This window comes from Astyanax mexicanus, chromosome 14, assembly GCF_023375975.1.
Source record: "Astyanax mexicanus isolate ESR-SI-001 chromosome 14, AstMex3_surface, whole genome shotgun sequence".
Classification (NCBI taxonomy): Eukaryota; Metazoa; Chordata; class Actinopteri; order Characiformes; family Acestrorhamphidae; genus Astyanax; species Astyanax mexicanus.
Genome location: NC_064421.1, coordinates 19,665,935 through 19,787,830, shown reverse-complemented (window position 1 = coordinate 19,787,830; position 121,896 = coordinate 19,665,935). Strand labels below are relative to the sequence as shown.

The 121,896-nt window shown below is 38.1% G+C and overlaps 8 protein-coding genes across 10 annotated transcripts; 4 read left to right on the top strand and 4 right to left on the bottom strand.

The window, feature by feature from the left end:
• The first annotated feature begins 4,002 nt into the window (after nucleotides 1-4,002).
• arf6b (ADP-ribosylation factor 6b) lies at nucleotides 4,003-6,736 on the top strand. Its single transcript, XM_007253788.4, has 2 exons — nucleotides 4,003-4,091; nucleotides 4,324-6,736. The coding sequence occupies exon 2, from the start codon at nucleotides 5,122-5,124 to the stop codon at nucleotides 5,647-5,649; it is 528 nt and encodes a 175-aa protein (XP_007253850.1). The 5' UTR covers nucleotides 4,003-4,091; nucleotides 4,324-5,121; the 3' UTR covers nucleotides 5,650-6,736.
• A 23,045-nt stretch (nucleotides 6,737-29,781) lies between these two features.
• Nucleotides 29,782-34,253, bottom strand: vcpkmt (valosin containing protein lysine (K) methyltransferase). The gene is made up of 5 exons (XM_007253787.4): nucleotides 33,942-34,253; nucleotides 32,835-32,948; nucleotides 32,530-32,602; nucleotides 32,325-32,444; nucleotides 29,782-30,066 (listed from the first exon to the last, which is right to left on the bottom strand). The coding sequence occupies exons 1-5, from the start codon at nucleotides 34,229-34,231 to the stop codon at nucleotides 29,959-29,961; spliced, it is 705 nt and encodes a 234-aa protein (XP_007253849.3). The 5' UTR covers nucleotides 34,232-34,253; the 3' UTR covers nucleotides 29,782-29,958.
• A 1,571-nt stretch (nucleotides 34,254-35,824) lies between these two features.
• On the bottom strand, nucleotides 35,825-39,330 carry tex36 (testis expressed 36). The gene is made up of 5 exons (XM_049464000.1): nucleotides 39,209-39,330; nucleotides 37,894-37,953; nucleotides 36,675-36,794; nucleotides 36,374-36,454; nucleotides 35,825-36,189 (listed from the first exon to the last, which is right to left on the bottom strand). Exons 2-5 carry the CDS (start codon nucleotides 37,942-37,944, stop codon nucleotides 35,875-35,877), a joined length of 567 nt encoding a protein of 188 aa, XP_049319957.1. The 5' UTR covers nucleotides 37,945-37,953; nucleotides 39,209-39,330; the 3' UTR covers nucleotides 35,825-35,874.
• On the top strand, nucleotides 39,260-50,637 carry edrf1 (erythroid differentiation regulatory factor 1). The gene is made up of 25 exons (XM_049463999.1): nucleotides 39,260-39,390; nucleotides 41,022-41,230; nucleotides 41,462-41,528; nucleotides 41,632-41,757; nucleotides 41,950-42,074; nucleotides 42,189-42,345; nucleotides 42,427-42,522; nucleotides 42,626-42,747; nucleotides 42,911-43,022; nucleotides 43,419-43,566; nucleotides 43,708-43,819; nucleotides 43,931-44,042; nucleotides 44,159-44,428; nucleotides 44,559-44,630; nucleotides 45,025-45,163; nucleotides 45,248-45,439; nucleotides 45,611-45,811; nucleotides 46,287-46,508; nucleotides 46,629-46,855; nucleotides 47,110-47,268; nucleotides 48,000-48,149; nucleotides 48,256-48,409; nucleotides 48,533-48,651; nucleotides 48,732-48,910; nucleotides 49,797-50,637. The coding sequence occupies exons 1-25, from the start codon at nucleotides 39,292-39,294 to the stop codon at nucleotides 49,957-49,959; spliced, it is 3,732 nt and encodes a 1,243-aa protein (XP_049319956.1). The 5' UTR covers nucleotides 39,260-39,291; the 3' UTR covers nucleotides 49,960-50,637.
• Nucleotides 50,638-51,575: 938 nt separating this feature from the next.
• tonsl (tonsoku-like, DNA repair protein) lies at nucleotides 51,576-76,175 on the top strand. The gene is made up of 28 exons (XM_022672943.2): nucleotides 51,576-51,876; nucleotides 53,229-53,324; nucleotides 53,417-53,559; nucleotides 53,645-53,828; nucleotides 55,388-55,517; nucleotides 56,341-56,512; nucleotides 56,595-56,709; nucleotides 56,805-56,950; nucleotides 57,129-57,281; nucleotides 58,010-58,135; nucleotides 58,365-58,557; nucleotides 58,664-58,719; nucleotides 59,118-59,207; nucleotides 59,807-59,879; nucleotides 60,013-60,176; nucleotides 60,370-60,493; nucleotides 61,326-61,549; nucleotides 61,699-62,194; nucleotides 62,298-62,488; nucleotides 63,379-63,479; nucleotides 63,740-63,896; nucleotides 64,214-64,292; nucleotides 64,388-64,695; nucleotides 69,603-69,774; nucleotides 70,990-71,165; nucleotides 73,422-73,495; nucleotides 75,027-75,160; nucleotides 75,260-76,175. Exons 1-28 carry the CDS (start codon nucleotides 51,852-51,854, stop codon nucleotides 75,445-75,447), a joined length of 4,290 nt encoding a protein of 1,429 aa, XP_022528664.2. The 5' UTR covers nucleotides 51,576-51,851; the 3' UTR covers nucleotides 75,448-76,175.
• Nucleotides 76,176-79,255: 3,080 nt separating this feature from the next.
• On the bottom strand, nucleotides 79,256-80,661 carry LOC107197742 (prosaposin). Its single transcript, XM_022672944.2, has 5 exons — nucleotides 80,553-80,661; nucleotides 80,289-80,353; nucleotides 79,977-80,075; nucleotides 79,737-79,891; nucleotides 79,256-79,457 (listed from the first exon to the last, which is right to left on the bottom strand). The coding sequence occupies exons 1-5, from the start codon at nucleotides 80,602-80,604 to the stop codon at nucleotides 79,454-79,456; spliced, it is 375 nt and encodes a 124-aa protein (XP_022528665.1). The 5' UTR covers nucleotides 80,605-80,661; the 3' UTR covers nucleotides 79,256-79,453.
• Nucleotides 80,662-95,121: 14,460 nt separating this feature from the next.
• Nucleotides 95,122-100,504, top strand: psmc1a (proteasome 26S subunit, ATPase 1a). Its single transcript, XM_007253783.4, has 11 exons — nucleotides 95,122-95,217; nucleotides 96,226-96,279; nucleotides 96,380-96,476; nucleotides 96,577-96,701; nucleotides 96,829-97,014; nucleotides 97,874-98,002; nucleotides 98,087-98,183; nucleotides 98,281-98,470; nucleotides 99,114-99,265; nucleotides 99,719-99,873; nucleotides 100,241-100,504. Exons 1-11 carry the CDS (start codon nucleotides 95,215-95,217, stop codon nucleotides 100,373-100,375), a joined length of 1,323 nt encoding a protein of 440 aa, XP_007253845.2. The 5' UTR covers nucleotides 95,122-95,214; the 3' UTR covers nucleotides 100,376-100,504.
• Nucleotides 100,505-101,844: 1,340 nt separating this feature from the next.
• On the bottom strand, nucleotides 101,845-117,780 carry zranb1b (zinc finger, RAN-binding domain containing 1b). 3 transcript variants are annotated; one of them, XM_007253780.4, is made up of 10 exons: nucleotides 117,607-117,780; nucleotides 114,009-114,934; nucleotides 111,031-111,218; nucleotides 110,323-110,476; nucleotides 110,157-110,228; nucleotides 109,799-109,997; nucleotides 108,192-108,312; nucleotides 104,553-104,682; nucleotides 103,377-103,606; nucleotides 101,845-102,297 (listed from the first exon to the last, which is right to left on the bottom strand). In XM_007253780.4, the coding sequence occupies exons 2-10, from the start codon at nucleotides 114,841-114,843 to the stop codon at nucleotides 102,079-102,081; spliced, it is 2,148 nt and encodes a 715-aa protein (XP_007253842.2). In that variant the 5' UTR covers nucleotides 114,844-114,934; nucleotides 117,607-117,780; the 3' UTR covers nucleotides 101,845-102,078. The 3 variants fall into 3 exon arrangements, with proteins under 3 accessions (XP_007253842.2, XP_015462511.2, XP_007253841.2); XM_015607025.3 differs by having other exon boundaries at nucleotides 111,136-111,218; XM_007253779.4 differs by lacking the exon at nucleotides 117,607-117,780 and adding an exon at nucleotides 117,242-117,526.
• Nucleotides 117,781-121,896: the final 4,116 nt, after the last annotated feature.

Below are 121,896 nucleotides of genomic sequence, written 5' to 3'. Positions count from 1 at the left end.
ACTTTAGATTACTGTAAATTAATTAATGTAATAAACTATTTTTGTTGTCAGGGGAAAAATACAGGAGAAAACAACAACCTATTATTGATTGATTTCTTTACACATATCACTTCCTTACTTTTTAACTGTGTCAAAATCACACAAGGCCTTGAATGTTGCACTTTTTAAGGAATCAGAGTGTTTTAGTCAGCAGAAAGTGCTGTGAGGAGAATGTGACCCTGAGGTAGCAGTGTAATCTTTTGCTGTTCTGGGGCTGTCAGCAAAAAATGGGCATTACAGATACAGTATTACAGATATAGAAACAAATGCTAACAAAAAAACGTAAAATAGAGTACAATTATTCTAAAAACACACAGAGAGGTATAGAGAGAGACAGATAAAGGCCAAACAGGGGACACAACTAAAAACGTGTGTGTATACTATATAAAAGACCATGAATTATTAGGAATACAAATTTGTAAACCAATTAAAAGTGCAAAGATATGGTTGTCTCTAGTCATGTACTACTCTTCAGTAGTAAAGTGTTTTGATGCAATCAATCAAAAAGTCAGAAAGTAAATCAGAATTTTTTTTAATAAGCTTGTGCCTATGACCTTTCTTAAAGATGCTTTTTATTAATTTACCATATTGCTAAAACTTGCTGAGATCTTTACAACTGCACTTGCACTCTCAATTTTTTTTATCTAAAAACCTTCACACAATGTACCATGTACAGAAAGTTACAGGAAATAAATGACAATTTCACAAATCAGACATCTCTTAGCAGACCAGGAACTATTCTTGGAAACCACTTGTAGAACAATGCAGCTAGTGTTCCTACTTTAATGAATTTACGTGAATCAGTGTCACGGAATAACAGTCTAAAGCTGGTCACTACTACATAATTAAAGGCAAACGATTAACACGGGAGAGTGAATAGGATCTGGTGTGTGAAATTTTGATGAGACTGTCCACAAACACTCCCCTCTAAACAGAATATCTGGTAATCCGAACTCAGCCTTTAATATTTAAACCCTAGCTGTCTGTCATTGTCCTTTTCTTGTTGGTCAACGGCAGTAACCCATATGTACAGTACAGCCCCCCACATAGGCACCTTACTGCATCACCAGGCCATCACAGTGCTGTATCATTACAGTCAGAGGAGCGATAATTAATCTCTTTTTAATAATTCAGTCAAAGTTTCTGAAGCATATTCGCCAATAGATGGTGAATGGAAAGAGTAAGCAGGCTAAGATATTGGTTTAAAAAGGCCAATTGTGAATTCAGACAATTTTAAATAATGACTAAAAAGGCTATCATGTGACAGCCGCAGGGTGTTAAGTTACTGAACACTTTCACGTTCTCTGTGCACGAGGACACAGAACATAGAGCTATACTCACCATTTGCACGTTTAGAATCTACAAAGAGGACAGACTGCCATATATTTGTCTAACCTACCACCAAATATTTTCAACTTCCAATGCTAACAGGTAGGTTTTGGATAAAAACCCATAACAAATATAAATGTTCTTGAATATATTGTGATATAGTGTCATATATCTAAGCTCTGTAACATAATCTCTTTTACAGCTATGAAAGACAATCTGAGATGAGGAAAATGCAGAAAGAAGAAGCTTCCAACAACAATGGGCTTCAACGATATCAGATCCAGCAGTACAGAGGGCTCATACGCAGCCTTGAGCTTGAGTACAGATACAAACAGAAGCAACTTCAGCTGCAACAAAGACAGTTTCTCAGATCCCGGAGCAATCTCTCACTCTTTCACTGTTCCTCACAAGGCAACAAAAGCAAAAGCTCATACACAGCCATCCTTCCTACCCTCAAAGTCACCCCTACTATTAGCGGAGGAAGGAGAACCCCCAGGATCAATCAAGAGACCACTTTGGAAAAAATGGACAGAGAACAGAGGCAATCACTGGATCTACTAATGCATGGCTTTTATGAGGAGGAGACAACAGACTGGAAATCAACTGCTAAGGACAAAATGACATGGGCTACACTGACATTTGCTGATATTAAACAGAGGCAAGCAGCAAGGATGCAATCCCTACAGCCCTTCATAAAATGGCAACACCAGCTTTTATCCCCTCAAGGCTTCCCTGGAATGGGAAGCCCACAGATGGAGTTGTTGTCCAGAACACATGGATTTTATAGCCCACAGCTTTCTGGGGCTTTAAGTAACAAGTCACACAGGGACTCTATATTCACTGGGAAAAAATGACTTGGAAACTGTATTATTTTTTTTCTCTGTTGCCAAATCAACTTTGATTCAGTCATGTCATTATAGATTATGATGATTGATGAGTTTCTGGTGTAGTGTAAAAAGTACATTTAAAATGTTAATGTACCCAGGGGCCTGTTATTTCTCTAAAGTAGTATCATCAGCAGTTTATAAATTTAGACAAAGTAAAACATTTCTTGGATAATCTTTATAATCTTAATGTCTCTCTCCTCAAAATTAAAATTTCCTTCATAAATGCAATCGGTTTAATACCCCAGGAAGACATTCCAAAAAAAAAACTCTAGTTTATACATGTTGTTTCTAGCCAAAAGTTTGGACACACATTAATATGTGTTCTTTATTAGTGTTATTTACTACATTGTAGATTAATATTAAAGACTTAAACACTATGAAGGAACAGATATGCAATTAGGTCGTAGACAAATTGTGCTGCTTTGAAGACTCTAAAGTATAAAACATATTTTGGCCCGTTTTTTAACATTAATCTACAATGTAGAAAATAATAAAAATTAAATAAAAAGGGGTGTGTCCAACTTTTAACTGGCATTGTATATTCGCTCTGCCTAAATATGTTTCATACAAATGTTGTCTCTTAATACACACAGCAAATGTGTTTAAATGTTATTTTAGTGTAAATAAAATGGAAAGAAAAACAATTAAATTATAGCCTAAGGGTTTTTTTTAAGTCTCTTTGTTTACAATATAAACAAATAATAGTGTGTCTACACTTCAGTATCCAGAGTGTCAGTTTTTTGTAATGTCAACATAGCCACAGCACCTGTAGCAGTAGTAGTAAAAGGATTAGAAAGTGTTGCAGTAACATTAGTCTTCTTTGAGGTAGTAGCAATAGTAGTAGTAGTAGTAGTAGTAGTAGTAGTAGTAACTCTTTTACAATGAAAGGTGCCCTGCTAAGCTGTTACTGGCATTGTAAAGGCTAGCACTGTACTGTACTCTACATTATTTGTAAATGTAGCAGTGCTTCTTTGCACTATCCACCAGATTGATTATGTCATGTATTGCATATTTGCACTCATCCCACTGGACTGATTATTTTAAAATATTGCAATTTGAACCTCTCCATTGGACTGTTTATATATATTGTTTCCAACCTTGCATTTACAGTGTATGTATTTACCCCTTTTTATATTTGTTTTATGTTAAATTGTATTACTATGGAGAGGACAATGAATCTTGTTGTATGTGTAAAATGACAATAAATGTATTCATATTCATATTTGTGTATAATTATATAGGTCAATGTTTGGAACGAATACAGCTCTGGAAAAAAATTAAGAGACCACTTCGGTTTCTGAATCAGTTTCTCTGATTTTGCTGATTTTATAATATATATTTGAGTAAAATGAACATTCTATAAACTACAGGCAACATTTTTCACAAATGTCAAATAAAATATTGTCATTTAGAGCATTTATTTTCAGAAAATTAGAAATGGCTAAAATGACAAAAAAGAAGCAGAGCTTTCAGACCTCAAATAATGCAAAAACAACAAGTTCATATTCATAAAGTTAAGAAGTCAATATTTGGTGGAATAACCCTGGTTTTCATGCATCTTGGCATACTGTCCTCCACCTGTCCTACACATTGCTTTTGGATAACTTTATGCCACTTCATAAAGTGTCTGTTTAAGAGCACAGTGTTGATTGGGCCGGTAGATGTCGCTGTTGCAGTGGAGACTGGAGGGTGGGAGCAGCGGGCTGTGGACGGGTTGGAGCGGAAGTGGCGGATGATTCGCGTCCACACCTTTTCCGCTTCTTCATTCGGCGCTGGAGAGAGTCGGCGGGGTGAACACGGGGCGAGAGGCTTGGGTAGAATGGTGGGCCTCCACAGGTAAGCTGAGACCAGCTATGCTGGTCTCCAGCGGGTAGATAAGGGGTGAATGAAGATGAGTGTGTGTGTGCGGGTATTTTTATAGTGTCTGTATGCGGGGTTTTGTGGTGTTTGTGAGCGAGCCCGCTCGGCTGCTCGGCTAGCTTTAGCCCGCGGCTAACGGCCGGCCTGCTGCCGCTGCTGGTTCTGCTGCTGGTTCTGAGGTGTGCTCTGAAGCTCTCTTGTCTCTCAGGGGGACGGCGGCACGAATCCACACACAGAGGGCTTGAACATCGACGCAGTCCGTCTTCGGGAGGTCCGCAGGACGGCTGGAGTGACCGGAAAACGCTAAGGTTCAACCCACGGGCGCTCCAGCTTCTCCACAACCGCTGGCCGGCCACACTGTCCGGGGGAAAGGGGGACAAGGAAGAAGCCGACAGGAAGTGTGGAGGACCGCAAGCTGTCTGAGGCCTTCCCCGAGCAGCAGCTGACAGCACGGAGAACCCGGGCACAGCAGAGCTTCGGTAACGTCTTCTATCGTGGCTTTTGACGTCTTAAATAATCTTGAACCGTGAGGATTATTTGGCATTGCAGCTATTACAGGTAGAGAGAGTGCTTTAGCTGAACTCTAGCTGCCTTTCTCTTTTTTTGCTGCATCAACTTCATATGTAACTAAAGAGAAGAACAGTCACTGGCTGCTGCGGTTGCTGCTTCTTTTTCTGACTGTTTTCATACTACCCCAGTGACAGGTTTACACCCAGTTAATGCAGTGGCAACATCCTGCCTCTAAAGCTCCTGAATCTGCCAGTTCTAAAAGAGGACTTATCTGATTCAGTTTTGGATGACTGGAAGGGAACTGTGCTCTCATTATGGTTCATAGTTCATGTTGATTAGCTAACTAACTAACTGACCTACTGGCCAACTAGCTAAAGCATACTGTTCCAGAGCTCTGGAGTAAGCACACTCAGCAAAAACTGTTGCGGATACCTCCTGGGTGTTAAGTGTATTTTCTTTGAAAGAGTGAAGGAAATATTTATGAACTATTTGCAAGATGGGGAAGATGCTATCAAAAATCTTTGGCAACAAGGAGATGAGAATATTGATGCTGGGGCTGGATGCAGCAGGAAAGACCACCATCCTGTATAAACTGAAACTAGGCCAGTCTGTGACCACTATACCTACAGTGGGGTTCAACGTGGAGACGGTCACCTATAAGAATGTCAAGTTCAACGTGTGGGATGTTGGAGGTCAGGACAAGATTCGTCCCCTGTGGCGGCATTACTACACTGGCACGCAGGGGTTAATTTTCGTCGTGGATTGTGCGGACAGGGATCGTATTGATGAGGCAAGGCAAGAACTGCACCGGATCATCAATGACCGGGAGATGCGGGACGCCATCATTCTGATTTTTGCGAATAAGCAAGATCTACCTGATGCCATGAAACCACACGAAATACAAGAGAAGCTGGGACTGACACGTATCAGAGATAGGAATTGGTATGTGCAGCCTTCATGTGCTACCACAGGCGATGGACTGTATGAGGGCTTAACATGGCTAACCTCAAATTACAAATCTTAATGACCGACCGATTGGCATTGACTGTTTTAGGTAGAAAGATAAATAAACCTGGTGGGGAAAAAATAACACAATTATCTCTGATAAATATGCTCAAAACATTGAATTATATTTTCATTTATTTTTGATTGTTGAAATGACCCCGTATAACTAATAATTTATCTCTTTGAATGAGAATGGGTTTTTGCTTGCGTTTAGTTTTCTATGTTTTGTGGCACATGTGTCACCTTACTTAATTGACTCGATAGAGCATTCCTGAATTTAATCTAAATGCAGATTCTCTATTATTTTTTATAGGTTTTGTATCTCTGATTTTCTTTTCTTCTTTCTTTTCTTGGTTAAAGCTTGTTCCTCCTGATCTCTCTTGTCAGTTGTCTGTGTTTTTGGAGTCTGTGTGGAAAAAATGAGAGTCTGTCTCCTGCAAACAGCCCATCATGCTGGCGTAACGATAAGTTTTATACAGATATGTTTTAGAACTGACATCTGTAGTAAAGGACAGTTTTACTGAGAAGTAAGAAAGTTGTAGCAAGCATATTAATAGATAGCGTGAAGAATTAAACTGTACCATTGCCATGATGTTACTGACATCACAAAATAAACTGTAAATGAGCCCATGGAACATTATATGCAAAACCCTTTGACACAGACTCTCGAAAGAATACTTGCCTAGACTCTCATCTATTCATGTGTCATGCTGTCAGAAGCCTTCAAGTCGAAATACTGGGTTCTTTGTTTCTGCATCACCATGTAGCCCAAAATGAATAGAAGAAAGATACTGTTTTCAGAGATGGGTTAAAGGCTCAACACAGCTGAATGTTTTTGTAATCCATGAGGTCCTTTTTCTACAGTTTAGGCTTGAAACCACCAGACTGTGTGTCACTTGCAGTTCAGTTTTGTGTTTCCAAAATGTGACATTCTTGCATTTCCCTTGTAGTGCTTGCATCAGAGCGGACTCAACCTGCCATTGAAATGGAGAGAAACCTTTTCATATGACTCATTTTCTCTCATTGCTTTATTCATTTTGAAAAAAAAAACATGTACAAAAAACTACTTGTAATTGTAACCTCCAATTAAACTTAGTCATTTTAAAGGTTTTACTTCATTCTTGTTTCCATCGTTTGTAAGTTGTTCTGACTGGCCTATATAGCATAAGAGTCATTTCTTAACAGCGTTACTTGCAGGGGGTTTCCACAGTCACTTGCAGTGCCAAACCAAAATGAGTAAGGGAAAGAAAAATGTCTGAGCAAATTCTTAGCTCAGTTAGTTGAGCTGATTTTCTAGCAGTGTGCTCAAGCCTGCCTGACAATTTTACTTAAACTTTTAGTTTAACTAACCTTTGTGAAACCCAACCAAAGTTCTACTGCCTATATGAATGGCTTTGTTTGTCATCGGGCCATATTTGCACAGTGTTTTACAAACTGGGACGCTGCTAAGTACTTTGGAATCTCTGATAGGTGGGAATGTAAAGAATGTGAGCTGAGATTAATATTTGACTACATCAGTGGACCAGCTTTGTGGAATCTAACCTTCAGGATGTTTACCATGTTTGTGTGAGTGTAGCTGGAGTCAATGTATAGTCTATAGACATGAGTCAACAGCCAAAAAGAGGTTCTCAGCTGTGAACCCTGTGCGTTTGGGGTTGATTTTTTTTGCCTAACTAAGCATTCCCCCACGTTAAGATTTTTTTTTGAAAACAGGATGCGTCGCTCTTAGTCTCCAATGACTGCACAGCTGCTAAACTGCTTCACACAGAGAAAGCTGATGGGAAGCCATCATTGTGCGGCACAAATGTTTGTACTGCTGCTGACACAGCTGTTAATAACAAGTGCTTGGTTCACTTGTTTCAGCGGCCGTCGACCATCTTGAACGGATGTTCAGCATGTCAGCTGCCTCTTTCACCTCACACTAGATGATAAGGGAGTAGTCAAATCAGTATGTGCACCATGAGACTGAATGACTCACAAAGTAGTTGACTTCCTTTGTGAGTGGTTTGTAGCTTAAGCAGATTTTAGAGTTACCATTTAAAGCCGCCCTTTGCTGTTGATCTAATGACCTTCTGTCCTATCAGTTTTTTCCTCATGGCACAGATTGTGAAATAAAACAGTAGCTTACTGTGATTCTGACCTTCAGGTAAAAAAAAAAGGATGCTTGAATGAAACATTGCACCTAATTCTAAGATGTACTTCTTTACTCTTTGATGGCAACCATCATTCACCTAATTATTACAACTTTTACCTTTTTTCTATAACCTAAAATTAACGCTATACAAGTGGCTAGTTAGCCAATTAATAGGAGAGGCTTTTTTACAGAGTTTTGTGGAAGTAGATTTTATTAATTGTGGATGCTTCTAATGGTTTCTTTTAATGGGTATTTCGCAAAGTGGGGTCTCTGTCATATAACACAAGCCCAAAGGTAACAGGGGTGTAAACGAAAGATCAATATACTGAAGTATCGAAATATATAGATTTTTTAAATTATTATTTACATGTAAGAAATGTTGTCAGACAGTGGTACACTTTGTTTGGGTTTAAACCAGATTGCCAGATAGCACTGTTGTGCTCCGTCTTCAGATCCCTCTCTTTTGATTGCGTAAAAAGTACAAACAATATATTGTGATTATTTTGAATTGTAACCCCTGTACTGTGATACACAGCCCTGCTTATACAGAGCCCTAAAGGGTAAGGCTGTTCAGTACATTCAGACAGGAACGAGTTTGTTCTTACGTTATAGGCAAAACTGAGAAATTCTGATTTAAATACCATCATTAATATCGATTTGTGTGTATACACAGTGATTAGATTCATAGATAAAAGGGGAAAGAGAATAAATTTGCTAATAAAGTTTTAAGGAGCTTTTGTGTATTATGGCATTTTTTTTTTCACAATAGAGGATTTCTCAATTTAGGCTGAAAATCCTACATCCAAGCTTTCTCAAAGAAAAACAGATAAGAGACGTTCCTGTTTTGACAGTCCTTAAGATTAGGCTTAGATTAACTGGCTTGCTGATAAAAAAAAAAAACACCTCATGGATGACTGATCATGAGAAATGATTGTATGATTGAAAATCGAATTAGTGAAGAGATGTGAGAGGTGCTTCGGGGTGGTTAGCGATAGCAACAGGCCTACAATTTTTTTTCCACAGCGTGTGTGTAAAGCTTATGGTCATGAGGAAGTATGACAGTGTTTCCAAATAGCCCCACACACATCTGCGAGTTTCACTTCCACTTCAGCCTCAGAGCCGAGATGCCGTGTTACTTCTTTAACCACATACAGCCGTTTCTGGGCATGACCAAAACGGATATTTCTTTTTTCTTTTTTGTTTATTTTATTAATAAAAAGTACTTTTTAAACACCTAGACATGTATATTAAAATATATTTTCTATATGCATTAATACAGCAAGCACTATAAGCAAATGGCATAAGGATATTAATTTGTGCATTGCAACATTCCTCTTTTGGCATGCCAGATCACAACCACCCAGAACATGTGTAACTTGTAACTTGTGCGTGAAACTCTGAGCTACAGTCGGTGGAGGAAGTGGTCACTGTGGTCTGGCTCAGCCATGCAACGAATGGGTGGGGTGACTTGAGAGTTGAAGATGATGAGCTGATGATTTAAGCTCTAAATATAGGATGTTGTGCTGTCTGTGTTGAAAGTACACGACTGGGTGCAGGTCAAACTCGACATGTAGTGGGTGTTGTGAACAACGATCACAGAACTGGAGTTTTATTGAACTTGTCTTGAGAGGTTTTATGAGATTGAGGTTTAAAGTATACACTAAACTATTCATTATATTACACTGACACGCCATGTGTCATGGGGCAGAAGGTAGGATTGTGTCTCGGACAAGTGTTTTGTACCACAGAAGCTGAAGAACCCTTCCCTGACCTGTGGGATGGGTGTGATGGGCCTTCTTTCTAGAAATTGGATATGATGTACTTTTTTTTTGGCCCAGACAATTATAGCCAGACACTGCTGGTCACGAACATTGCCACCCACTGCACTGTCCACAGTCGTGGTTGATGATGCCTTCTATTATGTATATCTTGCACACACTGTGACACTGTGAATCATGCTGTGTTAAATGCACAGAGTTGGGAAATGGAACAGAACATCTATCTGGCACCAACTATTGAGCCTTGCTCTAATTTCAATAAGTACACGTGTGTAACAATTAATCCTTCATGATCAATTAACATGCTGCTGTGCCTTGACTTTTGTCATGTTAGTAAAACTTGTTTCGAAGTGACTTTAAAATTTAAATCCTTAAATGACTTTTTAAGCTCAAACTTAAGGGTTCACGTATGGCTACGTCTTTAATCCTTTTCTCATGCTTAATTTTTCCACTCAAGAGTATAAACAAGCAAAGCACCAGCCAGGTCCTTTCAGAAGGAATAGATGTACCTTATGAGGCTGAAACCCCTAGTGGCCCTAGCAGCTGATTCTTTGTACAGTAAGGGATATAAAGTCATTTTCACACTGCAACTGAGGATGTCTGAGAGAATGAGCAGAAAAAAATGAGTCCACACTTGTTTGTAGTGGAATATAGAGATGAATCAGATCATGTAGCTGTGTGGAGCAGACTATGTGGAGTCACAGAAAAGGACAGCTCCAGTCCTTCCATTAAAGCCGATTAAACATAACAACGGGGTGTTTACTCTCCCACAAATCCTGGTTTGATGCCACCGAGGAGCTTGTGGGACGAGCAGACTGCGCTGTGTTTTGGCAAACACAGGATTAGCTAGATTTCATAGTTTTTGCTCAGAGAGGGTTTCCTCAAAGGCACCCCAGTTAGAGGACAGAGAAGCTCAGAGAGCTGATTCTGCAGTTCAATCTGGGAAACAGATTACTGTAACACAAATGCACTCACACTTGGATGTAATTTAATGGAAGGATGGACTTGAGCTGGTTCTAATTAATTGTGTACTGAGATGAGTTTGCGTCGTCGTGAGGAGCCAGGCCTCCTATCAGGTAACCTATTACGTCATCGGCCTCCTGTCAGTCAGAGGTGTGGAAAATGTGTCTCGGTTACTCTTGGTTGCATCATGGTTTCTGTTGGACAGGTTTGGTTGCATGGATGAGTCTCCTTTACAGAAAGATGCTTATAAAGCTTGGAAAGGTATTTATACGTATATAAAAGTGCTTTTTAGGGCACAGCTTTTCCCTTTGCTTCTTCTTTAATGGCTGCAGCACACAGAAATGGCTGCGTTTGTAATGTATCAGTGGGCGTTCTGTAATCTTTGCATTCCTAACCCTGACCTTGGCCTTGCTCAGCTACAGATGTTCTCGAATGACACTGGAAACAGAGGGGAGAGTGGTGGAGTGGGAGAATGAAAGGAATAAAGAGGAGAAGGTCAGATGTCACCAGTTTAAATAGTAGTAAAAGCAATAAAGGAGAAATGCTTACTCTGCTTTGTATACACAGAGACATGCCAGAAGTCATGGGACAGCAATGTGAAAATTGATTATAAATTGCACATCCAACACTATAATGTGTGAGGTGTTTTCGTTTGAGTGAGGTTGATCTCTGGCACAGTGCTCATAGCAAGGCTTTGTTTATTAAAGTCTTAGTGAGGCCTGATGCCAGTCAGTGCTAGATGGATTGAACATTTAATTTCAGAATGTGTGGACATTTAACGTTCCTCAACCCACAGTGTTGCATGTGAACTGGCAATACATTAAAGAAGCCATTACCACCCACAGTGGACAGCACAGCATCAGTGTCTAGATCAGTTGTCCATGTGAACAGACAAGCGACATTCAGCAGAAATCTGGTACATCCACTTTCAATGCAGGAGGCCTCACAAGCATGTTCTGCATATACGTACAGTGTTCTTCAGCTTCGTTAGAATATATAAAAAGGGATTATGAGGTCATGGGGCATAAACATAAAATGTATATTTTCAGTTTATAAATACAGGCCTAAAAGAATGCCTCTTCAAATGCATCAAATGCACATTCTCAGGTTCTCACTTTCATTTATGTAATGCCTTTCACTCTGTATTTGGAAGGAATTTCAGAATGGAAAGGCATCCCTTTGGGAATGTCTGGAATTCTTATGCTGGATTTCCTGAGGGGGGAAATAGGCAGAGGAAAGAGAATGAATGGGAAAGCTGGGTGTTATTGTCGCAACAAAAAAGATGACAAGATGGCGACGCTCTGGCTTTGTAGCCAATTAAATGTCTTTTGGCAATTCCTGAATGGAGAGTAAGAATTCTAAACAATCTTTCCTCTATTGTCCCTCTCTCCTACATTCAGTTTTTTCTCCTTGCATTAGAACCTGGTCGACACTAACACTAATTAACCTTAATTACAGCTTTTCAGTATTGTACTAAGGGCTTTAAGCCAGGTCTCTATTCACAGACTACTCTGTTAAGTATTCATAATCTTAACTGTCGAGAGACGTGCCTTTTTGTCCTTGAAACGCTGTGATCAGTCTGTGTCTGCCCTGAACTCTCACTGGGTACACTTTTAAAAATAAAACAATGCCACAGAACAACCAATTTGGTTCCTTAAAGGACCATTTTTAATACTTTACAAAAAGGAGACAATAAATAACAGCACTTATGACAGAATGTCTAAACTAACTATTAATTGCCATTAGTTAAGACATTATTAAACTTTAAAAACATTGTCTTTTTATTATTATTTACAACATTCTTAGACATTAAAAAATACTCAAATTAGTGTCAGTTATTAATTGGTTGAGATTTACAATGTTTATTACTTTAGTAAGTACTTGTATTTGTGACCCTTATTGTAAACTGTTACTATACCATTGCATAAAATTGTTTAAAAATGGATCAGTATTTAAATTCTTCACAAAGATACATATCTCTTATGCAAACAGTTCTTTAGGTACAGCATATTTGGTTAAAGTTCATACAAATGCTCTATAACAATATATTTTTTATGTTTTGTTGCCATGTCCACTGTGCTGCCTGTTTAAATTAAATATTTATTTTAACTGGTAATAAAAGGTTGACAAATATATTTTTTCTTAATGGTCTAAAATATTTTATTTAGCCATTTTCATAAAAAGATCAAGCTATTTAAATGTATCTAAGAATCCCCTCTCCACACGGTCCTCTTAAACGTAAACCTTGACCTGTTTTTAAGGGGCTGAAGCCACTTCTTTTTAGCTATTAATAATAGCTTAGTCTGTCCACACTGCCATGGTAATATATTAAGATAATTCAAATAAATGTAGAAAATCTAATTGTATTTTTTAAATCTTGACAAGTGCACAATGAACAATTCAATTTGTCTGCAACTTTGGGTCATCACAATAGGGCAGACACATGACTGACAGGAAATGTGAAGTGAAAGTAAAAAGTGATTAATCTGGGTGAATATCATTACTGTGTCTGAAGTCTTATAATAAAAATTGAAATCTTTTGAAGGCCACTCTGGAATTTCTTTAAAAAAAAAAAAACTCTCTGTGGCACTTTTATACATAAGAGTGTAGTGGCTCAGACATTTTGTGTGGTTACTCATGTTAGCTAAAGGGCGTAACCATGGGTGCAGAGCAGTACCACCCATTCTACAGTTTCAGCTTGCGCACGGAGCATTCACTACAAGCCCTGTTTGCTTGATCTGTTGCTCCGGGAACATTCTGATGAAAGCACTACCCCTAGGTTTGAGTTAGTCATTTGCACCAGGCCTGCTGGTTCAGCGCAGCAGGTGGAGAGCAGTGAACCGAAACTGGGTTAGTGTCCTCCCCTTCCGTGTTTTTACTGCCTAAACTGCCTCTACTATTTTCAAAGTCTCCTAAATACTGCTTGAGTTGGAGGTATAGTTAAGGAAGAAAGTTTAGACTAATTGGTGACTGTTAACTGTTAAATTGTAGTAAATCGTAGTAAAAAAACCCAAACAAACAAATTTATGTCTTATTATTTGTCTATGTTAATTTCGATTCTGAGAGTTCCACTTGTTATGGAAAACAAGTTAGGTTAGAAATGGTAAAAATATACGTCTGGGTGCGTTCCTGTCTAGGTTTTATGATATTTGCATAGTTGCAGGGTTTAAAAACAAAAAAAATTTGCTTTTAATAACATGCTACTTTGCATTTAATAACATTTGCATTTTTCTTAGTCAAACCAGTCTATATAGTCTATATGAAGATGTGGTACCTACTCTACTTAATTGTTGCTACCTGGTACATAGAACAAGGTACTTTATCCCAAGCAAGCCAAGTAGGATCTAAGGCTGCGCTCACATTACAGGGCACATTGCTCAAATCTGATTTTTTTTTTGCTCAGAGCACATTGATACGTGTATAAATGTCGCCTTCTTCACTGACCAAAAAAAAAAAAACGAGAGATGACTCATAGCTTTATAAAGGTGAAATTAATATGTTAGCAACTCATATCTGAAGCATCTTTTGCTCGAGTGGAGAGCGATGGATTGGATGTGTATCTGATTTAGGACCACATATGAAAGTGAAAAAAATCGGATTTAGCTTGTTTACACAGCCATGAAAAAATCAGATCTGAGCCACATTATGCATTTTAAAAATCTGATTTCAGTCACTTGAGCCTGGTAATGTGAATGTAGCCTAAAACATGATGTGTAACCCTTGCTAACCCTTGCTCACTGACGAGAGAATCATCACTGTACACTAGGGGTGTCACGATTCTCTAAATCCTCGATTCGATTTCATTTTCGATTTGAGGGTCACGATTCGATTCGATTCTCGATTTTCTTGTTTTTTTTTCTTGTTATTATTTTATGCCTCATAAAATTTAAATAATATATTTATTATTATTATTATTATTATTATTATAAATATTATAAATATTATTATTATTATTTATTAAGATATATATGGTAATGCCATCTAGTGACTTTTTTTGGTAGCAACAGTGTGCACTATTAAAACAAGCAGTTTATCAGAGCTGTGTGTGGATGGCTGGTGAAACTGCTCATTACATGAAGCTGCAGTTCTTCATCCAACCACTAGCAGCAGCAGCACAAGCCCCGCTCTCTTCACTCAGTCACTACTTCAGTACAGCCCAGCCACGGGCTACAGAGCTCAGCCAGTCCGTTTTTACTGTTTCTGTAAACAAATAAAGGTTTTAACCCCACTAACCGGATAATACAGCTCACTACAGTTCATCTTTCAGCCCAAGCAGCTAACAGCAGCAGGTTAGAACAGCCGACACGGAGGCACTGCTCGGATTACATTATAAACAGGTCAGTTAGCGCGCTGCTAACCTCAGGATGTTTATAACTACGGAGTTTAGTGGACACACCACGGCCGCCAGGTAAGTCTTTTAAAGGCTACTGAAGACTATTAAAGGCTATTAGAGTGTAACCCCTGGCTCCCAGGGGTTACAAGAGGTTATTGAAAGCATTATTGGGGGGCAGAAATCAGTACAGGCTGGTTAGATAAGTGATGTGGGTATTGTCTTATAAATATTTACACATAACTTATATCTCTCCTGAAAAGCTTTTATTTTAGTCAGAAACACGCTTGTGTTTACTTTATCTGAGAGAAAGATGTTTTTTTAATTCAATGGAAAGCAACAGGTGTAGTCAATTATAAGTTTAAGATTTTTAATCCACCTCACTGTGATCTATAGTCAGTGTTCTCAAGTCACACTGACACACGCATTTCAGCGAGTTCACACGCTCTCACCTGCGCGCACCCACCCCTCCATTAGATACAGATACAAAACCTGCGCGCCCAACCCCCGCCCCCCCTCCCCCGTTGGACAGATAAAAACAGTGATCACACTCCCGCCGACTGCGCTCATGCAGTGGCTATCTCTATTTAAATGAATAGGATGCGCTGTGTTGGTGCCGCGCCATTTGCGTAGCGCGCTGCGCTATTTGCGTAGCGCGCGCGGGAGGGATCGTCGATCCTCTTTTTGACTTCGATACTCGAGATCGTGACCTCATTTCGATTCGATTTCGATAAAATATCGAGATCGTGACACCCCTACTGTACACTACGCAAAAAGCTACAAACTGAGAATCTGGAACATGATCACTTTTCAGCAGTCTCCAGTTCTACTGTGTAGACGCTCTGAAGATGACGTGATAGTGACGGTGTATTGTGTCCTCCCCTAGATTTTAGGGGAAGGGGGGCTGTGGTAGTGAAAAAAAATAAACCAGGAATGCAGGAAATATGAAGAGGAAAGAAAATGAATGGAAAAAGCTGTGGCGTGTTATTGTTCCAGCATTGGAAACATGATAATGCACTGGCTTTGTAGGAAATAATAATAATTATTGGCTCTTGCATTGCAACCTGTTTGACATTAACACATATTAACCTTAATTACAGCTTTTCAGTATTATACTAAGTGTTTTAAACCAGGTCTCTTTTCACAGACTACTCTGTTAAGTTTTTAATATGGAAGATTTCAATGTTTTGTTTATTTGAACATTTCAGGGCATATGTGCTTTGAAATACTTATTGTAAGGCCAAGGTTATGTAAATATACAGAACTTAATAGATACGTAAAATATACAGTAATATACATAATTATATATAACAAATAAAACAGAAATGTACCAAAACAGGAAGGCCCTAGGTAACAGAACAGTCAAAAATGTATTGGTAAGGTGGTATTGGTGATGTTAATTTTCTCACATTACCAGTACTAAAACTCTAGTACATTTAAGCAAAGAAACACCATATTAATGGCTCTGTTCATTCTAACTGATTTCTGACTTCACATTAAGAAGTTCTATCAAACTTAAATCATGTACAATCAAATGTGAAGATTTCTTTAAACTCTAAAGAGGTTCTGCAGACTTGTATATCCTTTATTACAACTGTTCTTAAGTTGTTTAAAAAAAAAACACAAATTCTGGTTTATGTATAGTGATGTCCTCTTTTCTTAAAGAAATATGTGAGTCGCAGGCACAGTGATATGCTTCTCTTAACTCCCCTCCCCTCACCCCTTCGCTCTGTAATACAAATGCATGCATATGATTAAGCACACCCAGTGGATTAGGCAGAATATTGCACAGCTTCAGTAAAGGCAGGCCTATCTTCTAAATGGACATGTGCACCCACCAGGCACTACATAACCCTCTCTGCTTCACGTATGTTAGTCAGTTAATAAGAAGTGCGGTCACTGAAATCTCTTTCCAAATTTGTATATTCATCACTAAGCTCAGAGACGTTTTCCCAACAAATGCAAAAGAAAAACATACAGCTAATCATTCTCACCCTATAATACTGGAATCTGACTGCTGCACTCCATTTCCCCAAGGCTCTATGGTTTTATGATCTCTCTTCAGAGTTTTAGCAGTAACTGTCCTACTCTGCTCATAAACACAACATGTCGTTGCTCTTCATTTGACACAGGAAGTGGTTTATAGTTAGCTCTCTTCCTGTTGTGGTTCAGAAGCTTGAATGGAGCCATCTGTGTTCATTGAATCCCTGCAGAAAGCAGCAATGGAGTCTGCTTTCTTACTCCAGCTCCAACCCATTTAGAGTATTCCAAGAAGCAGAAACAGTCAAACTAGATAAAACAATGTTGTTGTAGAACAGGGGTCGGCAATTAAGTTTGGCCGCGGGCCAGATATTTTCCAAGCCATTACATGGCGGACCACAAAAAAAACTTTTGGAAAATAAAGTGTAATGGCATAGAGTGCTACAGACTAGTAGCTCTCCATCCCAGAGTGTTGTTGAACTCAATTGCAAAACTGTTGAATTAAAGCAGGAAAAAATAAACACACCACTCCTCACACAGTATCAAACTTGTGTCGTCAGGGCTGCGGTCCAATACACTACCGCCACCCCTGCTAGTGAATTAGGACACGGCCAGGAAAAAACGCACTTATTAGGAGATAGGGAGCCCAAGAACGGGCGGAAACTAGTCACGCCGAGCACAAAAGAGAGACAGGGGAGAAATGTAGACAAAAGCTCGCCAGCAAAGCATTTTATTTTTTATATTTTAATTATAGTTCAGACAACCTCAGGTGGTTAATGCTTGCGGGCCATCTATTGCCGACCATTGTTGTAGAGGAATCAACGAAAGATCTGGGATCTGTGAGCATGATAGTTTAAACCATTCAGCACCATTGAGCTTTTCCTTGGTTGCAAAGTTTTTTTACTCTTAAAAACAAATGCGCTACAATGCATTAAGTCATGCTTTAGAAGAACCTATTATTAGTTCTATAGTTCAACAAACACAGCTCTTAATAGAATACTGATAGCTATTCCAGTGCTACAGATGACAATGTACCATTAGTCTGCAGTTTAGGTTTTAGGGCCTTCACACAATCGCTGTATATCTATCTATTGCAGGCATTCAATCTCTTTGTCTCTCTCTCTTTCTCTGTGTGAGAGAGACAGAGACAGAGAAAGAAAGCACAAACAGAACAAGAGCTGATTTATATTTGCTGTACAATGCCAATAGTCTTCCGCAAAGAGCTGGGTTAGAACAGCTGCAGCAGACAGGGAGCGAGAGGGGAGCTTGCCTCTCTGCTCTAATGCTGAGCGGCACAGGGAGAGAGATCTGACTGGGAGCAATTGTCTCCAATATGATATTGAAAGGCTTGGCCCTTTTTTTGGGCAATGGCTTGAGAAAAGACTATTCTGTGTTGCCAAGCATTGGTGCAGTGTGAAAGGAGAACATGGGGAATGTAGTACAGCATGTGCTAGATGGTGATTTGAAAGTCATTAGTTTTGCTTTTTCCCTAATGTCCAACTTTCTTGTCAAAGTCTCCTGAAATGTAGATCATTTATGTAACAAAAGTTATTTTTAACAGCAGCAGTAACAGAGTGTTAACATGTGAGAGATCTAGCCTTGTTGGCGGTGGGTGAAAAGTGACTGAAAATGGAAAATACACAGTCATACACCTTCAGTGGCCAAAACATTCCTTCAGAAGAAAAGGGGGAGGGGGGATTTACTTGAAATGATAAAAGAAACATTCTAACTGTCTGTGGAAATAATTAAAGGTTCATGTCTAAAACAGGAGTATAGTTCTCTTAATTCACTTGATCACTTCCATTGAGTCCTGTTTGTTGTCAAGTTCATGCATCAAATCCAAGCAAAAGCTCAATTGAATGTGGGGACATTTCTCTTTGAATAGACACTCGACTGGTTCACTCAGAATGTGGGTTGAATCATAATGGGCCAAGAATCATGGGTTGATTATAACAGAAAAACACACAGCATCGGGCATCAGGCTCTGTAACACTCCCACACCAGCCTTTTGACTTAGCGGCTGTGTGTGACAGCTTCTCCTGAACATTCGCCTTCAGGCAAACCAGTGAGAGACATATGTGCTCAGCACTTCAGACTGGCAAACTGAGCCGTGACTCAGTTAGGGAAGTGTAAACCCTTATGGGTGAATAAACACAGTCATATCAGAATATTATGACCACCTTCTGTTCCTGTACTCACTAGACTATCACATTTAGCTCCACTTTCCACATACAAGCACTCTGTATTCCATCTGTTTCTCTGCATGCTTTTTAGTCTCTGTCATGACCCCACAGGACCACCACAGAGCAGCTTATATTTGGGTGGTGGGTCATTTTCAGCACCACAGTGACTGTATTGACATGGCGGTGGTGTTTTAATGTGTGTTGCTCTGGTCAGAGTGGAACAGTGTCCACTCACTATCCACTATATTAGACACCCCTAACTAGCTGGTCAACCATGTAGATAAAAAGTGAAGAGACCTCAAAAGGAAGAAGATAAAGTACACAGAGAAACAGATGAACTACAAAGTGTTACTATGTGTCAGTAGAGCTAAAAATATGGTCAATGAGAGTAAAAAAAAACAGAAGGTGGTCATAATATTCTGATTTGATTATGTACTGTATTTTTTCGCACTATAAGGCACACCATATTATAAAGCGCACTATCCATTTTCTGATCTATTTCCATACATAAGGCACACTGGATTGTAAGGTACATTTTAAGAGACACTATAAGAATTTTCTAATGCAGCAGGTCTCGCCCCTGGGTGGTAACTGGGTATCTAAGTAAATTAAGTAAAACAAAACTGTAAAAAAAAAAACTTTTCAACAAGTCAATCAAGAGCTGGATGTTAATCTACACAGATTTCTCTTCTGAAAACTGTTTATTTGGGTAAGTAAAGCACTTCCATTAATTTACAGTAAGTTTAGATTCCCGAATTTCTCCATCACCACGGCTGTAGCATTAGCATTAGCGGCTAACTGCTAGCTATTGCCACCCGACAGCGCTACACTGAGTAACCCTGAGTGTTCGGTAAGCCAGGGCAATATTAGCTAGGGTTCATTCCATGTAGCTTGTTTAAACACAGTAAACGCACAGGCCACAGGTCAATAATACTCCACTGTGAACAGGGAAATAGCGAGCACAGTTAGAGGGTAATGCTAATGCTACTCCAGCAGTGCTAGCTGGGGTTCGGAGCAGGCTACAAGCCGATAATACTTACCTCTGAATGGAGAAATAGCGGTTAGCAGCTAATGCTAATACATCTCCAGCCCCAGTGCTGGAGAGCTAAACTGAAACTCCTGTATAACGCTGCACTTCAGCAGATTCTCTTTACTGCTCCTTACAACCTGACTGGTAAATTTCATACATAAAACACACTGGATTAAAAGGCGCACTGATGATTTATGAAAAAAAAGAAGGGATTTTAAGTGCACCTTATATTGTGAAAAATACGGTACTGCACATGTCTGCCACACAAGCAAAAGCTTAACAATAACAATTCACACAGTCACAACTCCTCCTACAAGGCTGGTGGGCACATTTAGCTTTGCAGACGTACCGATTTGCTTCATTGTCTTTGGTTTAAATAGAAGCGTTCCTGTTTGAAAGATTCCACATTCATTTTTTGGCAGAACTGTTGTTTTACCAGCATAATTTATGACCATTCTTTCACTCTCTCCCTCCCTCATTTGCACACACACAGTCTCACACACATGAGGTCAGCTGGGTTGAAATGAGCTGCTAAAATATCTGAGGAGTGTCTGCTTTAGACTTGCAGCCTATTTTTAATCACCCAATTCTCATTTCTATTCTGGAGGTTGTGTTTTAAATCGGGAGCGTGAGGAGGGTGGCTTTTTCTGGAGCATTCTTTCCTCACTGAACAATGGCTGCTCTGTGCTCAACCGTGGAGGCCGAGACAGCTGATCCAGGGCCCGTGCTGCTCCTTTGGGTTGTAATGGAGAAGCCATGTGTGGTTGAGGGGGGGGCTGACCAGAGAGCAGTCACTGAGGTCAGAGGTTTTTCTGAGCTGCCCAGGTGACAGTACGACAGCACTAGTGCCTTTCTCCACTATTCCCAGTGCGGAGGTACGACCCCTCACAGTCTTTAGGTCCCTGGTGAGTCAGCACAGGCTTTGATTACAGCTCTGTCTCACTTCCATGACAGCACGTCTCTACTTCCCATCTACTCTGACTCAACCAGCCCAGTGAGACACAAACTCTTACTGATAGTGTGCTTTTCACTGATCAGTGACATATGGGCTGGATGAGTGTGTGTGTGTGTGTGTTCAGAACAAAATCTATTCTATTTTTAGGAAAACCACAGAAAAAGCAGAGGTAACTTTTAGTGCTAGGTTAATCAAATAAATGCACTGAATTTTTTCTAAATAGATTCATATATTTAGCTTTACATACAGCTCTGGAAAAAAAATAAGAGACAACTTCAGTTTCTGACTCAGTTTCTCTGATTTTGCTATTTATAGGTATATGTTTGAGTAAAATGAACATTGTTGTTTTATTCTATAAACTAAAGAAAACATTCCCCTAAATTCCAGATAGAAATATTGTCATTTAGAGCATTTATTTGCAGAAAATGAGAAATGGCTGAAATAACAAAAAAGATACAGAGCTTTCATAGCTTTCAAATAAAGCAAAGAAAAAAAGTTCATGTTCATTAGGTTTTAAAAGTTAAAAAATCAATCATTTGTATTATAACCCTGGTTTTTAATCACAGATTTCATGCTTCTTGGCATGTTCTCCTCCACAAGTCTTACACACTGCTTTTGGATAACTTAACGCCACTCCTGCTACAAAAATTCAATCAGGTCAGCTTGGTTTGATGGCTTGTAATAATCTATCCTCTTCTTGATTAAATTCCAGAGGTTTTAAATTTGGTCAAATCAAAGAAAATATTTTTAGGTGGTCTCTTATTTTTTCCAGACCTGTATTAGAATATGCTAGAATAAATCTCATTAGATAGACTTGTGCTTTTGTCACACATCCTGTAAAGAACTATGATTTTCATGTTTTGCCCTTGTTCTTAACTGAATTGTTAGAAACTATTTTAAATATAAAATCTGTTTTTAGGTTGAAATGAGCTGCTTGCTATTATTTAGCTGCTACTAATTTATTTGAATAATAACCTTTTCCCTTTCTCCCTTTACTGAAACAGTACAAACAATATTGGACTAATAAGGTATAAACCCATATATGTGCAATTGTGTGTTAGTTTAAGGACCTGTGCCTGGACACTGATGGAAAACCTCACTCAATTGGAATCTGCTGTTTTATTCCTGTTTCAGTAATACCCCTGCAATGTGGATGTGTTTCCTGCCAGATCTGTTAATACAGTGTGATTTACCAGTAAACAGATCATCTTCTCACTATGTCTGTGTGTGTGTGTGCGTGTGAACGTGCGTGTGAGTGTGAACGTGCATGCACATTTCACACCCAGCAGTTGCCAGTTTGCTGCAAAGCACTAGGATCACTGCATATGATGTCACTGTCCACCAATCGGAAGCACAGCTCAGCCATGATGTAAAACAGTATGTCACAGCTTTTTCCTGCTACGTGGAATAATCTCATTAGGAGTCTCAGTGTGAGAATGGACCCCCTCCCTCAAACTGTATGCTCTCACTTGGATTTACTTCATACCAAGCTGGTTAATACCTTATGATATACGATTAATGTGCCTTTGTTTGTTTGTTTAATAATGTTCTGAGATCTCTTTGTCTCTATTATTTATAAAAAACGGCTCTGATTGGCCGTAGTTTTCCTTTATCAGTGACCAGTCATGTCAGCATGTGAATTTTCCATTGGGACCAGCTTCTTGGTAAAGTATATGTACAGTAAGCTATTAAACAGTTAGCTGATAATATAGCTGCAAAAAATCTTGTGTAAATATAGAGTACAGTAGAATTAAACCATATTAATGTAGTTGTTTTTAAATTTAACAGGTTTAAAAGTACACAGTGTGTGTTTAAAATTACAATGCAAGTGATACTAAAATGGGTATATAATTATAAACATTACACCACAGCTATCACAATGAAAGATGTTATATTTTCCAAGACAATGTTCATAGCATAAAACTCACTCCCTAAATTGCAGACTTACATCAGGATCTATGTACTTTTGGGGCTGTTAGCTACATTCTACAGATATATACATTTTGCATTATTTTGTAGAAAGGAATTTGAGAGTTTTGGGACTTTTTTTTATACCGAAAAAGAACAAGCACTATACAATGACATGACAGATGTGATAGGACAGTAACTATTATCATGTCCCATGGCTTTCTTTGTCCCTTGCATCCTGACAAACACTGCCAAAAATGTCTGAGGCCTTTTACATTGATCGGGGATGTGATTTCTGCCATTGTTTGTCTGTTCACATGGAAAATTTGAGCCAGACACCACACGTAACAATCAAGCTGACCACTGTAGGTGGTAATACCTTCTTTTGCATATTCGCAGTACATGCGTGACACTGTGGATGGACTGTTAGACCTCCCAGCAACTGCGACTATATATGTAGCTTTTCTATGAGCACACTGGCCAGTGTTCAACCACACTCAGAAGATAACACCTCACAACTTATATCAGAGTGGGAGTACCAAGCTGTCCCCTCATTTAACACTTAATGATCAATTTACACTGCTGTCCAATCTTTTGTATTAAAATGTACTGAATTGTAATTTAACCATACCATAGTACACTGTAATATAGAGCTATAGCTGCATTTGGGCATGTGTGTGTGTGTGTATATATATATATATATATATATATATATATATATATATATATATATATATATATATATATAATCATCACTGTCCAATAAAAAACAAGTATTTTCACTATACTATGCAGAAGAGAGATACTTAACTTAACCTTAACTTTCAATAGAAGTCAGTGTAAATAGAGTTTATTTCAGGTCATTTTGAATGTGAATTTCTATTACTCCATTAATAATTTTTAACACAGTCTACGTATGTTCAAATTGTGTAGTAAACAAAAAAATTATAAAAATTGAGATTATATGTTTATATATTGCTGTGAGACGCATTTCATTTGCAAGTATGGGGATGTAACTCTATCTACAAACAAAATGAAATTATGCAAAATTTTGTTGCTGCCAATATGGACAAGGAATATTTTTATTTTTTATAGTGGACAACTGTGGTATGGAACTTGTTTTCCCTTTATATCACATTTTATATCATATCAATATAGCAATATCAATAAAGCTCTTATTTTTCTGATACTTGGTGATGTTGTCTTTGGACACTTTATTTTCACAGGAACTACACATTCCACTCCACATTCTTAGGAATTGACATCATCTCTCACTACAGCACAATGTGACAGTATATAGAGTTTAGAGCCTTAAACAGGTTAAATCAGGAGAACATGTGGGATTTCTCTGTCTGTTTGTCTTCTTCTATCAGTGCCATTTTGTATCCTCTACCATAAAGTGTTTTTTGTTGGGTTTTTCTGTCTTTGACCAATATCTTTTGATGTCTACCATTTCAGTCTTTGAGAGAGGAAGTGTGGGTTTCCCTTAGTAACGGTTACTAGGGAAGTGAGCTGTGATAGGCTTAACATGCGTCATACTCAAACTCAAACCCAGATTAGATTTGTCATTTATATACATATACTGTATATATACATATATACACACACATGGAATGGCCTTCAGGAAACATCCCATTATGTACTTAATTGCACACTTGCTCACGTGATGAAGTGAACTTACTGCTCTACTACAAGGCTTTAGAGTTTACTATGCAGTGCCACCTGTTGGTTACCAGACCTGCCTCCTGACTGATTATAGGCGCAGGGCCCAATCACTTGTGCACATTTTCCTCAGTGGTAAAAGGTCAGCTGAATAACAGGAAGATATAGATGTTAGTGTTAGAGAAGTGAACGTCTCACTTAAAACACACACTGCTTTCATTCATATACTCTAGAGGCAGTCGGAGCCAGCTCTGTGGGACACTAATTAGGATAATACATCTGTAACACAGCGAAAGGAAGTACAGTAGAAAGAAATAAATAAAAATATACACAAACAGATATGTGGGTCAGTATCAGAATATAGTGACTCAGGATAAAAAAGCCTAAAATAATAAATTAAATATCTACATTATATATGCAGCTCTGGAACAAAATAAGAGACTACTTAAAATTTTTTTGTTTCTTTGATTTTACCAAATTGAAAACCTCTGGAATATAACCAAGAGGAAGATGGATGATCACAAGCCATCAAACCAAACTGAACTGCTTGAATTTTTGCACCAGGCATGGCATAAAGTAGTAAATCTTAAAAAAAAAATGCTACACAGTGTTTGAGGATACAAAATGCACAGACTATTGATATTTATCATGCAGGGAACTTTTTTTTTTTTTTTTTTTTTACTTTTTAACATATTGTGAATCTGGCAGAATTGTGTCAGAATTTCATGAAGACCAGTAGAAACACTCCAAAAACAAAATCTTTATACATTGACTGCCAGAGATAAAGGTTTTTCTCTCTATATATATATAAAGGTTTTTTATGATTAATATACTCCTACAAAAAGAAATAATACATCTATATGGTTACTGACAGGCCACATTTTTTAGAAGGTTAAATTAAGGAACAAACAAGTCCACGCTGCATATTGCAGCTAAAAGCTCTGGGGGTTAGCGTGATATAGCCACACTGAGTCACGTCTGGACAGGACATCAGCTCGACCACAGCTTGCATTGAATGTGAGAATGACACTGAAATGAAAAGGTTGTAAATTGAGATGCAATGTCATAGAAAGGTTTGTTCCTGCTAATCTCAGGTCCAGAGTGAGCATGCAGTGGATAGCATGAATTCACACAGCCCAGCACATGACACCACTGTGATAATTTTAACCTCAGGTGCTCCTGTTCAACTGCAGAATAAAGACATTTGCTCAGATCCATGAATGAAAGGTGCTTTCCTATATTTCTAGAATTGTTTAATCTCAAAAACTGGAATTCTTAATTTCTGAAGCATTTCACCAGACAAGCATTGAGTTGCTTCTCCACAATGTTTGTGAAATGCATTATGGTTTCTCCTGCATAGTTTTTTCAGGCTCTGTTTCCTCTCTCTGGTGTGGACAGACCCGTTGTGAGCCTGGGAAAAACTTCAGCTGTGGGTTTTATTTGCAGAGTGAGGAAAGAGCAGGCCTCACCTCAGCCTTTAAAGTGCCTTCATGTCGGCCTTATGCACCTGTGAGGCCTGAGTTACTTCTTATGTTTCTAAACTAGTTCATGCATTGAAGAAGCCAGAGCCAGCATGGTTTTAAAAACACACTTCATAGCCAAGAAACAAGCACTATATACCCCACTATATAGGGCTGTGGGTTTAAGTCATCTGTTATCACTATTTATAGCTGCGGCTTACATGGCAATTAATGTTATCTTAATATTGCAAGGGTTGCAGTTTTGCTCCCCCACATTGAGGGTGGGTATGTGGGTGGGTGGGTTTGAAGAAAACGTAACCAGATTAATGCGTTTGCTGCACTGCATGTGTGCATGGGAGAGAGAATTAATCAGACAGAAGAAGCAGAGCATACATACACACATAAAAACATACATACTTACAGCTCTGGACAAAAAGAAGAGACCCCTTAAATATGATGAGTTTCTTTGATTTTACCAAATTAAAAAACTCTAGAATATATTCAAGAGGAAGATGGATAATCAGAAGCCATCAAACCAAACTGAACTGCCTGAATTTGTGAACCAGGAGTGGCATAAAGGTATCCAAAAGCAGTGTGTAAGACTGGTGGAGGAGAACATGCCAAGATGCATGAAAACTGTGATTACAACCAGGGTTATTCCACCAAATATTCATTAAAACTTTTTTTCATTAAACTTGTTTTCTTTGCATTATTTAATATCTGAAAGCTCTACATCTTTTTTGTTTGTTATTTCCTATTATTCTGCAAATAAATGCTCTAAATAACAATACATTTTTATTTGGTATTTGGGAGAAATGGTGTCCGTAGTTTATAGAATAAAACAACAATGTTCATTCAAAACATATACCTATAAATAGCAAAACCAGAGAAACTTAATCTCAATTAAGGATATGGAAGAATTGCTGGAACATCCATAATGTGTGTTACGGCTGGACTAACATACAGTGTAAGAAGCAGTCTAAGTGCAGTCACTCAGCACAGATGGCTCCGCTTGGGCTGTTAATGGGGTTTAACCCCAGCAGCCTGTATGACCTCACCCTGTTCACTGGGCAGCAGAAAGTGGCTGATGTCTGGAAACAAGCTGTTGACTTCTCCCATAATGCATGCTCACTGTAGCTTCTTTAACAGTGCTAAAAATAGACGAATAAACACAGAAGTGTAGAGAAGTCATAGGTTGTGTTTTGAATAATAAATAGTATGTCAAAAGCAGAAGTGTGCTCATTACAGGAGTATGCATAGTACAGTAGCATGTGGATGTAGATACAGGCTTTATTAACTCTTTATTGAATAACTGATTACCTAGAAAATAAATAGTATGAGGTTATGGTGAGGTTGAAGAGACTAATATCTGTAATCATTGGGTTAAAAAAGCAGGCATTCTCCCTGTGTAGAGCAACAGTGGCACCTCTATATGCTATCACACACCTATTAGGATAGGGATAAATTGCCTAGGATAAAGTAAGGCTACAGTGAATAAGGGGCAGTTTGTTTGATGGTAAAACTCTTCATTAAATGTTTATTCAGCACATTAAAAGATTCTAATTTAAACCATCAAAACTGCCCTGAGATAATATAATTGGCTGTAAGCCATAATCATAAACAATAAAAGAAACAAATGCCTAAATAGATCACTCTGTGTGTAATACATCTATATAATATGAGTTTGACATTTTGAACTGAATTACTAAGGGTAACTTTTAATATTCTATTTTTTAATGCACTAGTATATGTGTATATACATGTGTGTGTTTTTATTTAATTAAAATGTTCTTATTATCTTTAGTCTTCAAAATCCTTCAAAAGAACGAAAGTAGTCCTAGTGGTTTCAATTGTTTATTAAGTATATAAGTGTGTGCAATGTTTGAGAGCATTTGAGGTGTGAAGTTTCCAGACGTGGACAGGAGGCACGAAGCCCCTCAGTTTTCTGTGAGAGTTTGACATTTAGCGCTTCTTAAGAGCAGCAATGTGGAAAAAGTTTATCAGATGTCTTACTGACAGAGACCAGTTTGTCCTGTTAGTTTCTCCAGCACAAAACTAGTGGGCGATTCTTAACTCTAAACAAGATCGGACAGTCAATTGCAACACAAAAGTGAGTCATTAAAAGAAGAAAAGTCTGGAGCTGGAGATCACCTGTAAACCTGCAGAGGGAGGAAGTTAAATCCAGTGGGAGCTCTGTCGTGTGAGAACCCAGCAGCCTGACGCATGTGGCAGCAGGGTAGCAGCAGTGCTGCTGTGTAAACAGTCACTCTAATGAAAGGCGGCGTGGGGCCTGCGTTTGCCTCTGGGAGCGTGGGCCATGCTTCATGCTTTGGGTTTGTGAATGAGCCTTGATCTCTACACTAATCTCAGTAGTGTTCAGAGCAGAATTCCCCTCACAACAGCCACTGACCGCCAACACACCACACACTTCACTGTCTGTCTCACCAGACCAGGCAAAAAAGAAAAAGCCAGAAAAGTAGCACGGTGTGTGTGCACTGTATATAAAATGTATTTATTAATTTACTAAAATAATCCATGGCACAAATAATTTAACTAGATTTATATCTTCCATAACTTAAATACATTGAATTAAATGATACAAAGCAAAATTTAAATATCTTTATTTTAGATTTTAATTAATATAAAATGTTTTGCTTAACTATTATAATTGAGTCAAAGTAATGTCTAAAACAAGTTATTTTTTTTCAATCAACATCAACCCTTTTCCATTTTACAGTGTATACAACCAGCAATCAGAGATGATTAAAATGATCTATTCCAAAATAATAATAAAAAAAAACACAAAAAAGAATTGTAACATATGAATGTTAGAAAGGCTGTTACATTTCTGCTTCTTCTTCATCTATAATGTTAGAATATTTTATATATATTGTTAAAGCCACATTGTATTCAAGTTCCCTCCACGTGTTAGTTTGGGGAAACCACTGCCTCCTGCTGTTGCAGAAAAGTACTGCACTGTGCCTAAGAGCTAATTTATGTATTAATTATGTAAAAAAATAGATTTCTATACATTGAACCTCATCTGATTTAAAAATAAATAAATAAACACAGATTTTACAGTCCCACATCTATTAATTCTTTTTGGGTTCGGAGGGGGGGTCTGTAATTATGTTTTTTTCTATTGACTTATTATTTATTAGTATTAAACTATTAAAGCTAATTACAGCAAACTATTACAACCCTTTTCTACTATTTACAAATGTTGGGGAAGAAACTCAACAACAAAGTAATAACTTGCAATAATGCCAAGATTTTTATTTGGACATTTGGTATGTTAGAAAATAAATATCTGTGCAGTTATGAGACAGTGTAAGAAGTTTGAACCTTTAGATCTTGCTATATACCCTGATCTGATCCACATACATTATTTGTAATAGCAATCAAACAGATGGTTGATACAATAAAAAAATGATTTGTAAATTATCTGCCAGTGTAAACCTTGGGGATTCTGACCTTTTAAAGCTTTAGATACTTATAAATAGATTTCTCATGCATATTCTTCAGAATAAAAAAACATCTGTCTAAATAGACAGACACTGTCTGAATACAGTCTTTTAATTGCTAATAAAATCCATGGCCACAGTGTCTAGAGAAATAGCTCAGTCTCATCTGTGCTCTATTTTTAACATCATTCATATGAAACAAGCCCCCCAGTGCAGAATACTGTTGTAGGAAAAATGATGTTTTCTATTTAGCATTCACCAGGAATGTAAGCTTGTGACACTTTTGTCAAAGAAGACGCTTCCATTTAAAAATAAATCTTTAATGATTTAAAAATAGTATAATCTGACTGAAAATACAGATACACACAAACCCTTATGAGTTCATTATTCCCAAACCAGCCTTCCCCCTTAGAACATCAAAAACACACACACACGTTTTTAGCATACACTTGAGGTCATTCACACACATGCACAAAACCACTCAGCTGGGTCGGCGGTGCAGATGGAGGATGTGGATGTCAGGGCTGTTAAACTCAGGATCTTGACTTTCAGCTGGAATCTCCTTGGACTCAAAATCCTGCAGCAGCAGCTGTAAGACAGAATAAAGGACAAACTTGAGAGACAGTCATACTGCAGATCAGCAATATTCATATATGCTCATTTTGAATTATGAAGGTTTTTTTTTATTTTATTTTTATTTTTTTACATTTTTTCTTAATTTTCGTTTACTTTATTGTTAAATTGTATTTAACTGTATATGCAAAAATTATAAGAGATAATAAGAAATATAATAAATGTTTTTTATGAGAATAACTGACTGCATCAAAAGTTCACTTTTATTGATATTTAAAGTAGAGAGCTTGCAAACAAGAATCGGTTCATGGTAACTTTTACGGTATGGCAGTTATGGCAACTTAATAAACTGTACCAAAAAAAAAAATAGCTGATGGATGTCAGTTTTTTTTTTTTTAACTATCACTCATAAGTTTATTAACAAATGTTAGATAAAAAAAATTCTCAAATATTTCACACACCAATGTTGAAGGTGCATTTCGTTCTTCTATAGTTCACAAACCCAAGAAAAGCAAACTACATTGCTGAAGGCGGTTGTGTTGAAGTATAATTATGTTATATATTATGTTTTTTATATATATATATATATATATATATATATATATATATATATATATATATATATATATATATATACACTGCTCAAAAAAATAAAGGGAACACTCAAATAACACAATATAACTCCAAGTAAATCAAACTTCTGTGAAATTAAACTGTCCACTTAGGAAGCAACACTGATTGACAATCAATTTCACCTGCTGTTGTGCAAATGGAATAGACAACAGGTGGAAATTATTGGCAATTAGCAAGACACACTCAATAAAGGAGTGGTTCTGCAGGTGGGGACCACAGACCACTTCTCAGAACCTATGCTGTCTGGCTGATGTTTTGGTCAGTTTTGAATGTTGGTGGTGCTTTCACACTCGTGGTAGCATGAGACGGACTCTACAACCCACACAAGTGGCTCAGGTAGTGAAGCTCATCCAGGATGGCACATCAATGCGAGCTGTGGCAAGAAGGTTTGCTGTGTCTGTCAGCGTAGTGTCTAGAGGCTGGAGGCGCTACCAGGAGACAGGCCAGTACACCAGGAGACGTGAAGGAGGCCGTAGGAGGGCAACAACCCAGCAGCAGGACCGCTACCTCCGCCTTTGTGCAAGAAGGAACAGGAGGAGCACTGCCAGAGCCCTGCAAAATGACCTCCAGCAGGCCACAAATGTGCACGTGTCTGCACAAACGGTTAGAAACCGACTCCATGAGGATGGTATGAGGGCCCGACGTCCACAGATGGGGGTTGTGCTCACAGCCCAACACCGTACAGGACGCTTGGCATTTGTCAGAGAACACCAGGATTGGCAAATTCGCCACTGGCGCCTTGTGCTCCTCACAGATGAAAGCAGGTTCACACTGAGCACATGACAGACGTGACAGAGTCTGGAGACGCCGTGGAGAGCGGTCTGCTGCCTGCAACATCCTTCAGCATGACCGGTTTGGCAGTGGGTCAGTAATGGTGTGGGGTGGCATTTCTTTGGAGGGCCGCACAGTCCTCCATGTGCTCACCAGAGGTAGCCTGACTGCCGTTAGGTACCGAGATGAGATCCTCAGACCCCTTGTGAGACCATATGCTGGTGCGGTTGGCCCTGGGTTCCTCCTAATGCAGGACAATGCTAGACCTCATGTGGCTGGAGTGTGTCAGCAGTTCCTGCAAGATGAAGGCATTGAAGCTATGGACTGGCCCGCCCGTTCCCCAGACCTGAATCCGATTGAGCACATCTGGGACATCATGTCTCGCTCCATCCACCAACGTCACGTTGCACCACAGACTGTCCAGGAGTTGGCGGATGCTTTAGTCCAGGTCTGGGAGGAGATCCCTCAGGAGACCATCCGCCACCTCATCAGGAGCATGCCCAGGCATTGTAGGGAGGTCATACAGGCACGTGTAGGCCACACACAATACTGAGCCTCATTTTGACTTGTTTTAAGGACATTACATTAAAGTTGGATCAGCCTGTAGTGTGTTTTTTCACTTTAATTTTGTGTGTGGCTCCAAATCCAGGCCTCCATTGGTTAATAAATTTGATTTCCATTGATGATTTTTGTGTGATTTTGTTGTCAGCACATTCAACTTTGTACAGAACAAAGTATTCAATGAGAATATTTCATTCATTTAGATCTAGGATGTGTTATTTGAGTGTTCCCTTTATTTTTTTGAGCAGTGTATATATATATATATATATATATATTCAATGCACACAACATTCAGCAATTTGTACCCACCTCAAAGAATCTTCTCTCCACTTCAGGATTCACTCCTACAGTGCGTTCTTCATAGCAGCATATGACACAAGTCTCAGGTCCAGCCAGGAGCTTTAGTGTCTCTATCAGTGGCTCCACAGACTGCAGGATTAAGAGTTGTTCCAATTTTAGAACCAATCCATACATACATTTTGCAAACAATAGACTGTAAAAGACAATACATTACCTGTTCATAATAGATGCAGTCAGCCATTAGAATATAGTCTGGATATGGGAGAAAGTCCATCACATCTTCTCCCCTTTTAAGACAAAAGACAAAAAAAAGTGTGTTGCTGATGCATAAGTGTGTTATGGATACATACATTATTTATTTAGTCCCATCAGCATGTTTGAACTTTATACAAGAACATTTTTCAAATAAATGTAAATCAATATATCTAAAATACTTTAATTGTCTGATTTAATTTGTTCTAGCCATGTTAACATGCTTTAGTACTTCAGTCAAATAAATTAAAGGCTAGGAGTACAAACCATTTTAGTACCTTGGCTGTAACTGAGCCTGTACGGATAAGGTTTTGGTTTTTCTTGATGTTTAGTTCAAGAAGAGGCTGCAGGTCCTCCAAATCTGTCACTGTTACATTTGCTCTGTGTGGGAGAAACAGGAGTGGAGTTAGATGTATAGTTATGTAGGTTAAAATAAATGATGAATAAATGATGATGATAAATGATGTTTTCCTTTACATTTATTACTGAAATGGTAGAGATGTATATCCATATTCACTCTGATAGATGTTTAGGATTAAATAACCAAGGAAGTTGTTTTATGTAAGCAAATATAGCAGATAAGTCATCAGTATTAAGTGCTTGCCAGAGAACTCTAGACCAGATTTGTACAAAGGTATGCCCACTCAAGTAAACATACTGTCACTTTAGTTAAATACTAGTTGAAGTCATGTTAAAAATGCTCTTTCATGTTTATGCACTCTTGGTCTGAAATACACTTTAAAAAATGTCTCAAACGCTCTAACCTAAATATACATGTGATTACAAATGAATTGGGGAAAACTGGCTTGATTCAATTGTTTAATTAATGGTTTACAGGCCAGTGCAATGTCTAATTACACATTATTCCTTTATAAATTCACTCAAATATTTACTGTGCCCAATACATTCCATATGTATCAAATATGATACAAAATAAAAGTCACGTGTTCCTACTAAATAAAACATACCCCTTTAAATAGATTTTTAAAGGACAAGTAAAGGACAAGGACAAGTTTTATTTTGTATCATATTTGATACATCAGGAAGTTATTAGGTACAGCCAAATGTTATAGCCTAAATTGACTACCCCTTATACCTTCTACTATAAACTAGACATTTCTGTTAAATATTTGATGATTAGAGGCTGTATTATAATATAACCTACATTATTTTCACATATATCTGAGTAAGACTAAACCTGTCACTGTAAAATGAATCTACAAATCCTTCCAGTGACTGCACGAAGCTCTGCAGTGTTTATTTAGAAGTGTAAATACAGACAGAAGCTGTGGAGACTTTACCATTAGATTTACACACTGGGTCTGTCTGTCAGAAAAGCCCTAAAAACACTGAGGGTAAATAGCTGTAACTCACCCCAGAGAAGCAGCCATAATACCCACTACTCCAGTACCTGCTCCCAGCTCCACCACCCTCTTACAGGACCAGGCGCTGGGAGCCGGCGGCGGCGCGGGGCAGAACTGCTCTGTCTCGAGGTATTTACACAGCACGATGGCCGCGTCCCAAACCACACAGCCCACGTCGCCTTTACTGCACTGGTACATCTCCAGTACTGACCCGTCATTCTTCTCTATTTCCCGGATAAAATAACTACTCGCGTCCTCTTCCTCAGGCAGGCCCGCCATGTTGTTTCTGAGACTGTTCATTCAATGAAAGAGCGCGCCCCCACAGGTTACCAGATGAATTACAATACAATAAAATTGAATCTGAAATGCAAGACATGCTGCCTACTACCTACTACTCAATAGCCTACAGAGACAGCAGCACCCTGAGGCAGCAATTAAAGAGGCACTAATTTTTCCACTAATTTTTCCATTAATAGCTGAACTATGTTTATTTTAAGTAATGATACATACCAGTCATGCTTACATTTTTATAAACATTTCCCTAAAAGATAACGCCTTAATTGTGGCCAATTCCACCTGTGCTATAGACTTGAATGATGATTCTGTAAGCGGATACTGACAATATGCAAGTAAATCAATAATACGGCCCCGCTGGTGATGTCCAACCATCTACGTCTCATTACTGTTGGAGGCACACTGCTGCAGCTCAGCCAATCATCTCTCCCTCCTGCCCTGTCTCTAAACCCACACATCACCCAGTGCCCCTCCCAAACTACCCCTCCCATTTCTTTTTAACCCTTTCCAAATTTAGGGTGGAGTCAGCAAACATCAAGTAGTTTAGTGATTCTCTAAGGCATGCTGAATTCATGTCTGAATCGAAATTTAGTAATCTAAGTTCAGAAATTCCTGTGTTTTATTGGGTAATATCACAGCTACCGTGCTCATATTTAGCAATGAGTGATAGATACCCCTTTCTTTTTGATTCAAATACAGATACCTTCTTAATATAACAGTGGGTAGCAAGGCATCAAGTCATTAAGTTTTGGACACAAACAGTAAAAAGGACATAAAGGCTCTTCAAAGCATTTACTGTAGCTCCAAAAGATGGTTTTGTTTGCAGTGAGCTAATTAATTAACTATTTTCTAATTTTACCACATTTTCTCCCCAGTTTGAAAGAACAATTATCCATTGCCCATTTGTATGAACTCCCAGTATCAATGGTGATGCCCCCAAACACTGGGAGTGAGAAGACTAGCACATATCTTGATGGTAGTGATGGGAATTACGGTCTATTTTTAATGAGCCAGTTGTTATGGCTCGGCTCACAAAAAAAGCTGACTCGTTCAACCTTTTCTAATTTTTTGTTGCTAAAATTTATTTATTAACAAATGATATTGAAAAGTAAAAACTGCAGACAACCATGCTGCAGTTAATTAAAATTCCTTCTTTTTGCATTATTATTAACAGAAATAATAAATGTAGTACATTATTGTCGTAACATATAAATGTCAAAAAGGGAGGAAAATAAAAAAACTAAACAAAAACAAAACAAAAATGTTGGAGAATACTTCATCACTTCCTGTTAATACAGGTTAAAATGGGTTAGTAGGTTCATATTTTTTGTACTAATCTACCAAACCCACACTGTTTTGATAATTTTATAGTATATACTTTATAGTATTAGTATTAGTGTAGAACACAATAGGGAAGCAGCATATGTTTTACCAGGCTATGCAATACCAGGCAGGGATGTGTGTAACACAGCATGGGTAAGTATTTAATTTAATAATTTTAAAATTAAAGAAAGCTCTTTGTGGACAATAAAAAAGTCATGGGCTTCTGTAAAACTGGTAGAAACTGGAAACACAAAAACTCACAAAGAACACTGCTGCTATTTCTTAAGACTGCTTTAATACTTTCTGCAGGAACTGCATCATGTCAGTTATAGTGGTGAGGAATGGTTTGAATCTGCTAATACATTAAGAGGTGTGTGGTGGTCGAGATCATGCCTTCCAAACCACATGTAATGTTCCCCAGCATTAACAGCCTGCTGAGACCGCTCCAGATGACTCCTGGGAAAGCGCCTTCTGTGTGTGCCCTCCTCACTCTCTGCTCCCTGCCTTGGAACAAAGTCAGACTGATAGGCAGAATGAGTTCTCGGCGTCAGTCCCACTGCACACACACTGCTATCATGACAAAGGCAAAAATGAGAGCTATGCTGCCTGTGGTCATCAAGACACTTCTTCCGACCCAAAACCTAAAGAAAATTACAGAAATACACAGCATAATAATCATGTCTTCTAAAGTTATTTAGTAATAAATAAATATATTTATTTTTCAAATGGCTTTGTTTTGTCACTTTTTGACATAACTGAGATTGGTTTTTATTTGGTAGTATTATTTACACTGTGTCAAAATTTCTTGAAACAATACAAACTTACATGATCATATGTTTCAATTTTATTCTGCAGTGTTGCCCGGTTATCATGCGCTGAAAAAGGGTAGTCTCTTCCCATTGTTTTCTGAATAAAAAGAATGAAAAAAAAACCAGAATGTTTTACATTTTTATTGATACAGAACAGAAAATCATCATAATAAAGGCAATATAATATAAAATGTGTATTATGTTGTATATCATATATGATTGCCACCTGTTAACTAACTAAATAAACATAATTTGCTGACAGTTGCACTGCATGTACATATCCTATAAACTATAGCTAGAAAAATAATATAACTAACCTTTTCAGGGTTTCGTTTTGGATATCTTTCTGCTGCATGTGGCACAGGCTGGAGCACTCCTTGAGCCATCATGGTTCCTGTGCTCGTAAACATTGTTGACTTTTCACCACCATGAGCAAACTAAAAACAGAGTTTATTTGATATAGAAATAGTGTGGATTAAACAGTTTTATTCTTTGAGGGAAGACATTTTTAGCTATATTTTCTATGACTCTTTCATGTCCATCATTTGCTGGTTTTACATTTTTGAGCTATACAGGAACATGCAGAATTATTTTGTAAAAAATGTGTAAACTTTTAGTAGCCACATTTAGCTTTGATCACAGATTTGCACACTCTTGGTATATTTTTTTTACAGTGGCTTCATGAGGTAGAGTCACCTGGAATAGTTTTAGGAATAGTAAATAAATTTATAAGATTTAATATTTGAAAATGTATGAAGTTGGTGAAAAAAGTTTTTTTCCTAAATCTACTGCAATAGTTTGAAAAATATTTTGAAATAAAATATAGATTATAATGGTATATTTGAAATGTATTTAAAATGCATTTTACATATACAGCTCTGGAAAAAAATAAGAGACCATTTAAAAAATAAGTTCCTTTAATTTTACCAAATTGAAAACCTGAAGATAGATGATCACAAGTCATCAAACCAAGCTTAACTGCTTGAATGTTTGCACTAGGGGTAGTATTAAGTTATCCAAAAGCAGTGTGTAAGACTGGTGGAGGAGAACGGAGAACATTCCAAGATGCATGAAAACTGTGATTAAAAACCAGGGTTATGCAACCAAATATTGATTTCTGAACTCTTAAAACTTTATGAATATGAACTTGTTTTCTTTGCATTATTTGAGGTTTGAAAGCTCCACATCTTTTTGACATTTCAGGCATTTCTCATTTTCTGCAAATAAATGCTCTAATGACTATGTTTTTATTTGAAATTTGAGAGAAATGTTGTCTGTAGTTTATAGAATAAAACAATAATGTTCAATTTACTCAAATATATGCCTATAATTACTTAAACAAGAGAAACTGATTCAGAAACTGAAGTGGTCTATAACTTCTAGATACATTTATTTGGGATGGATCAGTAAAAATGAAATTCTTTTACATTGACTGCCATTAAAATGTTACATTTTTATTTCTTTTTTGTAGTAATAGTATCTAGATTTTGTTGTTTTTGTTTGATGATTAGCAGCACAGAAAAAAAGATGTCTCACCCAGTTACCATCTTGCTCCATATTTGCGTATCTTTTGCCTCCTTTCATCATGTTAACTACCTGTTAAATATAAAATGGTTCTAGTTTAAAGTATATTTAAATCATAAACGTGTATTCAAAGTGAAAAGTGTAAAGTGAAAAATGTATTTAAAGTGAAAAGTGTATTTAAAGTGAGCTTCAATAGGAGAGCAGTGAGATGTGTCTGTAATGAAACGCGTGTCTGCTGAGGGACATTTTTTGTCCCCATGACAACAGAATGCAGGCAGGCCATGTGATTGGACATGAATGTAGCTAAAGGTGCAACAAGTAACTTTATTTTTGTTTTTGTATGGCAAAGCATTTTTAGTTATCGAGCTTGCTAAAATGCGAAAAAGGGAAGTTTAAAGAAATAAAAGTGAATAAATAAAAACTAATCAACAAAGTAAAGTGGTACTCTCAGGTATCGCCAAATTAGCCAGCTAACTAACAAGAGAAACATATATAAATATAGCTTAACTTGCCATAGTTAATTAATTAATTATTTTATTTATTTATTTATTACAATACAATAAAAATAAATAAATAAATAAATAACGGTGGGTCAAAAAAAAAAACAATACGTATACGTGCAAAAAAATCTTTCTTGTTGTAGACTTACTAAAACAGTGTTTTTTTTTTCATAAATTTGCCTTTGGTAAACTAAAGTTAGCTACTTTTGTTAGATTAATCATGATAAAGCGGTGGATCACATTTCCTCCCAAACAAATCAGGGCATAGAGAGCTATTTAGCTACGTACACTGAGAGAAAATGTGTAGCGTTACATAAGTATATGAAATAATTAAATATAAAGCTAAATACTTGAATATCGTGTCTGTCAGGAAATATCTTATAAAGATATTTTCTAGAACTTTTTGCCGACGTCACATGTGTTTCCGGGTAGTGCGAGTTCAGCGCTAGTGATGGTTAAATGTGAGTTAGCTGAGCTGAAGGATCGTATAGTAAGAGGGAGCACCTATCTGGGTTAGTTAACCTAACTAACGCTAACTAGTTAATACGTCGGGACGTTAGTTAACCCTGGTCGAAACCCATTCTATCAAGGTTTAGCATCCTAAAGTTATTACCTAAAGCTGACAGCTCTGAAAACAATACCACTTGTAGTGTAACGTAGCTAGCTTAGGTTAGCTCACAGGTATGAGTGACATTACGTTAGCCACCTAATGCTAACTACAAAACAATAACAGCAGCACCTACAGCTACACTCTTATAGCTAGTCAGCTAGGTTACCTAACTAACTAGTTAACATGTTTGACTGAGTCCCGTCTTATAAAGCCTTACACCGCAGGGAGACAGTCGGAGCTACTTCATCGAAGTTTCTGGATGGCTCAGAGAGGTGGCCAGAGGCTGCTGTCCGGCTGAAAATGAGTTCCCCACAACAAGAACAGGTGTCGTCTGTGTCTGCAGACCACAGGCATGAAGACCTGGAGCATGACAGCGCTGCCAGTGATGATACAAAACAGGTAAGCAGTGCTCTTGAAACTCAGTAACTTAATAAGTTGTAATTACCATCAGCAGTTGTAACTTTAGCTACCGTGGTGACCTGGACAGTAGCTGTCAGTCTATGTGTACAACTAAAGTGGGTATATAATCTTATGACTTCAGTATTCTGGCTATGTGTACCACTAAAGTGGGTATATAATCTTAGAACTTCAGTAATCTGTCTATGTGTACAACTAAAGTGGGTATATAATATTAGAACTTCAGTAATCTGTCTATGTGTACAACTAAAGTGGGTATATAATCTTAGAATTTCAGTAATCTGTCTATGTGTACCACTAAAGTGGGTATATAATCTTAGAACTTCAGTAATCTGTCTATGTGTACCACTAAAGTGGGTATATAATCTTATGACTTCAGTATTCTGGCTATGTGTACCACGAAATTGGGTATATAATCTTAGAACTTCAGTAATCTGTGTATGTGTACCACTAAAGTGGGTATATAATCTTAGGATTTAGGAAATTTAGTAGCTCTCAGGCCATTAAGATATACCACTAAAGTGGGTATATAATCTTAGAACTTCAGTAATCTGTCTATGTGTACCACTAAAGTGGGTATATAATCTTATGACTTCAGTATTCTGGCTATGTGTACCACGAAATTGGGTATATAATCTTAGAACTCCAGTAATCTGTCTATGTGTACCACTAAAGTGGGTATATAATCTTAGGATTTAGGAAATTTAGTAGCTCTCAGGCCATTAAGAAATACCACTAAAGTGGATATATATTCTTAGGAGTAGTCTGGTTATCTGTACCAAAAAGTGGATAGCTATGTAATCTGGGTAGCTGTCAGGTTATGTAGCTATAAAGTGGATGTGTAATCTTAGGATTTAAATAATTTAACTATGTGTACCACTAAAGTAGGTATATCATTTTAGTTTTAATTTTAGATTTCACTTATGTTTCACGCTATGTAGCCATACCACTAAAGTGGGTGTATAGTCTTAGGACTTTTTTTAGATCACAATCCAACTAATTCCATTAAGTGGTGCTTTATCAGGCTGCCTAATTTACTGTTTCAACATAGTAGTTGCAGTTTGTCCAATTGCAATATTTACATTGCAGTATGAGCAAAGTCACATAGAATAAATTAAACCATGCCCACGTTAACACTTGCTTGTTGCAAAAGCAAAAATCCCACTGTCATTATACACCAATGTTCAGTTCACAGAGAGTGTTGTTAATATTGTTAACAACATGTTGATCATTGGTTTCTGGAGAAATTCATGAATTCCTATTTAAAAAGGACACATTCTTTTTTATTATTTTTCATTTTGAGCTGTTTATTTGGTTCAGTGTTTGTGTTCTCCTCCTTTACACCAGTCTTGCATAATGGAGAGGAAGGAGCCATGTCACTAGACACATAGTAGGGGAAACTGTTAATAGAATAATCATAAATAATATAATACATGTAAGACGTTTATTTTGGTAGCAAACAGTCCGATTTTAAAAGATGCAGATGGCTTAAATCTTCCTTCTGTTCTTTGTTTATGTTTATGTAGTTGTGCTTGTGAAGTTTAATGTTTTAAGTTCTGATTAATATACTACATTGCATTGTCTGTAAGCACTGTTGTTTGTTTGTTGTTTAGGGGGTGGTTGAATGTCTTGGTAATAATGAAGTAAAGAGTCGTGCTGTGGTGAAATACTCTGCCGCACCACCTCCGGCCACCTATGCACTTCTTCAGGAGCAGACCGATCTCAAGTTGCCCCCTGCCAACTGGCTGCGAGAGAGTGCCCAGCTCGGCTCTGCTGGGACCACTGTACTTGGATCCAGCAGTAAAAGCAAGCCATTCTCTAGGTATAAACAATAAACACTCTCATTGAGATTTTCAGAAAATTACATTACATTACATTACATTACATTACATTAAATTACATTTGGCAGATGCTTTTGTCCAAAGCGACTTATAATAGTGAAGTACAAAAGTAATAGAAGTTAAAAGATGTATTCTTGAATAATAAATGCATTCTTGAATTTTTAAGTTGATCTTCTTATAATAATTAATTGCTTTTATTTGTGTTTTTTAAGCTTTGGTATGGCCTATGACTTCATTGACTCGATTGGGAATGATGTTGATGTGGTGTCTGATTCAGAGGTGAGTTGTTTTTTTTTGTTATAAAGTTATCTAAAATATCAGTTGCTGATCAGTCCTCTGAATTCTGGGCTCTATTATCACTGTCTCTTTCTGTCTTTGACAGAACATAAAAAAGTTGCTGAAGATCCCGTATAGTAAGTCTCATGTCAGCATGGCAGTTCATCGGGTGGGCAGGACTCTGCTGCTGGATGAGCTTGACATTCAAGAGCTCTTTATGCGGTCATCCCATGTGAGCACATTCCCTTCTACTGAGATAACATGCTTAATCTACTTTCATATTTGCTTCTTGTCTTGTGAGCTCTGAAGGCCTTACCAATGGTATATAGTGAATGGTGTAATTACACATTGTATTATGCCAAACCTAACCAACAACATAAGATTTTAGTTTATTGAGCTTATTTGAATTATTTCACATGTTTAGACGGGAGACTGGACGTGGTTAAAGGAGTTTTACCAGAGACTTATTGACCAGAAGTGGCAAAGGAAGAAGAAAAGTAAAGAGCATTGGTATGAAAAGGCCATCCTCTCCAAGTTTCTTTACTACAGGTGAGCTAGAAATATATATTAATAATGGCTTCTTAACTGAACATTAGTATTATAGTAATAGTTCTCGTCTAATGCCATCAGTAATCAAGTGCACTACTTTGTCTTGTCTTTCAGTATACATGGAAATGATGTTGCCGAACCTGTGCCCTCAGACTCGGACAACTGTGCTGAGGAAGAAGAGGCTTGTGGAAGTGCTGAATATGGTCCGTCCTGGCCTGCACCCTTCAGCAGCCCTGCCTCTGAATCAGAGCAGTCCACTATTCCCAAAGAGGTATAATTAGCTGCTTCGTTTGTTTATGTCTGAAATCGATTTTAGAGAGGTTTTATATTCTCTTTTTCTTTTTTTTTTCAGGAGCGAGTGGGGAACACGTATGCTCTTGGTCATGTGTCATCTGTTCCTAAAGAGCAGAACCTTCCCACACTTTTTAATGAAGGAGAGAATAGCCAGGTAAGAGTAAAGCACAATTATTTTTGCTTGTGTTACTGAATGAAAGTAGAATCACTAGACATAATCAGTGTTATTTAGCTAGTCTTCTCTCTTTTTGGCACAGGGCTTAAGGAATGAATATGTACGGAACATCCTCTGGACATTTGAGGACATCCATATGTTAGTGGGGTCCAATATGCCCATCTTTGGAGGAGGGCGCTACCCAGCAGTCAGTCTAAGACTCAGGTCTGAGCTCACTTCAGATTTACATTTCTCTTTTTCACAGAATGGACAAGATAGAGTATTTAATTTGAATAGATCATGAGTTCTTATCCTAATGGGGGGGTTCTGACATAGACCCTAGATGCAAGATTGAGATGCTAATCTTGTTCTTTCCCATCTCTTCAAGGGATAACAACAAACCAATCAACATCCTCACTGGGATTGATTACTGGTTGGACAATTTGATGTGCAATGTGCCAGAGCTTGTCATGTGTTTTCACGTGAATGGAATAGTACAGGTAAAACTTGTTATTCCCTATACTGTTCTTTTATATACATTTTATTAAAGTTTTTCAAAAGCATTTTACAGAAAACAGCACCTACGAAATGTTTCAGTCATGTTTCTTTACAGCATCTTTTGTTACATACAATAATAAAAGTGAAAGTAAAGCAAACATGTTACATTAACATAATCGTTTCTTTTACAAAATTCAAACATCTAAAATAAAACAGGAATATTACCAACATCATTTAAATATTTTTCAAAATCTTTTCTTCTTTTTTAATATCAACAAGAGCTTGTTTTAAAACACAATGGCCTGAAATTATACAAAACCCTATACTGTTCTTGTAACTGAATAATAAATAAAAACATGCTTTAGTATCTCATTTAGTGTCTCATTTGTTGTTAATAGAAATATGAGATGATAAAGACAGAGGACATCCCTGATTTGGAAAATTCGACATTTTCCACTCGAGTTGTGAAGGACATTGCCCAGAATATTCTTTCTTTTCTTAAGTCTAATTGTACCAAAGAGGGACACACCTATTGGCTCTTTAAGGGTAAGTGATAATTACGGTATTTTTTCTGAGTAATGCAATTTTGTTATTATGACCATGAGCAATTTGCAAAAAGTGTTATAAATACTGTATCCTATACATGTTTAAGCATTCTAATGCCATTTACCTTTTGTTTTCCTCTAGCCAGTGGAAGTGACATTGTAAAGCTATATGACCTGACCACATTGTGTGAGGAAGCACCTGAAGAAAAATGCCAAAATCCCTTCACTCTGCCTGTGGCTGTGCTGCTGTATAAGTAAGAACCACATCTAGAACTTGCTCTTACATAATGAACACTATACTATGATGCTTTGTTCATCCGCCACTGTAAGTGATGCTAACAGACATGCTATTTTCTGGTTGACAGAGTGGCCAGCAATATGATGCTTAAAAAGACCCAAAACAGCAAGCATTATGGGACCATCAGAACTCTCCTACTCAACTGTATTAAACTATTGGATGAGGAAAAACACCCGCAAGTACATACCATTTCCCTTCTTATTGTTTCCCAGATGGCTTTTGTTTGTTTCTGCTTGACTTCTCATAGATTTGTCAGTGATTATCACATCTTTTTCATCTTCTGATTGTTGTTTAGATCATAGCCTCTGCACACTACATGCTTTCCGAGCTTTTCCAGCTTGACGACTCGAGTGAGGAAGAGGGGAATGGGGAATCTCTTAGGAACGGAGGCTCAGAAGACAGTTACAGTGAGGATGACGATGAGAGCGATGATGATGATGAAGACGAGAGCTGCTCATACAGCCCCTCTTCTGAGTCTTTAAAGGATTGCAAGGCTGTGGCCATCATTAAGTCTGTGGGAGAGCTGTCCGTTCCCGAGAAGTACACGTCCACTCACAAGATCCGAGTACGTTTGCTCTTTTTCTACACCAGGGCCTTTTTAATTTTGTTTATTGTTCATATTATTAATACCATAAAAATACCATGTCCAAATGGTACTCTAACAGTGAGAAACTGTATGTATGTCCCTCAACCAGCCCAACTGTTCTTTTCCTGTGCCCCAAGACAAAGAAGAGAAGTGTAGGCTTGTCCTTTGCTACGTCCTAAAGGTAAGCATATGCACTGACTTTCATATTTCTATAAACCAGGGTTCATATGGTCATGAAAAATCTGGAAAAAATCTATTTTGAGCTATCAAAAATACGTCAGCTCTGAGGTAATTCAGTAATTTAGCCCTACACCATGGATTTCTCAGGATCTGACACACATTTTATTATTAAAGATTGTGTGTGACAATTTTATGATTAATTTTAGACCTACTATAATCTATTTCAATTATAGTTTTAGTTGATTTTTGGTTTTACTCTCCATGTCTGTACTGATGTTTTAAAAATCTTATTGTCATGGAAATTTGCCTTAGAAAAGTCATGAAAATATCATGGAAATGTATTGGTTAAAAAGTGATGTTGAGAAATTGACAGACTTTCCTTCTGTGTGCTTTAGGGCCTGAAGGCAGTGGATAGCAGCATAAAGAAGGAAAGTGATTTGCCAGCAGCTGACCCCAATACACCCATTCCTCTGAAATATGAGGAGAGTGGAGCCAGAGCAGTGGAGAAAGAGATTGCCCTTCTGCTTGACAGAGGTCAGATTCAGACCCCCCACAAATCAATCAATTTTTGGCCAAATCTGTTCCTGCCTTAACTCCTTTTGTTGTTCTGCTCCATAGCTGCCCCTTGTGGTGAGGGCCTCAAGTTACCCATGCGCTCGGGCATGCTGCCTGGCTCCTGGCAACACCAGATGAAGCTGCAGCTTTTCCTAAAAGCCTCAAAAGCCTACTATGTACTGGCCGAGGCTGCCACCAACCTGTTGAAGTATGGCCGTGCCCTGCGGTACATCAAACTGGCCCTGCAGTGTCATGGTGAGAAGACCTCAGCAACAGAGAATAGACTGATGAATACCAGCATATAGTTGATTTTTGATTACTTTTAAAAAGCCATGTCAAAAACTAAAAATGCAGAAAAAAACGTTTTAACATCTTTTATTCTAATGTTGTTGTGTTTTCTCTTTCTTTTTTTCTTGCTTTGTGTAGATGCATATTGTGCTATATGCAGTGGACTGTACCCACGTGTCTTGTTGTTCCACAGTCAGTGTTTGTCTCTGTGTGGAGACATACAGCTAATGCTGGCGCAGAATGCCTCAAACAGAGCTGCCTATCTGGAAGAGTACAGCTATCAGACCAGAGACGACCAGGAGATCCTTCATTGTCTGCACCGGGAGAGCTCCTGCCAAGGTCTCTCAGCTATAACTCTAATGCATTCCATCTTTAACAATGTACACATTGTCTGCACATTGTATTATAGTATCTTAGGATGCACTGAATATTCAGAGACCTAAATTATGTAGTAAAAAAAACGTTTTTAATATGCCTGGTGGATATGAAAATGTTCATTGTTTAATAAATATTTAAAATTGTAGTTTTGTAAATTTGCTTAAAAGCAAGATAATTTTCAAGATTTTATTTATGCAATGGTTACAACAGGTCCAAAATGAATGAAAAACATGACCTTAAAATCCAAAAGCCAAATTGATTTATATTTTTCGATTTAAATTTCAGACAAACGTTTACAGTTCCTTGCATCATTTACTGGTGTCAGTCATGTTTTATGTATCAAATAAATTTCTATCATAATTCCTAAATAAGAGTGTTGTTTAGTCTTTTTGCTTTTATCCACTGTTGTAATGATCTGTGTGTATTATTTCTCCAGCATTCAACGTGGCCACTGATCTAGCCACTGACCCAGAGTACCAGCTGTTTGTCAGTAGTAAGTGTTATGAGGCTGCCCATGACCTTTTGACCTCTGAGGCTCTGAAGGACCTGGGCCAGGAGCAGCAGGCACAAGTTCTGAAGCGGCTTGGCAACATCCGCAATGAGATGGGTGTGTTCTACATGAACCAGGCTGCAGCTTTGCAGACAGAGAAAGAAGGGGGTGAGTGCTAGATTCTAGATTTCTAGATTTCAACCCAGGTAGCTTGTATTTACAGATCACACAGTGGTAGTATATTTAAAATTTTACTCTATTTTCTGTCCTTTCCTCTCTCTCTTGCAGTGCGGAGGTCGGTTTGTGCAGCAGAGCAAGAACTGTGGAAGAAAAGCTTTTCGTATTTTGAGAAGGGTATGCAGAACTTTGAGGCCATTTCTGACTCTGTGAATAAAGCTCTGCTGCTGTGTAACATCGGCAGACTGATGCGCATCTGTGCCCAGGCCCACTGCGCCATGACCTCTGAGGAGAGCAGAGGAGAGTTTTCTCCAGAAGAGGCTCTATATTACAACAAGGTACTCATGCACAAACTAACTATGCACCAGTTGTAAAACTGATTAGTTTTAAACTGAGCAGTGTAAAATGTATATAACATATTTGTCTTATCTTGTGTATAAATTGTTTGATTAGTCACAGTGCATTTACAGATCAATACAGTATATTTTTATGTAATCATAAAATATTATTATTATTATTATTACTATTTATTTTTTTATTTTTTTAAATCTCATTTAGCGTACTATAATCATATCCTTCTACCTGTGTTTAGGCTGTAGATTACTATCAGAGGGCCATGAAATGCCTGGGCAGCAGAGAGAGCCATGAAGCAGTATGGGACTCTGTTAACTGGGAGCTTTCCACCACGTATTTCACCCTGGCCACATTACTGCAGGACTATGCTCCACTATCCCGAAAAGCTCAAGAACAGGTAATGCACACGCTTGTGCACACGCTTGTGCACACACAGACTAAAGCACAATCCCATTTCTCTTTTGCTCCCCTACCCCTTGTTTTTGAGTGTGTAACTCGTCCCCTTGGAACAGAGTTACATGTGAAAGGGTTGAAATCCTCTCCAATAAGAATTGGGACAACCATTCATGCACCCTATACAGATATAAAACAGTGATGTGCTAAAGTTAAACAACCTAGTTGCTGGTTAATTAGTTAAATTTAGGGCATCCTATGTCTTTAGAAAGAGGGCCGATTGTGTAGCAATTATTGTTTCTGCTTTTATTAGCTATTATTTTATTGTAATTTTCCTCTTCATCTTTAATTATGCAGTCTCCTCCGACTGTTGAACCATTTAAGGTGGCTACTAAGCTACTTAGACTAACTAATAGCTGTTTTTTTATGCCTGTTATAAAGAAAATGGCCATAAAACATTGAATCTACACATTAAACTATGGTAATATAGTGGTTATCAAATTTATTGTACACATCGTGATATCGTAACAAAGAAAATACTCAAATTTGTGGGTTTCTTTGCTGCTATCTTGCTAGTGATTTTCTTAGGTAGGGCCAAGTGGGAAATGGTATTGGGCTTAGGCCACCTTACTGTAATCGGAATATACTATTACTAAACCATGAATGCTAGTTAAACTTATAACATTTAAATCAAGCTTTTCACAAAAGATTTTCCATTCTAACTTTTCACTTTAGATCGAAAGGGAAGTGACGGATGCCATGATGAAATCTCTGCGATACTGTGACCTCCAGACAGAGTCTGCTCGTCAGCCGCTCTACCAGTACAGAGCAGCTACCATTCACCACAGACTTGCCTCCATGTACCACAGCTGCTACCGTAACCAGGTAAACACATCCTCTTGTTCATTTCCATGTTTCCATTTCCATAGTCATATGCCCTTGCATATCAGTACAGACACTCACATTTACCTCGACTCTGTGCCTTCTGCAGGTGGGTGATGAGAGTTTACGGAAGCAGCATAGGTCTCTAGCAGAGCTCCATTACTCCAAAGCTGTCCGGTTGTTTCTCAGTCTGAGTGACGCACCATGTGAGCTTCTTCGCACGCTGCTTGAGAGAGTAGCCTTTGCTGAGTTTACCATGGCAGGTCAGTCTCACACAGTAGTCGGTAGTCTTTATTGCGCATGTGTGTGATGTATTTTTGCACATTCAAATGTCTGTCTTTTTGTGTTTAAACTTGTGTTAATGTTGCTATTTCTGTGTTTTTCAGGGCAGAGTAGTAGTGCTGTGAAATTAAAAACCCTAACAGGTGCTTTAGAGATCATGAATGAAACACGCCATGCCTTCAGGTTAATCCATAAGGAGCTACAGGAGCAAGAGCAGAAAGAGGTATACAGAGAGGCATGCCAAAAATGAGACCTTATTATCTTACTGTTTTGAAAGGTTAATGATTATTAATATGTTCGCAGGCAGTCGCAATAGAAGACACAGACAATCCTGATGAAGCCGGTGCGGGGTGTGATAGCTCTGCCTCCTCAGGCCTGAACACACAGGAGGTGCTGAAGCTGATTGGTGTCTTTGAGCCCAGTTTCTCCTTCCTGCTCCTGCAGCTGGTCAAACTCAGTGCCACAAGTAAACGGAAACCCAGGTGAAAATGAGATTTATGTACTCTGGTGTAAAATTGACTTTTGACCTGAACATTTGACCTTTGTTGAATAACCCACATCTGTTCTCCCTCATCTTTCTGAGATCCAGTAATTTTTTGCAGTGTCTCCAAACATGCTTTAGAATAAATGATATTGGGCATATTTTGCCCCTGCAGATAAATCACTTTTTACATCGTTTTACAAGCTCAAAGTAGCTCCACACCTTATTGATAGAATCCGGAGAGCCCTGACATTAAAATGAGGCATTAATAACTTTAAAAGTGCACAAGAAGCTTATTAAAAACCACTGTTCACAACCCGTAGCATGACCTAATCTCTGGGTGCCGCCATCACTGTACTGATCATGACTTTACTTTAAGATGGCCCGGAAATTAGGTTATGCTTTAAAATAAGGCATAATAAATTAATTGTTAATTAAGTGATTAGACAGGACATATTAATAGGGTTTGTCTGCAAACATTGGTGAAAGAATGTGTCGCTATTAGGATCTCTGGGAATTCCAGTCTGGCACTGTGATAGATTTCCTCACTGCTAAATATTCCACACTCAACTGTCAGTGCTAACGTAGTGGAAGTGACTGGGAATGAAAGTTGCTCGCTATGTCAACATAAAATGACTTTGTGGGGTCAGCAGATGCTGAGGCTCTAGTGTGTAGAGGTCACCAACTTACTGCAGAGTCAATCACTACAGACCTCAGGCTTCAGACTAGCTCAAGATCAGTAGAGTGTAGAGGAATGGGTTTCCATGGCCGAGCAGCTCCATCCCATCCTTACATCACCAAATGCAATTTAGGCAAGTGGATGCTTTCGGCAATATAGTGTAACTCTTTATACATGGTTGATCTGTTTGTGTATGTGTGTTAAACAGTGCTAAAGAAGAGGAGCAGGTGAAGGTGTACAAGCAGGTGTATTCTCGACTCTTGCGAGCGGAAAAGAACACCTCCCTGATCGAGCGGATTGCCCTCTATTTGGAACTTCTGGATCAGCTCACCCCACCAGCAGAAAGCGAAGAACCAGGACCATCAATGTGAATTGTACATTTGTGCAAATTTCCGAACTGACTGGTGCTACCCTCCCTGTAACTCATTCAGGCTGCGTGCTGAAAGAACGAGGAGCCTTATGGAATGGGCCTTATTCATTCAAACCTGAAAATGTGAATACATATCATAACAAGCAGTGCCTTGTCCTCTCACTCACAACATCTTCATCCAGACATTGTGACACATTACTTTTTTTTTTAACCATTAGCAACAGAAAATACATTTTGTTCAAAATATTCTATATTTAAAAAAATGTATAGTAAATATTTTCTAAAATTTTCAAATAAACCAACAAAACTACCTGTTTTTTGTTTTTGGTGGGGTGAGAGAAAGGGCACTTGACCGATTTAGTGGTGTACAACTAAGGTCACATTGGTTGATTTAGCTAAAAGCTCACAGTCTTTAAACATAAATAAACAATAAATATGTGCAATATTAAGGCAGTGTTCAGGGTTATGCTCTGTTTAAAGGAAGGATTCACTGAAAAGTCATTTTTATACAATTTGTGTTTGGGGGACTTTTGTTATTTTTGATCATGGAAAGAACTGAGTACATTTGATTATTCTGGTAAACAGTTCCTTTAGAGGCTTGTACAGCTTGCAGTGTTTTTGTATGAGTGTGTTTGCTGACTTGTTAAGATTATTAAAAAAAATGGACATTATTTTAAAAGTTCTGTGTCTTGGTTTATTTAATTTTACTTGTGTTGTTGTGAGCTAGTCCATAGCAGATATGACAAATGGCTTTGAGCATAGTAAAGACTTCCCAAGTCTCCCGGAAGTTGCAGGAGTCTACTGCATATCAATACCGGCTCCCTGATGCCCGCAAGTCAGAAAAAAATCTCCTTAAATCTACAACGAGTGGCCCAAGAGTGAACAAAAACACATACGCAGGCGACAGAGACTTTTTTTTCCCAAACGCAAGTGTGAAAGGAAGGCAAAGGGAGAGAAAGTCTCTTCCCTTGTGTGCATACTCATGAAGTGCATGCAAGACAAAGAGGATTCTACAAAGAGTCTGTGAGTCAGCCAATCAGTTTTTAGTGTGGGTGGGCAGTGTTTTTTTCCCCCTCCTGGATGGGATTCAGTGAAGAAGAAGCATCATGGCTCTACTACTCTAAAGTATATCCATGTCTTGTAAAATAATAATAAAAAAAAATGTAAAAAATCTTGCTTGCTGTACAGTTTGTTATAACTGTAATGGGGGACTAAATGATTGCAAAAGGCATGTTTAGGTATATATATGGGATGTCTGAGTATAAATCGAATACCCAATACAAATATAATTTGTCTGTGAATCTGTTGACTACTCCTCTTACCATTACTTCATATGATATGATATGACTTTTCTGTTTAAGACACTTTTCTTTTACATTTTTTTAAATATATTTCAATTAGATGTTACATTTTACTTATGCATTGGAAAACAGTAACAGTAATAACCATAGTAAAATTAATACATGCTTTTTCTTTAAAATCAGACTTCAATGTTTGTGTGAGTATTAGGAGCTGAAACGACCTTACCAATATGGCTTTACAATGTGGACCTCAGTAGGCGGAGCTTGATCTTTTACTGCCGGTCTGCTGCAGTAGCCAATCAGCGGGCAGCAGAGCTCTTGGCGCGGTATTGGGAACAGGAGATGTAGCTTGTGTAGTTAGTTAGCCAGCTAAGAGCGACGGTAACTTTTTGAGTATTGTTTTAGTTTTAGAGCGATGGATCGCTGTCAGAACTGACACTAGTACATGTCTGGAGATCGGTGGAGGATCGTGGTGTTTATTTAATATGCGAGATCCTGTTTCCGCTCTGTTTTGTCACTGATTTTTTTCAGTATTATTGACTTGCGATTCCTGCTAGCGAACTAGCAGATATCCGCTGCGTAACCAGGGACAATGAGTTCAGCGAAGGAGATCAGACGTGAGTAAAGTTTCATACTATTTAAACTAGGTAGATTATTGTCTTAATCAGATAAAAACTGCTAATTAGACTGTATATAACTAGTTATACTATAACTAGCTTTAAGCTATCCTGCCTGCTGTTGTCTAGCTCCTTAGTAAATAGCATTCATTTAACTTACTTATTCAGCTAGCCTGGCTAACTATTTAGCTAACCGTATAAAAATAATATTGTTATTATAGCCTAGCCCTATGACAGCTGTTTTATTGTATTCACTGTTTTCTAACACAGGCATATAACGTTAGCTGGGGTATCATTTATTTTTCGCAATCAGATAACTGTTACGTTATTTTGATCCATCTAATCCCAGACACGAAAATATTAAAATCACCTCTCATTATCAACCTTTTGAAATGAAGGTTACTACTTTAAAAAAGTCTTAAATAAACAGGTGGAAAAATGAGTTTTATGGTCGGTCTCAGTTGTTGTGACCCGTGGAATAATAGAGTTATTAAGTTAAATAGTTTACTAACCCCAGGCTAGTTATCACTATTTTCGAACAGAGCTCAAAAAAGAATTCTAAAAATGTATATTGTTTATAATGGTATAACGTTACTTGGTATATATGCAGAATAATTAATGTTACAGTAACTAACTCGGTTATATATATTTTCTGTTTATGCTTAATGTTTTACGTTTTTACGTCTGTGTTTTCATTGGCTGTAAGCCATAGTCATTAATAATAAAAGAAATAAACGCCTAAAATAGATCACTCTGTGTGTAAGACGTCTATATAATGAGTTTCATATTTTTGACTGAATTACTGAAATAAAGTAACTTTTCATTGATCAATTTTTTTGAGATGCACTAACATATATGCAGTAGTCATGTGACAGTGATGACATACTGTATGACAAATGACAAAACTAAAAAAAACAGATATATATGATTAAAGCACATACTTAAAGTATATCCTAAAACCTTTTCTTTTTTTTTTTCTTTTTTTTAACGCTGTAGGTATTTGTCTAAATTAGTGCTGGACAATATGGCCAAAATTTATTTCTTGATATATTCCTTAATTTCGGTCGAAATGATATAATTTCGTACTGTCAGAAAATGTAATTTGGTGGGAATGCACTGATTCATCATTAAGTAAAAATTTTAGAGCCATATAACTGACAATGTTTTAAATATGTTTTAATATTGTGACCGATGGCATTAAATAAATTAACTTTACTGGTGTTTTAGAGAGGTAAGTAATTGCTAGCTAGCTAACTACATTTCCAGTGTCTTCCTGTTGTTCTCGTCAGGTTGGACCACAACCTCCTCAACATTTTAGATTAAAATAAAATGTCCTTATTGTGTTTACACAGAACTGCAGAAAGCCAAAAGTAAAGCTCAGAGCAGCAGTAATCTGAAGGAGGAAGCTAGCCTCTGCAATCAGCTCGGAGAAGTCTTAGCCAAAAGTGGTAAGAAACCCAGGATAAAGTTTAGTTAAATGATTCCTCACAGTGTCAATTTCCCTGAGAATCTGCTGTTCACTCCTTTTGTGTGTTGTCAGGTGATTACCAGGCTGCTATTGAGGAGCATCGGCAGGAGCTGGCCCTGTCACAGGTTTTACATGATGTGATTGGTTGTGCTGTAGCCAATCGGAAGATTGGAGAATGTTACGCAGAGCTTGGCAATATCGCAACTGCTCTCAAAGTAAGAAAAGAGCAGTTAGTTGCTTTTCACATTAAAGAGACATTTAAGGTTTCCATGGTTTAGACACCTGTTTCTTTTTTTGCAGTATCAGAGACGGCATTTGGATCTGGCTTGCTCTGTAAATGATGCAGTAGAGGAACAGAGAGCTCTGGCCACCATTGGCCGGACTTACCTCTTTCTCCATGACACTGACCAATCACTGGACAGCCTGAAGCAAGCAGAGGATGCTTTCAAGAAGAGTCTGGCTATAGTGAACGAACATCTGGAAGGTGGTGTTCTTGTTTCCTAATGAACTCTAGTGGAAAATAAGTCAGCAGGTGACACGTACACAGTAGTGGGGAGTTGCGTCTGAGTACTAAAAAAGTTAGAATAAATTCCCAGGACATTTCTCAGCTGATGTTTTGAGCTGGTGTATTTACCTGTTAATGTTGATTTAAATACATTTAAGAAATGTAGACCTTGAAACTAGTCCTAAGTGGACCATGGTTATATGTATAAGAAAAATTAAAAAAAAGGAATGTAGGAGAATGGAAATGCAGTAAATTATCTGAATGAAAATGATAATTTTAATACTTTTATTTTTATATAGCTTGTATATATCTTGTTTATTATCCAAGATCAATGTATCTTTCTGATTCTAGTCCCTACAAACTAGCTACGGATACTTTCACTGTGGATATGGGCATCTGCTAAATACCCTTAATGTAAATGTAATAGCACTTTTCTAAAACCTAAAGACACTTAGGAAACATTGGATACATTTAAACGCACAGAATAGAAAAAAATGAACACAGAAGAAACATTTAAACACACAGAATACAGAAATAACATTTACAGAGGAGAATCAACCCATTACATTACATTACATTACATTACATTACATTTGGCAGACGCTTTTGTCCAAAGCGACTTACAATATTGAAGTGCAAATAATAGAAGAGGTTAAGTACAAAAATAATAGAAGTTAAAAATAAAGCATCTATAGATAGGGCCTTAAGGAGGTCAGAGGGAAATAATGGGATAGAGGAGTAGAGAAGAGGAAGAAGGAGATGAGGTTAGAATTAGTTAGTTTGTTAGAGGTGTTAGGAGATTAAGTGCTCTTTGAAGAGCTCTGTCTTCAGGAGTTTATTAAAGATAGCGAGAGATTCTCCTGATCTGGTAGTGGAAGGTAGTTTGTTCCACCATTGGGGAACTCTGTATGAGAACAGTCTGGATTGCTTTGTGTGAGTGTTTGGCAAAGCGAGGCGACGTTCATTGGAGGAGCGCAGCGGCCGGGAGGTAGCGTAAGCCTTCAGGAGCGAGTGCAGGTAGGAAGGAGCCTGTACTGTCATCACCTTGTAGGCGATTGTAAGAGCTTTGAATTTAGCCAGTGTAGCCAGTAGCCAGTGGAGCTCAATGAGCAGCGGAGTGACATGTGCCCGTTTTGGTTGGTTGAAGACCATATCACATACAAGATACAAAGTACAAAGAATATAGAAACATTCAACACGCAGACAGAACAGATGAGGAGAATCAACCCAACAGTATTATTGTGTGCGAGCATGGAGAAATTCTGATCACCACAGCTGCAGAGTTTAGATGTCAGTGCATTTAGAGGCCTAGCAGTAAAAGATCACAATTGTTTGCATAGTAAACCAGCATCATTAACATTTGTACTCTGAACATTCAGAAAATGTCATAACATATAGTGTAATATCAGTTCATTCTTTAAATACCTTTTGATATTGATAAGATTTAATTATAAAATTTGATATTACTGGCTATTACTGTGTTTTTTTGCAGTGTTTGGGGCTGATGCGTACATCTTGTATATGTATATGTGTCTCAGGGAGAGTCTCGGCTCGGGAACGGAGTGAGATGAGAGCACGGCTGCTGCTGAATCTGGGCTTTGTGTGCGATGGTTTGAAGGACCCACAGCGCTGCAATGAATTTATTCGTCAGAGCATCTACATCTCAGAGTGAGACTCTCCTCCTTGCAGCCTTTAATTGTCTGCAGCATGTGGTTCATGGCTTAACCCTTGTGTGGTGTTCGGGTCTGTGGGACACGTTTTCATTTTTCATCAAATGATACAAAAAAATATATTTTTTCTAACTCAAACTCATTGGCATTGGCTCATTTTTTGTGAAAAGCATATATCAAAACACATTTTCGATAAACACACACTGTACACCCCCCCTCCCCCCACACATTTATATTACATACAGTATGTTTGGCCAAGGGCTAATAAACATTGCTTCATTTGTAAATTTGAAACTAAACAAATTTTCTACTCATATCTTGAGTTTAATTCATTTTCTTTTACATTTCATTAAAAAACTTATTAAAAAAAGAGTAGCACTTTTTAAAAGAAATGTAACACAAGAAAGGTAAAGGGCAAATATTAACCATATAAGCTGTTTATATTGCTTGCAATTTATGTGAAGCAAGCATGTGTAAAGCATTTTAATGTAAAATTGCTTAATTTTGCTGAATTGAATACAAGTAACAAAGTAAACGGGTAACAAAAATATGAACACCACACAAGGGTTAAACAGAGGTAGTGAAGGTTCACTGGTTAGAAAGTTTGGTTATTATCCAGAAGTAACGTACCCACGGTAACTAGGTCTTGACCAGCATAAGGTATGATTTTTCTGGATAACCAGCTGGTCAAGAAGGATAATCCCAGAATTGTAGGTTCCATACTAATGTCCACACAGCTGCTACTCTTGGTTTTTTAGAAGGAAACATGTCCATGTGATTAATTAATCCGGCACCTAACACTGGTCCTCTCCTGTTCTTAGGAAGAACAATCTTCTAGAGGATCTGTACCGAGCCAACTTCAACCTAGGTAATATCCACTTCCGGAATGGTCAACATTCGCTTTCCATCCGATGCTTTGAGAAGAGCAAAGAGTGTGCACACAAGATGAGCGACAAATATAGCGAGAGCGAGTGCTTCTACAATATTGGAAAGGTATCGGTCATCTGTAGTTTTGGTATCAGCATCAACTAGCTTTGATCGTTTTAATAATGCTGTGCATTGAATATTCCCAAAGGTTCTGCTGAATCTGGGAGACTTCCTGGGAGCCCGGCGCTCCTTGAAGAAGGCCTTTCAGCTAGGGTCCCAACAGCCTGCAGAGAGAGAGGCAGTGAAAAGAGACCTGAGATATGGTGAGTGGAAGGTGTTGTTTGTTTATTTATTTTTTAAGGCTAATACTCATATAGTGTGTATTTATCAAAACTTGGCCTTGCTGCTGTTTCTGTAGCAATCCGTGGCTCCAAGCTGGAAAAAGCTATGTCAACCGTCAGTAATAAGGTCTCTCAGGAGGCCTTGGGGCTTACAGAGGAACTTGGGGATGTCTACTGCAAAGTGGCTTCCTATTCCAAAGCTCTGGAAGCTTACCAAACCCAGGTGAGCACATGCTGTACCTAGTGAATTTATACCTTGAATGAATTTATATACATGTTTTATAATGGAGTATATCTGTGGACCGAGTGAATGAATTTGTTAAAACATGCTTTTGTTGTGTGTGTGTGTGTGTGTGTGTGTGTGTGTGTGTGTGTGTGTGTGTCTACATTGGTGTGTTTAGCTGTCATGTGCAGAGGCCTTGGGGAAGCCTTCACGAGAGCTGGCGGTCATCCACGTTTCTCTTGCAGCCACATACTCAGACCTGCGGCAGTACCACAAAGCTATCGAGCACTACAGACAAGAACTAGAGCTGAGACAAGGCAATGCCAAGGAGGTAATAAAAAGTGTACACACTGGGTATCAGTGCCGGTTGAATACAGAACCCTGACTGGGGGCATCTGAGTATAGTTGACAGGTCATAAGAGACTCATGATAGATCAAACAGGAGAGAAATTGTTGGGTTTATGGTAAACCCAGCTGCAGCATTTACTGTTCTGTACGTGACTGCATATTATGAATCATACATATTTCATAAATTAAGAATTGATTGACATCCATTCAAAAGTGATTACTTGTAAAAAATATTTAAAAATCCATTTTGTGATGTTCATATTTTTTTAAAAAATATATTTAAAAAATATTTTATATATATTTTTACATCATTTTACCTTTTGAAATTGGAAAAAAAATATTTATATATTGTTAAAATCTCATCTTGTGAACCCAATATTGATTCTTGTCTTACTTTTACTGGGTATTCTAAAGGCACTGAAGTTACAAGAAAGCATCAACCTCCTTAACCCCCAACTGTGTGTTTGTGTGTTTGTGTGTGTGTGTGTGTGTGTGTGTGTGTGTGTGTGTGTGTGTGTGTGTGTTTGTGTGTTTGTGTGTGTGTGTGTGTGTGTGTGTGTGTGTGTGTGTGTGTGTGTGTGTGTCTGTGTGTGTGTATTTTTGTGTGTGTGTGTGTGTGTGTGTGTTTGTGTGTGTGTGTGTGTGTGTGTGTGTGTGTCTTTGTGTGTGTGTGTGTGTGTGTGTGTGTGTGTGTGTGTGTGTGTTTGTAAGGAGTGTGAAACATGGCTGAACATCGCAGGCTGCCAGGAAGAGTCAGGCAAAAGCATGGAGGAGATGGACAGCAGTTACACTGCTGCTTTGCACTGTGCTGAGAAAGCAGCTCAAAACAAGCTACAGGTCAGTCAAGTTTTAGCATTAAAACCATTTAACCATATATATTTTTTCCAAAGTGTTTCACTGAATTTCAGTGAGTCTTTAGTCGTAGTATTTGAAATGGTATTTGTTTTCTGTAAAAAAAAAACGCATTTATGTATTGTAATTGTTATTGAAAGTAAGTTTTGGGACAGTAAGTAAACAGCAATGCTGTATATTTTGCTTGCAAATAATTATCGTTTTTTGGTTGCAGAGGCGAGTTTTGCGAGCATGGCTGCAGGTGCAGAGACGAGTCAGGTCCACACATGCTGATGCCACGGAGGCTCGTCTCCAGGAGCTGTGCGAGGCGGAGGGCCGCAGGTTGGAGGACAGTGAGGAAGAAGAGGAAGAGGAGCAGCTGCTAAACAGTGAACCTCTCGACAGTGACTTCCAGCTCTCAGACTCTGGTAAGTAAGCAAATGATAAAAGTATTTTTTTTTATTGATTAAAGCTTAAAAGTGATGAAAACATGAGAAAAGATGAGAAATTAAACCAGTTTTGTTCACTGGACAGATGAGGACATGGAGGATTATGATAAACTTGTGAGCGGCAGGAGAAAAACTGGAAAGGTGAGAAAGAAACTTTGTTAGAAAAGTAGTAGAAGAAGTAGACCTTGTGAAAAGTATGAAATGCTAATTTGAGTGCAACATTATGCAGTTCTCGTGAGAGTTTTGCTGTCTGCTTCACCAAAGATACATAGTGCAGTAAGCAGCAGGCTGAGTCAGAATATCAACAATTGATATGATATTTATCTCATTACATGTCCATGGAGCAGTACAAGGATTTTAAAGCTGTTACTTTAGGGTGAATATACTGCATAATGTTGCTTTACAACAGTAAACAGCTGCCAAATTTGACATAATAGCATAGAAGTTGTAATAATGAGGCAATGGGATGAGTAAAGGTACAATGGCACAGGCTTCTCTACCTAATAGTTTCTCTCTCTCTCTTTGTCTGTAACCCTCAGTGGAACAAGCGTAATGAAAAGGGCGAGACAGTGCTTCATCGAGCCTGTATAGATGGCAACCTCAAGCAGGTCGAGTACCTGGTAGAGCAGGTGAGTTCAGCTCATCACATACATCTCTGGAAAAAAATAAGAAACCACTTTAAAAAAATGAGTATCATTGAATTCAATACAAACTTCTGAAATATAATCAAGAGGAAGATTGATGATCACAAGCCATCAAACCAAGAACCTGAACTGCTTGAATTTCTGCACCATGGGTGGCATGAAGTTATCCAAAAGCAGTGTGTAGGACCGGTGGAGGAAAACATGCCAAGTTGCATGAAAACTGATTAAAAACCTGGGTTATTCCACCAAATATTGATTTCTGAACTCTTAAAACTTTATGAATAAGAACCTTGCATTATCTTAGGTCTGAAAGCTCTATCTTTTCTGTCATTTCAGGCATTTCTCATTTTTTGCAAATAAATACAATGAATGACAATTTTTTTTTTTTTTTGGAATTTGGGAGAAATGCTGTCCGTATTTTATAGAATAAAACCACAATGTTCATTTTACTCATATACCTATAAATAGCAAAATCAGAGAAACTGATTCAGAAACTGAAGTGATCTCTTTATTTTTTCCAGAGCTGTACATAAGTCCACCTGTGTTAATGATCATGTCTAAAATGGCTATTCTTTCTGCAACAGGGTCATCCCCTCAATCCTAGAGATTACTGCGGCTGGACTCCGCTCCACGAGGCCTGCAACCACGGTCATCTAGGTACAGAGTAAAAAAATGATCTGATGAACGTAAAAGCATGTGCTAATCTGTTAACATCCTACTTTTTTTTTTATTATTTAAATAAATAAGATCTGTGTAATTGACCAGCCCTGTGTGTGATTCCCTCTTTTAGAAATTGTAGCTGTGCTGCTGGATAAAGGAGCTAACATTAATGATCCTGGTGGACCACACTGTGAAGGAGTCACACCTTTGCATGATGCCCTAAACTGTGGGCACTTTGCTGTTGCACGGCTGTTGGTGCAGAAAGGGGCGTCGGTCAACGTCCGCAATAAGAAGGTTATTTTAGAGTCTGATTTCATTAGAGACACATCAGTTTGTGTCACTGCATATCTAGTGTTTTTTGAAAATGTGTGATGTACATTCCTATGCAAAAAGTTCTATGCCAAAATTTAACTTACTCTAACAAAAGCAGGATAGAGTTTTTATTACGCTTGAGTTTGGAAGAAACTATATTGTGTCTTTCCTTCAGGGGGACAAACCTTTGGACAGCTTGCGGCTGTGGCGGAAGACCTACAGTCGAGACCTGGATCAGGAGACGCAGCAGGAATGTGTGGAAACTGAGAAACTGCTGAGGAAGGCACAGGCAGGAGGAGGTGAGTATGAGGAGAGAACAGAACAGCTGTTCAGTGACTCAGACAGAAATTTGTCATTGCCACTTTAGTAGTGTAAGCAAGTTTTTGTAGTTTTAGTATGGCTGCTTGTTGGTATGTGAGAATCAGATTTGTATTGTCATCGTGATGTGCGTTTTTACAATAAACACATTGTAATATCTGCAATAACACCTTGAATAAAGGCAGCCACAAACTGCATTACCTTCATTCAGCAACAGAGGGAGCTCTCTACATGCTGCAGACTCTGCTCACTATAACTTTCGCACCAAATGACATCTTTAATCACATTTAAGAGCTCCACTTTATACATGACAAATACATGTATAAAAGATACTACAATAAATAAATAAATAAGTTCATACATTTAGATATTTCACTTCTCTGAATATCTCTGCATTCAAAGTATATTTGTAAGAAACTCTTTTTCTCTCAATATAAAAGACAAGTACAAAATCAGATGAGCATTATTTTTTATTCATTATTTATTTATTTATTTATTTTTCCCCTTTATTTATTTTTTTTATCTGGCAGTACTTCTCTACATTGTTTTTCATTTTTAATGATTATGGACCAATAGAAAAGCTTCGTAGTCTTCCATTTAAGGATAAAGTTGCCTCTTTGCCACTTTTAATTTTTTTGGCCTAATGATCTGTGGAAAGATTGCCTACTTTGATTCTATTAGAAGTTTGTCGCAATAAGAAATCTGGGAAAAGGGAGGAAAGATTGTAAATATAGTTTTATACTTTCAAATAGAAAGCATAATTTATATTCTTCTTCATTCCCTGATTTTCTTGTTCTTTCTTTTGTCTTGTAGTCGCTGCTGCACCGGTGTCTTCAAGGCCTGTCCTACAAGACAGTCAGCTTTTTGATGCTGAGTGCTCAGAGCCACTACTGCAGCAGGACGAGCCACACTTCACTTCCCAGCGTGCCTTGCCTAGTAGACTTACCCCACCAGAAACCAACACTGCCCCCAGAGACAGACGATCCAGTGGACCTCGCCACCGACTTAGAGGGACGAAGGAGGATGTTTTATTTGGGGTGGGACTAGATTCTCTACATGTTCACAGTTGTTTTGCCTGTGTTATGTGTGCTCCAAATCATTTATAAAACTACATAATTTCTCTCCTGCAGGTTTGCATGCAGTCATCCTGATTAATTTGAATGTTTTTCTTCATTTTCTTCACTAGGAGGACAGCAATTCTGACCACTCTGACTGCTCCATCAGCCCACTGCGCCCTGTGCGGCCAAGACCCCGTTTCCCAGAAGTCCTTCCGCCCCCAAAGGAAGTCTGTCCCAGTCGGGATGTTCCACCCACTCCTCAAGTGGCTAGAGAAGCAGTGTTGTCTCCTCAGCAAGTCTCTGGCAGAGACGAGTACCAGAGAGCTATGCAGAACCTTGGCAGTGCCAAAAGTCGCCTTATCACTCACAGCCTATTAGAGCCAGCTTTCACCAGCACACCAGCGGTGTCTGCCAATCACGTTTCAGCTTTAGTTCCTGAGGATGAGTACATAGGAGATGAGTGGCTAGAAGATGACTTGGGTTGTGCTCAGCCAAAAAAGAAAAGGAAAGTTGACACAGAACAAAGCAGCAGACGGGACAGTGTGATGTCGTCATTATCATCATCATCATCATCATCTCGAAGCCAAACTCGTGTGTTTGGATCATCTGAGCCTCCTGCTAGAGGTATTTTACCTGAATGCTGTAGACCTTTAGACAAATGATCAATTATGTTATTGTTTGATGTCTTTTTTTTTTTTTTATAACTTTTACTCATCTCTTCCCGCAGTTCAGTCCTCCTCCAGCAGGGGGCTCTCTCTGAAGAAGTCCAATAAGGCACGACAGGTAAAGATGAATCAGCTGCCCGGCATGGTGATGCTTGGCAGGAGAGAAGTCAGTAGGTCACCTAGTCCCAATATCTTCCCTGAGGATGACCCTCCTCAGCCAGTACGTTCTCAGCCGTACAGCTCACAGCCAATGGTGAGATTATTTTTTATGGCATCATTTTTTCGTATTCGTGTTTACATTTAGATTTGACCTGTAGAGCAACTTACCAAAGTGCGTTGGTGTTCACTTAAAACATCCCTTGTTTAAAATGTACAGAAGATACCTCACACTAAGATACTGCTACATTCTTTTTTTCTTATAAAAATTGCAAATTTATATAAATAAATTAAATAAAGGACAAAGTTGAATGGAATTATATTGGATTATACAAACAAGACTAAATAAGCATCTGGGTTCCTCTGGTGGTTCTAAAGAGGCCTACTTTTTTTTTACTTCTTTAAACTCCTGCTGAGCATTGCCGAGTAGGCAGCATACGCTGAGGAAAGTGCAGCGACTCGGTTCGGATAAATGAGCTCACAGACGGCTTGTGCTGATCGACTTCACTTTTTGTAGTGATGAGGGGAAAGAGCGCCATTTACCCACCTAGAGAGAGCAAGGCCAGTTATGCTCTCTCAGGGCTCTGGCAGCTGATGGCAAGCTACATAACTGGGATTCGAATCAGCTATCATAGTGGCAGCTTTAGACTGCTGGACCACTCGGCCCCACACCTTTTAGCTAGTTAATACGGTACTTCACCACGAGGAAGTGAAATTTTAACTCTGGATAACCTGATACTATTTTCATTTTTATTTCTGCAAAACTGAGTTTAGAATATAACTAAATCTAAAATACAGAAATCAAATATTTAAAGTTAAGCCTGTAAACGTTAGTATTTGTGCTTTGTGCTTTTGAAAGTGGTTTTGAATTATTAAAAAAAATTCACATTTTTTTAATTCTGCATATCTGCAGGTACAGATATAAAAAGTCATCCTTAATATATTTATTGTTGCTGAGTGGCTGAGTTTGTTGGTTGTGTGTTCTAGACACATGCCGCCCCTCAGACCCCGGTACCTGCCATGCCTGCACCAATCAGGATGAGAGTCAGAGTTCAGAACAACGTCTTCCTGATTCCGGTTCCACATAGGTATGAAGCCTGCTGTCATCTATTTTTACATTGTTTTTGCATGTATGTGTGAATATGTACACTGCCAGTATAGTAGGTACTAATTACCATTTAAGTGGTGTTTTATGTGACTGAAGCCTATTATGATGCACAATACATTCAATACGAGTGCATCTACAGGGTGCATTAGTATTTGCTTATAAGAAAATTCTGCCTGAAATAATTTGCAGCCTATTAAATGACCATAACCAATATAATCAAGTATTGCTGTTTTGTTTCAGTGAGGCAGACTCCTGCACTGTGTCCTGGCTGTGTGAGCAGGCTGCACAGCGTTATTACCAGACCTGTGGGCTGTTGCCACGTCTCTCTCTGCAGAAAGAGGGTGCTCTTCTCTCAACAACTGACCTGCTCCTGGCTGTTCTGCACACCAATGAAGAGGTTACAACACATACATGATTATTCTATAGTCGATAAGGTTCTTAAACCAGCTCTCAGGATAACTAGAGGGTCCAGCTTTATGCTCCATCTGAACTTTCTGCACATAGAGCAATGATCTGGACTTTCTTGGGGTCAGTGAGAAATGGTTTGAGTACCACAAGCTGATATCTATTAATCATCTTTGTGTACTGGACCAATTTTTCTGCTTGATTTTGTGAAAAGCAGCTTTTGTTCTTGCGGTTAAGGAAACTGAATATGAAAGTGTATGTTGGGTAGTAAGCCAGTTGTGTGTGTGTGTGTGTATGGTCTGGTTGTAGGTTTTAGCAGAGGTGTGCTCCTGGGACCTCCCTCCTCTTCCTGAGCGTTATAAGAAAGCCTGTACGAGTCTAGCTGTGGGTGAGTGTCTTCAACACCATCTTTCCTTCTTTAACAACAAACCCAAGATTTCATGTTTCTGAATATAATACTGTGTGTGTGTGTGTGTATTGTAGAGGAGAACAGGCGTGTGTTGCGGCTGTGTGAGGTGCAGGACGGCTCTCCCTGCGTGACTGTGTGTGGTCTGGGTCTGGCTCCTCCCTGTCTGTCTCCTCTCCTTCGTGCTCTTAAACTACAGGACAGTCTCACGGAGCTCCGCCTCTCTGCTAACCGTCTCAGTGACGACCTCCTTCCTGAACTCATCTCTGCAGTAACCACCATGCCGCGCCTAAGAGTTCTTGATATCTCGGCCAATCAGATCACAGGAGAGGGTCTTAAGAAGGCGGTTACCACCTTAGAGGGAAGGAGTGAAGCAGTGTTTCCGGTAAAGCCTTTCTTATTGCTCATATTGTTAATGGAGATTGAATGATCAGTTGGTTATATATTGGTTTCATTTTTATCATTTTTTTAGCCAATTTTTCTTCTTTACTTTTGTGTGCTTTTCTGTACCTTTGCTGCTGTAGCATGTGGATTTCCCCTTTGTGGGACTACTAATAAAGTATTGTCATATTTTATGTTAAGGGAAATATTGTCTGACGGCATATTTAAGTTATGTAGCCAATCCTAAAAGTTGCTTTAGAGCATATTTACTAGTCAAGGATTAGAGAATCTCTGTGCAAGACTTGGTCACATTAAGCTACAATTCCTTGTTCACACGCTAGATGGGACTACAGTGCTGGTTCACGGCTGTAGATACTCAGCCAGCCGTACAGTTCTGTCACACTCAGCCTCACACTTTAGGAATGACTATAGGAGATCTTTACACATATTGTCAGTTTTGGGTAAGAATCTCCAAACTGTTAACTTTACATGTGAAGAAAATACATTCATAACTATTAAAGTTTTATCCTATGGAATTGTTAAGGCATTACTATTGGTCCATTTATTATGACTTTTTTTTTTTGACTCAACAAGGGGGAACAAAGGAGCACTGAAGGTTAAAGCCACAATCAGTTATTGTGATTTTATTCTCACCCCCTGCCTTATGGGGACACCCCTACATCAACACTCATGTCCTTTTGCTCCAGTAAACAGTTTTTTTTCCATGCAGTTTTTCTATGATACTAAAGCTGGGTGATATGGACTAAAAAAAAATTATTTATTTATTTATTTATTTATTTTTTTTTTTTTACAAAAAAATCAGATTTTTGATTTGAATCTATTTTTACCCTACTAAAAATCAAACTTCAGATGACAAAGAAATAAACAAGGTTTACCTTTATTTTGCTTTCACTTAGAGATTAATTTCTCCTTTAGAGTAACCAGAAACAAGCTTGTAGATGAGATGGCAAATAAAAATAAAAAAAATATTAAAAACACATCATCCTAAACTGTACATTTTAAATTAATATATATATATATATATATATATATATATATATATATATATATATATATATATATATATATATATATATATATATATATATATATATATAATTTTTTTTTTCTTCTGTGGTTCTAAAGAATACAAACTAACTTGAACATCGCATTAAACATTTTGGAGGTCGTTGGCCAGGGTTACACTTCACTTCATTTTTGTCTTGTTTTAGCCACAATTCTCAAACTGACAAAGTCTGTGCTACTTGGCTCTAGTGTGTGAGAACTAGCATGCTGTCCTTCCTTAGTTCAAGGCACAGCGCAGAAGCTGATTGTTTTTTTTAATGCAAGGCAGGATTGTATCTTTACACAAGTGCCATTAATAGTGTTAAAATTCCACTATTCACTAGTCAGTGGTTGGTGTCATTAATAATAATGTATCTGGTTTAATTCAGTTGTGTACTGTTTAATACCTAGTTGTTTGGACCTGATGGACCTTCTTTTTTTCATTTGCCATAAACTTTATGAAAACTACCCAAATACCCAATCTGCTTATAGTCTGCTATTACCTTAAAAGGGTAATGAAGAGTTTGTGGGTCATTTTTGTGTGAAAAATTGTGCACAGCCCAGTTTACATCAAGTTTAGTCAACACTTCACCCACATGCTGATATTTTTATTTACCACATTGTGTGAAAAAACATAGTACATGGAAATGGTGTTTGTGGCTGAAGAGATGTGTGGTGTTGATTAGTGGGTGTGTGTTTTAGTCCCTGTAGTAAGTGGCACAAAGCTGAACCAGAGGAGTCTAGAGAAGTTTCCAGCTGAAACAGCTATTAAGCTATCTAAGTTATTAAAGTTTTTTTATTAGATTAGATTGAAGGTCATCTTTGAGAGCAGAAAATCAAGCATTGTTGTATCTTTTCAGATGTTAAAGGGTAATTAAAACCCCTGATTTTTAGAGGGGCAGAAGGGAGAGCTCATGGTGGACGTAGGAGGAGCAGTATTATTAATTGACTGATTTGCATATTGTGACTGTATCAAAGTACACGGACACATCATCCATGTCTATAGCACAGTTAAACGTGCGAGGGTGCTTTAGAGGCGGAAATGACCGTAATAAAAGTGTTTTTAAAGGTAGGGAAACGTTTATAAAAATTTCAAGCAGGACTGGTATGTTTCACACAGTTTAACTAATAATGTAAAAAAATGTTTAGGGTTTAGTGCCTCTTTAAACTTCCAAGTGTTTGTATATCATGCCACTGTGAGGAGAACACTTTGACACTGAGTGCTGTGAGTCTGACAGGAAAGTAGACCCTGAAGCCCCTACTGAAAAAAAAGAAACCATTAAAGAGAAATATGTGTAACTCACGATAATTAACCTACCATCCACCCCAGATTCAAGATCTCAATGCAAGTGGATGTGTCTTTGATTATTTAGGTGGTTTTCTCAGTCTGAACCTGGTTATGTCAGGTCCACACAGTCAGAGAGCTAGTGTATGTTGTTGCTGTCCAATGAAAAACAAATATCTTTTTTTTTTTTGGATTTTTAGTCTACTACTTAAGTTGAACACCAAACTGTCCATTACACTGTATCAAAATTTCTTGATTAACAGACCAACAGAAATTCTCCAAAATGACCTGAAATAAACTCTTTTTACATTGACTTCCATTGAAAGTTACAGTCATATGAAAAAGTTTGGGCACCCCTATTAATCTTAATCATTTTTAGTTCTAAATATTTGGGTGTTTGCAACGGCCATTTCAGTTTGATATATCTAATAACTGATGGACACAGTAATATTTCAGGATTGAAATGAGGTTTATTGTACTAACAGAAAATGTGCAATATGCATTAAACCAAAACTTGACGGGTGCAAAAGTATGGGCACCCTTATCCTTTTATTGATTTGAATACTCCTAACTACTTTTTACTGACTTACTGAAGCACAAAATTGGTTTGGGAACCTCGTTGAGCTTTGAACTTCATAGCCAGGTGTATCCAATCATGAGAAAAGGTATTTAAGGTGGCCAATTGCAAGTTGTTCTCCTATATGAATCTCCTCTGAAGAGTGGCATCATGGGCTCATCAAAACAACAACTCTCAAATGATCTAAAAACAAAGATTGTTCAACATAGTTGTTCAGGGGAAGGATACAAACTGTAAAGAACATAGTAAGGAAATGGAAGACCACAGGGACAGTTCTTGTTAAGCCCAGAAGTGGCAGGCCAAGAAAAATATCACAAAAGGCAGAGAAGAAGAATGGTGAGAACAGTCAAGAACAATCCACAGACCACCTCCAAAGAGCTGCAGTATCATCTTGCTGCAGATGGTGTCACTGTGCATCGGTCAACAATACAGCGCACTTTGCACAAGGAGAAGCTGTATGGGAGAGTGATGCCACAAACAGAGTCACCTGAAATATGCAAAAGCAAAAGCACACCTCTGTCACGCGACTCTGTGGCGTGCTTGCAGAAATGGCTTCTTTTGCATCACTCTCCCATACAGCTTCTCCTTTTGCAAAGTGCGCTGTATTGTTGACCGATGCACAGTGACTCCATCTGCAAGCAAGATGATGCTGCAGCTCTTTGGAGGTGGTCTGTGGATTGTCCTTGACTGTTCTCACCATTCTTCTTCTCTGCCTTTCTGATATTTTTCTCGGCCTGCCACTTCTGGGCTTAACAAATACTGTCCCTGTGGACTTCCATTTCCTTACTATGTTCCTCACAGTGGAAACTGACAGGTTAAATCTCTGAGACTACTTTTTGTATCCTTCCCCTGAACAACTATGTTGAACAATCTTTGTTTTTAGATCATTTGAGAGTTGTTGTTTTGATGAGCCCATGATGCCACTCTTCAGAGGAGATTCAAATAGGAGAACAACTTGCAATTGGCCACCTTAAATACCTTTTCTCATGATTGGATACACCCGGCTATGAAGTTCAAAGCTCAATGAGGTTAACAAACCAATGTTGTGCTTCAGTAAGTCAGTAAAAATTAGTTAGGAGTATTCAAATCAATAAAAGGATAAGGGTGCCCATACTTTTGCACCAGTCAAATTTTGGTTTAATGCATATTGCACATTTTCTGTTAGTACAGTAAACCTCATTTAAATCCTGAAATATTACTGTGTCCATCAGTTATTAGATATATCAAACTGAAATGGCTGTTCCAAACACCCAAATATTTAGAACTAAAAATGATTAAGATTAATAGGGGTGCCCAAACTTTTTCATATGACTGTACGCAGTTAGTTTCTGTGTTCAGAGGGAATCTGTTGTAGGTGACTGCGGAATGTTGACTTGGCCCAGATGCAGTTTGCGGTTTGTTTCTGTGACGGAGCTGTACAAAAGAACACCAGCCTCACATAGATAACACACAGCCCGTCAGCTGATAAATATTGTTTAGACTCCATATTGTCCCAGAAATAATTGTATTTAAACAACTTCATTGTCATTTTAAAACCATTTAATGTCACTGATATAATGATACTATAATAGCATTATAATGCAAATTCACATTACTTTTTGAAGTGCATTGTTTTAACATTTATGAATATTGATATAAGAAAATGTAAATGCATAAATATCCTAAGCATAACATAAACATAAACAAAAATTCATTTCATTTTAGTTCTGTGGTTTTTTTTTTTGTTTTTTTTTTTTGTTTTTTAAAGTCTCCAAACAAACGTACTCATGCTTGTTAATGAGCTCTTTTCACTAAGGTAATGCAATGGCAATTTGAGGTCAGCAAAAATGATTTTGGTTGTATCTATGTATTGTACAATAGATCAATCAGCTAATTAACGTAATAAATGTTCTGTAAAGGTGTGACTTTTAATTTCTCTCTCTGTCTGTCCGTGTCTGTCTGTCTCTCTCGTGTCTTTCTCTCTTTTGCTCTTTTGCTGTGTTAGTGTCTGGAGGAGCTGGATTTGAGTATGAATCCTCTCGGAGACGGCTGGTCTCAGGCTCTGGCCTGTCTGCTCTCTGGGTGTCCCTTACTGGCCACTCTGTATTTGCAGGCCTGTGGCCTCACAGCACGCTTCCTGCAGCAGCACAGACTCCTGCTAGCCAGCGCGCTCACGGGTAAATATTCTGTTAACTGCCACAGTTTCCAATAGTTTCCAAAGTGCAGGAAACATGCCCTTTCCTCTGGCAGATCACTTTTAGTCCAAAACAGAGACGTGTAGCCAGTCCTCAAGAATGACCACCTTTAATGTAACACCAATATCTCGTCTATACATTCAAGACCTGATATCAGATAAACATCAGCGAAAAAAAATAAACTGCACACACATTTGGTGTGATGTGAAATAGTGTGAAGATCTCTTCCGGTGGGGTTATTAAGTGTTTAGATGTTTGAGGCAGATAGATATTTCATCAGAAACACTCAAGCAATAGTCTGTAACCGTGGTCTTAGAGAGCCACTGATCTGCATATTTTATGTTTTCCATGTTGTTAGGGGACTTGCTAATGGGATAATTAGGTGAGAAAACAAACAAGCCCAACATCTTATTTATGCCATGTAGTTTAAATGTAATTCCAACTTTCTCTACATTTTTATTTAAAGGTGTTAAAACTACCCTAAGGTACTGTGATACAATAAATCATGTCTGTTTGCCAGGCATATCACACTACATATATTTAGATTAATTTATTCAGGGGAGTAGCAGCATTTATTTTTTTGTAATCATGATAATTTCATGAAAAATCACAGATTTTTGTCGTGATAAAAAGAGCTGTATTTTTTAAGTGGTGGACACCACTATAAAAAACTTCATTTAGACAATCTAACATTAATTCAAGTCAAGTCAAGAGTCAAGTCAAGAGGCTTTTATTGTCATTACATCTGAGTACAGGTACACAGTGTGATGAAATTACGTTCCTCCGGAACCATGGTGCAACATAGAACAACAAGCAATAGACAACATAAAGTGCAGGAGTGACGACAGTGCAACATAAAATTATAAAATTATAACACTAAATAACAATAAATACAAAGGACGAGACAATTCTTTTTTTGTGTTAAAATATCCACTAATATAAAAACTTAAGAGCTTAAGATTGACTAGAATTAAGGAAAGAAGGTAAAGTCTCAAAGAATTTTATTTATTTATTTATTTATTTTTAATCACTAGAACATACAGTTATTTTTTAATGAATGTATCAAAGTAAGTGGAGTGTATATTTTGAGGTACCCAATTTGTCCTTAAGGCATTGTCTGTATCTTGGTCTTCTGTACCAAGCAGCCTTCTATCCTCGTTTTAGTCCTACCTTCTAATCGGTGTATCCTTACTACAGGTACTGGGCACTTGAGATCAGTGTGCCTGTCCCAGAATGCACTGGGCTCCACTGGGTTTGAGCTGGTGTTGAAGACTTTGCCTCTACAGTGCCTCACACATCTGGAGCTTAATGCAGTGTGTAAAGTTCCCACTGAACAACCTGCTCTGGACCTTCTTCCCAAACTTCTATCACAGGTACGACACAAGTTCTATTTACTTCTGAACCAGGAAGTCTTAACATGAATGTGAATCAGCACAAACTGATAACTACAAGAACTTAATTGACCTGTAAAGTAGAGCTCTGGAAAAAAATTAAGACCACTTCAGTTTCTGAATCAGTTTTCTCTGATTTTGCTATTTATAGGCTTATGTTTGAGTAAAATGAACATTGTTGTTTTATTCTATAAACTACGGACAACATTTCTCCCAAATTCCAAATAAAAATATTTCATTTAGAGCATTTATTTGCAGAAAATGAGAAATGGCTGAAATAACAAAAAATATACAGAGCTTTCAGACCTCAAATAATGCAAAAAAAAGTTCATATTCATACAGCTTTAAGAGTTTAGAAATCAACATTTGGTGGAATAACCCTGTTTTTTATGCATCTTGGCATGTTCCCCTCCACCAGTCTTACACACTGCTTTTGGATAACTTTATGCCACTCCTGGTGCAAATATTCATGCAGTTCAGTGTGGTTTGATGGCTTGTGATCATCCAGCTTCCTCTTGATTATATCCCAGAGGTTTTTAATTTGGTAAAATCAAAGAAACTCATCATTTTTAAGTAGTCTATTTTTTTTTTTTTACCAGAGTTGTATATATTTGCAGTCACATTGGCCTGTTGTCTATGGTAAAGTGGTATGTTGGGTTATTTTGCATTGGTACAATTTAAACCTGATATTTTGTGGTTCCTGATTACTGAAGAACAGGGAGGTTAATAAATTAAGTGGAGAAACAGAAGGACTGCAGTCTGTAATTATAGAACTACGAAGTTCTTTTATATGTTTAGTGGAGCTAACAAAATGGCTAATGTATGTAGAAACAAGAGGCTGATTTATAATGTTAAGCTTGATCAGTTCATAAAGTATAAATTATAAATTATAAAGATATAAAGGTACTGCATGATGCAATACAAAGATATGCAAGAGGACATTGCAGGCCACAAGTTGGCTGGGTTTGTGAAAATTACAATGCCATTATAAGGCAATGTAGATTTGCAACAGACAGAGATAGCGTGCGCATGTTTACATGTGTGACTGTGATGGGGGAAACTTTGGTTGAGGTGTGATTGTGCATGCACAAGCTGCAGAGCCCTTTCGATAGTTTGCATGTAAGTGCAAAGCGGTGGTCGTGTAGTGTGAGATTTGCTTTTCCACAATGCACACATGCTGTTCATATTGGTGTTCATTTTTACATTAAGATCACTGACGTACAGCTGCCATACTTATTTATACAACTTTGTTACAAAAATACACATTTTATTAATCATGTATCAGGATGCAACATAAGATAAGTTGATGAAGGCACACACACACATCACTGTCTCTTTATATTCAGTTGATCGTTAAGCTGCTTGTGGAGATTAGACTGAGCTCTGATGATTGTGGTTGTATTGGAGGTGGACAGGGTTCTTTTTTTAACTAGGAAATGATTAGACATCGATTGAAAGGAATAAAGTCAGGCCTAGTTAGTGGAGTTCTTGACTGTGCTGTATCAACTTTTTTTTCTGGTGTTTTAATTTAGTTTTTAACTAGTATGACTACACTTAAGAGATTCTGTTGTTCAGAGAAGACAGTTAGACTATACAGTATAAAGATTGGACACACTTCTTCTCATTCAATGTGTTAAACAAAACTAGAATATGTTTTTATACTTTAGATTCTACTATGTAGCAACATTTATCTTTGAGCTCAGATTGCACACTCTTGGTAATTTAATCTGTGTCTTCATGGGGGAGAGTCACCTGGAATAGTTTTCTCAGAATCTTGAAAGAGTTCCTGGAGGTGGTGAACAATAGTTGCTGCTTTCCTTCACGCTGTGAAGCTCCAGCTCATCCTAAATCACCATCTCAGTTGGGTTTATATCAGGGAATTGTGGAGGTTAAACACCCTTTTTGTTTATTACAAGTACAAATGTGTCCCTTAATTGTTTTGATGGCTTTAATATTAATCTACAATGAAGAAAATACATTAAATAAAGAAAACCATTGAATGAGAAGGTGTATCCAAATTTTGACTGGTGCTGTAATTTTACGTATGGTATCAGAGTAAACCTATTCACAGAATTACCAGACTCTCTCTGTATAACTGTTCTGTAACTGCATGTTTTTATTGTTTCTGTGCTCAAACTGTATTAGTCATCCTATTTCCCATCATTATGGCTGGTTTCTGATAACATGTTCTCACAGTGAACTGCAAATGTGTGTGCTTACCAGAGTGTTTATTTGCAGGGTGACTGCTCTCTCTCACACCTGAGCCTGGCTGCAAACGGTCTAACCGATCAAAGCATCATCTCTCTCGCCAGGTAAAGTCTTAGCCTTTAGCATTTTTTTAACCAGTAAAATGTATTAGGGCCATAGACCACTGAAGTCGTGCGTCATTCTGTAGAGGCTTCCGTTTCTAAGCGTTTTTTCTCTATGAGAAAAATGAATAGGGTTTAAAAAAACCCGCCTCTGTCACATTCTGTGGTAAATAAATCTGATTAGACTGTATGTTTTATTCTGTGTACATTTTACTCCTGAAAAACACTGGATCCTCTGAATTATGAAATCGTTTAAGAGTCGTAATGAGAAAAATGCTAACTTTAAGCTAATGCTACAGCGGAGTGAACTGACCTCCGAACTGAGATTTGAATGAAAAGCCCATTCAAATCTCGTATTGACTTGAACTGCTTAGAATAAACATAAACAACATGGTGCTGACTACAAAATGATGACACGACTTCAGTGGTCTATTCCACCGAATGGGTGCCATTTGCTTGTTGTAACTCTTTTAAATTAAACATACTTTTTTTAAATCTTTTTTTAACTCTGAATCTAATAACATATTTAACTATTTAAACATGTACTGGTCAATCTCAGGCAGCTTTACTTTTTTTTTACAAGGTTTCTAATCCAAAGATGGTTACAAAACTCATGTGACATTTAAAAAGCATGTTTAAAAGCAAGTCCACTAATTCCTTAGATTTTCTCTGAAGAAAGTCTTTTTTTTATTTTTTTTATTTTTTATTTTTTTTTTTAAATAGAACTAATTGACTGCATGTTCAAATAATTGATATTTATGAAAAAAAATCACTCCTGTTACTGGCACTCAATCCTGTTACTTTTTATGTTTTGAGTAACAGGAATGAAAGAACCAGGAATGAGTTTTTAGCATATAATTAGCAAAAACATGAAAAATGGCTAAATGGCAGCTAAGCTAATAGCATGAGGACACGGAGCACATTCTAGTTATTTCCCCAAAATATGTATTTTAAAAATAAACAAATAAGATCTAAGAATGAATAAAGGTAACATACATGAGTGTTGAGATTGACCTCCTCAGTCATAGTTACACAGAACCAACTGATGTCACTTTCTGTTGTAGGTGTGGTTTCAGATGGGGTAATGTGTTATGGTAACAGGACTGAGTGAAACCCAGGGACACAAATAAAATGTATATTTTAACTTAAATATTATGGATTAATATGAAAAAAATATTTTTAAAGCATAGATGGGATTTGGATTCGCACAACAATGCAAAAAAAGATTTTAATACTTATATTTAATGGTAAAGTTTTATTATTTGTTTTAATTACATATCCTACTTTTGCAATTAGGTAAATGTACAATACAACTATGCTTTAATAATAAAATGTATTTTATAAAATGCTATTTTGTGTGCACATTTATACATGTAATTTCCTGGTGACAGAAATGGCACCCATTTGTTGGAATGGCCCATTTACTACCACCTTCCCTCAGAATACTGTTTAAGTAGGCTGTATTTGCTGCAATTGGGACACAGCCCAGGTATCACTTCAGTTACTAATGATCTGTGGGTTTTCTGATTTTCAGATGTCTAGCTCTTTGTCCTTCCTTGGTGTCTCTGGATCTATCGGCCAATCCCTCCGTGACGTCAGAGGGACTCCACAGCCTGCTCAGCACTCTTCGGGAAGGCCGGCAGCCTTTAACCTATCTTAATCTTCAGGGTATGTGTTTAGTTCAGGGGGTTCAAGGCTCTTTTCAAGTTGTTTTTAATTCTCTGTCTGGTCTAATAGAATATGAATGTGTTTCCGGCTTGCTGTCAGGTTGCCAGGTGTGCGGTCCGTGGGACGTTGAGAGTTTAGATGGCCTTTCAGAGCGAGTCCAGGACCTGCGGCTGTGTTCTCAGAGGCTGAACAAGCTGGATCAGGAGATCTTACAGAAGAATTGGCCTGGACGTATCCTGACCCGGGGTTCTAAATGCCTGCTTAACACAGCCCCTGCTCTGCAGTGATCCACCCTGTCCATTCATTTCTGTTCAGTGTCTGAAAAAAAATGAAACTGAGCCAACCTCATTGCTGTCCTACATCCTACATTTTATAGATTTTTTTCTTTTCTTTTTGGACATTTTTTTACAATATAAATAGTGACTCAGATGATAAATTGCATGTTGATGTACATATTTAGTGTACAAACCTACTGTATCTATGTTATGTTTGTATATGTATATTTAAGTGTGTGTTTTTTTGTATGATTTTGTGTGAATGTCATAATCAGTAAACTTGTTAAAGCTCAGATCTCGTCTGACAGGCCGTCTTCCTAATGGGAAATTCTATAAACCCCTCCTCTGCATTAAATGGGGAAAGAAAAGTTCGAGTGACTTAATAAAACTATGGATCTACTGATAAAGTTCTTATTTTGATACTGTTCTCAGTGTTGTTAAGGTTTTCTGTTCTTCCCGTATCTCTCTGGAAATGCTATTTGATTTAAAAGTAGCCATTAGGCCTGAAGGTCTATATAACAGATCTGTAACACTTTACAAAAACAGTTTATGAGAACAGTTACTCTATTTACATGATTTATAGATCTGTATCACTTTACTTATTTACATAATATAGTCTATGATAAAAAAAAATACTATTTTTCCCAACAGGTTTGTGTATATTCCCTTTCTGTATAGCTGCTGATCAGGTGAGGAGATCTGTATCTAACTGTTCACCAAGCTGTTTTTCTGCACTTTTTCATAAGATAGATTCCATGTTCTATAGAACACATATAGTTTGATCTTGCATTTTTTTAGCCAATCAGAGTGCTTCATTTTCACTCAACCGCTCTGCTTATTTATCAATTGTTGCCTGACTAAATCTATATTTATTACTGAGCGTGTTTACGTGCACTCTTTAATCAGATCACAATCTGATTCCTACAGTTATATGATTATTAAGTGCTTGTATAAACAAATACTTTGATTTCTTAGATTGAATTATTGCTAGAAACATTTTTAAGAAATCTGAAAATGAAAGATGGGTTTGTGCTCAGTAATTGGATATCTCAGGGCATTTATACACTTAATATGATTTTGATATGATCTGTTTTCTCAATCTATGCATGCATGCTAATGCAACCGGGTGTGACGGAAACACGCAAATATGTGTTAACAGTGTGCAAGCTGGTGTTATTGAGAATGCTAATCACTGGGTCCCTAATGTCGCCCCAAGTTCGTCTGTTGTGAGTGTGTTTGCAGTTGCTGGTGCTGTTGTGCTGTTTATCGGTCTGGCCGGTTTGCAAGGACGCTTATGTAGCAAACTACTTATGGAGCTTTTTAGGCACGCAAACTCTCACTCATTCGCTCGGTCTCTCTCCATGTCTCTCACACACACAGCTGATGACATTTCCTCTTTCTAAGGTGGAAGATGCAGCTACACTAGCATTTATTCCTCCATTAAAGCTCTCAATTTAGTGAGTTAACTTACAATTTATACTTAATAAAATGATAAAAAGGTTGGCAGGTCTGAAAGTGCGTCTGAACATTTTTGACTGCATTGTTGACGCAATCTGATTTCTCTACATGTATCAGATTACCTAGTAAATGTAAGTGCATTCACAGAGAAAGCTGAAGATAATTAAGAAAAAATAATTTTAGGAGATACAATTCAGAAATGATTCACTTGACTGGTCAAATCCATCTTCTATAGAAGATGTGGTTTTTGCTGTGAAGCGATTTTGGTGTTGGGCGTTGTTTCAAGCAGTAGTTGTGGGCTGTGGTTTTGTCCACGCACGTCACTCTTCCTCTGCTACCTCAATGAGTATTGCTCTTGCACTGTGATACGTTTAAAGTGCTATATGTATACTATTAAAATATGCAGCACTACTAAGTACAACTTACACTGCTGTGACTGACGAACACACTTATCAATTATTACTTATTAATAAACACTGCCCTGTCAGAATGTTATGACCACCACCTTGTTTCTACATTAACTGTTTATTTTATCAGCTCCAGTGGGCAATTAAGAGCAATTTGTAGTTCTACAATTGCAGACTGTTAGTCTGTTACTCTGCAAACTTTGTTATCCTCGCTAATTTAGCCAAGCAGGCCCAAATTATGATGTTCCCTCCATCATACAACAGGGATGTTGTTTTCATGGTGATGTGCAGTGCCTTGTTTTATGCCAGAGGTAGTTAAACAAGAGTTAATCTTATCTTAATAGTTAATCTTAAAAGTCAACTTTCCACAAAACATGTGGAGCAAGCATCACTGTGCTCTTTCACAAATTTCAGGCATGCAGAATGTTCTTATAGTAAGCAGATTGAGGCTTCCTTCATGTTGTCCTGTTATAGACACCCTGCTTGTTTAGGGTTTTACAGACGCTAGACTCATGAACATAGATGTCTGCCTGTATCAACAACGTCTTCAAGTCTTTGTCGGGGTTGTTTCTTTACCTCATTGATGAGTCTCCCCTGTGCTCTTGGGGTAATTTTGACTGGGTACCTCCTATAAAAGCTCTTTTTGGAGTGACATTGGCTCACATACGTTTATCCTTCTTGTGTTGAGCACACTCAAAAGGTTTAAATGTTGTTTTTTTTCTAAAAGTCAAATTAGCTCTAGACCACACATCCTCTCTAGCTAGACTGCAGAATTGCTAATATTTGACTCTAATTAGTATTTTTGTGGACATTAAGAAAAGGGTTTACATACTTTTTTTATTAGATTTTTATGGCTGTTGTTAATGAAGACATGAATGTTCTTGCTTCTTGAGATGTTATTACTTTAGACACATTATAATCGTCAATACCTTTGACTTGCATGCAGATCAGATCACATTTTATGATAGATTTATGCAGAAAACTACAAAGGGTTCACATACTTTTTCTTGCCACTGTACAAAGTCCTGTCAGGATACTATACAGTTTTCATGTGGAATGTTCATGTTACATTTCTTGCCTTGGTGCTTCTTAGACCCTGTGTGTAAGCCCACTTTAGATCTTCACACTTCACACGTACTCTCTCATTATTAGAACCCTGTTGAAATCCAAAAGGAAACTACAACCCCTGTTTACCAAGTAATTCACAGCGATTTGCATTAGGATTCATAACTGAATAATTAATCCAGGGTTTAAGGAGAAGCCATGTTGAGACTGTAGTTTACTACACTGCACTTTTGTTTTTTATTTTTCTGCTTTAAGCTTTCTGAGATGACTCAGTTGGTACACTGCACTGACCAGAAACAACAATTAAACATGCTACCGTGCTAGCCTGCAAGGATTCAAGGAGATTGTATTGTCATTCGCATCACATGTGGTACATGAGGTGGAACGAAATTGTGATCTCACGATCCAGTTTACACCCAAGAGCTGTTATTTAAAAAAACATAGATATATAGATAAAATAAGATCAAATAAAAGAATACAATAAAAATAGAATATACAAAATAGATAAAAGATAAAATAATAATAATAAATAGGGAGAGTAGACAGGTTGCAGACTGCAACAGTGAGCAAAGTCCACACAACTGAAGAAAAACATTAGCAAAATATGTACAGTATGTATGATGGGTGGAGGCCACATCTACTAACTAGACTACTGTGTCTAAGTGTGTGTGTGTGGCAGACAACCTACATGACTATAAAACTAGTAGGTTGGTTGTAACTTGTTAATGTGTGGTATGTGGTCTAAAAATATTAAAATGCTCTCTTACACCATTGTCATGGTTGTTTTAGTATTGTTCAATTTCATGACGTTTTAATCCTGAGTTAAGTGTTATCATAGCTTGTAGAAAAAAATACACATTTGGAAAAAAAAGGACAAAAGCTATTTCAGATGCAGATTATTTCAGTGGTTTATTAGAGCACAACTTCAGGCTTTATTAGTTCATCATAACATTTCTTTATAACACTTTTTTTTATGCATTCAATTCATTTAAGTTATAATGCTGATGTTCTTTTGAAGATTAGAACTCTTTCAGAGCTTCTTCTAGATGGAGCTCTGGAACAGCTTGAATGAGTTTCAGCAGGGTCTTCTAGCTGTAATTTGTTGGGGGTGAGGGAGGGAGAGACGGCAAACAAAGTTCCTTAATTATTTGGACAGTCAGCAAATTCATGGAGAAACAGACACTTTACTGATCGGTATCCCAGGAAGGGGTTTAGCCTAGTCTTAATCTCGGACTACACATTATTTAAAATGAAGATTTTTCATTGAAAAGAAACACTAGTCTAGTACTAGCTTTAATTCCTGTATAAGAAACCAACCATTAATCTCTTGTAAATTGTGCAAATAGATTAATAAATTATTTTTTTACACACCAAACGCCAATGTGAGAACAGATGATTGCTGGATTATCGACAGTAGAAAGCTCCTCCACCAAGACATCAAAGTATCTCTTGACCATGCGATTACACAAAAACTTCAGGAAGCCAATACCATCACAGACAGTGCCCAGCATTGCCTTAACTGCTTCCTGTGGAGAAGTTTAAAGTGTATAAGATATAAGAAGGTATTTTCTTATTATGGTTATAGTGATTATAGTGATAGTGGGCACTCACTTTGCTTGTATTAGTGCCAAGGCTACTTTTCAGTCTTCCCATGGCCCACTTGCATGCCCAGCACATGCCTGGGAATTCAACCTCAGGCTCAAGAAGATCCTGATAAAACAAGAGTGCAAATAAAAAGCATTCCTTTATTAGTATGCAACCCAGTATTGAAAGCTCTGTGGCTTTTACAGTATACTCGTTTGATTGGGTGTGGCAGGCATGTGCATTGTACAGAAACTGAAATCAAGTCACATACTCAGTGTTTTTATGCGTTGTAATGATTTACTGAAATATGAAAATATAAAATGCGTAAGTAAAAAGTACCAAACTCTCATTGAGATGCTCCTCATCATCGTCAACTCTCAGGAGTTCCAGGTGCATCGCACAAACTGAAAATCAGAGAGGGACAACACAACTCCTATAAACACACACACAAACACACACAAGCTACACAAGAGGTATGTATTCCTTTTCTGGTTCTAAGTGCTATGTAGTTTCGAGGGTTTAATCATGTGAACCATTTGGTTCTTTAGTGTCGTACACAAAATAACAGCCTAACTGTAGGTGTGCTATCACTGCTGGTCTTACCTGTGCCGATAAGCAGAAAGGTGAGTAGAATGATCTTGAGCATGGTGGTCATCCAAAATGAGCAATGTAAGTAAATCTCTGAGCTGAATCTCTGAACTGTTATTACAAGGTCACTTCATGGTCTTATATAGTTTTAAGTAATGTCACACGTTTTTTTTTTTTACTGTTTGGCCTCCACCCACAAACAGTTGTTTCACAATACAGTGGAGCTTGAACGTTTGTGAACCATTTAGAATTTTCTATAGGTCTATATACACAGCCTTAAAAAAACACAAAAAACTTGTATTTTAAAGGGATTTTAAGTGATAGACCAACACAAAGCAGAAGTAACTTTACCTTTCACTGCAGTTACAGCTGCAAGTCTTTGGGGGTATATCTCTACCAGCTTTGCACATCTAAAGATTTAAATGTTTGCCAATTCTTCTTTGCAAAATAGTTAAAGCACAGCAAGGTTGGATGGAGAGTGTCTGTGAAAAACAGTTTTTCTCAATAGGATTTAGGTCTTACCTAACACGTGAATGTGCTTACATGTAAACCACTGCATTGTAGCTCTTTTGTGGCTTTATGTTTTGGGTCATTGTCCTACTGGAAGGTAAACCCATGACCTATTCTCAAATATTTTGCAACTTCCACCAACTTTTCCTCCATGATTGCCCTGTATTTAGCTCCATCCATCTTTCTATTAACTCTGACTCTTTCTTGTCCCTGCAAAAAAAAAAAAACATCCTCTCAGCATGAAAATGTCAACACCATGTTTCACAGTGGGTACAGTGTGTTTAGTGTGATGTATGGTGTTATTTTTCCACCACATATTGCATTTTGCATTTAGGCCAAAGGGTTTAACTTTGGTCTCTTTGACTAGATGATCTTTAACCATGTTTGCTGTATTCCCCGATGACACTTCTTATCCTTTGCTGTTAAAATGGATTTCCAGATGCCACTCTTCCATAAAGACATGATTTCTGAAGTAGACACAACTAAAAGTTTATTGTGGGCAGATTCTCACACCTGAGCTGTGAATCTCTGCAGCTCATCCAGAGTGCTCTTGGCTGCTTTTCTAATTCATGCTCTCATTGTCTTGGCTGTCCGTTTAAGAAGAAGGGCAAGTCTTGGTAGGTTTGCAGTTGTGCCATACTCCTTCCATTTTTGGATGATGAATTGGACAGTGCTCTGTGAGATGTTCATAGCTTGGGATATTTTTTTAAACATAACCCATTAAACACATAAAGTATTACACAACTTCATCCACAACTTTATTCCTGACCTGTATGGTGTTTCCCTTGGTTTCCACGATGTTGCATGATCACTAATGTTGTCTTACAAACCTCTGAGGCCATCACAGAACAGATGTAGTTATAATTAGAACAATTGACACAGAACTGGACTCTTTTTACTATTTACGTGACTTCTAAAAGCAGTTGTTCACACTTGATTTTATCTATGGGTATCAAAGAACAAGGGGCTGACTACAAATGCACACAATACTTTTCAGATTTTAATTTTTTACAACTTTTGAACATTATGTATTGTTTTCTTTTACTTAATACTTTATGTTGGTCTATCACATAAAATTCCAATAAAATACATTTACATTTGTGGGTGTAACTTAAAAAATATGAAAAGGTTCTAGAGGTTTGATCGTTTTTCCAGGCACTGTAGTGTGCCTTTTGTGTATGCAGCACAGCTAGATAAAAATTTAAACAAACACATTATATTTCACATTTTTATTTTTGAGTACAATTGAGTACAATCTCTGATAAAAGTCTATAAATCTGTACACTGCAGTTGCAGTAAGTCAAAGATAGGTGGTGCAGTGTTGTTGTGCACTGAGAATAATATTTCTGCTCAGCCAGTGAAAGTGCTGATAGTCTTTATTTTGCTTTTATTTCATATACATTTTTATATTTCATAAAATCCCATGTGGGATCTATCAGAATAAAATACCCCAAAACAGTATTTTGTCATTTGGTGTGCGTCCTTTCCCCGGTGACAAAAATTGGTACCAGAAGTGGGGTATTCCGATAGTTTGTTTAGGTTCTTTGAGTGATACCCATTAGAACACAGTACAGTTATTTGGTAGTGGTGAAGTGTCGCAGGTTCGAGAGGGAGAGAGTGGAACCAGGACCTGGTGGTGGTGATAGAGGACCTAGAGACCAGACGTCGGACTGCAGACGGAGTTGCAGAGACGGTGGAGTGGAGGACTCATCGCTGCTGGCTGCTGCTGTTCATCTTCCTGGACTGATCCAGAAACCTTATCCTTTATCTGGCAAAGACTATTTTTCCTAAAATGTCTGACCATTCAGAGGAGGAGAGGGACTCTGATGATGGGGTTGAGCCAGAAGAATCGGACATTCAGAAACAAATTAGTGAACTGAACAGAAAACATGCTGTAGCAATGACAACCATTGATTCCTTGAATAGGATGCCTGATAGAACATATGTCTATGTGCCACGAGAGCGTCATATCGCTCCATTCACTGGTGATTTTGAAAAAGATGGAAGACTGGTAGATGATTTCATTGAGGAAACTGAACGCGTCTTACGTGCACGCAGTCAGTCTCCTCCTGAGCAGTATGACTTTGTTCTCTCTTTGTTGCGAGGGGCTGCATTAGAAGAGGTACGTTTACGAAGTGATAGTGAAGTAGATCAGGTTAGTGACCTGTTCACGTACCTTCGGGAAGCTTTTAGTGATAGGCGTAGTGGGGCTCAGCTATTGCATGACTTTTATAGCCGCAAACAGAGAGAGAGTGAAGGCTTACTGGAATTTTCACATGCCTTATCACAAGCACTTAACAATGTATTGAGACAAACACCTGATGCAGTGTTGAGAGATCAGTTTGTCGAGGGAGTTCGGGACCCTGCACTTAAGAGAGAGCTTAGGAGGTGGGTTAGAAACAAACCTGATTCTTCGATGGTAGAAGTACGTGAGGAAGCTTACCTATGGAATATGGAAGAGTCTACTAATTCAAAACCATCTAGAACTAGAAGCAAGGTGTCTGATTCTGAGAGGGGTGCATGCTGTGCTGTAGTAAGTGTTGGTGAACACAAACCATTGACTTTGGATGACGTCATGCAGGTTGTTACTGAGCAGGGAAAGCAGCTTAGTGAGCTAACGCAGGCAGTAATGGAGTTGACCACTCAGAAAACTCACACTTTCAAACCCGTCTCTAAGGCAAGAGCTCCACTCAGATTTACAGATGATGGCAAACCTATCTGTCTGAAGTGTCAGAAGGAGGGACACATTGCCCGAAATTGTCCACAAAAACGGCATACTAAAAATCCGGCATTTACTGATGCACAGGGAAACGAAAGGCCCCGATTGCTGTGAGTCGGGCAATTCAGGGGCAGACTACAGACTCACCTAAAGCCAAGTTTAGCCAAGGTCAGGTGTTGGAGCGTGCGGTAGGAACTTGCCCTACAATAGATGTTAACATTGGGAATGTTCCTGTTTCATGTTTGCTGGATACAGGCAGCCAAGTAAGCACTATTACAGAAGAGTTCTTCCGCCAGCAGTTAGGGGGAGAAGAGGGAGATATGCTTTCAACCTCTGGCTGGCTTAAATTAACCGCCGCCAATGGATTAGATATTCCCTACCTGGGCTATTTGGAGTTAGAGATGGATACCATGGGTATTAAAATGTTGACGACTAAAATGATTGTGGATTTTTAGTCGTGAAAAACCCTGAGAGTTCTCAGTCATCCCTACCTGCTATCATAGGCATGAACATCATCAGTCGTTGTCGTCAGTTAGTTCAGGCTGAATTTGATAGAACTTTGGATGCAAAGCTAGACTCAGATTGGAGGACTGTTTTCCAACAGATGCATAAATGTGATGTTGACAAGACAAAGATGGCTCGAATAGCAGGGAAAGATTTTGTACATGTCCCAGCTGAATCAGTAGTCACTGTCATGGTCAGAGGTTTCTCAGACAAGTCACCAAATCAAGGTTCATGGTTGTTGGAGCCTGGTAAACTGCCATTACCAGGAGGTATTGTAGTAATGCCTTCTTTGGTTAAGGAACACCGACATCAGATTCCAGTGCAAGTAGTTAATCTCTCTAGAGAGGATGTGTGGCTCAATCCACGAACTCGCATAGGTGTCTTGTCACCTGTACAGTGCATTACCAATAATCAGCACTGTGAATTAACGTTTCAGCGCATTTCAGCCAATACAGAGCAGGTGTCAGTGGATTTAAAAGAGTCTCAAGATCATCAGAAGGTGTCTGATATACTGAGTAAGCTGGATATAGGTGGCACTGAAAAAGAACATGCAGAGTTAAGGGCCTTACTTGGTAAATATTCAGATGTGTTCGCTGTTGGAGATGATGAGCTAGGCTACACAGAAAAGGTGAAACATGAGATTGTGTTAGTTGATGACACTCCAGTGAACCTTCCATACCGTCGTATCACACCGACCCAGTACAAGGAGGTCAAAGATCACATTTCTCAGCTTCTAAGGAAAGGAGTGATTCAGGAGAGTACCAGCTCCTATGCTTCACCTGTGGTAGTAGTGAGGAAGTCTGATGGTAGTATACGACTCTGCGTCGACTATCGTAAGCTAAACTTAAAAACTAAGCGAGACGCATTTCCTTTACCTTGTATAGACAAAAGTTTTGATGCTCTGAGAGGTGCAAAGTTCTTCTCATCTATAGACCTGGCTAGTGGATACCACCAGGTGGCAGTACATGAACATGACCGGCACAAGACTGCATTCACAACCCCATATGGACATTTACGCATGCCGATGGGGGTTGTAAATGGACCAGCTACATTTCAAAGATTGATGCAGGCAACTATGACTGACCTAATTTTTCAAATAATTTTAGTATACTTGGATGACATTTTAGTCTTCTCTAGGACATTTTCAGAGCAAGTTGAGAGATTAGAGACAGTACTGAGACGACTCCAGGAGACAGGTCTCAAAATCAAAATAGAGAAATGTCATTTCCTTCAGGAAAAGGTAAAATTCCTAGGACATCAGGTCTCCGCAGAAGGTATAGCGACCGACCCTGATAAGGTAGAAGCTGTGAAGCAGTGGCCAGTACCTACCACTCTGAAAGCTTTACGCTCATTCTTAGGGTTCTGTAGCTATTACCGAAGATTCGTGCAGGGGTTTTCAAAGATAGCTGGTCCAATGCATGATCTGGTAAATAACTGTCTAATGGTTGGACCTCCCTCTAGAGTAAATGAGCGGTTGTTGAGCTTATGGAGTACTGAGTGTCAGACCTCTTTTGATGTTTTAAAGGAGAAGCTGGTTAGTGCTCCGGTGCTCGGGTTTGCAGACTTCACTTGCCCTTTCACTGTAGAGACAGATGCGAGTAGCCACGGTTTAGGAGCTGTCTTATGTCAGCAACAGGATGGTAAAAGGCGGGTGATAGCATACGCCAGCCGTAGGCTTAGAAAGGCTGAACAAAATGACAAGAACTACAGCAGTATGAAGTTGGAGCTTCTCGCCCTAAAATGGGCCATAACTGAGAAGTTTAGGGGATATCTGCTGGGAGCAAAATTTTCCGTAATCACAGACAACAACCCATTATGCCATCTCAACACAGCCAAGCTAGGAGCTGTTGAGCAGAGATGGGTAGCGCAGTTAGCTGCCTTTGACTTTGACGTTCAGTATCGCCCCGGCCGGAGTAATAAGGCTGCGGATGCCCTCTCTAGGCACCCTTTAGCAGGGGAGCCGAACGTTGCCTCTGAAGATTTGGAGTATGATGGTTGTGTGGCTATTTGTAATTTGATCCACAAAGGAACCACACTAGGGCAGGAACTAGTAGATGTTGGGCTGGAGAGGTGCGAGGTTCGACAAATTCGAGCTAGTGAGGCAGGTCACCCTTTGGCTGGGTTAGATCAGGAAAATACACCTACTTTACCAGGCTATTCTAAAGATGAGTTGCGTTCTTTTCAGGAGCAAGATCCTGTCCTCAGCATCTTTAGGTCCTTTTGGGTCAGAGGGAAAAAGCCAAACAATAAGGAGAGGAGAGACTTGTCTAAATCTGTACTGTCACTTCTGAAGCACTGGGGTAGAATTAGAGAGCAGGATGGTCTACTGTACCGAGTGGTGGAAGATCTGAGACAAGGTGAATGCAATCAGTTGCTGTTGCCAGCTTGTTTAAAAGTACAAGTTCTTGAGAGTGTACATAACTCTATGGGTCACCAGGGCATAGAGAGGACAATGCAACTGTTAAAGCCAAGATGTTTTTGGGTTGGGATGTATGAGGATGTTGAGCAGTGGGTAAAGAAATGCCAACGTTGTGTACTTACCAAAATGCCTCAGCCAAAGATACGTCCACCTATGCAGTCATTTTTGGCTACCAGACCATTAGAGGTAATTGCTGTAGATTTTACTCTGTTGGAACCAGCTACAGATGGTAGAGAAAATGTTCTGGTTATCACAGATGTGTTCACAAAATTTACGCAGGCTTTCGCGACTCGAGACCAAAAAGCCGACACAACAGCAAAAATCCTGTTTATGAATGGTTTATGAAGTACGGTGTGCCCGAGCGTCTGCATTCAGACCAAGGCCGTAATTTTGAAAGTGAATTGATTGCTGAACTTTGTAAACTGTATGGTGTAAAGAAAGCCGTACCACTCCTCATCACCCTACCGGAAATGCCCAGTGTGAGCGCTTTAATAGGACGCTACACGATCTTTTGCGCAGTCTCCCTCCAGACAAAAAGCGTTGTTGGCCTGAGCATTTATCTGAAGTTGTGTACGCATACAATGTGACCCCTCATGCCACAACGGGGTATTCCCCTTATTTACTGCTTTTTGGAATCGACCCGCAACTGCCAATTGATGCTTTGTTAGGACAGACTGCAGAGGTATCAGCAAAAGCTGACTGGTTAGCTGCTCACCAAAGGCGACTGAAAGATGCACATGCACGAGCTAAAGAATATTCTGAACAAAAAGCTGCCGAACGCATAGCTTTCCAGAATGACAAAACCTATTGTCCACCAGTTGGTGTTGGTCAAACTGTGTATCTCAGAAACAGACCGCAGGGACGAAATAAAATACAGGATGCCTGGCAATCTGTTCCTTACAGGGTAGTAGAAATCCAAGGGACCACTTATTCTGTTGAGCCAGTAGAGGGAGGCCCAGTGAAAAGGGTTAATAGGGTTGACATTAGGCCCTTTGTATATACTCCCATTCCTACTCCTAGAAAGAAAAGCAATCTTCCTAGATCTGAGACGACTGCTGTTAATGACACTTAATGAGTTAGATCCAGAATGTATTGAGGAGGGTGTGGTTTTGGAGGAGTTGAGTGTTCCAAGGTTGCAGATAGAAATGGACCGTCATGCTGTTCCCTCTTATGACAGGACAGAGTCAAATCCGACCAGTGTTGAGGTTGGTCCTGAAGCAGAGACAGTGGAATCAGATACTGGGTCCAATCTTGAGGTTCACTCATTACCTGTGCCTTCTCATCGTAGGAGCAAAAGAACTAATGCAGGACATCATTCTAACCTGCATCATGAACCCAGATCCATATTAGAGTCCGTCCCACTTGATTCAGTGACAGTTTCACAAATTTTATCCAGCTTGGGTACAGCATTTTTCAGAGAAGCTGTGAAAGAGGTAAAGAAATCTTATGAGGTCACAGAGGACGTTGACTCCTGAGCAGGGGAGAATGTAGCCAGGTGGTGAATTGAGAATACACCTTTAAAATGTGTGTCTGTAACTTTAAGAAACACAATCAGAAGTGTTGTCACCCTGAGAGAGGAAAGGGAGGAGCTAAGAGCATGGTAGAGAAGGAGGCTCAAGCTGCAGTGAATGGTGGTGCTCCATTTTAGGATCCATCCAGAGCCATCCTAATGAAATAAGAGGTAAAAATCAGGAAATACTGAACAATATAAGGTTTAGTTGGCCTATAACAGTAGTCCTTTCCCCGGTGACACTAATTCTGCATTTCTTTGGCTAAACAATCAGTGAATGACCAGATGAAGACAGAGTTCAGGTAACCAATAAAAGCCGTTATAGCCAGAAAAAGTCCTGGGACCAACCAGACACCCTGTTTTATAATGAATAGTGTATATTTGGCTTCGATGGAATGGTAGCAGAAGCACACTGAATAAGCCATTGATTGTAATATGTTGTCCTTCGCCATAATTGTAACTGTATTGAGGAAAATGATCCAGTATTACATATTGTATATCTAATGTCACATACCTTAAGCCAATAGTAAGGGATGTGAAGCAGATGATGTGTAAAACTAATAAACAGTTACTGGAAAATTCTAATTTGCAGTTTTTGCTATAATAATATTCAGCATTAATTTAGAATTAAATTGTATGCGACATTGTTAAGGACTGTACTAAGTACTAAGCTGCATGACTTTAAGTCCAATCTATTTTTAGAGCTCTTATAAAACCACAAGGGCCAACCAAAGTGCTGTTCCGTACAAATATCTCAATAAAGAAATAAAAGTAAATGAATGGGTCTAAATGAAAATAGCAGGAATTAATAAAATATAAAAGAAGTAAAACAATCTCAACAAAAGCGCACTTTAATATAACAGTACATTGATAGCTTGTAATGGAGGCCACACTTTATATCTCATTGGCTTTGGTTATATGGTGTTTTACTATTAAGCAAATACATTTAATAAAATGTGACATGCTTTTTATTTGTTTCAAGCTGATGCTGGATAAACATATTTCTTGTGCACTTTGTGCTCTGATAAGAATTTTGCCACAGCTGCCTTATTCAGGCTTTTCAGATAAAATGCTGTGTTTATAGCTGTAGTTTATTTAAAGCAGGGGTTCCCAACATTTTTTATAAAAAAAAATCCAACTTCCCCCAGAATATTTTATTTGCTACTTAAAAACAAATACAGCACAACCGTCAACTTCATAGGTTTTTTGTTGCTGTGCTTGTGAAGCCTAGTGCTAGGTTCTCACTGCTGGATTGTCTTTGTTTGAATTGATGCTGCTTTTCTCGGTTCTCTCAGTCAAAGATACAGTGGCTGCTTCACTTGTAAAATGTTTGTTTTATAACCATTTATCCATAGTTAAAAGGCATCAATTTGAAAAAACTGTCCTTTTTAACAACAGTTTTAAGTTTTAGGTGCCTGTACCTCCAGATTTCTGCCCCCTAAAATTTCCATTATACTGCCTGAAGGCTGCGTCAGCACATTCTGCCTGTCATGTGACGTCATGTGCACTACACCAAATTAGCAAGCTCAAACTAAACATGTTTTGTTTTACAAATAAATGAAATTCTTATTCTTAAAATACATTTGCTGAACTGTCAATATATATGAAATAATTTTTACTTTGCTAAATAGAGAGAAAAAAGAACATAAAATACCTATAGAAGTACCTCTGCAGCTCACTGAGGGGCTGTTTTCACACAGGTTAAAACAACTGCTATAGAGTATAAACAAATGAGAAAACAACAAGTACATTTTAATGCTTTATTATACGATAACTGCTGACATAAATTGTTATATAATGTACAGTCACTTGAATGCCATATATGTAAGTATTATAATGTTGTCATCATTCATGCAATTCAGAGCATCTGTTGGACTTCTGGAAAAGCTTGGAGAAGCTGTGGTGGGGGTTTCTCCCTGTAATATTTGAGAAAAAATACATAGTAAGTTTACAATAGACTGAATGGCTTTTAAAACTCGCAAAACATGAATAATTTTCTTTGCTCTAGTTCACAAGGTTTAGTCTGAAAAGATTTGTTGTGACTCACTTGCAGACACCAATGTTAGTACAGATGGTTTTTGGATCATCACTAGTAGAAAGCTCCTCAGTTAAAACGTCTATGTTTTTATTAATGAAGTTCTCACAGGGTTTTTTCAGAAGGCCAATGCCGGAACAGACCTTGAGCAGTTTCGCCTTTATCGCATCCTGTGGTAAAGTTTGAACTGCATGAGATTTTTTGTTTAAAATATGTCATATGCATTATTGTAGTAATGAGATGTTAAAACTTACTGCCTTGTCCTTTGTGCCAAGGTGTTTTTTCAGTTTTTTCATGGCCCACTTACACGCCCAGCAAACACCAGGGATTTTCCCCCCACTTATCTGCTGCTCTTCAGCCTGAATATCAGCCTGAATATCAGCCTGATCATCAGCCTGAGCAACAGCCTGAACAATGGTCTGAGCAACAGCCTGAGCAATAAAAGAACAAGTGTTGCAATTTTTTTAAGAAAGCTGCTTCTATTTGCATGATGTAACCAAGGAAACATTTTGGCAATAAATCCATTATTAGGGACACAATAGATCACACAGAACATACGTTACATAAAACATATTATTCACTGTTATAGAGCATAACTCAGATCACATATACAGAGTTTTACTGGTTATAATGCTCATCAACTCAGTAAACTATATCAGTAGAACAACATACCAAAATCCCGTTAAGATGCTTCTCTTCAGACTCGTCAACTTTCAGATATTCCAGGTGCATTGCACAGGCTGTAAAACAAAGAAGGACAGCATAAACCTTTTTAAAAACACATTTACATACTGAACACATGTGCTACTAGATCTACTAGATCTAGAACTGTTTAAGCTAGATATGTCCAATCATGTGTTGCTCTTGGTTATTTAGTTTAAATGAAAAAGTTAAGATAAAAAGCTAATCTTAGACACGCTGTAATTGCTGATCTTACCTGTGCCAACAAGCAAAAAGACAAAGAGGATGCTTCGGGGCATGGTGGCTGTCAGAAAGGTTTGAGAAATCTCCAGAAGTGAAGTGACAGCAAGGGGCTCTAGGGGTCTTTTATAGCTCTGTAGGAACCTCATACTTTTTTTCCAACCTTTAACCACAAACCACAGGCAATGAGAAATTCATGTGTTTGTGAGTTTGTAGGCAGATGAATACAGAAAGTTTTTTTAATTGTGCCTAAGAACTTGCATGTTACAAGTCTAACCAAAATATATTTAGTGTTATATTTAACCTCACTGGATCATCATCACTGAGCCTAGGATAATTTAAAACACAATAATAATATTATATCATAATATATGAATTATAATATATTCCAATTATAATTATAATATATTAATAATTATCACCATCATTTTTATATAGCACTTTTTTCACACCCAGGAATGCTGAACATCTACAATTTGGGCTGCATGATGCAGGATAAATTACAATATTGGTATATTTTCAAAATACAGAGATTTTCACCAGATTTCACCAAAAGTCAGTGATTCACAATATTAATAATGCAATCTGTTCACAAGATTATATTGAAATAAATTATATTGGGCATGATACAGTGAGTCCAAGAAGTATTTGATCCCTTGCTGATTTTCTTTGTTTGCCCACTAATAAAGACACTATCCGTCTGCACTTTTAATGGTAGATATATTCTAACATGGAGAGACAGAATATCAAGACAAAAATCCAGAATATAATTTTAAAGAATATATTTTAATTAATTTGTATTTCAATGAGGAAAATAAGTATTTGATCCCTCTTGCCAAACACACTCAATACTTACTGGCAAAGCCTTTGTTTGCAAGCACAGCGGTGAGACGTTTGTTGTAGTTAACCACAAGTTTAGCACACACACCAGGGGGAATTTTGGCCCACTCTTCTCGTCTGACCACAAAACCTTCTCCCAATAACTTGGTTCATCTTTCAAATGATCATTGGCATACTTGAGGCGCGCCTCCACATGTGCTCTCTTCAGCAGGGGTACCTTTCGGGCACTGCAGGATGTGAATCCATTGTTGCGCAAAGTGTTGCCAATTGTTTCCTTGCAAACTGTGGTCCCAGCTGCCTTCAGGTCATTTGCTAACTCCTGCCGAGTGGTTGCAGGACGATTTCTGACCGTTCTCAGCATCATTGCCACCCCACGAGGCGAAATCTTCTTTGGAGCACCGGGCCGAGGTCTGTTGATTGTCATGTTATACTCTTTAAACTTTCTGATAATTGCACCAATAGTTGTTACTTTCACATCCAACACCTTACTAATCTTTTTGTAGCCCATTCCAGCTTTGTGAAGGTCAACAATTCTGACTCTGAGGTCCTGTGACAGCTCTTTGGTTTTACCCATGTTGGAGACTTGAAATCTGTGTGATCTGTCTGATTCTGTGGACAGGTGTTTTTCACACAAGTGATTAGTGAGAACAGGTGGCTTCAGGTCAGGTAACAAGTTGATTGGGAGTGTCTAACTGGTCTGTAAAAGCCAGAACTGCTAATGAATACTAAGGGATCAAATACTTATTTCACTCCATGGAATACAAATCAATTAATATATATTCCTTAGATTTATTTTCTGGATTTTCTTTTTAATATTCTGTCTCTCCATGTAAGAATACATCTACCATTAAAAGTATAGAATGATCATGTCTTTATTAGTGGGCCAACGAAGAAAATCAGCAAGGGATCAAATACTTCTTGGACTCACTGTACATTTGATAAAACAATATATTTTGCAGACCTAAACAGCAATTAACAAAATAATCAGCAAATCTAAGATTATATTATATCCTTCAGTCGCTTGCTGTGAAAAATTATTTTGGGACAAAAAACTTTTTCACAGTTATTTACATTGTATATAAATGTAAATACTACTTGGTGGGGGGGGGGGTAGTTTTGTTTCATTATAATGTAGCAGCTCTTATTATTTGAGTAAACAATTGAGTAAACAATATAATTTGATTATTTTAATAAAAATGCACAGAAAGTTACCCATTCGAAATGTATAATATCAGTGCATTTAAAACCCCTTACATCTACCTGTCAAGCCTGACCCTGTTTCCTGTCTGTCCTCGTGCCTGTGTTGTCCCACGTGACCCGTGCCCCTGTGTTCTGCCTGTGATTTTCCATTACCTCATGTCTCATTTGTAGCTCCACCCCTTCCCCAGGTGTTTCCACTCCCAGTGTGTTTCCTGTTTAGTTAAATAGACTTCCTCTGTCACTTGTCCTCTGTCGGTCTTTGCACTGTCCCCCGTTGTCTGTCCCTCTGCGTTTCTCTGTTCTCTGTGTTTTCATAAGCCTTAGCCCGAGTCCCTTGTTCTTTGTTTATCTTCTTGTGTAATTCTTGTTTTGTACAGTTCTGTTTTGTTTATCTAGTTTTATTAGTCTTGTTCCTTGTATATATCTCCCTGTTTTATGTTTACGTGTTTATTTGTTGCCTGTCTCTGTTTATCTTTGTTATTTATTTATTAAATTATTCGTTTCTCGCCTTACCTGCACCTGTGTCCGCCTCCTCGTCTCCCTGCCTGGGTCAACCGTGACACTACCTCTTAGAAAGACAAAATTTAATTTAAAAAAAATGGTACTAGATTAGATTAAATGTTTTCTGAAACAGCAATTTGAGCACTGAAATAACATCCCTTTAGGACATATTTATTATTTGTGATTAAAATATATGTTATGACATTGTTGTTGAGTCATTTATGTTACATTATGATGTAGCTGTAATTCACTAAATTCAATAAATCAGATTTAATTTTCAGTTTGGTATCAATATTCAGAAATAGGTCTGGACTCATATGGGTTAATATTAGTATTGCAATGCTAATCATGCCTGTTTCCTCCTAACAAGATATATTTGAGTAATTAAGTAAATATCAGGGTTCCAGTCTTCAGACCCAATCCACCGCCACCCTTTACATTTACATTTATGGCAGTTAGCTGACAGTCTTATCCAGAACAATTTACTAGGTTATTCCTATCACATATGTGGGCCAATGTAGTGTTAAGGGCCTTGCCCAATGACTCATATTGAAGTAGCAAAGCATTCAGTCACCCAAGCGTGGAATTGAACTGCAGTCTCCCATGCGATGTGGTAGATAGCTCACTGGCGTGTCTTGCTTATTGTTTGGATGTAGAGCTAAGGGGGAGTGTTAGGGCCACACGACCCTTTAAACAGATTTTTTAAACGATGCACACTCAAAACAGAGGGGTATGAGAATTAGCCGCAAAAAAGAAGCTTAATGTGTAAGTTGTATTATTAGCTAGCTACAACAGACAGCAGAGGCTGCAGCATTTAAGGTGGAATGGAAAATTACAATAAAATCCAATAAAGGCTAATTTTAGGAATAAGGAAATAAGGAAAAAAAATAAGGAATTGGGCAATAGTAATTAATTGATGCAACACCTGCACCCTTTCTGAACATATATGCGAGTTAATTAAGCAATAATACACGAGAGGGAGTGATATAATGTGTGATATTGGCCAATATTGCACGTTATAGCATGACCCTCAAGTGTATTATTATGATTATGCCACAGTTCCATTATCGCTGTTTATTGAAAGAGTTAAAGAGGATGAGAAAATACGATCTGTTTGGTTACCTGTATGTGGCGGAGTAATACATGGAGAGCTTCAGTTACAGTACATTACCGGCTGATAACGGCACTCATAAAACGCCTCTCAGCCAATCACATTGCAGGGTCGAAACTAACTGTGGTATAATCTGCAGCTATGTTGCTGAATTTTATTGCTCCACTGCTATGTAATCTCTCAATTTAGGTGCTCGAAGAGTTGTCCCAATTCTTCCCCTTGTATCTTCTGCACTTGAAAACAGGGTTTAAAAATACAAAAGAGAAATGGGATTGAGCCTAAATCTCTCTGATCCGCCTGTACAGTCTATGTGCCTGTGTGTGAAAGTATTTGCTCCTCCTGTCCAGTGAGAGGCGCCCGAGCTCTGAACACAGCCGGGCAGAAACAGCAGCGAATAATAAAGCACCATGGTGAGCCAGCAAATTTACCTCCGTTTAATGTAAACAGCTTAGTTATTGTGCATTAATTAATTCACACAGGCATTACGCGGACTGCCGCTATTCGTTATATAGTTATTTATATATTATCTATTTTCATAACGCGGTTTTTGAACGTTTTTGAGGTCTAACGAGAGATTAGCTTAGCTGGGGATCGCTGTGAAACACTACTGGCGTTAGTTAACAAGCGCATTGCTGCTCTAATCACAGCCTGGTTTAGCTTCATAACGTAATTAACCTAAAGAACTGAGCAGTTTCTAGCCTGGTTTCACTCAGACTGAAAATCTAAAGCTCTCTGAAGTAACTGGAGGGTTCATGTCAGAAATAGGTTCTGGTGCTCCTAGGTCTGCTGTGTACTGCTACGGACTGTGTAGCACAACACTGACACTTGTGCTTTCTTATATAGGTTAAGCTAGGGAAGATATGTCGTGTATATAACTTATATGTATAAGTGGCTCCATGTGTAGGAGTCTATATGTATTAAACCTGTTCATTAACTTCCTGCTAGAATAGAACCTATATAATCTAGCTTCCAAATTACATACGTACCTGCTAACCTAGCTACATTGCCTACTTACTTCTAGCACAAAACTAAACACTCGGACCTCAGAAACCATCATGTTTTGGATGATTGAATAAATTCAAGATGAAAAAAAAATATTTTGTATTTTCTTGAATTGTTCATTAAAGTATATGTCTTAAAAAAAATAGAAATTGAAATATTGACAGTAGGGCTGCAACAAATGATTACTTTGGTTGTCGGCTGATCTCCATCTCTGTTTTCTGTTGTTAAGGCTCATGTTCCTAGCTTTCTCTATCGCTTCTTAACAATTGAAACCGCTTAACATGGGATTTAAATGCCCTTAATAGGCTCTGAAGACTAATTAAATGTGAAATGTTCTGATATTCTGACACCAAAAAATATTATTCAAATTCTTTATACCACAGTTATGTATTTTACTGTGCAATTTTGTTAAACAGGGTCAAAACCAGAGTGGAGGACATGGGCCTGGAGGCGGAAAGAAAGACGATAAAGTAAGTGATTGCCGGTGATATGTTTTATTTAAAGACCATTGGGTCGAAGTGAGGTTGACTGATAAACATCTAACAACTAATGGTTACCTGTCGTTATCAGGATAAGAAAAAGAAGTATGAGCCTCCAATCCCCACTAGAGTTGGAAAGAAGAAAAAGAGGACAAAGGGGCCTGATGCTGCTAGCAAGCTGCCTTTAGGTATACTAATTCTCACTAATTGCCAGATCTAGCATGCTGTGTTATTAAAATTAATAATGACATTTAGTAAGCCATGGTATGTATGGATTCTTGTTTTTAGTCACCCCCCACACACAGTGCAGACTAAAGCTACTGAAGCAGGAGAGGATCAAGGATTATCTTCTGATGGAGGAGGAGTTTATCAGAAACCAAGAACAGATGAAGCCACTGGAGGAGAAACAGGAGGTATTTTGATTTGATGAACTTTATACAGAGTCACAGCAGCTATAGTGGAAATCAAATGTCAGTTTGATTCTGCTTCTGTGTTGTAAAAATCTTTTCTTACTGCTAACGATTACTTTCGTTCTTGCAGGAAGAGAGGTCAAAAGTTGATGATCTGAGGGGTACACCGATGTCAGTAGGAACCCTTGAAGAGATCATTGATGACAACCACGCCATAGTGTCTACGTCGGTCGGCTCAGAGCACTACGTTAGCATCCTGTCCTTTGTAGATAAAGACCTTCTTGAACCAGGCTGTTCTGTTTTACTAAACCACAAGGTACAAACACTTTTTTCTATTGAGTGCTGCACAGTTCCTGTGTGATAAATGCTTTTGGTCAGTAAGTTGTTTGCTGCATGGTTGTTAAAATAATGAATTATTCTTCCTTAATGTATACACAATGCACAGCAGATGGATTATTATAAAGCAGTCATACCAAATATGTTGCTTAAAGGGTCTCCACTCAAAATTTCCACTGGGTTAAAGGTCTGTAGAGGATGAGTGATATACACTCTGTGCATCCCACAAAGTACAAAACGAAGCTGATAGTCCAAAAAAATATTAAAAACACTGTATGGACAAATACTTTTGGGAGACTTGGGAGCTTTTCTTTAATTAAAAAGTTTATCCTGCTTAATTTTGATGCATTTCTGTAAGAATTTAATTGCAGTAAGCAGTAAGAACTTTAGTGAGGTCAGAATATTGGAATATCACCACCCTATCTTATCCCCAACTCCACAAATCTTCTCAAAAGTATTACATGCAGCACCATCATTCCAGAGAACACTGCTCCACAGCTCAGTACTGAGGGGCTTTATACCCCTCTAGCCCACACCTGGCATTAGGCACTGTGCCAAAAGCTTCAAACTAAAGCTTATTTGCTTCAAACAGTCTTATTTTATTAGCAGTACTTCTCTATAGCTAGTAGACAAGTTGTGTATGAGCATTTGCACATTTGTGTTAGCATTCATTAAAAGGGATGTCCTCTAACATTTGGAAAGTAAATCATGTGCAGTTTAGACAGTTTATGATGGTTTTTAATGCTCAGTCCGCAGTACAACTTGTTTGTGTCTGAATTTGGACCGGATTATGTTGATCAAGTACCCATGTTATAAAGAAATGTGTATGCTGTGTGCAGGTACATGCAGTGATTGGTGTGCTGATGGATGACACGGATCCTTTGGTCACTGTGATGAAAGTAGAAAAAGCCCCTCAGGAAACGTATGCTGATATTGGAGGACTGGACAACCAGATTCAAGAGATCAAGGTAGTAATTTTTTTTTTGTTTACTGTTACTGTACTTTTACTTTCTTCATATGTTGTAATAGTGCTGATTAATTTCTTTTCATAGGAGTCTGTTGAGCTTCCTCTTACACACCCGGAGTATTATGAGGAGATGGGAATAAAACCCCCTAAAGGAGTCATTCTCTATGGACCACCAGGCACAGGTTAGTCGAAGAGTCTGTAATAATATTTTAGTTTAAAACAATTTATGCTTATTAAAACATTCACTGATGTGCTGATTTGACGTATTTTGGTATTTAGGAAAGACCCTGTTGGCTAAGGCTGTGGCTAATCAGACATCTGCCACATTCTTGAGGGTGGTGGGCTCAGAGCTGATTCAGAAGTACCTGGGTGATGGTCCCAAACTGGTCCGAGAGCTCTTCAGAGTGGCAGAGGAACATGCTCCTTCCATAGTCTTCATTGATGAGATTGATGCAATAGGAACAAAGAGGTAAATAAGATTTGGTTTTTAAGCATATACTTTTCCTGTTTTTGCAGTATCCATATAGTGCCCCCCCCCAGATATTTATGGTTAGATAAGGCTTATCTGCACCAGTGTCTGCACCAAAGAGTCACACACAAAACTAGTTGAGAGTGGACAGAGTTATACTTTGCTGCAAATATGGTAATATGTGCCCGACAAGGAATTAGTTAGTGTGTGAAAGTGTATGAGGAGGGGCAGGCAGAGATGTAGTGGTATGACTAAGCCTTTGTGGGTGTGATGTGCTCAGTGAGAAACCTACAGTTGGAAAGACCGATATAGAAATGTGGTCCCTGTGGTTTTTAACCTTGTTCTTCATAGTTATATTTAAGCAAAACTTATAATATCTAATATCTGCCTGTATGCTTGTGTTTACAAACTCTGCTTTTTTGTATTTGGTCTTTTTACATATGATTTACTGTAAAACTAATATCTCTCTGTAAAGAATCCATACCTGTTATGCACAACATATACAGAATCTATAAAATATTTTTAGTATTGTTTCTACAAATATTTAGATGCTTTGGGAAGGGAACACTTATTTGTCCGAAGCATGCAAGTTTGGTTAGTTACAATTATTGTTTTGAATGTGTTTTCTGTGTGCCCTGTGTAGGTATGACTCAAATTCTGGTGGAGAGAGGGAGATTCAGAGGACCATGCTGGAACTCTTGAACCAACTGGATGGATTTGATTCCCGTGGAGATGTTAAGGTTATCATGGCTACTAACCGAATAGAGACTCTTGACCCTGCATTAATTCGTCCAGGTACGGTTTGCCACCAAGCTTCGAGAGCATGTGGTTGGTTAATATCAGGAATAATCATATTTTCCTAATTCACTGTATATGCGTTTTATTTTATGAATCAAGGCCCTCTGTCTAACTCTGAAGAGATCAAACTCTGGCCTTTCCATACTAAAACACTAATGTTTTGTTAGTTTATTTCTTTTTCTGCCAGCTGTTATTTCTTTCAGATAAAAATAAGTGTCTCTTTATAAACCACAAGTGTGAATCTGGCTAATCTAAGCAGGAGATAGTTTAGATGATTTTTATGATGAACAGGTATAATTTAACACCTTTCATGTTAAGCAAAAAAGTGCAGTTTTCCTCTAACCTGTATGTAGGCCAAACATTTACATGTTATACTTTTCTTTGTTTTAATCTTTTTACAAAAGGCATAAAAAAAGATATCTGTTAAGATTAAAAGTTGTGCTTTCTCAGGAAGAATCGATCGCAAGATAGAATTCCCGTTGCCAGATGAAAAGACCAAGCGCAGAATTTTCCAGATCCACACAAGCAGGATGACTGTGGCTGATGACGTAACGCTGGATGACCTTATACTGGCTAAAGATGATCTTTCAGGCGCTGATATAAAGGTGATTTTCTCAAATAAATTGCCATCTCATTTAACTCAATGCCCCAGAACTCTATTGTATTTTGAGATGCATGAATTGAAAGTGTTAACTCTCTTTTTTTTTTTTTTGTAAATGCAAAATTTTCCACACGTTTTACAACTGGAGAAGTCTAAAACCTTGTTCAGGCAGATGTGCTAAAGCCTCATGCAAACTGCCCTTTAGAATTAAGATCTCTGCTGCCACCTTCAGGCATTTCTGAAGTAGAACATGAACGAATTAATTAATGAATGTTGATGACAGGTGTTCTATATGAATGTAGTACTTTTTTTCAACTGTATATACAGTATGTGGGCTAGATTGTAATAAGTCTCTCTGTTGTTTTATTCAGGCCATTTGCACAGAGGCAGGTCTTATGGCCTTGCGTGAGCGGAGGATGAAGGTGACGAATGAGGACTTCAAGAAGTCCAAAGAGAATGTTCTGTACAAGAAACAGGAAGGGACCCCAGAGGGCCTCTATCTTTAACTCTGCATGGCCTGCCAGGCTCCTGCCCTTCCAAACTAAAAACACATTTTTTTTTTATGTTACGTTTACTTCTGTTTGAGCCAGCTGTTTTTTCACTCTTGTGCAAATAAAAGTATTTCATTTCCAGAGTATCTGTTAAACAGTATGTCTTGTATTACCTGGCCTGTTTAAAGCATATAAATGGGAATGGATCCAGATGATTTTGGACAGAAATTGAAACATATTAAATGTGCAGCATCAAATTAAATAAACGCAGAACTAATCGATTGTAATGTTCCTCAAATCTATTTGCAGTTGCTTTTATATAGTAACAGACATTAATTTGTCATTTTTTTTCTTTAACCTTTTCAGAATTCTTTATAAAACAGTTTATTCCTGTTGCCTGGACCTTAAAAAGTGCACGTGCGCACACACACATCAAAAAATAAAAATAAAGAAAAGACAACCATGACTCTGGTAATAAGGATATGTGATAAGAATTCACATACACAGGTTTTAAAAACAAACTTTTAAAGAAGCTTTGCTGTCTTCAATGATTTGGTCTCCACGTCTTCAAACATCAGAGACATACAGTATTATTCAAACTGCCCAAGATGACACCATTTCAAAACCACTGTAGCCTGACGGCAGCTATTAAATTAAAGGGGGGGGGGGGGGGGGGGGAAGAACACAAGGGTATCATTCTTAAATGAGGGAAGAGACTGGACACTGGACACAGCCACAAAAGGGGATGAAGACAGTGCAATGAAACAACGAAACAATCCCAATCAAGTCGTATTACTGCAAACCTATAGATCAACATTCACTTTGGTTTCAGTCAAGTGTATGAATGTAGTAATAACAAGCACAACCAAAAAAGAACGGAAAAAAACATCAGAAAAAAAAATCTGATCTGAGAACAAAAATGTGGCCAAACACCAAACGTAAACTTAATGTAGATGTAGTGTAACTGCTTGCAATGATCACAGGCCCACAGTGAATGTTCTCTCTGGAACAGCCTTCGCTGTTGCCCGAAACATGAAAAGAACGCTGCTGACCGACAGATGCTCCACCCGTCCCAGCTGTATTAGTGTTCGCAGTGGAATTCCTCATTCGCATGGTAGGACAAGACTTTGAAATCACACAGTGGTAAGTTATGTGTTCATCTCTTAAGCTCACAATGAATTGTACAGATAAATAAATATTTCTCAGTTAATGGATATAGACAAAAGACTAATCTCAGTGTAGAGTGATGTACAAGTTCACAGGAGGAATTACCAACAATTAAACTTAAAAGTTATATTTCAAATGGAACTGAGGGAAAAATAAAAAAACACACAAATGTGCTTAAGTGCCCTTAATATACCTTTTAAACATTTTGTTTCAAATTTGGGTTGAAATTTCTATAATGTTTTTTTCTTAATTATAACTAGCAAATATAGAATTTATAACTGGAATACAACAAAGCACATACTCTGTAAGGCATGAACCATTCTGAACCTAAATTCCTTTATTTCACACTGCCCCAAAATGGATTTGCAGCAGTGAGAAGAGACCACCAGTTTGTTGAAAAGAGGCTGGTAAGGATGTGTGTGTGTGTGTGTGTGTGAGATGGGGTAAATAACGGTACATATTAACGTGTGTGTGTGTTCTTCAAAGAGGGAAGGTAAGGTGCACCAAGTCTTTATGAAGAGAGAATTAAACTTCTCGTAATCCTTTTCATCTCACTCATCTTCATCCTCTTCTTCCTCCTCTCCATCTGAGAGGGCGGGGCAGGTGCCCAGTTGCCGGTAGCCGTCCAGCCACTTCTCCACCATCTGTGTGACAAGGGGGTGGTTGCGCCTCCTGGAGCTCTTCTGAAGTGCCACCAAGATGCCGCCCTCTGTCACACAACAGTCTAACCACTGTCTCAGCAAGCGCTCCTGTTGCTCCTCTGTCCCCATCTGACACACATACATGCAAAACAGCCAATCACATTACACATCTACAGCCACGTATTGATATTTAGGGCTTTATTAAAAGCAATAATCAGATCACTACACAATACTAGAGATAACCCACTGAAGGAGCCTATGAGTATGCTTTTTCCAAAACCGAGATTGCTGTCCAAAAAAAAAAAAATCTTTGCAGTGCTCTTTGGATTCAGCTTCATTTCAGTATATGGACTACTGGAAAAGAAATGAATCAGCTGATGGGCTGATGAATGCAAGTTAATTACGCCACCAAGTTTGACCCCAACTTACACTGTGATCTGCCCCACCCCTGCTCAACGTGCAGATTTTTTTTCTGGACCGGTTCACTTGTGGTGAAAACATGATCTGGTCTCAATCCAACCTAGCTATCAAATAAACACATTTTTAATTTAGCCAAACTGCTGAAAAGTGCAGTTTAATCTGATATATACACATTTAAATACCCAAATATCCAAAACTTGTGTCTTAAGAAGAATGTGCGATTAATTGCAGTTAAATCACAGAATATTGTTGTGATTAATTGGATTCATTGTTTTTTTATTTGTTTGACACCACTAGTAAATACTTTTTAGCATGTTGGGTATAATTGAAAATTCTCACCAAAACTTATCGACTTTTACGTTAAATAAAAAGAGGAACATTTTTTAATGATTTGAGCATTTCATTGTTTTTAAAAAGGTGATCAACATCAGTATACCCCCAGTCCTCTTTTGGAAAAACAAGTGTACAAACTCAGGACTAAATGTACAAAGTGGGCTGTATAGAACAGAGCCAATCAGAGACTATTTTTCTACATACACTGCTGCTGCAACTAAAAAGTATAATAATAGAGAGAAATATCCCCTCAATCATCAATGAGAACAAAGTTACAGACAGATTAGAAATAAATTCTGGGCCACCTGGTGATGCAGAAGCCAGGTTTGGAAGCAAAAACAATATCATTTATTTTTTTCATGTAGGCCACTGTGCTTCAAAACAAATGTAAAGAAGTCTTTCTGAATTACAATATCAGCACTATGCGCCTAATTAACATAAGGGCCTCTACTCACCTCTTGGGCAGACAGGAAGTGGATGTGTAACAGCTTCCTCTCACTGTCCACTAAGGGCAAGAAAGTGACCGTAACATCATCGTCTGTGTTCAGGTTAGCACCCGCGCCACGGTTGTCATAACCATCATTCTCCATAGCAACTAGGGCTGAGAAGTGGCCGCGTGTGTAGCCGAGGGCAATGGGGCTCTTCCAGCAAAAACTCTGTTCCCAAAGTAGCGGCAGATACACACCTGCAGACAAGGATCAATACAACAGGTTTAGCACCAGTTATATATTTGCTTATTTATTTAGTAAAATAAATGTACAAAATCTTTCTAAAGCATGTAATAATTTTACCAAGACTGCCAAAAGCGTGTTTTTAATGTTCTACACTGAAGTAAGCCTAACTACAGCTCTGGAAAAAATTAAAAGACCACTTCAGTTGCTGAATCAGTTTCTCTGATTTAACTATTTATAGGTGTATGTTTGAGTAAAATGAACATGGTTGTTTTATTCTACAAACTACAAACAGCATTTCTCCTGAATTGCAAATGAAAAAAAAAAAAAAAAAAAAATATATATATATATATATATATATATATATATATATATATATATATATAATATATATATATATATATATATATATATATATATATATATAAAATTTAGAGCATTTATTTGCAGAAAATGAGAAATGTAACAAAAAAGGTGCAGAGCTTTTCAACCTCAAATAATGCAAAGAAAACAAGTTCATATTCAAAATTTTAAGAGTTCAGAAATCAATACTTGGTGGAATAACACTTGGTTACACTTGGAATAATACTTGTTTTTTTTTTTTACACACTGCTTTTGGATAACTTTATGCCACTCCTGGTGCAAAAATTCAAGCAGTTCTGCTTGGTTTGATGGCTTGTGATCATCTATCTTCCTGCAGGGGGGCCTGCGTTGAATGTGGTTGCTATTTCTGCCACAGTCGCTTGTTTGCTTGTATGAAAATTTAAGCCAGGTGCTGCTGGTCATGATCATTACTACTCACTCAATATAATATAACAAGACAAGACAAGACAATAACTGTTTTCTTATTGGCTTTTAAAATGTAAAATGTAATTTATGTATTCTTCGACCTTACATAACTGCTCCAGCCTATTGCACATGCTCAGACAAAGTGCCTCAAATCTCATTTGCTCAGCTCACCCTGGAAGCGGGTGTATCCCAGCGTCTCCCCTCGGAAGCTCTTGTAATATTTCACTCCGTACACGATGATGGGCCGACGAAGAATGTGGGCCAGAACAAACACATGAGTCTGCTCTAAACTCGCCCCCGGCTGTCAGGAGAGGAGAGACAACAGAAGGTAGATGGAGAATGAGTTTAGTTCGTTCCAAATGTTTTGCATCTCAGAATCTGCAATTCTAAGAACCAAGTAATTCTTTTATTTTACTATATACAATTACATAAACAATTTTTAAATAAGTTTGCATCATATTTGATTTCATTTTTCTGTTTTGGGGGATTTTACAGATAAAATCTGAGAGGCAGTAAGAGCAAAAACTGTCCCTGTCCTGTTGCTGCTGTCTCGCGACACCCACCTACTGTCCCGTGACACTCACGTACTGTCTCGCGACACCCACCTACTGTCCCGTGACACTCACGTACTGTCTCGCGACACCCACCTACTGTCCCGTGACACTCACGTACTGTCTCGCGACACTCACGTACTGTCTCGCGACACTCACGTACTGTCTCGCGACACTCACGTACTGTCCCGCGACACTCACCTACTGTCTCGCGACACTCACCTACTGTCTCGCGACACTCACCTACTGTCTCGCGACACTCACCTACTGTCCCGCGACACTCGCCTGCTGTCCTGCGGAGCTCTTTAACTGGCCTGAGAAGCTCAACGACTGTCCTGCGAAGCCTTTTAACTGTACCGTGGAGCTTTTTAACTGTCCTGCGAAGCCCTTTAACTGTCCTGTGGAGCTTTTTAACTGTCCTGTGGAGCTTTTAACTGTCCTGTGGAGCTTTTTAACTGTCCTGTGGAACTTTTTAACTGTACCGTGGAGTTTTTTAACTGTCCTGTGGAACTTTTAAACTGTCCTGCAGTTTTTTTGTAGACCTAATAAAGCAGATTAAATCAAATTATACAATGCAGACGTGGCAAGCAGTTATCCAACACTTATTAAACAAAGTTAAGTTATTACAATATTGTTGTAGATGTATCATGTCATTTTGCTTGACGTTTACTTTAGGAGTTCAGGGGAACATGTTTACCTCGGTGGATGAAATGCAGAGATGAGTGCAGGTGTTGCTGTGAATTCAGAGGATTTAAAATACAGTAATCATGCTGATAAACTGTGTGTCTATTACTATTTCACCCAGTAACATTTGATCTCTCGCTATACCTCTTTAATTCTGAGAACACAGCGGGAAAAGTTTTAACCAGAACCTAAGAAAAGTGTTTTCCCCACTGTTTATTACAGCAGGAGAGGATTAAAAGCACAGTAGTTGCTCAGGTGACCAGCCAACGCCGCTATAGCCAAAAAAAGTTTGATCAATAAAATACTAAAAATATTTAAAATGAATAAAAAAATAATTAATATAAAATAAAAACTCATTTAAAACACAATCAAAGGCTATCTAATAGTACGCAGAATGATATCTGTTTCAGTTTCAAATAATTGAAACAGCTCACCAAAACCTCAACCTATCCTTTATATTTGATTCAATTTATAGGTCCTCACTCATCTTAATTTATTTAACTAAACTGAGTTTTTATTTTTAGCCTCGCTCTGAATTCAGCTCCGCGCTGAGAGAGAGAGAGAGAGAGAGAGAGAGAGAGAGAGAGAGAGGCACGGCGCAGCGCATTTTGCCTGATATCTCTTGATTAAATATCAATAAATATGTGAATTATTTTTGTAATAATAATAGAAATCTAGCAGGCGTATTATATTTGTGTGAATAACATGAAATGTTTAAAATGAATACAGACATGTAGAAAAAAAACGAAGACAAGCTGTAACCTAGATATAAATAATTATATCTTAATAATAATATAATAATAATATAATAATAATAAATAATATGATATTGTCCATCGGCACAACCCTAATTGTAACTAATACAAGTACACAGTGATGGGATTTTGATGGAATAGGCCAGTGTTTCTCAACCCTGGCCAAGGAGGCCCACTGTCCTGCAGTTTTTGGAGTTGTCCCTGCTTCCAATACACCAGACAATCAGCTGTCAATTATTGTGTTAATGTGGGGCTGTCAAAGTATGACAATTAATAAAATGTGCAGGGCAGTGGCCCTTAAAGACCAGGATTGAAAAACAGTGTAATAAGCAATAGAATAGGCTCTATCAAAAGACCACAAATTAAACGGTGTCACTGAAATCGTTTCATACCTACACTGCAAAAATCTAAATATCAGCAATTGAAATGATATTTTACATTATTTAAGTAATTCAGAGCCCAAAACAAGCACATACGTTTTTTTTCATGATGGTGATTTATGATGACTGATTTATGAATTTAAGTGTAACGCAAACACCTAGATTTTATTGATTATTTTAAAGAAAATTTACCAAGAAAAAAATAAGCAAAATGCTGTGCAAATGCTTTAACTAAAATTTAGACTTTTAGACTTAATTTAGACTAATTTAGACTTTAATAGAATGTAGATAAACAATAATAAACGAGAATATAGCAAAAAAAAATAATTTATTAATTAGACTGTTCCAGGAACTTATATACAGACACACATCAGAAAAAAATGAATAATAAAAAATATAATTATACCAGAATGTGATATAGAATATAAAAGAGATATATGAGTGTGATAACTGTGAGATTAGGCTAAATACACATGTAATGTGTGTGCAGACATGAACAAGGTCGTTACCTGTGTCCATATTAGTTATTAATTTAAAGTCATACTATTTTTGATATTTGATATTTTGTATTATGACACTGGAAATATTATATAATAGATTTGATGGTCAAATCTAGGGGAATTATCTCATAAGTCTTAAGTCGTCTCAAAAAAACTAAGATAAGACACAATGTATCACATTGCGGCACAGTTAAAAGCTCCACAGGACAGTTAAAAAGCTCTGCAGGACAGTTAAAACAGTTAAAAACCTCCGCGGTACAGTTAAAAAAAACTCCGCGGTACAGTTAAAAACCTCCGCGGTACAGTTAAAAAACCTCCACGGTACAGTTAAAAACCTCCACGGTACAGTTAAAAACCTCCACGGTACAGTTAAAAACCTCCGCGGTACAGTTAAAGAGCTCTGCAGGACAGTAGGAGAGTGTCGCAAGACAGTAGGAGAGTGTCGCGGGACAGTAGGAGAGTGTCGCGGGACAGTAGGAGAGTGTCGCGGGACAGTAGGAGAGTGTCGCGGGACAGTAGCAACAGGACAGGGACAGTTTTTGCTCTTACTGCTGCTGTAAAATCTTTAGCTTCTGGAATCTCTAGTTTGCTTCTATTTCATTTTTCAGGTGACCAATGAAATTCAAGTTGATAGGAAGACTGAAATCTGCTCTAAGGCATTTATCAGTAATTACTCAAGACACTGAGAAAACTCTGTTTCACATTCTCACAAGTGAGTTTGCATTGCGTTCCATATTGTTACAAATTAGTTAAGTAGTTACGTTTAAATGTTGTTACGTAGTTAAGTTTACATTACATTAAATTACAGCAAGTCTAACATTTTAAGGGGTTAAATGAGCTGGCTTGGACTGCAAACTGTCAAATTTTATGAGAGATGAATGAAACGTCATTCACATACGAAATGCTTTTTGTATATTACTACATCAATGTGTACGCTCACCTGACTAGCCAGTGACAAAATAAACGCCCAGTCCTCCTGCCACTGCTCCTCCCTCAGAGAGAAATGTAGGCCAAAACTCTGAGAATACCACGATTCCCATTCCTTCCAGCGACTGTAGAACCTGTAACACACACACACACACACACAGTTCAAAGGTAATGATCTCCAGCTGCAGATCACACAGATCTTGTATGAACCAACAAATCATTAAGTTTATATTTAACTAGAAACATGATAACAACCAGCAAAACTATTACTGTGGGTAAGACTTGAGTACATAAGTAAAATGTGATGTCATTATAGTAATCAAATAACTGATAACGGTTTATTATTTTCATTTGACACCTTGTAGAACAACTGTTACTAAAACGTTTTAGTTTTACCTACTTTAACACCATTGCCCATAAAGTCTTAGGGTCAGTCTCTAAGACAGCATTTAAGCCTAGTCTTGAAATACACAACATTTTCAATGGAAATATTCCATTAAAATTAAAATATAGTTTACAACTAGGCTATATTCCTGCCAGGAAAATAATCCTAATGTTTGATCTTTAGCACAGATTTATAATATGGGGCACTCGTCACAAGTACACCAGCATGCTCCAGTCACCCGGGGACTGGTGATTGAAGACAACTCTCAGCCCAAACATTTCTTATTGAATTACTATTATTCTAAATTATTAGTAAAAGTCAAGAATATATAATATTTAATATGCACTCTCTTTCTGTATCATGCTAATACAGGATGTAAGAACTTGGAGGCTGTTTACAATTGTTTATGTTTATCTAGGCACTAAATATTCAGTGTGTTCCAGAAGGTCGCAGTGACCTGAGATAAGAACTTATGTATGATCATCTACCAATCCATTCACATACATGCTGGAAATATTCAGAGCAATAAAGCAAAGCTATGACCCATTTGAACTATGACCCATTTGATTAATGGTCAATATTTGAAAGTTTTTTAAAAGACCAGTCCTAGATACACTGTATGTCCAAATGTGAACAAAATATCAAAATTAGAGTATAAACAGCTCTGGAAGAAATTAAGAGACCACTTCAGAGACCACTTTCTGAATCAGTTTCTCTGATTTTGCTATTTATAGGTATATGTTTGAGTAAAATGAACATTGTTGTTTTATTCTATAAATTATGGACCACATGTCTCCCAAATTCCAAATAAAAATATTGTCATTTAGAGCATTTGTTTGCAGAAAATGAGCAATGGCTGAAATAACAAAAAGATGCAGAGCTTTCAAGACCTTTAAAAAATACAAAGAAAACAAGTTCATCTTCATATGGTTTAAGAGATCAGAAATCAATATTTGGTGGAATTTTTAATCACAGTTTTCATGCATCTTGGCATGTTCCCCTCCTTCAGTCTTGCACACTGCTTTTGGATAACTTTATGCCACTCGTAGTGCAATTATTATTATTTTTTTAATACTCCACCAGAGGAAAAAAAGAAACTCATTTCTGTAATTAAAACATTGTTAAACCACTTAAACTGAGCTTTTTTATCCATAGTGATCTGTAGAAAGATCACTCCAGAACTACACCGCTCTAGGGTTGTGTGTGTGTGCGCGCGTGCATTTGTGTTCTCTCACCAGTGTGAGCAGTCGTGTAGGCTGTCGTGGAGGCTCTTCCTCAATACAGAGTCTTTGTCGTAAATTCCCCATGTGGCCTGCAGCACTGAATCCAGAAGGCAGTCTCCTGCAGTGCGGTTCCACAGAGCGTAAAGCCTGCTGTCTAGCCGTGTGCCCAGCTCCAGAGACCAGTTTATGATGGGAGACTCCTCCTCCAGCTCTACACACAAGCACAAATCATGTAGTTGTAGCTGAGAGATTTAATTCTGTTCTGAGATCTGAGCACCAAAAATAAATCATTATACTTGTGTACACAGGCCTGAAACATCAACTTAATGTTTTAATTCTTAGTATCTGTTGGTGCGCTTTTGTTGAGTACCTTTCTGTACATCTCGATCCAACACCTCATCAAACAGCTTCTCTTGGACATTAGGGGGTAGGTCTTCAATATCTGTACAAGAGGACACAAGTAAGGTGCTGTAAAGAGCAAGGGCAATCATATTTGCTACACAGATGCTGTACAGAAAGAAGAGTGTACATCTTACCTGCAGGAAGAGTGAAGGTAGTGATGTCGGTGAGAAAGTAGCAGGGGAATTCTCCTTTGCGTCTGTGCAGAGCTGCTGCAACCTCCCGGCGAATCTGTTCAGTTAGCTCAGGACACACCATGGCAGGAATACACTTGGCTGCTTGCTGAGACACCTGAGGTAGGAAGCATATGCACACACGCACCCACATCCACCCACACGCATGACACACATACACACAGAGCTCAGAGCTGAGGGAAGATCTAGGGTAGAACTAGGGTAGATTCCAGTGGTGTTAACTGATCAAAAACAATACAATATACTGTGATTAATCATCAAGATTAATTTACTTGTTCTTCTTTTTGAGCATTTAATAACAGATATTTATATGTAAATAGAAGCGACAGTGAGGCTTGTATATTCTTGTAGGTTTTGGAGAAAGTAAAAAAAAAAAAAAAAAAAAAAAAACTGTAATGACTAAAAATTAGAGGTTGTTTTCACTTAATAAGTGTATTTCTCAGGGTACTGTCGATGCTTTTTAAAGTAGAATCTTCTGTGCTGAGAAAAATGTAGAGGAGATGGAGAAGTCTTTCATACATTTAGACAGGTCATACCAATTTTTTGGTCAGACCTAGACCAAGAAATTCGTCAGACCTATGTGAGGGTCGTGGGGTTTTTAAAGAACATTTAGGAAAATTACAGAGCAAAACCACACGGCAACGAACGGACCTCAGTGAGAAGCACAGAGAGCATGTCCTGGCGCTGAAAACGGATTGCAAGGTGCACCAGAGTGAAGCCAGCGTTAAACGCAGATGGACGATTTAGCAGGCGCACCTCATCTGAGGTCAGCTGACGCGCAATGTCGCCACCCGATGACTTAAAGGCCTCGACAGCAGCCAGATCACCCTCCACCACACCTACAGGAGAGGAAAAAAAAATGTGAATGCTAGCAGAGTGGGGACTTTTTTACCATATTAAATTTCAATAAAACAAAAATTATTACTTAAAAAAACTCAACAACTGATGAGCTGCAGAATTATTGTAATTTACCACAATCAAAGTTTTACATAATACTAAAAACTAGAGGCAACAATATGGTACTGATAAATATCTGGATTAAAGATAAAATAACAAAATATAAATAAAACAGAAATTGTGTACAAGATTATTTATTATAATGGGCAATATTGTGGACTGAGAATTCATGACAATTGATGATGTAATTATTGTGACAGGCACAATTGTATTATTGTGCTCCAGAACATTAGTTTCCAACAACAATCATTATGTTCTGAATATCATATTACTGTCACTACAAACCTCTCTTCACACGTAAGGTAATGTCCTAGTAAGAACAATACTTATTAAGGGTGACAATACAATATTTTGTGACATATTGCCTTACTGTACTATTACATTTCAAGAAAACAGTCACAACACAAAATGAATCACTGACAACATGTGAACTATTGATTAGAAATCAATACTGTGTGTAAATCTCAAAACATCCTATCATGATACTTTATTATATTCACTTCCTGCAGTGTAAAGAATATTGACAGTTTTACTGCTAGTGGATCTGTAGAATGCTATTTGTGTAATCTGTCCTGATCTGCGTGGATTATTTTTATGTCTACTGTGCCACAAATCCCTTATTCTTTTCAGACACGCTTTCATCATCATGTGAAAATGTGCGGATATAAAAGCTACTATTCAAGTGGTAAAATGGGATGAGGGTTCTGCATCAAATCACCTGAAGTAAAAAGGTTTCAGAATCATCCATTAAACATCTCACAGCCACTACATTAGAAGCATTTCAAAGATGCTGTTTCAATCCTATTTGTACCATTAATATCATATTTCCTCTATCTGGAGCATCAGGCAGGAGAATGGGTTCCCTTTTAGAGTATTGGTTCCTCACAGTGTTTCTTCCCTATGCTCTTAGAGAGCTTTTCCTGCTAACATTACTGTCGATATGCTCTTTAGAAGAAGATCAGTCCTGGATTTCTATAATGATGATTGTGTATACAATGTATATTGTATGCAACATGAGCAAACCAACACAACTATTAAAGCCATTTGTGTTGAAATACTGACAGACATACACATAAAAACTCCGACATGCCTAATTGTCACAGGACAGTAACCAGTATCATATCTCATAATTTTTGCCATGTCCCATGGAAGGTACAGAACAATGCCTTGACCTGTGGGATATGCATGTGTGGCAACCAGACATCACTGGTCACGATCATTACCACCCACAGTGGACAAGGCAGTGGGTAGTAATGGCAATGACCCTAACATTCCCAATACACAACTCACTGTGGATTGAGGAATGTTACTTGCCACAACTTCATGGATCACGGACAGATGTCCCATCCACCTGCCACCCACTATGAAGTCTAAGCCAATGTACAACACCTAACTACTTGTGCAGACATCGGCATTCCAAAGAAGATACAGTTCATGATCTGTTTATATACTGCCATCCCATTACTTTTGGCATTTCAGTGTAATATAGTTTTGTTCAAAGGCCATAATTATGAGAAAAAAATGTAATTCCAATAATATGAATATATTAAATGAGCAAGCAGAATTAAAAGTTTGCATGTAATTATGGTTTTTAAATCACTTCAAGTATAATAATGCTGTTCAGTAGGTAAACATTTCAAATATGGATTAGTTGTTCAATAATCAATAATTGTTACGTTATATACAAATTATGGGTCCCTACAAGCATTCAGCTTTTCCTGAACAACATTTTCTGCCTAGATTAATTTCTCTATTATCACAAAGCTTTAAACACATATTTAAAAGTGTATGGTTCACACCAAAACCTTAAGCCTGTTGCTTGCGACAATTATTGAATTTTCACTGAGTAGTGAGTGCACAAAAACCCTGTATTTTCAATTGCCAACGGTTTTTCCCCAAGTGGTAAAAAAAAAGCCTTCCTAACCTTCAAAGGAATCAATATTTTAAAAACTCCAAATACTTTTAAAGCATTTCTGTTTTTCCATTCATCACAAAAAACAGGCACAATAAATAACAACGGCAAGATTCGCAGGTTGTTAAAAAAAGCTAAAATGGCAAAAGGATTTAATACACAACAATAAAAAGGTTGATTAATCTTTTGTTCTACCACATTCCATAGGGGGTCCAGATTCAGATGTTGGGTGGCTTGGAAGGCTACTGAGAAACACTGAATTGAATCATGAAACCAGTTTTAAAAATGTTTTGCCTTGTAATAAGGTTTACCATGATAGTAGTCATTAGAAGATGGGTAGACTGAGTAGGACCCACATATTCAGCAACAATACTCTAATAATATGTGACATTTAAGAGATGCATCGTTAGAAATAACCAGTCAAAAATATGGCAAGAAAAAGCCAATTTCCTGCATAATTACACCACCTCACTCCTGGACTGTGGACATAACGCAGATTAGGGATTCATACTGTTAACAACTAATTCTGCTCCTAGCCTCTGTGTGCCTCAGCAGAAAATAAAGTCATCATTGTTTTTTTTCCAGTGAGATCCCTTCAGTTTTAGTGAACTGGTGCTGATTCAGCATTGTGTTCCTGATAGACAGAATGAGTAGCTAATAAAGTGAATAACCAGTTTTAATACTGTATCAAAGCATGAAGCAGCACGTCAAAGAATTCATAAAACACAGTTTTGTAGTTTGCCTGGTAGTTTCTGCTCACCTGCGCATGCGTTGAGAAAGAGCCAGTCAGTCCTCCTCATCCTGTTCCTAATCTGCTTGAGTTTTTTAAAGTCCATCTCCTGCACGTCTTCAGTGCCTACTGCTCCAGATGCCAGCTCGATCTGCACCTCTGCCTGCCCTGTTGAGAGCGTTGGTGAGGATCTCCTCTGACTAGCTTTAGCCACCCCGCTAACACCCCCTCCCACTGATGTCCTCTCTTGCTCGTTCAATATGGACAAGGACATGGTGCCCTCAGCATCTGACTCCTGATGGACAGCCTCAGGCATGGTGCTGGGTTTGGGGAGATCACACACCACACACCTAAGGCTCTTTGGCCAGTTCTCAAAGGTGCAGGCAGAACATGCCCAGTGCTGTATGTGCGTGTTCAGACGGTTGCGGTCGTTGTATTCCTCACAGGGGTCCGGGATACCAGGGGTGGGTCGGGACCCAGGTTCGGAGGTCTGTGGAGTCTCTGAGGGCCGTGGAGGACCCTGCTGGGCCCCCTGCTGCCTCTGACAGAGGCACTGTGTGCAGCGAATGGCCCGTGGCCAGTTCAGGTAGGTGCACATGTGGCATGACCATTTGCTGGTCGTCTCAGGCACCTCGTCAGAGATCCTTACACGTGGCCGGGCACTTGAGTCCGGGCAGATGAGTACGCTGGAGCCCTCTTGGCCAGGGCAGAGGTGGGAGTTTAGACTTGGGCTGCTCTTAAAGGGCTCCTCGGTGATGATGGGGGCAGTGGGTCTTTGAGCACGACACATAGTGCATTTAATGGCTGATGGCCAGTTCTCGTACGTGCAATACTCGCAGCTCCACTTGGGCTGGAACTCTGTCATCCTCACTCGAACTGCGCTCCCAGTGTCCCCTTCCCTCCCTCCCTCCGCCTGCTCGCTCCTGACTTACAACCACTCAGCTTGCCAGGGTGCTCTGAGAAAACAAAACACACACACACAAAAATTAAATTGGTGACTTTGTTTTTGAGTGGGGGAAAAAAACCCAAACAAAACTACCAATATACACTGAAACAAAAATTAAACAACAAAAAAAAGTGATTAAAATGATCAAATCTAGCAGAATATATACAGAATGGTTAGACCTCAACTAAAACGGACCAGAAACTGCAAGATCTAAAATCACTGAAGCCACATACAGGAACTAGAAAAATAGATCCCTGGATTACCTTCCAAGTTTAGTAAGTCACTGTTTCTCAACCCTGGTCCTTGGGGCCCACTGCCCTGCACATATCCATGCTTTTCCTGCCTCAACACACCTACTTTAACCCAATAATTGGCTGTTAATGAGCTTATTATTTGAACCAGGTGTGTTAGGAGCAGAAAAACACTTAAGTTCAGGTCAGTGGGCCTGTAGGAACAAGACTGAGAAAGTAATGAGTAAGTCTTTCAGGATTGTAGTTGCAGTTGTAAAAAAAAATGTATTGAGATTATGAATACGGACATAACTTGACCTTCTTTGTACAAGCTTGAAATAAAGATTGTTAAAAATGACCAAATCAGGCAATCAGAAACACAGAAATCAAAAGGCAAACAGTCCAGGAAATCCATGAATTCAAAACAAAAGGACAAATGAAATCCAGAACTTAGTTCTCCCTTTTTTCCACTTTTCCAACAGCAATTAAATAAAACACAATGCACATTTCTAAAGAGGTGTGTGTCAATGGAAATTGTCACAGCTCTGGAGCATTCATGTGTAGTGTCCAGAAGAGGTGAACAAAAACACAAAACAAAGACTAGTCCAGTTCACTCCACTTGTGTCATGGTGTGTGTGTGTGTGTTTGTGTTTTACAGTGATGACACATCACCTACAACACAGAGCCAGGTTTTGATCTGATGAAAGGAGCTATAAAGATTGGTAACATCAAAAATACAGATGCAGCGTACTGTGTATTTTAAGATTAATTATCATAATTATATTGCTTACGTAGTGACAGTAAACAGTTTATACTGTATTTTGAACACCCTAAACATACTAAATGATTTTTTTTATACAGAGTATAACCATAAACAATGAAAAATAATGTTTCAGACTGTAAAAGCAACTGGAGTTTGTAATGGTAAAGCGCAGCAAATCAGTTAGTTAGTTAGTTAAGGTTAGCTAGAAGTTGTTAGTATTAGAGTTGAGATACTCAATCAGCTAGCTAGCTCTATTGACCATGACCATCACTCTCTGGTACCTCGAAATTCAACACCAAGGGGTGAGTGTGGCAGGCAGGCAACTCAAGGGTTGAGCAATAACACAACAGGGGATTCGGTATTATGAAGGGGATTCTGAAGGGATTATAATCCATATTTTATAGTGTATTATTTTTCAGTTTTTAATTACCATTTATAGTTTTGTAACATTCAAGCAGGTTGTTTAATACACCCAATGTCATAACCCGTTGTTCTGTCGAGTTGTGCTACCTACCCATTGATGTGTTACTTTACGGCACTGCGCATGCGCCTACCAACATTTCTTGTAATGTTTATATAATTTTCATGATAATTCTTTAAGTTTTTATTGGGAGCAGTAAACAACCTGCTTGAATGTTAAAGAACTCTAAATCGCAGTTAAAAATGGCAATGGCAAGTAAAAAAATAACTATAAAACTATAAAATATACGGTTTCTAATCACGCAAATGACCTTAACTTTTTACCTTAAAGTTAACGTTAACGTTACCTGATACAAAGATTTAGCCTACCACACCTATCCTACCTGTGCTTCTGCTGGAAGTATTTTCTAATATGCTTTCTAATATGGCGTTTCAAAAGACTAAAATAATTTTAATATTAATAAAATAATTAAAAAATAAATACTACTAGCGTAGCACGGTTTGACAAGGTAGCACAACTCGACAGATATTGATAGTTAACGTTACCTAGCGAGTCACTTAACTTGCTAGTGTTAAACAAAACTTTCATTGCTTTGAGTTTGATGAGTGTAATTGATGAAATACTGCGATTCTGTGAAGCTCTAGCTTACAGATCCATTAATTAGCTAACTAATTTACACACTGTTTACTTTCACTGGATTCCGCTTTTTATCGGGTCCCATACAACAGACGTTCCCAGAGACGAGATCGAACCGGCTAGAAACTCACCTGGCGTTAACAGTCCGTTATCAACACTGAAACTAAACTCTAGCGACTCCACCGTAATGTTTAACCCAAGCTTATTTCCTTTATCCATTAGTTAGCTAGCTTTAGTGAAACTGGAGAGAGTTTGACTGGCGAGTACCGTCAGACTCCGCTGGTAAGCTTCGCTGCATCTGGGGCAGAAGGTGAGCTGCCAGCCCGTGTTGGCTACGCGGAGATTAGGCTGAGGAAAATCAATGGGCAGCCTGATCCCACAGGCCCGCGGACGCTCTCCCGGTCCACTACCGCGCTCCCACGGAGAACGGAGCCCCGTATGGTCGCTCCTCTCGCAGGCACACACTCACATCCTGGGCGCCTCCGTGCGCTTGCTGTCCAAGCGAAACCGACCCTGGACCAGAAGAGCCCACAAGCCCCAGAGACCTGCACGGAATAGCCGCAGCTAGCAGCAGCAGCAGCAGCAGCAGCTCTCAACACTCGCTCGCATTTCCCTCCACACTCATAACCTACCTCTCGAATTGCAACAGTCCTGCACTCCCGCGGACCCCGGCTGTTCAGTGAGTAATCCGGGGGGGGGAGTGTTACAAATTTCCAATCCCCATTTCCAGCACCGATTCCTCTACCTCTAATGGCGGAGCTACGGGAACAGGGGAAACCAAAATAAACCTACTCCAGAGATCCAGGGAGGAGGGGCGGCACCTGGACCGGCGCGCACACCTGATTGGTGCGCTCTTCATGTGCCTCTCCCCAGCCAATCAGAGGACGTGTTTTTCACCGACGTCAGTTAAAGGTCTTCTCCCGCTTACCTAGGCAATCTGACAACTGCGAGTCGTGACCGCCATCTTGGCTCCACCAGCCCAGCCTGAGCGAACTGCACTAGTGTCCGATTTCTGAGCCACAATGGCGTGCTTTTCACACGGCTCGGCTTCAAAGCGGCCGGAGTAAAGAGGTGATGTAATCGGTTGGGAAAAGATCTACCGCAGCATTATGCAGTTGTACGGTTTGTCTAAACCGAACAGATCTGCGGGTCCGACACGCACGGGGTTCCACCAGCGGCCTACAGCAGAGCTAAAATATACACACAATTGTGTGTTTTGCCTCAGTATTTTACTGCTGTTAGTCCTATAGTTATAGAATTATAGAAAATATATTAGAGAATATTGTACACACATTAAACTATAACTAAGTGAATTAGGTATAACCTGTTAATATGTACTCTTTGCTTTTTAGCATATGGCAGTAAACATAAATTAAGTTAGTTCTGCATTAGCTTTATGGTAAATTAAAGCTAAATGTCTAAAATTACTTGTATATTTCATTTTACTTCATTGAATCACTTGTGAATAATAACACGAATGGGATTCATTTTAGGCTAAATGTATTGTAACTTAAGGACTCATCCCATCTGTCTTTAGCCCAATCCGGACGGGATTAGTTTCTCATGGGGACGTTTGTGAAAAATATTTCACACTTCTACTCCGTGATAAAACTCTTGCATCCAGCATGCAATTAAAGAAAAAAGATGGACCAGTGTTTTTTTTTTTTTTTTGCTTTCTTGGTCACATGACATTGCGTTCAGTAGCTCCTCCATTTCCATTGGCTGTTGTGTTTATCGTCCCTGTCTAATGAAAAACAAGTATCTCCATTTTTGTAGATTTTTAGTTTACTACATAATTTGAACAGACAAAATGTTCCTTACACTGTGCCAAAAGGTCTTGATGAACGGACCAGAAAAATACTTAAAAATAAAACAGTCTATTTTTATATTGACTTCCATTGAAAGTTTAGAAGGTTTTTTCTGTTTTGGAGATAACTTACTTCTTTTTCGTTGGACAGCAGCGTTATGTGGACCACAGAGTTCAGTGAAAAACAGTAAGTAAAAGAGGAAGTCTGAAAAAAACACGTTCTAGATGGGAAAAAAGAGAAAATGACCCTGTCCGGATAGGGCTTTAGCCTCCTAATTTATACATTCAAATTAGTGCTGTTTTTAATTTCCTCTCCGGTATGCATTTTTTACATACTGCTAGAGGCACTGCGGAGGGCTGCATAGAACAGCACCGCCAAAGAAGCATACTGGTACAGCTCTCTACCCAACGCTAGCCAGTTAGTCTGACAAGCTAACACACTGGAGTGACAGTAGCAGAGTGTCTTGCTCTGTAAAAATAGCACTTTATCTGAGGATCTTCTGCTGTTGTTCCTCACTGTATGACTGTTTTTATCCTAGTAAAATAGAAAAACAAAAGCAAACAACCAAAGCTTTTGAAATTATTCACTCAGAAAAAAGAGGAATGTAATTACGTAATTGTTCCAAAGCTCCGGAAAAAGTTCCCCTTGTCCTCAGAGTACAGAATCATTATTTAGTACAAGTGATAAAACTCCCTAAAACACTGGATACAGGGTGCAAAAAACGTCAAGAGCAGTAATTATAACATTTTAAAATATATTAATACTGTTTTTTTGAAGGATGATATTAATGCACTGTGACTGATAAACAGCTATATAAATACTTTAATACCTCAAATGGCTTTAAGAATAACATATTGTAATTTTGATATTACACTTGTGTCTAACTTGTGCAATTTGTTAAAGAAAATCAGTGTACAGATTCCACTTTATTGCACTTAATGTGGTGAATGATGCATATAAAGTGCTTTGTTATTCGTAAGTTTATGACTGTCAGTCTGTAGATCATGTTGACTTTTACTACAGTGCCTGTGAGGTGTAAACATTTAGTTTGTTAACAATACAATACTGTGTCACACTGTGTTATTGGATGATACTACAACAGCACCCCACAATACACATATTTTTGTTCAATGTATCAGTAGAAATATTTGTATAACTCCCTATATTCAACTACTGAAATTAGCTTTATTAAAACAGTTCTACGTAGTTTATTATTATAAAGAAACTAAAGGGAATAGTTAGTTTGCTAGGTAATGTTTCTAGCTAAACAAATAGCTAATGACCCAGCTTGTGGTAGATTTCCTACCAAAGGTACAAAGTCCCCCATCACACTCAGTGTCACACTAGCTACCTAGCTATATGGCTCTTTGAATATACTGTTTGAAACTAGTTAGCTTAGGTAAAATTTGGTAGCATTAGCTAGCTAGTTGACAAACCCTAAACTAGACATAGCTAATAGCAGCTTGTTACTAGTTTGCTAAATTACTTGACTAGCTAGCTGCCAAAACCTGTTTAAATACAAGACAAAGAAATAACCAGGTTATCTGAAATTAAACTACAAATGTTTAGCTAATTAGGTAGCATAAGGTTAGCTAGTAGCTTCCTAGAATATTTATCATTAAAACTTTGAGTCAAAGGTATTGCATATTAGTTAACTAGTTAGCTAGTTACTTAACTATTAATGTTAACTATGTAATTTAGTCATTTTTTAATTTTTTTTTTATTCACAGCAAACTTTTTTTGCTATTCAGAGAAACACTCCAGCATTACGAGTAGGTATGCAATACTGTTCTCAACAATCCACTGTTTTTGTCTCATAACAAATTACATAAATAACATATGTATTCTTAAAAGTTAAACATTTTGGGACAGTTTCCCGGACAGGGGTTAAGCAGGGGTTATTCCTTTCAGTGGAAAATCTTGATTCAAAACACTATATAGTGCAGACTAGGTTTAATTGCTGTCCAGAAATCTGCTCCATAATACCTCTCTCTAACCATTCACATTTCACGAGTCAATCTAAACACAATAATCTTTTTGAATGTACACAATTTAGGTGTATTTATCAACTGAACAAGCACAGGATTCACACTGACTCAATTTTAATTATGTTTATCAAACATATTTATTTGTCTGGCAGTTTAAACTAACTACTGAAGGTTCTGTTTGTCCAAACAAAATCCTGTTTCCTTAAGAAATACATCATAGTAGCTTGTTCAGTAAAATAATAGTCATTAGCATAGCTTGTCAGTGAAACAAATTAAGCAAAGTAAGTAAATTAAGTTTTTATTTTTAAATTAAGAAGACAATTCAGTTTTATAGAGCTGTAGGGATCTGACATCACACACCATGGCTGTTGTTCTTTTTACTAGTCACTATTCATTCAATAAAATGTGTTAATTAAAGTAATTTTTTTAATCCCCTTTATAGTCTGTGTAAAATGTTAATCTTTCTGTATGTGGCTGAGTGAAACTTTTATTTATTTAAAGTAAATCAGTTTATATATATATAATATAATGATGCATGTATGTTTTCATGGGTATAATGACATCCATAGAAACCCTACTGTAATTCTGTAACTAAGGCTCAAAGAATTGTCATCCGATTCCTCTATACTTTATACCCATCAAAGCCACACTGAGCCTCCTTTAACTTAAGCTTATAGCATTGTTGCCATCCAGTGGAATTTTAAGGCAAATGCAACAAAAAAGTGACTACAGTAATGCACTTTCCATATACTGGATTTCAGTAAAAACTGTGAAACTTTTATTTAACAGTGTGATCACGAGTTAAACTTTATATTTTATGACAGTTATATATTTTATGTTATCTGTTTATTAATGGATCATTTGCCTACAAAAAAAGCATTCTGTAATTTAACACAGACATGTATTCTGTTGTGGGAGAGGCAAACACTTTACAGCTTTTAGAAAGCAGCTTTCTATACTAATTGTACTTAAAGTTGACTAAAAACAAAAATAAAAAAGTTTTGAATGTATTTATGTAAAAGAATCAGAATCAGTGGCTATATTTAACGGTCAGCTTAATAAATTAACCAATGCACATTAAGAGTAGTAATTTATTTAGAACCAAGAACTTTCTGTTATTACTATT

What these genes read in the sequence shown, in the direction of transcription:
- psmc1a (XM_007253783.4), top strand. An exon ending in TGCTAGCAAGCTGCCTTTAG is followed by an intron (nt 96,477 to 96,576) that starts GTATACTAATTC and finishes TCTTGTTTTTAG; the next exon opens with TCACCCCCCACACACAGTGC. An exon ending in TTTCAGGCGCTGATATAAAG is followed by an intron (nt 99,874 to 100,240) that starts GTGATTTTCTCA and finishes TGTTTTATTCAG; the next exon opens with GCCATTTGCACAGAGGCAGG.
- vcpkmt (XM_007253787.4), bottom strand. Translation starts at nt 34,231, where the DNA reads ATGAACAGTCTCAGAAACAACATGGCGGGCCTGCCTGAGGAAGAGGAC. An exon ending in ATTATGGCTGCTTCTCTGGG is followed by an intron (nt 32,949 to 33,941) that starts GTGAGTTACAGC and finishes TCTCCCACACAG; the next exon opens with AGCAAATGTAACAGTGACAG. An exon ending in ACAGCCAAGGTACTAAAATG is followed by an intron (nt 32,603 to 32,834) that starts GTTTGTACTCCT and finishes TTGTCTTAAAAG; the next exon opens with GGGAGAAGATGTGATGGACT.
- zranb1b (XM_007253780.4), bottom strand. Translation starts at nt 114,843, where the DNA reads ATGACAGAGTTCCAGCCCAAGTGGAGCTGCGAGTATTGCACGTACGAG. An exon ending in CTTTCTCAACGCATGCGCAG is followed by an intron (nt 111,219 to 114,008) that starts GTGAGCAGAAAC and finishes CCTCTCCTGTAG; the next exon opens with GTGTGGTGGAGGGTGATCTG. An exon ending in TTTTGTCACTGGCTAGTCAG is followed by an intron (nt 104,683 to 108,191) that starts GTGAGCGTACAC and finishes CTCTCCTGACAG; the next exon opens with CCGGGGGCGAGTTTAGAGCA.
- arf6b (XM_007253788.4), top strand. Translation starts at nt 5,122, where the DNA reads ATGGGGAAGATGCTATCAAAAATCTTTGGCAACAAGGAGATGAGAATA.
- tonsl (XM_022672943.2), top strand. Translation starts at nt 51,852, where the DNA reads ATGAGTTCAGCGAAGGAGATCAGAC. An exon ending in ATATCGCAACTGCTCTCAAA is followed by an intron (nt 53,560 to 53,644) that starts GTAAGAAAAGAG and finishes CTTTTTTTGCAG; the next exon opens with TATCAGAGACGGCATTTGGA. An exon ending in TTCTGCACACCAATGAAGAG is followed by an intron (nt 63,897 to 64,213) that starts GTTACAACACAT and finishes GTCTGGTTGTAG; the next exon opens with GTTTTAGCAGAGGTGTGCTC.
- edrf1 (XM_049463999.1), top strand. Translation starts at nt 39,292, where the DNA reads ATGAGTTCCCCACAACAAGAACAGGTGTCGTCTGTGTCTGCAGACCAC. An exon ending in TCTTTATGCGGTCATCCCAT is followed by an intron (nt 41,758 to 41,949) that starts GTGAGCACATTC and finishes TCACATGTTTAG; the next exon opens with ACGGGAGACTGGACGTGGTT. An exon ending in CACCTATTGGCTCTTTAAGG is followed by an intron (nt 43,567 to 43,707) that starts GTAAGTGATAAT and finishes GTTTTCCTCTAG; the next exon opens with CCAGTGGAAGTGACATTGTA.
- tex36 (XM_049464000.1), bottom strand. Translation starts at nt 37,944, where the DNA reads ATGATGAAAGGAGGCAAAAGATACGCAAATATGGAGCAAGATGGTAAC. An exon ending in CAAAACGAAACCCTGAAAAG is followed by an intron (nt 36,455 to 36,674) that starts GTTAGTTATATT and finishes CTTTTTATTCAG; the next exon opens with AAAACAATGGGAAGAGACTA. An exon ending in AAATTGAAACATATGATCAT is followed by an intron (nt 36,190 to 36,373) that starts GTAAGTTTGTAT and finishes AATTTTCTTTAG; the next exon opens with GTTTTGGGTCGGAAGAAGTG.
- LOC107197742 (XM_022672944.2), bottom strand. Translation starts at nt 80,604, where the DNA reads ATGACCACCATGCTCAAGATCATTCTACTCACCTTTCTGCTTATCGGC. An exon ending in AGCATCTCAATGAGAGTTTG is followed by an intron (nt 80,076 to 80,288) that starts GTACTTTTTACT and finishes TTGTTTTATCAG; the next exon opens with GATCTTCTTGAGCCTGAGGT. An exon ending in TTGGCACTAATACAAGCAAA is followed by an intron (nt 79,892 to 79,976) that starts GTGAGTGCCCAC and finishes ACTTCTCCACAG; the next exon opens with GAAGCAGTTAAGGCAATGCT.